We start from the raw sequence: 144,179 nt of genomic DNA, 5'->3' as shown, positions 1-144,179 counted from the left end.
ATGGGAACTACAATTCAAGATGAGATTTGGGTGGGGACATAACCAAGCCATATCAAGGAGAGTAAGATATTGCATAAAGAAATAGGGGGTGGCAAATTCAGCTGAAAGAAGGACTGGCTCCTGCTTTGGAGGCACTCCACAGAGCCACACTTCTGAAAATGGCGAGGTGTATTGGCGACTGATCCTGGGACAGCTTTGGGAGCCTGCTGGAGATGGTGGGGCTACAAATGGACAAATGGAAAAAGTTACTATTGTAGGGGAGTCTCCCCATGCAGGACTGCTTGTTTTGAACAGGGACAAACTAACTCCACTGAAAATCCATGAAATGTTAAGGCATTGCCAATTTCTATTATTTCCCCTGAATTCTTGCAATTAAAATCCAACTTGATAAATTAATGCCTTTGATGAAGCCATCCAGTCTTCTGCCCCTGCCTGCCTGCACTGACCTTGCCATATTCTTTGACCCAGGCAGAAAATCATTTGGCCAGCTCTTTTCCCCTCCTTAAAGTATGAACATGCAGTCTGAAAATTCAGAGCTTAAAGGTGAGAGTCAAACACCTCAGCTGGGGCGGGCGCAGTGGCTCACACCTGTAATCCCAGCACTTTGAGAAGTCAAGGCCGGCAGATCACTTGAGGTCAGGAATTCAAAACCAGCCTGGTCAACATGGTGAAACTCTGTCTCAACTAGAAACACAAAAATTAGCCAGGTGTGGTGGCGTGTGCCTGTAATCCCAGCTACTCAGAAAGCTGAGGCAAGAAAATCACTTGCACCCAGGAGGTGGAGGTTGCAGTGAGCCGAGATTGCACCATGGCACTCCAGACTGGGTGACAGAACAAGATTCTGTCACACACAGGCATACACACACACAGGCATACACACACAGGCATACACACACACCCGCGCACGTGCGCGCGCACACACACACACACACAGAACATGTCATGAAACTTGGCAGAAAACCAATTTAGGAGATAGTTTACCTCTTAAAAATAGAGAATTAACTTTTTGAAACATAGGAATACATCACCAATATAAATGGAAAACACAACTCCTACAGGAAGATGAATAAAGACTTGAAGAAAGAATTGCAAGGAACAACTTCATTCTATCAACTCTCTCGACTAAAAAGAAAGAAGCTCAAGGAGCTAAGAAAATAGAAAGACTAAAATTGGCTAAAGCAGAATTTAAATCCAAGTTTCCCAAGTAGCCTTGTAGTAGGCCAATTAATGCCACCCCTTCCCCTCATGTCCGTACCCTAATCTCTGGGTCCTGTGCATATGTTATTCTATATGGCAAGAGGGACTTTATGTAATTAAGGTTGTGGATCTTGAGGTGCAGAGATTTTCCTGGATTAACCAGATGGGGCCAGTCTAATCATTTGAGCCCTTAAAAGCAGAGAAGTTTCTCCAGCTAAAGTCAGACATGCAACAGAAGAGGAAATCGAAGAGATTTCAAGTGTGAGATGGATTTGATGTGCAATCACTGGTTCTGAGATACAGTTGCCCAGATACAAAGTTAAAAAGAGGCCTCTCAAAGCTAATAGAAGTTCCCACGTGACAGCCAGCAAGGAAATGGAGACCTCAGTCCTACAGCTACAAGAAACTGGATTGTGCCCACAATTTGAGTGAATCTCCCTATAACCCATACTGTCAACACAGATTATAGCCTGGTGAAACCTGAAGCAGAGAAACCAGTCAAGCCAACCCAAACTTCTGACCTACAGAGCGATGAGATAATAAACATGTGTGGCTATAATGCACTAAACTGTGGTGATTTGTTTAGCAGCAGCAGAACACTTATGTCCCTGCTGTTCAACTGTACTCGGGAATTTAGGGTCACATGCAGGTTTGATTCCATTTTCAAAGCAATGAACTTTTGCATTTCCACCACCACAGATTTGCCTGCATTCTCTCTCCTTAAAAGTTGTTTTATCTCTTTTTAGTTGGACTCCTATCATTTAATTGATGTTATATTTCCTCTTATTGAAGTTTGATAAAATTATAATTTTTAAGATAGTATTTTAAAAATATAATGCTTTAAATATTATTTTTATAAATACATTACATCTACTTCAGTGGACCCTTCAGAATTAGATCACCTAAATATTGTATTTTTAACCAGGCATAGTGGCTCATGCCTATAAACCCAGCACTTTGGGAGACTGAGGTGGAGGATCACTTGAGCCCAGGAGTTCAAGACTAGCCTGAGCAACATAGCAAAACCCTGTCTCTACAAAATATTAGCCGGGCATGGTGGCGCATGCCTGTAGTCCAAGCTACTTGGGAGGCTGAGGTGGGAGAATCACCTGAGCCTAGGAATCAAGGCTACAGTGAGTCCTGATTGCACAATTACACTCCAACCTGGGCAACCCCTGAGACCTTGTCTCAAAAAAAAAAAAAAAAAAAAAAATTGTATCTTTAGTGAAATAGAAGGTCCATCATTATTTAAACCATCATTGAACTTTGACATGACCAGATGGAGACATTTGAAAGAATCAAGACCATTTCTATATTCTATGAGCTGTTACTAGAAATCAATAAGATAAACTAATATTTTCTTCAACACATTTTGATTGTTTTTAAAAACAATGCACATATATACATTTTTAAAAATCTTAAACAACAGCAACACTGTCAACTAAACTTTGTAATATTTTTACTAGGCTAGATTTAAATGCATATATTAATTTAGGGTAGTTGACATTTTGAAACCTTTTGTTTTTTATTTTGTAATTTATTTTTAACCTTTGTTATTTCATTTAGTATATTCTTTGCTGTTTAAGTGGTTCTATTTTATGCAGTGAAGTAAAATATTTTCCATATATATCATATATATGGAAAACTATTCTATAATTGTATTACCTAGATTTTAAAAACACTACCTTAGAAATTATAATACTATCAAGCCTCAACAACAACAAATGTAGCATCAATTAAATAACAGGAGTTCAACTTAAAAGAAACATAATGACTTTTAAGTAGAGAGAATGCAGGCAAACTTCTGTGGCTGTGGGTGTACAGGAGTCTAGATAGGTAGGTAGGTAGATAGATAGATAGATAGATAGATAGATAGATAGATAGATAATTTCTTGGGCTTTTGTTATGTCTAGCAACCTGTGAGGTGATGGAGTTCCAAAGATGAATAGACCTTTTCTCACTGTCTCTGGGAGTAGGGGGAAGTGAAGGAGAGGCTGGGGAAACAGACATGTAAACAAATTATTGCTCTATGATGTAATACCTGTAATTACAGGGATATGCACAGAGCCTCATGAGATTCAGAAAGATTCCCTCTGGAGGAGTTAAAGCAAGGGGAAAATTCTGAGCTGATTTTTTTTAAGATTTAGAAATTCGGGCTCAAGCCTGTAATCCCAGCACTTTGGGAGGCCGAGACGGGTGGATCACGAGGTCAGGAGATCGAGACCATCCTGGCTAACACGGTGAAACCCCGTCTCTACTAAAAAATACAAAAATCTAGCCGGGCGAAGTGGCGGGCGCCTGTAGTCCCAGCTACTCGGGAGGCTGAGGCAGGAGAATGGCGTGAACCTGGGAGGCGGAGCTTGCAGTGAGCTGAGATCCGGCCACTGCACTCCAGCCCGGGAGACAGAGCGAGACTCCGTCTCAAAAAAAAAAAAAAAAAAAAAAAAAGAAATTCGGGATTATTGCAGATTGTGTACTGTGTTCAGAAAGCATTATAATAAAGTCTATACCCTTGCCTCTCGAATTTTGCCGAGAAATTTAGCAACTGCTGTGACCTAATTGCCTCTTCTGTGGTCTTTGGAAAGCAGTTTAAACTGGGAATTGGAAGACTGGAATTTTGTACCCAGATCCAACATTGGCTAAACAAATGGTTTGGGCCTCAGTTTCCACATTTGTAAACATAACAATGAATCATAACCACCCTGCTTATTTCATAAGACAGTTGTAAAGATTAAACTAGGTAATATAGGTGAAAACACTCTGAAAACACTGGGACATTCTACACATTCATCTAGGTCATGACATTTCTATCTTGAGTTGCCTGTGGCCAATATTAATTACTACTATGCATCAAAATAGCAAATTAATCAGAGTAATAAAACTATGTGATTCCTTGGAGTCCCATAGCATATTTCTTCTGAAGCTCTGCACATTTATCCCCTCTTTGGCTTCCTGATGTCTTTGAAGAATAAGTTGGGCATGCATTATTACTCCAGGCTTGCGGAAGACTGAAGAGCATGAAGTAAAAAGCCCAAGGTAGCACGGTTGAATGAGGATTTGAGCTCCAGTGCTTGTCTTCAGACTATTCCTTTACACACGTAGTACACAGAGCACCAGGTAGAAAATGACAGTGGTGCTTTCAAACAAATTATTTTGAATGCTGCCCAGAACAGATAAAGATATATTTATTCCAATCACAGATGCTCAACAGTAAAGTTCATCCTTTTCAGTATTCAACTGGAGGAAACAATCATGCCTCTAAAATTGAAAAGAAGAGAGCACTTCCTTACTGAACACCTCTCCTCCTTGTGCCCTGGGCTCCCAACTTTCTCTTAATGGTCTGCACACCGTGGGAGCCTTCTGTTCTTCTGCTCTAGCCATTCTGGGTGCAAAATGCGATTCCACATCTCTACCTGTAGAAATTCCTCCCATCCCTAAGCTCAGCTCAAAATGCCATTCACCACTGATCCCAGCCACCAGAAAAGTCTCCCTCGCTTGAAAATCACTCAGTTTAGACTGGTGAGTAAGAGTCCAGGCCCCCAAGGCAGTCTGTGTGCATCCAAATCTCAGCCCTGCTACTTATTAACAACCTCTCCACTTCTGATCCATTGTCTGTAAGTGGGATGCTGTGGTGATCATGCTAATAATACTTGGTCATTACAAGGTTATTAAAAAGATTAATAACACGCAGCAGAAGCAAAAATAGACAAACAGGATTACATCAAACTAAAAAGCTTCTCCACAGCAAAGGAAACAATCAACAGAGTAAAGAGACAACCTGCAGAATGGGGTTCTGATAAGGGGTTAATATCCAAAATATATAAGGAACTCAAACAGCTCAAAAACAAGAATACAAATAACCCATTTTAAAAAACGGGCAAAGGGCCTGAATAATCATTTCTCAAAAGAAGACACACATGTGGCCAACAGGTATATTAAAAACTGCTCAACATTACTAATCATCAGAGAAATGCAAATTCAAATCACAATGAGATATCACCTCATACTCGCTAGAATGACTATTATCGAAAGATGATAGATGAGTACTGGCAAGGATGCCGAGCAAAGGGAATGCATGCACACTGTTGGTAAAAATGTAAATTAGTACAGCCATTATGGAAAGCAAGATGGAGCTTCCTCAAAAACTTAAAATAGAGTTACCATACGATCTAGCAATCCTTCTTCTGGGTATATATCCATAGGAGATGAAATTAGTGAGTGGAAAGGATATCTGCACTCCCATGTTCATTGCGGCACTATTCACAATAGCCAAGACATGGAATCAACCTCAGTACCCATCAGTGGATGAACAGATAAAGAAAATGTGGTATGTGTACCCAATTGAATACTATTCAGCCTTCCTGTTGCAACAGCATGAATGAACCTGGAGGACATTATGTTCACTGAAATAAGACAGGCACAGAAAGACAAATACCATATCATCTCACTTATATGTGAAATCTGAAAAAAAAGTTGAACTCATAGAAGTAGAGAGAAGAATGGTGACTATGAGGAGCTGGGGACTTGGTGGTGGCGGGAGAGTGGGATTTGCAGAAATGTGGGCCAAAAGACACAAAATTTCAGTTTAGACAGAAAGGATATAGTCAAGAAATCTATTGTACAACACGGTGACTACAGATAGTAATCATGTATTGTTTATGCTTGAAAATCACTGACAGTAGATTGTGTGTTCTTATCTCAGAAAAAGATAATACATGAGGTAATGCACATGTTAATTAGCTTGATTTAATCATTTCACAATGTACACATATTTCAAAACATGTTTTTAAAATATATACAATAAACATGTAATTTTTGTCATTTTTTAATGTTTAAAAATAAAAAGGTAATCATGTAAAGTACACTTGATGACACATGGAAATATCCAATAAATATTAGCTATCAAATTTTCTTCTATTCCTAAGCAGATTTTTCTTCCTGTACTTGGTAGCCAGTTCTCTGAGATCAGAAACTGGTTGCATAGCCCCTCTTACCTCCTACATAAAAGTACATCTCAGTTCTGTCCTTATGAGCTCTGCGAGCTTGGCCTATCATTTAGTTTCTTTAAGCCTTGGTCTCACATCCATAAAGTGGAGATAATATGAAAATTAAAGGCAATAATTTATATTAAAGCACATGGAACAGTGCTGATCAGATAGTAAGTAAGCAATGTATTTTAGCCATACTTGGTGCTTAAGAGTCTGTACTTAAAATTATATTAAAGGTTAAGGCTCTGACATCACAATGCTCAACGATCATGATATATAAACATCTATATCATGATCACATCATGAATTCTCTAGAGCTGGGATCCAGAGGCTGTCTGATTCGGTGCCTTTCCTGCAAGGATGATCCTGCCATCTTGGGCAAATACAGAGATGCAAATTTTGCATTAGCTGAAAAGGACATAAAAAACACCAGTTTTGGTGAGGAAAACATTACAACATATGAGAGTTTATTTCCCAGGTAAAAAGCCAACAGAGTAATTATTAAAGACAAGATTTTGCGGCCAGAGCAGCAGGGCTCATATCTTAGCCCTCACCAGCCTTGTGATCTTGGCAAGTTTTACTTATCACGTTAACTGGGGTTCCTTAGCTCTAAAGTGAGGATACCTATAGTATCTGCCTCATAGAGTTGTCAAAATGAAAGGAGTTATCCTTTAGCAAGCACCCAAAGGAGTGTTTGGTGCCTAGGAATCACTCAATAAATGTTAATTATTATAATTCTTCTGCCTGTGAAATTCCCTGCCTTTGGCTCTACAGTGGACCCATTGGAACCGTCCAACATTGAAGAATGGCTTTCAGCAGCACCTGTGTGTGCTTCTGCTATACCAGGACATGATGCTCTTTACACCCATGTTATCAAGTATAGATCAAATTAAGGGATAATGCTCTAAAAGAAAACAAAAATGTCAGAGAATTGCCCCTTTGACAGGCACAGACTAAGACAATGGGAGTTCCATGAACATGAGCCATATATTCAGAAGAGTTTAGACAGAACTGTGCTTTGTTGTATTTCATGAGCTCATAGTACCCAAAGAAGCTAGTACAGTAGAACAATAGCTGATGTATCAGGTTTTTTGGTCATGTTATCAGTTACTGACAGCTTGCCAAACTGCACAGTCAATACTGTGAATTCACAAAACTAGAAGAGGAAAAGTATTAAAATGATCATTCTCCATTTGACTTTAAAACTCCCAGATTATCCAAATAAAAGATAAATCAAAGTGAAACTAATGGGTAGCCTGTGCATGGTATGGATTCCTGATGACACTCAGGATCATTAACTTTGTTTCGTTACTGAGATACCTAAATAGTAAGGAGCAGGACGTTTCATAAAAATGGCCTGAGGGGAACACGCTACAGAATGTCTTTGAGTTATTTTACTTCAGCCCTTGGGTGGTATGTTAGTTAGGTCTTCCATAAAAAGTTACCACAAACTAGGTGGCTTAAAACAACTGAAACTTACAATTTCACAGTTCTGAAAGCTGGAAGTTCGATATCATCAAGGTTGGTCTCCTCTGGAGAGCTGTGAGGGACAGTTGGTTCCCTGCCTCTATTCTAGCTTCTGCCAGTTACCAGCCATCTTTGGTGATCCTTAGCTTAGAGAGACAGCACTCCAATCTTTGCCTCTGTTGTCACATGGCCATCTTCTCCTTATTTGTCCCTGTGTCTTCACATGGCATTCTCCTCTGTGTATATGTCTGTGTTCAAATTTCTCTCTTTGTGTAAGGTTGGTACGAAAGTAATTGTGGTGTCTGGGCACAGTGGCTCATGCCTGTAATCCCAGCACTTTGGGAGTTTGAAGCAGGTGGATTACCAGAGGCCAGAAGTTCGAGACCAGCCTGGCCAACATGATAAAACTCCATCTCTACCAAAAAAAAAAAAAAAATTAGCTGGGCATGGTGACGTGTGTCTGTAGTCCCAGATACTCGGGAGGCTGAGGCAGAAGAATCACTTGAACCCAGGAGGCAGAGGTTGCAGTGAGCTGAGATGCTGAGATTGCACCATTGCACTCCTCTCTGGGCAACAAGAGCGCAACTCTATCTCAAAAAAAAAAAAAAAAAGTAATTGCGATAATGAAAGTAGTTAGTAAGTAATTGAAAGTAATGGCAAAAACCACAACGACTTTTGCACCAACCTAATATAAGAACACTGGTCACACTGGATTTGGGCCCAACCTAATGACCTCAGTTTAACTTGATTCCATCTGCAGAGATCTGATTTCCAAATAAGGTTACATTTACAGGTATCAAGGGTTAGGATTTCAACATATCTCTTTGGGGGCCACGATTCTACCGATAGCAGGTGGCAAATGTACTAATTGCTAAAGAGAATTTAGAGTTGATCAGGTTCTTCCCATTGGCCTGTACATCTTCATTCCTTAGATAAGGAAGGCAAACATGTTTAACCTTTTGACTTGATTGTGGCTGGGATAATGATCTTCTAGTAGTTTTTCATTTAAGTTTTGTTTTGATGTTTTTCAGGTTTTAAAAGAAATGGTATTTGCCTAGTTGTTAAATCTATTAACTCTTTATGTGCGTGTCACCCCCCAAAAAAGTAAAATTACTAAGACTTTTTAGTTGGTCACTATTGCCTATGTAGTGAAAGACAAAAGAAGAGAGGCCACTGGGAGAAGTAACTGAATTCTTACCAGAGCCCTGCTGTGTACAAAGAACCTCACTAGATAGGACGGGGAAAGGAGCAAATTCCTCTCAAGGAAACCTGGAATAGGACATGCCAGCCCTCTCTGTATCTTAAAAGTAGGAAGGAAGTTTGGTTTCAGAATATTGGCTTCCAAAGTTGTAAAGGTAAGATATGAGATGAAGGGCAGTGACTTACAGACCCATGCAAGCAAATGGTTCCTCCTCTCCCCATTCTTTAGGAAAGCACCATTAAGAAAAAAAAAAAAAATTTGGCCGGGTGCAGTGACTCACACCTGTAATCCCAGGACTTTAGGAGGTCGAGGTAGGCAGATCTCTTGAGCCCAGAAGCTGCAGACCAGCCTTGGCAACGTGATGAAACCCTGTCTCTACTAAAAACAGAAAAAAATCAGCTGGGTGAAGTGGCTCACACCTGTAATCCCAGCACTTTGGGAGGTTGAGGCAGGCAGATCATTTGAGGTCAGGAGTTCGAGACCAGCACAGTCAACACGGGGAAACTCTGTCTCTACTAAAAATACAAAAAAAAAAAAAAAAAAAAAAAGCCGGGAATGGTGGCACACACCTGTGATCCCAGCTACTGGGTGAGGCTGAAGCGGGAGAATCGCTTGAACCAGGGAGACGGAGGTAACAGTGAGCCAAGATCACACCACTGCTCTCCAACCTGGACAACAGAGCGAGACTCTACCTCAAAAAAAAAAAAAAAAAGAAAAGAAAAGAAAGAAAGAAGAAAGAAAGAAAGAAAGAAAGAAAGAAAGAAATTAATTAGTGGGGCTTGGTGACAAACACCTGTAGTCCCAGCTAATCAGGAGGCTGACATGGGAGGATCACCTGAGCCTGGGAAGTCAAGTTTGCAGTGAACCATGATTGTGCCACTGCACTCCAGCCTGGGTGATGGGAGTGAGACCCCGCCTCCAAAAAAAAATTTTTTTAATTGACTTTAAGTTAAAGAAAAACAAAAACAAAAAAACCATGTTGCTCATGGATAGTATGACATTTATTTTTGTTTATGTATTAATATCAAAAATCACCAATTATGGAGCACATATTAAATCCTACTGCTGCTTGTTTTGTGAATAAAATTGTATTGCACACAGCCACTCCTATTAGATGTTTTTGTCTACGACTGCTTCTCACCATCATGGCAGAGTTGAGTGTTACCCAAAGGGCCTGAAATATCTACTATCTGGCCCTTAAGAGAAAAATAAAGCTTACACTTTTTTAGACATCTACATAAGGAATTAGAAACTAAAGAACACTACAACATACCAAACACCCTACACATGGATTACAGGTAGTAACTTGCAATGAATTTCTTGGCATCACCATTTCTTTGACAAATCTATGAGCTTAGTGATAAAAACTTGGCATTAGTGCTCATTAGGAAAAGCCAAGTAGGGTTTAAACAACTGAAAATCCCTAGTAATCACAAGAACAAGGATGCCAAAAGTTAGTTGAGATACTATTAAGAATCACAGCCCCAGAACTGATAGAAAAAGAGAGACTGAATCACAGTCTAGCAGAGCTTTCCAGGATTAAAGCAGGAGATGAAAATCCTCTCCTTACCCTTGTTTATAACCACATTTTGGGTTAGGATGAAATTTGGCACAACTTCTGTCTGCTCTTATTCTTGTAATTTTCCCATCCTTTTTCTGGAACACTAAACTATGGGAGGGTGCACCCAAATAGATCTGGAGGCACCATGCCCTTCACAGGGTCCTCCCTAAGTGCTCCAGACACCAGCACCCTGGATAAAGCACCTGCCACTTTGTCCCAGGGGCTGAGGCTTCTCTCTCCAGGCTCTTGCGTCTACCCCATTTTCAAGCCCTCTTGCTTTGGTCTCATGTGCCCACACTTTCAGCCCAAACTGTGCCTTTCTGGTCAGTCCCTATGGATGAATGCCTCAGCTGAACTGTCTACCTGGATTTCCATAAGATCATCTTTGGTTCCAGGATCTACAATAAAATCACCAGACCCGATCTATCCCAGTCTGCTTTGACCTCATCACTTTTCCCCTAAGCGCAAATGTCCTGTCTCTAGCAGTAAGCCACAGAGACATCTACATAAAATGTTGGCTGTTTCCATTTTGCTGAATCTGTCTTTCAATGACAATTTCTGGGTTAACTCATCTCAAAACATACCAGAGCCTGAAGGGTCTGCTGATCCTTTATATCCTGTGAGAATAAATGAATTAGTATATATACAGCTCTTAGAAGTGTGCTTGACTAAAATAAGCATCTTAGATGCTAGCCATTATTTGATTAAGGTCTCAGCCAGTGATTGTAGTTTCTTAGTGCTACACAGTGTTCAGAGAGATTCTAGAACCTAGCATCTTTCTCTAAAAGCAGGATTTATCTTTGGTTGCTGAAATGTTAGTTTTGTCTAGGATTTCTTTTGAATATTTCTTAATTCCTGTTTTTAAGGAGAGAAGAAAGTCTTTGGAAATGTGATTTTAAGTAGAATGAGAAGGCAAGTAGTAGTACTTGTTTGTATTTTATTTTATTTTATTTTATTTTATTTTATTTTTGAGACAGAGTCTCACTCTGTCGCCCAGGCTGGAGTGCAGTGGCACAATCTCGGCTCACTGCAAGTTCCGCCTCCCAGGTTCATGCCATTCTCCCGCCTCAGCCTCCCAAGTAGCTGGGACTACAGGCGCCCACCACCACGCCTGGCTAATTTTTTTGTATTTTTAGTAGAGACAGGGTTTCACCGTAATAGCTAGGATGGTCTTGATCTCCTGACCTCATGATCCGCCCACCTCGGCCTCCCAAAGTGCTGGGATTACAGGTGTGAGCCACCGCGCCCGTATTTTATTTTTAAGCCACGGAAACAATTTTGTCAATAAATGGGTGATCCTTGAACCTTCAAAAGCTTTGTCTAAAACAGAAGCATTGTTTTCATTTTCTAAATAGACTGTCTTTTACCATTTTTGCATGCAGCAAAAAAATATATTTCCCCAATACTAGCACGGAAAGAACTGCTAAAAGTGAGAGACATCCTGTTTATTCAGGGTTACTGCAGTCCCTCGGGGCGAGGACCATCTATTTTCATGTGCTGCTAAACTGTCCATGATTATGATGTGCTGGGTGTTTTTGCTCATTTATCATGCTTCAAATCTCTCTGTTGCTGATTTCTTGCCTTTTGAGCTCTTCAGCCAGCTGGCTGTGGTGGACAGGGCTGTAGGAAGGAGTATAATAGAAATCAGGAAGTGAAGGTGCTGGCTCCCACACAACAGCCAGACTGGGAAAGAGGCTGTCTTAAAGACCATTTGGGCACAACACACGCTATACAGTTCCTGACATTATCTGTCAAGTGTCCGATCCAGAAGTAGCAAAGTGGGATGCATAATAATTAACGGGTCGATAGGGACCATACTGATAGCTTGGTGGCCACTGAGAAATTTCAGATATCGAGCATGGCTCCAAATATGAGATAATGTGTGATCTTTAGACTCAGGTCTCTTTTAGAATAGCTGAAGCTGGCATTGGGCCCATATTTGCCTCCAGGTAAAGGATATCCCAGAGGCATTTTGTCCAATACAAAGCCTGGAAGATTCCTTACATCTTGTGCTAGATTTATTGTTGCCCTTATTATATATATTAAATATCCATCTTCTGCATTAAATTCTGAGCTCCTTAAGGGTTAAAGTCACATAATTTTCATTTTTAGTTCCCCAATGCCCAGCAAGCATTGTATTAATCAATCAGCTACTTTTATGAAGAACAAAAAACAAAAAACAAACAAACAAACAAATATGACTGTGCTTCATACCTGAATTAGACTAAACAGTTGAAACACTAATGGGACATTAGGACTCCTCCAGGGGGAATTAAAAGTGGTATCTCCCTTTCCTCTGTCCCATTCTCTTGAGTCATTTGCAAATGAACTGGGAATGTTAGTCCCACTCTTGCCTTCAAACAGAAAGGCTCTGGATGTAAGGCCCTGGAATAGTAATTAGAACTAACTTTCCCCATCCACCCACCCACCAGGCAACACAAACTGCCTTCAAGCCTGGCCGGAGAGATTCACCCAAATGCTTACTGTCATCTATTGCATCATCTTCTAGGAAAGAAGAAAATTGCTTCCATGTCTCCATGACCCTAAATGGTCTTTATCTAATCTGACCAAAGTCATCTCTTGGCCTTTTGATGCCGACAGCATTGGTCATCCTTGCAGCACCCAGGGTCACCCTGACCAAACACTCAGGAAGTGTGCGTGATTCATCAAGTCCCACCTTCTGGAAGTTACAACACCGTGTAGCACTGAGAAACTACAATCACTGGCTGAGACCTTGATCATATAATGGCTAGCATTTAAGATGTTTATTCTAGTCAGGCACACTTCTAAGAGCTGTATATATACACAAAATGTTGGCTGTTTCCATTTTGCTGAATCTGTCTTTCCATGACAATTTCTGGGTTAACTTATCTCAAAACAATAGAACAGAGTTACAGCAGTAGCAGTGGCCAACCTGCGTTGCAGAGAACCAAGACTGCAAGTTCTTTTTCCATTCTCCATCCACACAAATACTTTATTTAAAAATAAATAACAAATCCAGATATGCCTTCCAGTTCCTTGATCTTAATCTCTCACTCTGGATCTGTTTAGATTCAATGCCCTTCATGTAGCTATTTACAACCCACTGGTTCAGTATCTGGGTTTGATGTTCTAGACTCTGACATCTGGTCAAATATTTCATCAAATATTTGATACATGAATGAAGAGGAGACTTTAAGACTTTCAAAAGGATAAGAACCAGAGGCTAGGCATAGTGGCTCATACCTGTAATCCCAGCACTTCGGGAGGCCAAAGCAAGTGGATCACTTGAGGCCAGGAGTTCGAGATCAGCCTGGGCAACATGGTGAAACCTCATCACTGTTAAAAATACAAAAATTAGCTGGGCATGATGGCAGGCACCTGTAATCCCAGCTACTCAGGAGGCTGAGGTGTAAGAATCACTTAAACTTGAGAGGCAGAGGCTGCAGTGAGCTGAGATTGCACCACTGCATTCCAGCCTGGGCGACAGAGCAAGACCCTGTCTAAAAAAAAGGATAGGCAGGGCAGGGTGGCTCACGCCTATAATCCCAGCACTTTGGGAGGCCGAGGCGGGCGGATCACAAGGTCAGGTGATCGAGACCACCCTGGCAAACACGGTGAAACCCTGTCTCTACTAAAAATACAAAAAAAAAAAAAAAATTAGCCAGGCGTGGTGGCAGGTGCCTGTAGTCCCAGCTTCTCGGGAGACTGAGGCAGGAGAATGGTGTGAACCCAGGAGGCAGCAGAGCTTGCAGTGAGCGGAGATCGCACCACACTGCACTCCAGCCTGGGCGACAGAGCGAGTCTCCGTCTCAAAAAAAAAAAAAGGATAAGAACCAGAGCAGCAAACTCAGCCCTGACACATTGCCATGTATCTCAGAAATATCTATCTGGATGTTAAAAGGGTAAATAGAAAGAGTTCACGCTCCATATTCCCCTGGCTAAATTGAGACATTATAAGACGGATGTGGGAAATAGAAGAGAACGAATTATGAGGTGTGCTGGCCCAAAGCCAAATGCCTTGTGGGGAAACAAATTCTTTGACCACCTTCAACAATAGTGACTCCCAACCTCCTTGGAATTTTGGCACCCTATCATTATGTACTTGATGATCTAGTCTTGATTTGACAACCTCCACTCCTGCGCTTGGCATGAAAAAAGTTATGAAGCATAGATTTATTTCATTTTTTCCTAATGAATGTGAACCAACATGACTTTTATTGCAAGCATTTTATAGCCTTCCTTAAAACAACTTGCATCATCCTGGCTAAATGGAACACAATTTAAAAAAAAAATAAACTTGAGCAGTCGTGTAGCCAATACAACACTACAGTTAGTAAGACAGCATGACTGCAACAGCCCCAGGAAATAGACAGCAATCCTGGTTTCAGTGAGGGAGACAATGTGAGAAAGGGAGAGCTCCCAGTATACCCAAACATGTTTTCTGCAAGTGGATTCCCAAACATCTCCTCACATCCTTCCAGTAAGTTTTCCAGTAAGCCTTCCAGTGAACCTTCACTTGAGCCAGTTTCAGTTTGTTTTCCATCCCTGCAAACAAATGATCTGGTCTAGATCATGCTGAATTGGCACCCAGAAAAAGATAAACAGAGACCAGTAAAAAGCCTTGGCAGACCCATAGTATGCCTTCTTTCTTCAGCCCCTCACAGCACAATACCCTGCTGGGAGACAGAAGTTTCTTCGGTGTCAGGGATCACGCATGTGCTGTGTGCTGCCTGGTTTTCCTATAACCAGCTCTGACAATCCTGCCTAACAGAGCCATCTACCCATATCTGAAATCCCTAACTCGAGAGTAAAGATAACATTTTTCTTGGCTTCTTTGACTGATACATTTGGATAGAGCAAAGGAAAAAGAGATCAATAACACGGAGAGGAAAGATGAAACAAAACATGGAGAATTGTGGTAAACATATCCCCACTCAAACAAGTACACTTCATTCTACAGAGCACACAAAGAAAAGATCCTGGGTTTAGAAAAAGACTCTATTCCATCAGAGTAAATACTTACTGGGCTTTTCAACAAAAATTTATTTGCCCTACAGACAGGTCTGACTGCCTAATTTCTGCTATGAAACAAGCTCCAACTTGATCTGGCTTTCGTGAGGAAATGTGAAATTTGAACATTTTTATTTCCCCAGCTTTTTTCCGTGCTCCCACTTTATTTTGGTTACTGCCTTGACTTCCACCCCCAGGTGCTATAACTGCTTTATTTCCTCCTGCCCATAGCCTGTTCAACACATGGCGGTTGCTTGTCCATTTATCGAAGCGCTGCTTTCTGCCGTATAACCGTGGGTGGTACCAGTTTATACAGGCAGTGGCAGTGTAGGCAGAGCCTTTGGTTTCAGCAGGCCTTCTCTGGGCCTCAATTTCCTCATGCCTAAATTGGATATTTTATACTCACTAGTAGGGTGTTGAGGGGATCAAATGAGATAGCAAATGCAAAGCTCCTAGCTCAGAGGCAAGCACACAGCAGTACCCGCTAGGAGGATCCTGGCCTTCCCTCTGGAGGTGACAAAGTACCTGCTCCTGAGACTTCACGTAAGTGGGTCCAAAAAGGCATGGAATTTGAGACAGGTTTATAAGACAGTGGGTAGCGGACGAAGGACTCATGCTCAGGAAGAGCTTCTCTGCCCTCACATCCCACTATCCCAGTACATGAACAGAATGTGCTTTTAGAACCCAATTATGGGCTCAGAAGAAAACCTCTGAGAAGATTCAGGAGGCCATTCAGCAGAAAGGCTGAAGGAAGGCAAACAGCAGAACTCAGCACTATTCAGCATAATGCTGAAAACAGAAACTCTGCAGATAAACTTTAATTGTAAAACAAAATTGGTGAAAGAAAAATGGGTGAATTAATGGTGATTCTAATTTAATAAAGTTAGAATTAACTACTGTCGGCCGGGCGCGGTGGCTGAAGCCTGTAATCCCAGCACTTTGGGAGGCCGAGACGGGCGGATCACGAGGTCAGGAGATCGAGACCATCCTGGCTAACACGGTGAAACCCCGTCTCTACTAAAAAATACAAAAAAATTAGCCGGGCAAGGTGGCGGGCGCCTGTAGTCCCAGCTACCCGGGAGGCTGAGGCAGGAGAATGGCGTGAACCTGGGAGGCGGAGCTTGCCGTGAGCTGAGATCCGGCCACTGCACTCTAGCCTGGGCGACAGAGCGAGACTCCGTCTCAAAAAAAAAAAAAAAAAAAAAAAAAGAATTAACTACTGTCAAGTTAAAAGGAAGTTTAAAGTCAGTCTTACTATAAATGGTTAGTCCTCTCAAAGTCCTCTGGGGGAACAAAATTCTCCTTAACATGTTAGGGAAATTAAATTAGTTATTTAGAACCTACCATAAATCTCTTACATACTTTCTTGGAAAACAAAATTTAAATGCATAATTTATTGAAATTAATTTTGTTTCGTTAAATAACCTTTGATTCCAAGAAATAGCAAACCTTTTAACTTTTAACCTACAAGCTAAACAGCCAAATCCAGATAGTAAATTTGAGTGAATTTACCTGACGATATGGCTGGAAATTTTATTCTCAGAGATATCTTAGAAGATACAAATCTATTATTGCTAATGTGAGAATAGCAATGTATATGCATATTATTGTGTCAATCTTATTCAGTTGTAGTTTTAAAATTCAACTATTCTCACAGAATTTTCCATAAAGAATCAAGAAACCTCTTAGGTTTTATTTAAAAACTTAATAACATAAGCTACATAGAGGTGAAAAAGATAAATGAAAAACAAAAATAAGTACCTAAACTAGAACGAGGAATTAATGCAATAAAAAAATTGTTTAATATACAAAGCTATTTTGTGATCTTAGTAACACCTTTTTAACCAGGTAAGGAAAAAATTGTTTGACTTTTTATAAATATATAATATTTAACTTCTTACTCTTTCCCATTTAAACTTTGCCTGTTTGAAGGACATTCCAAAAATATTTCTGTTCACTTCTTAAAAACCTTCTAATGCATCTTCTTAGAATGTCATATATTATTGCCAAATTAAATTACTGTTTTACTACCTGACAGCTTGAAAACAAGGACTATCATGTTATTAGAAAGTCTTGTAAGAAAATAAATCTCAGCAATAATGTGAACTCATGGAAGTGACAGAATTTTTTAGAGACTGATAAATAGATACATCTATATCTAAATTTTTTTTTTTAGAAATGGAATCTTGCTATGTTGCCCAGGCTGGAGTGCAGTGGCTATTCACAGGTACAATCTAAGCATACTACAGCCTTGAACTCCTGGCCTTAAGTGATCCTCCTGCCATAGCCTCCCAAGTAGCTGGGACTACAGATATGCCCCATTGTACCCAGCTTTATCTATATTTTTTAAACTGGAAAATTTCTAGTTAAATTCAGCACTCACAATCTTAGATTTTCTAACCAAGCCCTGCTTTCAAATATTCAGTATCATATGCTGTCCCACTGAACCATCGAAGTATCCCAGAAATTCCAGCATTTTTGCAAAAAAACAGCACATTCTAATAAAAATATATGTTAACTCAAATACACCTCCAAGACACAGATGGTGATGAATCACAAGCTGAAAAATATTTTAGTTAGAAGTAGAGGTAGTATAACATTTTTTTCTTTTCTTTTTTTTTTTTTTTTGAGACGGAGTTTCGCTCTGTCACCCAGGTTGGAGTGCAGTGGCGCTATCTGGGCTCACTGCAAGCTCCGCCTCCCAGGTTCACACCATTCTCCTGCCTCAGCCTCCTGAGTAGCTGGGACTACAGGCGCCCGCCACCACGCCCGACTTTTTTTTTTTTTTTTTTTTTTTTTTTTTTTTTTTTTAGTAGAGACAGGGTTTCACGTATTAGCCAGGATGGTCTCGATCTCCCAACCTCGTGATCTCTCCCCCACCTCGGCCTCCCAAAGTGCTGGGATTAGAGGTGTGAGCCACCGCACCCAGCCTAGTATAACATTTTTTGAACCTGACATTGTACTAATTGATAAAATAATTTTTTTCCTCTAGTCTGTATAAAACTCTTGGTAAGATTTCCAGTATGTCAGCTAAAAATGTTAACATCAACAATATTTGCTTTGGTATCCCCAACATAAGACAAAACAGTTGTTCAATGAATAATGTTTTGAGTGCTTCTTTGCAGACTATGTACTAAACACCATTAAGCACTAAGAACACAGTTATTAACAATCCCCCTAGAGCTTTCGGTTTTTTTCTTTTTTGTATCTAATTAGGGTAAATTTCCAACATCTACAAAAGTAGACAGAATGGTATAAAGTCTCACATACCAGTGCCCAGTTTTAATAATTACCAACTCATCACCAACCACAACTCCACCCCATATTAATTTGAAAGCAAATCCCAGACATCCTAACATTTTATCTGTAAATATTCAATATTTGATCTTGGTTTTAGAGATAAGCCTATCAGAATTATGCCACCTAAAAACCCCAATAATTTCTAAATGTTATAAAATATTCAGTCAGTGTTTAAATATCCCTGATTGTCTTATAAACTTTTTGAACAGTTCTTGTTTTGTTTTGTTTTTTGCTCAGCTCCGAACTTTGTAGTTGGTTGACATCTCTTACGTTTCATTTAATCTACAGTTCCCCGTCTGCCTTAGTTTGAGTTCCTCCAGAAATGCATCTAAAACAGGATTCAAGTACAGGTAGTTAATTTGGAAAGTGCAGCGTACACCATAATGGAGACAGCACGTGATACAAGAAAAATCAACCCAAACCCATAGAGGTTGAGCTGTTAAGCAATTTACCAGTGGGTGACAGAAGCTTAATCCTTCGGGGAAGTTCTTGAGAAAGGGATAAACATACACCCACTTCAGAATTATGCCCCTGGGAGTTGAAGGAGCTTGGGTATGTAATCATCCACTTTATTTAATCATTGGTTAAGGGTTGCTTCTGGGGTTGTTAATTGCTTGGCACTTCTGGCCTTCTGCGGTTCAGGAAAAAAAAAAAAAAAAGCTCTTAGGCACCAAAAAGCAGCTACTGACAGTTGGGAGCAAGGCTGAGCACAGTGAAGGGCACAGAGGATATGGGTGGGCACCGAGAGCATCCGCCACTTCCTCCCCCAGTCCCTCCTTGCCCTGTGTATGGTGAAGAAACTAGGTCACTTTGCCCTGTAGAATTTCCAGCATTGTGGATTTTGCTAATTGCATCCATGTGGTGTCTATTGTTCATATGTTTGCTGTCTCCTGCATTACCTGTGCCCTCACTCCCTAATAGGTAATTCGGTCACTTATAACTGTAATATTTTTGTAAGAAGACACCATTGGTGATAGTGACAGGACTTCTGTTAGCAGGTGCCCAGTTGCTTCTCTTAGTGTGACGCTAGGAATTTTAGCCTAAATCTACTATTTCATTCGAATGTGCAGGTACTCGAATTCTCATTCCTTAATCATGTATTAACAGGAATACTTCTATAATAGAGAAACTTCCCTTTGTCAACTATTTGGTTACTCTGTGGTACAGTTAGTACAGGAAAGGTAGGATTAATATTTGATCCTTTCCTTGTATTTACCAGTTCTGAAAATAATGAGCTGATTTCCCAGAACCCTCTATAGGTGACCAAGAGTTATTTTATGAATGCATGGATTTAAACAGATCGGCTGTGTCTCAATCCCTCATTCAAATTGTCTCTTTTTTTGGCCACTGAAATTTGGCCAGATATTCAAATTGGATTCTGAGTCCTTTCTAACATGACTTTAGCGGTCAATGAAATGTTCTTGCTTTATAGTATGACAATATGTTCCAAGACTGCTGTGGTTTCAGTGTGTCCTCACAAAATTCATGTGTTGAAATTTAATCTCTGTTGTGGTAATGTTAGGAGTTAAGACTTTCGGGGAAGGGATTCAGCCTCGAGAGATGGATTAGTACCTTGTAAAAAGGCTACAGGGAACTAGCTTAGGCCCTTTTTCCCCTTCTGACTTCTGCAGTGTGAGGACACAGCATCCATCCTCTTCAGAGAATGCAGCAGAAAAGCGCCATCTTCAAAGCAAAGGCTGGGTCCTTTCTAGACACTGAACTTGCTGGCGCCTTAATCTTGAACTTTTAGCCTCCAGAACTGTGAGAAATAAATCTGTGATTTTTATAAATTGCCCAATCTCAGGTATTTTGTTATAACAGCATAAAAAAAAAAAAAAACAAGATAAAGGCCTTCTTGAATATTTTGCTCCCCAGTCTTCGAATTAGTTGACTTTCCAAGAATGTGGATTCCTTTTATTGGAAAATTGTATCAGAAACTACAGTCTGAGTGTTATGGGAACTCATTGCTGCTGAGCTGGTCATTGCTTCTAAGCCTTTTTAGCAGGCAGAGCTAGGAAATAAGTTGTTGTTTTGTTTTGTTAAGAGAAAGCACATCATGAGCTCATACTGATGTTTTCAGTTCGAGTTTAGGATTACAGGGTTTGCACTTTTTGCTTTTACATTTTTTTTCTCATACTTACAACTTGGTTTTTAACAATATAAGTACTTACTTGCCATATCCTGTAATATATACCACAGTTTCAGAATAGCGGTGCCAATATTATTATAAACAGAATGATAATTGAAAGTAGCATAAAGTGTATTTGCATTTTGTTTTATTCTTAGGGTATATCCCACTAGGTTTGTATATTAAATCTCTGTAGTTTTCTTTTTTTTAAGTTACTTGTTATAGTTCTTCTCTGTGTAGTTAAGCAACTAGTTCAATACAGTAATTTTTATTTTCCTTTGTTTTTAGAACATTTTTGTTAATTTGATTTGATAATTATGTAAAATCTTTGCACCGTTCCAAAGTCAAATTTATAAAACAAGATATAATCAGAAACTTTTGTTTTTAATCCATGTTTTCTCCACTCTGTTCCCATACAGGTAAACAGTTTTTCATTTTTTTATTTTTGTTCAGTTTTGTTTTTTTATGCTCTTATTTACTTGTTTTTGTTGTTTTGAGACAGGGTCTTGCTCTGTCACCCAGGTTGGAGTGCAGTGGCATGATCCCAGCTCACTGCACCCATGACCTCCTGGGGTCAAGTGATCCTCCCACCTCAGCCTCCCAAACAGCTAGGATCACAGGTGCATGCCACCAGGCCCAGCTAACTTTTTTTTTTTTTTTTTTTTTTTGGTAGAGACAAGGTTTCACTCTGTTGCTTAGGCTAGTCTCAAGCTCCTGGGCTTAAACAATCCTCCCACCTCTGCTTCCCAAAGTGCTGGGATTCCAGGCATGAGCCACCACTCCTGGACTGTTGTGATTTTTAATATATGTATATTCATATTCTTGTTTTGGATAAACGGTAGCACATTGTATATTTTCCTCCATTTTTGCTTTTTTCATATAACAATGCATTCTGCAGAGTATATAAAAATAGAAACATATTCGGAGACTCCTCATTTATAGTTGCACAGTTCTCCATTGATAGGTATGTTTTACCGACAAACATTTGGGTTATTTCCACTATTTTGTTGTTATAAGCAGTGTTGTTATGAATATTCTCTTATAGATTACATATAAACATTAAAGTTTCATAAAAATACTCTGACTTCATTTTAGAAATAGTTAGATAATTGATGGATTGAAGACTTCGTTTAAACTTTTCTTAGTATATGTTAGTTTTGATCATATGAATGTGGCTTCTACATGTTCTCATTTTTATTACATAGTAACATTTCCTCTGTGTCCCAGTGGTATGATCAGCTACTGCAAATGGTCCATGGTTGCATGGAAAGGTATATTCTCCACTTTTAAAATACAAAATTCAAGATCTGCCTATTCATTCAATCTTGTTTTACTTTGCACTCTTTACCAAATCTTGAGAAAAATATTTTAATGTCTTTTACAATAATTATATTTCTGTCCATTTTCCATTTTAAGGTTGTAATACTATAGAGGCTCATGAATTTTATATCTCTTTTATGGATTATATCTTTTATCAATATAAAATGATTCTTTTTTCTGTGAAATTCTTTTTGTTTTGAGAGACAATAACATTATTTACTTTTACTAATATATTTACCTTTGTCTCTTTCTTTCTTTCCTTCCTCCTTCTTTCTCCCTCAACTCCAGCCCTGGCCATTATAATGTTTACCTTTATTAACCTTCACAGCAGAAGAACAGCTATCCACTTTTTTGGTTGGTAAAAGTCTTGTGTTCCTGGATCACAGAGTGGGCATAAACCTCTCTCAGCTTCCATCAAGATTTTTCATGTCGGGGCAGGGCTTTTGACGGTTCTGACAGGGATTTTTAGTTAAGCTCCATAAGATTTTCACTTAGCAATGCTTCCTCCCAGATTCCGACTGCCACTCAAACTTCATTTCCAGTGTCATGGTTATGTGGATTAATCACTTTTCAGTGTCTTCATGAGTCTGTATAAAATTAGGAAAAGTTGCAATGGAGCACATTTCCATTTTAAACTGAGAGCCAACTTGTCATGTTTTTGACATTCTCTGCTATTTGGTAATATGGTTTTAAAATTAGCTTTGTATCACAAAAGTGTATTTTAAAGAGAACTTACTACCTGAGTGTAACACACAAAAGGAGATGATACAATCTTCTTGTATCAGAGATGATAAAATTTACTTACAGATTTTTGTTCTGTGAATGTGAGTATTTCATACCTGATAAAAACACATGATTTTGTCTTTTCACTTTTGGGCACATTGAGAAGCAATATTGTTAGATTAAGAACTCTGGATGAACTGGAGGTGTCAGCAACAATAATCCAATCTCATTACTATGAGATTTGCAATGAAATTTGGGGGAAAAATTTCGTTATTGAGCAAACTGAGTTCTTCAAACAATACTAGTGGATCAGTATACCACTGACTTTAAAATAGATATATGACAATTCAACTCTTTTGTTAACCAATAAAGGTAGTTTATTACATTTTTATTTCTAGTCATATATTTTTATTCTTCTTTAAAAATCTTCTTTAAAAAATTCATGTGCTTTAACTTAAAATCTTTGAAAGACTTTTACCTTTAAAAAATTTAAAGAGATTCCTCAGACAAAATGTCTCAGTTTGCCACTCAGTAAATATTAGCATCATTCTTTAAGAGCATAAATGAAAACTCAACCATCTTGCAAATGGAAAAATTGAGTCTCCAAGTCACAAGAGTATTTTTCTTTACTTTTTATTTTGAAATAATTTCAAATTTATAGAAAAGTTGCAAAAATAGTAGATAGAAGCCTGTATACCCTTTACCCAGATTCATCAAATGTTAACATTTTGCCCCATTCACTTTCTCAATCTCCTTTCATTGGCACAAGAAACTGAGGCACAGAGAAGTTAAGTAACTTGGCCAAAATCATACTACTAGAGTATGGCAAACCTGAACTTCAACCCGTCTGGCACGAGAGGCTTCCATCAGTTCCTTCTCCACTCAAGTAAACCTCATCAATTCTTACAGGCATTCAGTCTGGTAAGTGAGTACCTGGTTTTTATGATAAGTTGTCACATAGTTATGATATTATGAAATATGTATTTGGGCTTGTTCCTGTTTCTTGACATACAGCTCCTAAAACCCTTGGGTATCTCCAGTAATGAGTGTCTTTGATACGCTGTGTAGATTACTGATGGCTAGGGACCCCTAGGTAGCTTCAGTTTGGGGGCTGGTCACCTTAAAGACCAAGGCATGATTAGATGGTTGGGACTTAAAGTCCCATCAATCAACCTTCACCTCCAGGGAAGAAAGAGGGGCTAACCAATGGCTCATGACTGAATCAATCATGCCTACATGATGAAGCCTTCATAAAAACTCAAAATGACCGGGTTCAGGAGCTTCTGGATAGCTGAATATGTGGAAAGTTCTGGAGGGTGGCCCATGTAGAGAGAGCATGGAAGTTCCATGCCCCTTCCCACATGCCTTACCTATGCCTCTCTTTCTCCTGGCTGTTCATCTGTATCTTTTTTAGTATCCTTTATAATAAATCAGTGAATGCAAAATAAGTGTTCCTCTGAGTTGTATAAGCCATCCTAGCAAATTAATTGAACCCAAAGAGAAAGTAGTGGGAATCTTGACTTATAGCTGGTCAGCCAGAAGCATAGGTGACAACCTGTAACTTGTGATCAGCCTCTGAAGCCGGGGCAGTCCTATGGGGTGGAACGCTTATTCTGTGGGATCTGATGCTATCTCCAGGTAGATAGTGTCAGAATTAAATTAAATTATAGTACACATAGCTGATATCTGCTAGGGAATTTGTTGGTTGCTGATGGGGAGAAATCCTTATATATTTTGGAGACTAGAGGTGAAATGCTCTGTGTTGGCTGTGTAAAAAAAATGGTTTGCTTTGGTTTTTCCTTAGTGGGTTTTTCCTTCTAACTTACTGGTATAGGTAACAAAACCCATAATAAAATGCCCTCGTCTAACTTTGTAAGCCCCATATTCTACATCTGAGCCAGGTAGGAAAAGGAGACCCAGAGGAGCAATAAGTTAGCAACAGACAACAGTGCCCTGAAAGCAGGAAATGGCAGTGTCTGGACAAACTGTCACGGTCATATTAAGCAAGTTAAGTATTTACTCAGCTGGCAGGAGTATTACATTTTTAATTGTTACCCACTTTAACCAATATTTAGCTAGTGTCCTCTGTATACAGAGGACCATATTAAGCATTTTGGAAAAAATCCAAATGTAAGAAAGGATGTCAGAGAGCAATAAACACTCATGAAAAAAAATAACCTTAAGCATACTTACAAAGAAGTATATATGTGCTGATAAATTAGTATTATACCAAAAAATTAAAAACCCCCACTGTTCACACAAACCCTGAGGAGCCATTAGAGTGGGGAAAGTTTAAGAAGCTATGTTTCTCCTTGATGGTGTAAGGTTTTAAATGGGTTTAGAAAACTAAGGGGCTATGTGGAGTTCAGAGTGCCATGAATGGGGTAAAGATGCAGAGTTGGAAGGAAACCAACGTATGTGGACCTAGAAGGGAGGAAAGTCATAGGCTCACCTTGGAAGGCTGAAGGAGGCTGACAGCATGTTGGATGATCAAAAATCAGCATTAACTCATTCACCAGATGGGTTGGAATAATGCAGAAGAACTCAAGGTCACAGGTGTCAGGATGGGGAGACTGTCTTAAAGCAGGGGAGGCTTGGCTTGGGAGTTTTGTTTTACTTTTTGACAATGTTAAACCAACTAAGTAAACATGAAAGAGAAGTATGAAAATAGCCCACTGGCTCAAAGTCAGAAGAAAATCATGGGAGGCTTTAGAGAAAGCGATGTGTTCGTAGGTGGTGAAGCTGAAGCCAGGTGGCAGTGAGTTCAGGTGGAAGTGGATGACAAGGAAATGGAGGTAGAAACGTAGATTTCCCCCACTCTATATGTTTTTTCATGGATAGATGTAGAAAAGAATGATAATTAGACACTGAAGTGAGGTCAAGGAAGAAGTATTTTTTAAGTAAGGAGACAACACTACAGACTGGCCACAAATTCCCTCAGATTGTGTCTAACCAGAGCTGTAGATATTAATATACAATCAGCTCTCAGCTGGGCACGGTGGCTCATGCTTATATAATTCTAACATTTTGGGAGGCTGAGGTGGGCAGATCGCTTGAGCCCAGAGGCTCTAGACCAACCTGGGCAATATGGTAAAACCCCATCTCTGCAAAAAATACAAAAAATAGCTGGGTGTGGTGGCAGGTACCTGTAGTCCCAGCTACTCAGGAGGCTCCGGTGGGAGGATTACCTGAGCCCAGGAGGTCGAGGCTGCAGTGAGCCATGATCATGCCACTGCACTCCAACCTGGGTGACAGAATGTCTCAAAACAAACAAACAAACAAACAAACAAAAAATCTACTTTTAAGGACTGCTTCTATGACTCCTGTCTTTAGGAAAATGTTCAGAAGTAATAGGAAGTATGAAAACATGAACATTTGTGCAGAAAAGAAGGAATCGTAGAAAAAAACTTCAGACTCTTGTGTAAAAGGGCACATTGTATATGCTTAAAGTTAAAAGGGAGGAACAAGGGGAATGTGATCAGATTAAAATGGCAAAGCAATTAAAAATTTTACATATGAAGCTTAAAGGCAAACTTAGAGATCGTAGTAACCACAGCAGGCATAGTCAGCACTCAGTAGGTGTTTACTCTGTGTAGGATGATGTTACTGTAGAAGCAAAGGTCCTACTGAGGGATCAAAAGCACAAGTAGAAACACTCACTTTTTCATCACAACTCAGAGTTTTGATAAAGAATAGAGATGGATTTATTTACTAATGTAATAAAACACTGGTAAACACTAAGGGTACAGAGATGAATTTAATATAGCTCCTTCCCTCAAGGAGCTCCTGATCCAATAGAACAAGCAGACACTAGAGTCCAATGAGACACTAGCTACCAAGAGCAAGGGCAAGAAACATGAGATGTAGGGTTCCACCCTGGTATAGTTTGGATCTGTGTTCCTGCCCAAATTTTGTGTTGAATTGTAATCTCCAATGTTGGCAGTGGAACCTGGTGGGAGGTAATTGGATCACGCAGGCAGATTTCTCATGAATGGTTTAGCAGCATCCCCTTTGTCCTGTCCTTGGAACAATGAGTTATCTGTAAGATCTGGTTGTTTAAGAGTGTGTGACACCTCCCCCTCACTCTCTTCCTCCTGCTACTGCCATGTGAGATGCCTACTCCTACTTTGCCTTCTTCCATGATTGGAAGCTTCCTGAGGCCACCCCAGAGGCAGAAGCCTCTATGCTTCCTGTACAGCCTGCAGAACAGTGAGTCAATTAAGCCTCTTTTCTCTATAAATTACCCAGTCTCAGTTATTTCTTGAGAGCAATGTGAGAATGGACTAAAACTCACCCAGTAGACTCCCCCGGAGCCTCCGGTCTTCTAGCCCTCTTTTATCAGGAGAGGATCCTGGATCAATCCTGCTGCTCTTTGGCATTCTGGGCACTGTGCTGCTGTGAAGATGCCTCTAGCACCTCCCTGCCCTAGTGGATCATCTTCATTGATTGCTGCAGTTGCATCCCCGCTGTCACCACCACTTCCACCACAGGTGACCATTCTTGCCAGATGGACCTTGCTGTTATTACCAACAACTTTGGGAGGTCTACACCTCATCAAAGTTGGAGCTCTCTTATTGGTGTCCACAGTGGTTGTCTGGTTCCTGAAGATTTTCTTTCTGTTTTTTTTTTTTTTTTTTTTTTTTGGTAATTCTCTCTCTAAAGCGACTTGAAGTACCTCTACTATATTCAACTTTGAATGAGTTTTGTGATCACCTAGTAGATGGGATTAAGAAACGCACATACACATATTCTCACTCCTTTACTCATTAACCTGAATTTCAGTGTTCTGATCCCTGAGCATCAATCCCCAACTCCTCCACGCCAAATCCAGTCCAGAGTCCTCAAGGCAGCCAAGCAGACTTGGCTTTCCCCAGGGACCCCAGGCCTATGTGCTTTGTTATTTTATTATGTAAGAAGGAGAAGCACCTAAAATGTGATAATTAGTGAATTAAAGTTATCGTGTGACGGTACCTCCAAACTTACACCAGCAAAAGAGAGGAAATAAAAGTTAAGTTCTCCACATGTCCTTTTTACTAGAGAATCCCAAATCACTGTGACTCAGCACCTATACTTTGTGGTCATTTTTACCTGACACTAATTCTGCTGTGACTCAGACGTTGCTCCAAACAAGTTTCCTTGTCACATTTCACCACTGTTGTTAGGAAAACATGTTCAGTGCAGGGGAACATATTTGTTTTGCTAGAAGCAAAGAGAGAGAGAGAGAGTGCACGGCAGAAGCAGGTAGTCATCCAGTAGAGATCAAAGTTCCCTTGCAAAGGGAATGTGTCGTTGGGGCGCACTCCCTTATTTAAGCTTCTGCTGATTCATCATGCACTCATCAAAGCTGCACTGAGCTAATATTTAGAAATTCATTCACTATAGAAGCAAACTCCAGTATCAAATCCTTAAGTATGTGACTTGCTCTATTCATACCTGGGTGTATACTTAGTCCTGAGTCTAGGCACATACACACACACAGCGGGGCTGAAAAAGCATGACTGTAAAAAGCTGGGGTGATAACTGGACAATGAAGTGAGGTCAATGAAGAGTTATTTTAAATAAGAAACAACCTACAGATTGGCCACAAATCTCCTCTGCATTGACATTCGTATGTATACATACACATTTTCACATAAAAACTCTTTTAAGAAAACTTTGAAGGAAATTGTTGAAATTTGAACTAAGATGATAGTGAACAAAAAGCCCACAGAATATTAATAATTATCTTAATTTTCTTTCTTATTATTCAAAGTATATGCTCTAAAACTGTACCAAGGTACATCAAGTGCACAAATAGTAGTATGGAGTTAATGGTTTTTTCCATTTACATGTACCTATGTAACCACCATCTAATTCAGGACAGAGGATATCTCCGATCTCTTAGATGGAGAAGATCGCCTCATGCCGCTTTCCAGTAAATATCTCCCCATAGAGTTAATAGTATTCTGACCTCAATCACCATAATTCATTTTGTCTGTTCTTGAAATGTATATAATTTAAATCATACAGTAAGATACATATATTTAATTTTTAAAAATACATTCAAAAGGTACAAAAGCCATGCCTCACTCCCGGCTCTGATCTCCAGCCACTTGGTTTTTCCACCCAAAGGCAACCAATGATATTACTTTTTTTGTTTTTTTCAGATAGGGTTTCTCCCTTTTGCCCAGGCTGGAGTGCAGTGGTACAGTCATAGCTCACTGAAGCCTCATACTCCTGGGCTCAAGCCATCCTATTGCCTCAGCCTCCTGAGCAGCTGGGACTGCAGGTACACACCACCACAACCAGCTAATTTTTAAATTTTTTATTTGGACAGAGTCTCACTTTGCTGCCCAGGCTAGGTATCACCTTTTTGTTCATCTCTACAGAAATATGTATTCATATACACAAAAATGCATATGCATTACATAGTTTTCTTCTCTTGAAATCACTTTTGCAAAAATTATAACAATGAGGAAATTATGACAGTGAATGAGATCTGAACTAACCAACCCCCATCTAGCCTTTAACCTGCAAACTTGCCTTAATTATTCCTGGGCTTATGCCAAGCTAACTTTGGGAGACAATTTAGTTTAGAGTTTAAATGGTAATAGCGCTTCCCCAAAATTATGCCACTTGGTAAAGCTAATGAAAGCTAATCCATCCACCAGGTTATTAGGATGAGAGGAGCCTGAATTCTGAACTTAAACGATTACCAGCCATTACTGTGGAGGCCACAAAAATTGCAACTCCCCTAATTACTCCCACAGATTACATCACTACTATAGAACCTAAGACTGGTCTTTTGAGATGTCTTTTCAGGTTTCTGCAATTCTGACAACCAATGAACCAACATCTCCACCTAGGCCTGCCAACCTGCACTAACCAGTCCTGAGAGCCTACCCAGAAGTGTACTCCCTGGGCCCCGAAACTGCCCTTGAAAAACCCTAACCTCCAAATTTTCAGGGAGATTGATTTGAGTAATAACTTCATCTCCCATGTGGTGTGGCTGGCCTCCTATAAATTAAATTTTACTGCAATGATTTGGCCTTGGTGGATTGATTTTGTCTGTGCAGTGGGCAGGAAGAACCTATTGAGTGGTTACACTCTCACACAAGTTTAGAATACTACTGAAAATTTTAAAAAATTAGCTGGGTGGGTGTGGTGGTGTGCACCTGTAGTCCCAGCTACTTGAGAGGCTGAGGCAGGAGGATTCCTTGAGCCCAGCAGGTCAAGGCTATAGTGAGCTATGACTGTACACTGCACTCTAGCCTGGGTGACAGAGTGAGACCCCATCCATACATAAATAAATTTAAATAAATGAGAAAAAAAGGTAGTGACATATTATAGCATTTATGAATATGTTTAGCTACAAATAACAGAAACTCAAAAACAGTAGCTTAAATAGTAAGTTTGCCCCACAAAACAAGAAGTCTGGGGCAGTCCAAGGAGGTTTAACAGGTTGCTGTTTCTGTTTTTTACCTCCACCGGCCTTTTTGGAAGCTTTTGTCTTAATGCTTATTACTTCTTTGTTGCAAGATAGCTGCTGCATCTCCAGGTATTACATCTGTGTTCAAGACAGGGAGAAGAAGGGGGAGTTGAGAAGGGGAGAGACCCGTGTTAGGAAATCAAAAGCTTTCACAGAAACCCTCTGTTTCTATCTCATGGGACACTCCTGGAACATACGGCCCCTCCAGCTGTACGACACTGTGGTAAAGCAAATATTTTTTAGTTTGGCACACTGGACAAAATTAGGCTTTTTTTTTTAAGAAAGAAAGGGGATGAGAATTGGCATGAGCAGATGTAAGGATAGCCTCAGCTTCACATGATATTATGACTGTATTATTTGTTAAATATTGAAAAAATATGGAATACTGAGAAATTTTAGTTTTGGATAAATACACATTCACATTAATTTTTGCTATCCTTACTACTACTTTGAGACAAAGGGTAAACTAAAGAACTTCTAAAATTTCTTCTCATATTGTTGTTGCACACAGGTCCATCTTTTTAAATCCACAGTTGCAAAATATAAAAATAAAACAAACGAAACTATGAAAACAGAAAAGTTTATGTAACTGATTTTGTGACAAAAACCTGATGTGACCCAAGGAGAGGCTATTTGAAGTCTTCATTCATATGATTTAGTGTGAATTGTTTATATGTTGCAGAAATATTCATGTTTGATTAAAGAGTACTGCCCCAGACCCTACTCGGGATATCATACAATAAATAGGATCTTCTAACTTTGAAAAGTTCTGAATTATCAAACACCTCTAAACCCAATGGTTTAAATAGGGAATTGTAGAACTATGGTTAGAAAGATGATATCAATGCAAATATACAATTTGGCAGAAAACTTAGGGGAATCATATAAACAACTAAATGAATGCAGGCAGAAATGAAAAAAGAAATCCTGAAACTTTAAGAATCTGGGATAATATCAGATAAATAAGTTGCTTAAATTTGACTAATTTAAACCATTTTTATAAATTAGTCACTTAGCATGAAGACATCAACAATTCTTCCTAAATTCTAAACACTACATACATTTGAATGCTGAGCTAGTCCCAGGACTCATCCCAAAAATATCACTGACCAGTATGATTTAATTTTAGTATTTGATCCCTCAGGGGCATCCTTGCTGCAGGATATCACAAGGGTAGAAGGTAAAGCAGCTGCACTAAAACATCTTCGCTTTTGTTACTTTGAGATGATCCTCTACTTGAAAATATCTAAGCAGATACTTTTCTCAGCTTTGCAATGCAAATGATATTTAACAGTTGTCTATGAATGTTTTGTGTGTGCTTATCAAATTTCGGCTAAAACACATTTATTTATATGATAAATATGATAACCAAAAGATTCCATGTATTATCTTTTCAATATTCATGTTATACTGTACAAGCACTGTATTATACAAATACTGTATAATATAGTATTAAAAGGTTCAAAAATACGATAAACTAGCAGTACTTCAGCTCTGTGGGGTTGCTGTGGGAGAGTTCCGCAGGGTTGCTGCATAAGCCCCAGGTAAGTGATTAAGCCAGACAGTAACTACATCAGTGCTTCTCAAATTTTCATGTGCCTGCAGATTACGGGTTGGGGGTGGGGAGTTGTTAATATGCATCCTGACTTAGTAGGCCCGGTGTCAGGCCAGAGACTCCACATTTCTCCCAAGCTTTCAGGTGATACAAATGCTAATTGGTGGACCACACTTTGAGTAGCAAGACGCTAAAACTTCTTACAACTCTAAATTTTAATAATCTTTTATAAAAGGATTGCTATAATGTATATGTGAAATGGACTATGGAAACATAAAATAATAAAAGTTTACTATTATTAATCACTTGGGAAGAAAACATACATCTCAGGATATACAGACTCTTAGGAGAACTCCATGTGATTTAGAAATCTAGCCAGCTTGCCAAGAGGATAATGAAGAATATAATTGAGGTGTGGGTGAAAACCTCCAAAGACTAGAAACCTTTGCTCTGACATGCACCCTGAACATGGTTGTCCCCAAGCCAAGATTTTACTAAAAGGTAATTAAGCCCAACCTTGAGAAAACATGTGTTTTCAAGTTCAGCCTTAAGTGGAGTTAGGCAGTTCTGGGGAAACCAGTTAACATCTTGGGCCTATTACTTGCAAGGAACATTTAGGCCCCCCAAACAAACAAGATGTTAGCTAAATAATAGACCATAAAAGTAGAGCAAAGTGGATAACCCCAAAATAACCAAGGAGAAAAAAGAAATTCAGAGAGTGAACAATTTGTATAAGGGCTATTATCCTAGACTCAATTTGTATTTCTTATACAGCCAAAGTAGTCTTCTCCAAACAAAAATGTTTATATGCTACCCTGCTGTAAAATTATCTAAGGCTCATCACGGTACCTACAGAGAAATAGAAATACTGATTCTTCTTAATGTAGAATCCTATGAGGCTTTCCAAAAACATCCAATTGTATAACCACAATCACAATCAAGATATCGAGCAGTTCTATCTATCTCAAAAATCCTCCCCTTCCCCTAAGTAGCCAATCCTTTCTGTACCACTCCCACAACCCCTGCCCCAGTCCCTGGCAACCAAACATCTATTTTCTGTTCCTGTCATTATTCCTACTCTAGAAGGTCATTCCTATCATTATTCCTACTCTAGAAGGTCAAATAGAATCATACAGAGTGTCGCCTTTTGAGTTGGCTTCTCATACTTCACACAATGCATTTGAGATTCATCAATGCTGTGGCATATATCAGGAGTTTGTTCCTTTTTATTACTGTAATCCATTGAGATGACATGCCGAGCCATATTGGAGCCTGAAGCAGAAAGACAAAAAACAAAAATTGTACCCCTCTACACATGTTTTTAATGTATTTTGTGGATATTTAAACACTAAAGTAATAAAAATATTGAAAAAATTTTTAAACATGTTATTAAAACCCACAATATTATGTCCAGTGTAAAGATTTTATTTACAACAATCAATTCATTATAATCTTACTTTCCTGGCTGTAATGGAAGCAAACTCGTCCATAATATTTTCAAAATCTACTTTTTTGCTTATCTTACACTATTTTATGGGGCACCACTGTGACTACTGTTTAAAAAAAATTCTCAAGAGCACTTCCAAATTTGGATAAGATTGCACCAAGTAATATACTTGCATCCATTTTAGAAAATCCAAACCTAATACTGATTTTATATTACAAATTATTGAAATTGTACACTGCTTAAAACTATTTCGGCTGAAATTTCTACATAACTTAAATTGTCAGAATATTTAAGAGCCAAGTGAGTGAATGCTTTTTGTACATCAAATGTAATCATAGAAAATAACTTTTTTCTAGTTACAAATTCAAATGTGCCAGCCTGGCCAACTTGGTGAAACCCTGTCTCTACCAAAAACTACAAAAATTAGTTGGGCATGGTGGCAAAGGCCTATAATCCCAGCTAATTCGGAAGGGTGAGGTGGGAGAATCACCTGAACCCAGGAGGCAGAGGCTTCAGTGAGCCGAAATCTGCACTCCAGCCTGGGCAACAGAGTGAGACCCTGTCTCAAAGAAAAAAAAAAAATCAAAATATTAAGATACTTTAACTGCTTTTTCACATTTTCATTTAAATGTGAAATTAAGATAGCTATGGTCTTCAGAACTTTTGTTTTTCACTCATTTATAGATTTTGGAGGTATATTCATCTCTTGCTAAGACCTTTTTATTAATCAAATATTTTTTCAAAGTTTTTTTCTCATTTATTATAAGCAAAGAGATCGGTCTTCTATTAAGCATATAACTTTATATATAGTAATTTCTTTAAAAATAGAGCTTTATTAATTTTTTCCACTGGCTTAAAACATTACTCCATACAGATGTTTCATTAAAATGTATGATCTATTGCACCAAGATACTTTCAATTATAGCATCATGCATTCTGCCATTTGATATTATATCTTTCAATATTTAATAAATGTCTTTAATTTGTATACAAAATGTCTTGATTCCATTTGATCTTGATGCCCATCAGGTATCCACAATGTAATTCTTAGAACAGACGTATAATATTACATCTGTTTATTGAATTCTCCAAAAAATGTACATATCCTCTGTACAATACTAAAAATGGTTATCATATTTCTATTCACAGAAGCAATGTTTTTGCATATTAAATTAAGACTATAAGCTGAGTACTTCATATGTTTGACATAATTGTTTTTGGTGGAAATAATGGCCACACATCTTTGTATACACAAGCCATATTTCTCTATTATCATTTCCCAGGCAATTAGCATTTTTATGTCAATATTATCTTTTTCCAATCCATTAATAATTTCACAAGGTAGATCATATCTAGTTTTTTCTTTCACATTTCAAAAAAGTCAGTATAACTTTTTTCTGTTGATATGACATCATTCTCAATGTGAACATACTTAATAATGTGACATACTTGTTCACAATGGGCTACAGTGTAGTGGTATAATCTTGGCTCACCACAATCCCTGTCTCCAGGGTGCAAGTGATTCTCCCACCTCAGCCTCCCAAGTAGCTGGGACTATAGGTGCATACCACTATGCCCGGCTAATTTTTGTATTTTTAGTGGAAACGGGGTTTCACCACATTGACCATGCTGGTCTCGAACTCCTGGAGTCAAGTGATCCACCTGCCTCGGATTCCCAAAGTGCTGGGATTACAGGCATGAGCCACGGCGCCGGCTTGCTCACATACTTATTTCAAGTTTTTGAAATGTCTAACATTTCCCTTTCTTCACTTTTGTCTTCACAATTCAAAACAGATTCTTTAGTTAACTCTGAATTTGATAATTGTTCTATTCTAATAATGTCAACATTAGACACGTAATCATTTTCAGTGGTTTATAAAGTACCGTGTTTTCTATCCAAACGTGTAACTGCCCCAAGTAATTTTGATCCATTTCGGAATGGATGTTTTTTTCCTGAACATTCCAACAACTTGGCCTTCTAGATGCCATATTTATAGGAAAAACTTTTTAGTACATATTTAAATTCTATTTATTTTTAATCAGTACAAGGTTTCTTTCCAAGAATATAATATATAGTAAATTTATAGTAAGTTATATAAATTAATTTTTACATATTGTAGTATCTAATGATCAAATAGGTCATTAAAATAGATCATAAATAGATCAAATAGATCATAAAAGTTTGTGTTGGCTGGGCGTGGTGGCTCACGCCGGTAACCCCAGCACTTTGGGAGGCCGAGGTGGGCGGATCACGAGGTGAGGAGATCAAGACCATCCTGGCTAACACAGTGAAACCCCATCTCTACTAAAAATACAAAAAATTAGCCGAGCGTGGTGGCGGGCGCCTGTAGTCCCAGCTACTCGGGAGGCTGAGGCAGAATAGCGTGAACCCAGGAGGCGGAGCTTGCAGTGAGCTGAGATTGCGCCATTGCACTCCAGCCTGGGCGACTGAGTGAGACTCCGTCTCAAAAAAACAAGTTTGTGTCAAAAATATAAAAAACAGGCCAGGTGTGGTGGCTCACACCTGTAATCCCTACACTTTGGGAGGCTGAGGTGAGTGGATTGCTTGAGCTCAGGAGTTCAAAACCAGCCTGGGCAACATGGTGAAATCCCATCTCTACAAAAAATACAAAAATTAGCTGGGTGTGGTGGCATGCATCTGTAGTCCCAGCTACTCAGGAGGCTGAGGCAGGAGGATCACCTGAGCCCAGGAACTCAAGGCTGCAGTGAGTCCTGCTGGTACCACTGTACTCCAGCCAGAGTGACAAGAGTGAGACTGTCAAAAAAAAATCTGTCTCAAAAAAATAAAATAAAACAAAATAATTAAAAAATTTAAAACTCCCTTGTGTACTGTTGATGGTAATAAAAAACAGTGCAATTACTATGGAAAACATTATGGTTGTTTCTCAAAAAATCATAAATAGAATTACTGTTATCCAGCAATTCTACTTCTGGATATTTACCCAAAAGAATTAAAAGCAGAGTCTCAAAGACAGATTTGTATATCCATGTTCATAGCAGCATTATTCATAATGTGTCTAATAGGTATGCAGGGCTATCACACTGTGGTTTTAATTTGTATTTCTCTAATGATTATGATTTATCTATGTTGTATTTATTCCATGTGCCAATTAAAAAGAACATGGTATAGGTACATGTGCTGAGAAAGAAATAACTTTAAAAAGTAAGTTGCAAACATCATATAGTATGATCTTTTTCATGTAAATAAATATATGTATACATAATTGAAAGTTTGGGGAAGACTACATAAGAAATTTTCTTCGAGAAAGTAACGTCAGAAAAACTCTTGTAGACATTGGCTTAAGGAAAAACTTCTGACCAAAATCCCGAAATCAAATGCAACAAAAACAAAGATAAATAGATGGGACTTAATTAAACTAAAAAGCTTCTGCACAGCAAAAGAAGTAATCAGCAGAGTAAACAGACAACCCATAGATTGGGAGAAAATTTTCACAAACTATGCAACTGACAAAGGACTAATATACAGAATCTACAAGGATCTCAAACCAGTCAGCAAGAACAAAACAAATAATCCCATCAAAAGTGGGTTAAGGATATGAATAGACAATTCTCAAAAGAAAATATACAAATGGCCAACAAACATATGAAAAAATGCTCAACATTGCTAATTATCAGGGAAATGCAAATCAAAACCACAATGTGATACCATTTTACTCCTGCGAGAAAGACTATGGTCAAAAAAAAAAAGAAAAAGAAAAAAAAGTAGATGTTGGCGGGGATGTGGTGAAAAGGAAATACTTCTACACTGCTGGTGGGAGTGTAAACTAGTACAACCACTATGGAAAACAGTATGGAGATTCCTTAAATAACTAAAAGTAGAATAATCATTTGATCCAGCAATCCCACTACTGGGTATCTACCCAGAGGAAAAGAAGTCATTATATGAAAAACATACTGGTACATGCATGTTTATAGCAGTACAATTCGCAATTGCAAAAATATGGAACCAGCCCAAAATGCCCATAAATCAGTGAGTGAATACAGAAAATACGGTGTACATATTTTATGTACACCATATATACATACATGTATATATATACACATGTATGTATCATGAAATACTACTCTGCCATAAAAAGGAATGAAATAATGGCATTCGCAGCAACCTGGATGGAATTGGAGACAATTATTCTGAGTGAAGTAATTCAGGAATGGAAAACCAAACATCGTTTGTCCCCACTTATAAGTGGGAGCTAAAGCTATGAGGACGCAAAAGCATAAGAATGATACAATGGACTCTGGGGACTTAGGGGGAAAAGGTGGAAGGAAGGTGAGGGACAAAAAACTATACATCATGTAGAGTGTACACTGCTCAGGTGATAGGTGCACCAAAATTTCAGAAATCACCACTGAAGAACTTGTCCATGTAAACAAACACCACTTGTTCCTCAAAAACCTATTGAAATAAAAAACACAAAAATTTATTTAAAGGAAAAAGAAAAAAGAAAGAAAAATGTTCTAGAGTAAGAAGAGACGGCTTTCATTTAATAACTTTGGTACTGTTTGAATTTTTTTAAGTACATGTTACTTTAATGGGCAAAAACTATTTAAAAAATTAATAAATAAAATCCATGCTTCTTATGAGAAAATAATATAAAAATCCATCCAGAAAGAAAACTCAGCAGATTCCTCATCTCCAGAGCTCCAATCAATCACATTCCTAACACAGAATTTTAGGCACGCAGAGGCACAGAGCAGATAGACAATGGGATCTAAAGAAATCCCTGTGCTGACTGTAGATAGCTTAGCAGCCTAAGAGGAGCAACTCCTCCAAGATGTGCCAAATCAACATCACCTGGGCTAAGACAAGATGGGCAAAGGTGAAGGGCTCTGACAACTAAATCTGTCCTTTTTTAACCAGAAAAATTGAAGCACATCTGTATGTGGGGGAGAAGGGTATAATGGAATAGGAGACAAAGAGGGAATACATAGAACCTCATGGAATTCTTAGATCTGCCTCGTCTCCTGTTACTCCCGCTTCTCTCACTCCACTCCAGCCACACTAGCCTCCTTACTGTTCTTTGACCACTCTAGCTTCCCTCCCTGCCTGAGGCCTTTGCATCAGCTGTTTCCTCTGCCTGGAATGGCTGAATTTCCTATCTCCTTCAAATCCTTGCTTAATTCCTCCTTCTCAAAGAGACCTAAACACCCTGGCCACCTTCTTTAATATAATATTCTGACCATGCACCTAACCTCACCCCCTGATCCTCTGCTCTAATCTGTCTTTTTCATAACAATTATCACCTTCTGACTTTCTATACAGTTATTTGTTGTGCATATTGTGTGTCTCCCCTTGCTAAAATGTAAGCTCCACAAGGGCAGGCATGTTTGCTTGTTATAGTCAGTGATGTATCCTAAGCACCTAGAATAGTACTTGCCTGATGGTGAGTGCTCAATGAACATTTGTTGAAAAATGAATGAATGAATGCCAAGCATTCATAAGCCCACAAAAAAAAATCGATGTATCATTCTACACCTTCACTGTAGCCTAACGCTTCATGCTCCAAAAAGAAAGAGGAGGCATCATTTTCTGTTTCCTGTGCTCCACCTCTCCCACATTCCCCACTCTCCTAGCCACTGTCTTTTCCCTGACTTTTTGTCTAGCAACCAGAACTCCCTGCCTGGTGAAAGTAGGCATTTTCTTCTCAATTTACTTCTAAATATTAGTGCTTTTGTTTACCTTATGGAGCAGATGGTAACAGTTAATGTAATAACAATACTGTCTCCTTTCTCTTGTTTGACGCAATAGATGTCATGAACCATATTTTGCCTTGGTTGTATTTGTTAATAGAAGACAGGATCTGCTATATGGTCAACATTAGGTCTGAACACTGCTTTTATATTGTTAACACTGTGTTTCTTCCATATATTTACATCATTTGGAAACATTTGCTCTAGTTCCAGCAATAAAGACTAAGAGATAAGGATATAAATGAAAGAAAGAGCATAAAAACCAGCCCATCTGTCAAATGGCAAAGAAAGGAGAGAGCTACAGGTTAGACAGTAACAGAATCTTACTCTAGAGTAAAATCACTAGTCAAAAAAAAAAGAAAGAAAAAGAAAATGCCAAAGCATTTAAATAATCTTATCATGTAAACTGACAATGAAAAATTGTATCTGATTTCATGTAGCAGCATTTAAAATTCAGTTGTGGCCAGGCATGGTGGCTCACCCCTGTAATCTGAATACTTTGGGAGGCTGAGGCAGGAGGATTGCTTGAGCCCAGGAGCTCAAGACCAGCCTGGGCAACATAGTGAGACCCTGTCTCTATTTTTAAAAAATAAAGGCTGGTTGCGGTGGCTAACACCTGTAGTCCCAGCACTTTGGGAGGCCAAGGTGGGCAGATCACGAGGCCAGGAATTCGAGACAGCCTGACCAACATGGTGAAACCCCGTCTGTACTAAAAATACAAAAATTAGCTGGGTGTGGTGGTGCGTGCCAGCTACTTGGGAGGCTGAGGCAGGAGAATCGCTTGAACCGGGGAGATGGAGGTTGCAGTGAGCCTGTACTCCAGCCTGGGTGACAGAACAAGACTCCATCTCAAAAAAACAAAATAACAAATTAAATTAAATTGAGTTGCAGCCTGTTGAGTATTGTGGTGTTGACTTTAGGATTTGATTCAACTAAGAAATAAACCAATTCCATTTTCTGAAACCTAAAATCATAAGCTATTAAGTATGCAAAGAACACAAAAAACATAGAATGGAGAACAAACCTCAGTTACACTCACTTTCAGGCCTAAAGATAAAATTTGATTTAGGGAGAACAGAGGCTGAGTGAGCTCCACAGGGTACCAAGAAGTTATTGGAAGAACAGTGTCAGCCAGCTAAAATGTGGGCAGATTGCCCAGCTAACGAGAGGCCATCATGCTTTGTTCTTCAAATTAACAAACAAATCAAATAAAGGACAGAACAACTCAAAATCATATATTCCATTCCCCCATCCATTCATCCATCCACCTATCCCAGCATTGGATACCTACTTAAAGGGCCACAAAATGAGCTTAAAGTCATCAAAAAAGAAAAAAGAAAGAAACAACTCCTTGTACAGAGTTTCCAGCAAAGTAGGAAAGATTTGTCAGAGAAAGTTTCACTAAAATGCAGCCAGGGCTAAGAATCATTAGCTTGTTTGCAACCCCTGGGTCAAAGTGAATGAAAGAGGGAACACATTAATTGACATTTCTGTTGCATTCTAAGTTAGTCATGCCTATTTATTTACAGAGCCTTCATAGGTATTTTTTTTTATTTTAACCAAATTACTATTTCTGGCTAGTTTACAAATGTACCATTGGCAAAATAAAGGAAGTTATATCTTTTTTTCTTTATATTTTCTTTTCATGAAGCAATTAGGATCTTCAACCTTGGGTCTGAATTACAACAATACTGGAAAAGTGAAGAAACTATTCCATTTATTAAATGACAGTTTAATAGGTCAGAAAACTTATATTCAAAAGCTGATTCATTTGTATCAAAAAAAAAAAAAATTCTTTCTGGCTGGTCACAGTGGCTTATGCCTGTAATCCCAACAGTTTGGAGGCCGAGGCAGGCAAATGACTTGAAGTCAGGAGTTCAAGACCAGCCTGGTCAACATAGCGGAACCCCCGTCTCTACTAAAAATACAAAAATTAGGCGGGCATGGTGGCACATGCCTGTAATCCCAGCTACTCAAGTGGCTGAGACATGAGAATCGCATGAACCCAGGAGGCAGAGGTTGAAGTGAGCTGAGATCATACCACTGCATTCCATCCTGGGTGACAGAGGAAGAGTCTGTCTCAAAACAAAACAAAACATTTTTTCTTTACCTTTTTGGTCCTGTTTAGTCTAGAAAAACTTAAGGAAATTCCCATAAGGATGCATGATTCTGGGTATTTGTGACATAATAACCAACGAATTGCTAAATAATGAATTAATTGGGCCAATTTAAATAATTATGAAATAATTAACCACATGAATCATTAAAAATGACTCAGTCATTTTTATCTATAGGAAGTGAGTGAGCTCAGCAAGATACTATGGCACATGTGAGAGAGGTCAAAGTGACAAGTGCAGTATTTGAAAAGTCTCAAAGATGCAAGAAAGTTAGTAGACAATGTTTAGGCTGGTTAATTTATACATAAAACTACAAGGTGCTTTTCTGCTATAGAATCCACAAGCAAGTAAGGAAAGCAGTATTGCAGTGCTTTACCTAAGACTTCCCCTTATTTGTAGTTACACTGCCTGGAACTTCCTGGAAAATAGGAACTTGATCGAATCTCTACATTTGAAATGGATGGATGAACAAACTCACGGGGGATTTGCAATAAAATCCAAGGTCTCCTTATTATGATGGACTCTGTAGCCCTGCTGCGTGACCAGGTCCTTCTCAGCTCCAACTCACGGACTAGCCTCCTGTCACACTGCCATTCTTCCCATTTCTGGACTGCCTCTAATTCTAGCCTGCTTGGCAGGAGAGGAGAAAGGGGCCTTCCCGAATGCTGATGCTCCCAAATGCTGTTTCTCAATCTCAGCACCATTGCCATTTGGGGCCTAAAAATTATTTGCACATGAGGCTGTCCCGTGCAATGTAAGAAGTTTAGTAACACCTCTGACCTCTACCTCTATCTTTTCTATCGACCATACTCAATTGGAAGCTCATTGAGGACTGCAACTGTGGTACTTTATTTCTTGGCAAACTATCTCTAACCCCAGCCATCTTTGTTCCGTTTGTGTAACTTTTGTCCAAGTTTCCTGAGTTAACTCGAGCTCCCTTTTCAGGACAAGCTTTCCCCTAAGATCCACTGATTTTACTATGGCTCAACCACTCTCTTAGTTATTTCTAGCTTTCTCTCTATGTTAATAACCATAGTCCATCTAACCACACAGACCAGCCCAAACCATAACAACAAATCTGACATCAAAACTACCGAAAAACTCCCTTGCTGCCCCTTATCCAGTTATCAGACAAATGCTAGCCCCATGGGCCTGATTTGAGGTAGAATTCCCTTCTGGAGAGTAAGATATTGAGCGCTGAGGCAAAGTCCAAGCTGAGGTCAACTTGAGGAAAAGGCACGTCGAGTATTTGGAGAGAGAAGGAAGAATAGGGTGTATGACTGGGGGCATTGGCTCGTGTCAGTAATCCCAGCACTTTGGGAGGCCAAGGCAGGTGGACCTCTTAAGTCCAGGAGTTCGAGACTAGACTGGGCAACATGCGAAACCCCGTCTCTACAAAAAATACAAAAATTAGTCAGGTGTGGCGGCACGTGCACCTGTAGTCCCAGCTACTTGGGAGGCTGAGATGGGAGAATCACTTGAGCTCAGGAGGTGGAGGTTGCAATGAGCCAGGATCGCACCAATACACTCCAGCCTGAGTGACACAGTGAGACCTAGTCTCAAAAAAAAAAAAAAAAAAAAAAAAAAAAAAAAAAAAAAAAACAGAGAGAGAGAGAATAAGGTATATGATTAGAAATTGCTAAATCACAACCCCAAGTATCCATTCCCTGCTTTCTCCCCTTCCCCCATCTGTTCTAAAGGCTCCAGCCAGTAGATAATGACAATATCTGTGGGAAAGTCTTCAAAACACACACCATAGCCATGAAAATAGTTAAATATAGCCATAACTATTCCTACGTGCCTAAAAAAATCCAGTTCATATCAAAATTGAGGTCAACAACCTCAGACTGTCCTGACTTAATGGTTCTGGCACACAGTGTTTCAACAAACTATTCCTTGTATTTAATTTCATTAGGTGGGGCTAACATAAGTTAGTAAAAATGTAAGCCCTTTTTTTATTGAGCAACATGTTAATGCCAGCCAAAAAGAACCTGTTGACACATCTGGCTTACTAAGCTAAAGAACAAAGAAAAGAAATCACTGTCTTGGCTTCCAGTTGACTTTTACTCTGTAGCTCCAGGGTTAGCAAATTTTTCTATAAGAAACAAGATAATAAATATGTTTCAACATTGAAGTCCACATATAGTCTCTGTTCCTTCTCTTTCTCCTTCTCCTTTTTCTTCTTCTGTTTTTGTCTTAAACCTTTCAAAAATATAAAAACCATTATTAGCACCTAGTCCCACAGGCCATGGTGTGATGACCTCGCCTCAAACTAACAACTTTCAAATATCTGAGTAATGGTCTTCAAACTGACAATTCAAACCAAAGCCCATTTATTTTATTTGGGATATTATATTCATTGTTAAAATCTCAATTATTGCTGAATAAGATTTCTAGCACTTATGAAAACTATTAAGTTATTGTTTGAGCTTACACTTAAGCTCACTCAAGTTATTCATTGAGCTTTTACTTAAGATTTGTACATCTGTGATATGAAAGTTTATATCAATTTTTTAAGTTTTAAAACATTATTAATGTGTATTTATTCACTATCTGTGTCTATATTACTTACCTTTTTACTTCCAGAATGATGCCCAGCACAGAGGTAGGAACTCATTCATTGTGTGTAATAGCAAGAAGAGAGAGAACAGGTTTCTTTTTTTTTTTTTAGATGATGTTACACTCTTGTTGCCCAGGCTGGAGTGCAATGGTGTGACCTTGGCTCACCACAACCTCTGTCTCCCTGGTTCAAGCAATTCTCCTGCCTTAGCCTCCCGAGTAGCTGGGATTACAGGCATGCACCATCACGCTCAGCTAATTTTCTACTTTTAGTGGAGACAGGGTTTCTCCATGTTGATCAGGCTGGTCTCGAACTCCCAACCTCAGGTGATCCGCCCACCTCAGCCTCCCAAAGTGCTGGGATTACAGGCATGAGCCACTACACCTGGCCAAAAGACAGATTTCTTGAAAGACATCTGTTACACAGACAAAATGAGGAACCTCTGGATGCCTGGTTCCAATAAACAAATAAAATTGGTCCATGAGAATCGTAGACTTGCTTTATCTAGGGTTAGAAAACCTTTCAGGTCATCTAGGGCAGCCCAAAGCATTAATCCCTCACAGGTGTATCAGAAGTGTGACTTGGGAAGTATGACGAACTAGTCTACAAAAACAAGAGAGATTTCCAAAATTTCAATTTGGTCCCGTCTCTATATTCATTAGAGCCCTAAGGGGTACCATAAAATTTGAAGTGCTTCAGAGTTGTATGGTAAAAGAGTTTTATTTACAAACCACAAGAGTCGAGGAAAGAGAGATAGTCTGTGTAGAGAATTAGAAGTTTGTGGGGCTAAGTGGTTACCAATCTCAGGAAATCATGAAGTTCATGGCAAAGGTGCAAGAATCAGGCTTTGTGTGTCCCATCAAGGTCGTCAGAAAGAAAACAGTAAGCCTCCTGGCTGAAATTGCCAGTCATTATGCAACTTCAGGCAAGTAGAGACAGTAACCTCCACATTGTGTGAAACAATGAAATTTCTTCCTTTATGGGTAAGTACCTTTCAATTCCAGTCAATTTCAAAACCAAGCTTAAAAATGTTCAAGATAATTAAAGTTATAATATTTCTCTATTGAGACTAGACAATATGTGCAAAATTTAGTGTTTGCTGTATTGGGAATGTTTAGGATAATTAGGTCTGTCAGAGTGTCAACCTTCTAACTACAATTTAAAGACTAGGAGTGGTGGATCACACCTGTAATCCCAGCACTTTGGGAAGCCAAGGCAGGCAGATCACTGGAGGTCACAAGTTCCAGACCAACCTGGCCAAAATGGCAAACCTTGTCTCCACTAAAAATACAAAAATTAGTTAGGCATGGTGGTGCATGGCTATAATCCCAGCTACTCAGGAGGCTGAGGCAGGAGGATCACTTGAACCCAGGAGGTGGAGGTGGCAGTCAGCCAAGGTCACGCCACTGCACTCCACCCTGGGCAACAGAGCGAGACTCCATCAAAAAAAAGGAAGAAAGAAAGAAAGAAAAAAAAATGCCTAACATTTTGAGAGATAGTTCAAATTAATCTGCTAATTTCAAGTTTCTTTGGGCCACAGAAATTTAGCCATGCAGGTTGGTATTTTCACCAATCAACATAATATGCATTGCCTTCTGTAAGCATATTCTGCCTCCAGTTCCCCAAATTTTAAAGTCAGGGACCCTTAACAAATACTCCGCCTGGCATCAACTGACAAGGGGATGCAGCAATATAAGAAGAACTAAATACATATGATATCTACAGATGGTTTTCAGATCATTTTTTTCTAATTCTAAAAATACTGTTTTAGTGTAAGAAAATAGTGCTATTAGCTTTGAGTTTAGTAGCAGTAATTTTATAAGGATAATATAAATGCATAATGTAATGGGTGTGAAATTTCCTATAACTACAGAAGAGTGTGGTCATCACAATTTTTTTCCATAAACAAAATTAAAGGACACGAACAAAAAGAGGAATAGCCCAATTAGCAAAAAAGAAAAAAATAGATATTAGGTAGACTTAAAGTCTTTACACCATTTCAGTTATGACTATGCTTTCCCTTACTGTAATTCAGGGTTTTTGAATGACAAACTAAATGACAGCTATTTTCAGATATTGGACCCCAGGCAGCATAGAACTGTGTTCCTTCAGGGAAAGGAAACCTATGAAGTGAGCCGTACATTTGCCCCAGGTTTGGGGGCAACTTTTTGAACAATAGAGACCATGAAGTGGAGCCCAAAGCGAGCACAGCAGTCTCCCTGAGCTGAACAGGCAGAGACTGAAGTTCAGGGATGCTAAAAGTTTGGAATTTGCAGGGCATGGTACCAGTAAGGAGGGAGCTGCAAAGATGAGCTCCTAGAAGTCTAAGTGGGAGTTCCCCACAGATCCTTGGCTGAGGGCAGGGCTGCACATGTGCAGGGCAAAACTTCACCAGCCCAGCGGAGAGAGGCTGCTGCAGAGTTCACTGCTGAAGGGAGGTAGCAGGGACAGCTGAGTGCTGGGAGACTTTGGATTTACAGCCTAGCCCGAGTGGGAGAGCTAACTAGGCACTTTGGGTACTTTCTGAGACTGTAGGGAAGTCATAGAATAAGAAAGATTGCACCCTTGAGTGTGGGGGCATTCTTTAGAGCAGAGGTTGGCAAAATTTTTCTTACAAGGTCAGACAGTAAATATTTTAGGCTTGCAAGTAATATGATCACTTTCACAACCACTCCATTATCTCACTGAGTAACGTGAAAACAGCCACAGACAACACATAAATAAGTTAGCATAGTTGTGTTCCCATGAAGCTTTATTTGTGGATTCTAGGGTGACCTAAATGCTAGAATTGGCAGAGAAGGACATAAAAATAGCCATGGTAAATATGTTCAAGGACTTAACAGAAAAGATGAATATAGTAAACAGGTGGGAAATCTCAGTATGGAAATAAAATTATAAAAAATAACCAAATGGAAATTCTATAACTGAAATTTACATTTTCTGAAATAAAATATCCATTGAATGGCCTAACAATAAACTAGAGATTGCATAAGAAAAGTCAGTGATCTTGAAGACAAATCAAAAGAAATCATCTGCTATGACCTAAATGTTTGTGTCCCTCTATAATTTATGTGTTGAAATCTAATCCTCAATGTGATGGTATTAAGAAGTGAGGCCTACGGGAGGTCATGAAGGCTCTGCCTTCATCAGTGAGATCCGTGCCTTCATAAAAGAGGCTTGAAGATGCAGCTGGAAGGCAATATCTATGAGGAATGGGGCCCTCTCCAGATACCAGATCTGCTGGCGCCTTGATTTTGGACTTCCCAGCTTCCAGACTGGGAGCAACAAATTTCCATTGTTTATAAATTACCTAGTCTAAGGTATTTTGTTACAGTGTAGCAGCTGAAATAGACCAAAACATCATCCAATCTGAAGAACAAGAGAAAAAAATTGCTAATGAATAGAGTTTTGGGGACCTATGCAACAATACTGAATGCTCTAACATATGTATACTAGGAGTGCCAGAAGGAGAAGAGAAGGAAAACAGAGGATAAAAAAAGTTTTGAAGGAAAGGAGAATGACATTTTCCCAAATTTAGTTTTACAGCTCCAAGAAGCTCAGTGAAGCCCATGCAATGTAACACTATGAAAAACATACATAGATATATCATAGCCAAAATGCAGAAAACCCAAGATGATGATATAGTTTGGATATTTGTCCCTGCCCAAACCTCATATTGAATTGTGATTCCCAATGCTGGAGGTGGGGCCTGGTGAGAGGTGTTTGGGTAATGGGGGTGGATCCCTCATGGCTAGGTGCTTCTTTGCAATAGTGAACACTAACAAGATCCAGTCATTTAAAAATGTGTGGCACTTTCCCTCATCATCTTTCTCCTGCTCTGGCAATGTGATGTGCCTGCTGTCCCTTCATCTTCCACTATGATTGTAAGCTTCCTGAGACATCTCCAGAAGCCAAGTAGATACCAGCACCATGCTTCCTGTAAAGCCTGCAGAACTTTGAGCCAATTAAACCTCTTTTCTTTATAAATTACCCAGTCTCAGGTATTTCTTTATAGCAAGACAAGAAAGGCCTTACACAGATGAAGAGAAAAATCTTAAGAGATGCCAAAGGAAAAGATGCATTACATTCAGGGGAACTATCATGCATACTCAAACTGACTTCTCAGTGAAAACAATGGTGAAAAGCAGTCAGAAAATGAGCTTTTAAAGTGCCACAAGAGGCCAGTCACGGTGACTCACACCTGTAATCCCAGCACTTTGGGAGGCAGAGGTGGACGGATCATTAGGTCAGGAGTTCAAGACCAGCCTGGCCAACATAGTGAAACTCTGTCTCCACTAAAAATACAAAAATTAGCCGGGTGTAGTGGCATGCGCCTGTAGTACCAGCTACTCAGGAGGCTGAGGCAGGGGAATCACTTGAGCCCAGGAGGCAGAGGTTGCAGTGAGCTGAGACCACGCCATTGCATTCCCGCCTGGGTGGCAGAGTGAGACTCCGTCACAAATAAATAAATAAATAAATAAATAAATAAATAAATAAATAAACAAAGTGCCACAAGAAAGAAAAATAACCTATCAACCCAAAACTGTAAGTTCAAAAAAATTACCATTACAAAAGGAGAATAAAGACATTTTCAAACAAATGAAAGATGAAAGAATTTGTTGTCATCAGACCTACACTATAAGAAATGCTAAAGAAATTTTCTAGGCTAAAAGAAAAAATAAAAATAAAATTATAATTTCCCAAAATTCATCTTGAACCCCCAATGCCCCATACCTCAGAATGTGACTACATTTGGAGACAGGGCCTTTAAAGAGGTGATTAAGTTAAAACAAGGCCATTAGGGCAGATCCCTAACATAGTCTGACTGGAGTCCTTATAAGAAGAGAAAACACAAAGACACCAGGTACATGCACATAGAAAAGGGGCTGTGTGAGTGAGGACACAGCAAAGAGGTGGCCATCTGCAAGTTGAGGAGAGGGGCCTCAGAAGAAACTAAACCTGCCGATACCTTGAACTTGGACTTCCAGCCTTCAGACTATGAGAAATAAGTTTCTGTTGTCTGCCACCCAGTCTGTGGGACTTTGTTACAGCAGCCCTAGCAAACTAATACAGAGAGCCAGTGGTTGTCAGGTCAACTCACCAAATCAGACATTTTGTCAGAAAAAAAAAAAAATCCGACTTCATTTATCATTTTGACCTGACTTTTTAATATGTGTCCTCAAGATGACCATCTCTGTATTCTAATCCTGTGACTAACAGACACAGTTTCTCCCCTGGGAAAGACAAGGGGCTGCCTCCCTCAGCACCTCCTCCAGCATCTGCTCTGCTCTCACTGGATGCTCCATTAGGAGAAATTCATCCTTTCACAGTAAATATGGATAAAGAAGGAAGGTCATTAAATGAAAATTATCTCATACCCACTGCTCCAATGCTCTGTATGCTCTATAGGAAATCGGAAAATTTGAATATGGGCTGGAAGACCCTATGTTTAATGGTACTCCACTAACAGAAATACATAGGGAAAGATATGTGGCATGCTTATAGTGCCTTTTCTAAAGATAACTCCTCCAACATCAACTTTTCAACATGTCCCATTGTTGGTAACCTAGAGGTTTTTATGACCCAGGACAAAATGCCATAGTAAGATTCAAAGTGAATTAGTGGTATGACTTTTTTAAAAATGATAAGGACAATTAAGAAAGAGAAAGTAAGAAAGGAGGGCAGACTCATACTGATACCTTGACCCTAGTGTGTGCTCAGTTGACCCAGGTCACACAGGGTCAAATGCAGAGAGGAGATACATATAGAATATTAGAGAATGTGGTGTATCTAGTCCTACAGCCTCATTTTATAAAAGTGGAAGCTGGAGGCCAGAGAAATTAAGTGGCCATCCAAGGTCACACAGCCAATGGCAGAACTGGGCCTAAACCCATGTCCTAAACACCCAGTGTCCACTTCACAGTACCCAAAATGTGACAGTGAAATCAAGGATATGATAATCGTGTGGTATGTAAAATAGCTAGATACAGTTTTCTGTGACATTGACTTGACTCCAGGAATGGAAATATTTAGCATCCAATGAATATATGAAGAAATTGTAATGAATGACAATAATCTGATTCTATCGTAACGCATTTTAATATAATGAAATAAAATGAAGTAATAATGCTTTAGAAAGAAAAGAGTTCTTTATTCAATGTTTTATTTCATCTGTTAATGGAAGGCTATCTTTGAGACTGAAAATAAGTTAAAAGCCCAATAGAGTAATAAATTAATTATAGATTCTTTCTGATGTCACAGATTAGTACCTACAGAAGTATTGACAGAGAAGAGACCCCAGCTGGGGGCTGGTTAGGGGAAGCAGATTAACACTGCCTGCGCCTGATTAGCACCTCAAGCTCTAAAAATGTTAAAGACCCATGCAGAATGAATGGTGCTTAAAACCAGGTATAGGTAAGACCCATGCAGAATGAATGGTGCTTAAAACCAGATATAGGCAAGCAGGCAAAACCATGCAGATTAAGGGGTCAGATTTGGCATAAACTTCTGGAAAGGTGGGGCTGTGATAAAGCACAGATCAGATAGACTAAGCCTAACAAGCTTACCGCCTAGATAAAGATAAATTAGAAATGAGCTCTTTCTAGAATTCGGCAGCTTAGTCTAAAATACTCATTACCTGTTGTCATGGGTCTAGAGATCTTTATAAATGATTTTTTTTTTACAAAGGCAAGTATTTGTTTATATGTTAGTGAATGTGAGATTTGAAAGGAGAAATAATGACTTAAATTTACTTAGTGCTTTACACTTAAATACATTTTATAGAGAGGGCACTGGAGCTCAGGAATGTCAAGCGGTTATGTAACACATAAAACACCCAGAGACAAATGAGTCTCTAGGTGGAATCTGAAGCAGGCAGGGTCAGGGATCATTGTTGGCACTACTGCATATAGTTGTATGAGTCTGTCTTATGATAGGTAAGTCCATCCAAGACAGAGCTTCAAACAATCAGTCTGGGACCCTTTGACCACCCTTATGAAATGTGTCTTAGAACCCTGACAGGGGTAGGCCGTGGAGGGGACAGAGCATTTATCTACCAGTCTTTCTCTCCCATTGGTCAAAGGTTCCCTCACAGAGCATTATTAACTCCACCCTCCTGCATTCGTCTCTCCCTGCACATCCTGCATTTTACTCTTGCACGTGTATGGATGCCAAGAAGGTTTCCATGGGTTAGCCCATGGAGGGATCACAAAAGTACCAAAACAAAAAGTGAGAGACCTACAGCGGTAGGTGAGCTACTATTCAGTGGCACCTGTGTGAGGCTGACTGACACCAACATAGAACTGATTGCTGCAGCTGTGGCTGGAATAAAAGTGAGGTCACAAATATTTGAAGTGATACACAGTAAGTGTCCACTACCCAGGGCATGCAATCAAGGTGATGAGCGGAGTTGGAATTCATTCTGTGCTCTGTTCTCCACGCCATGCACCTGTTGCAGGCTGCGTCTACCTGAAGGAAGTAGCTCACTTCTCTCATGTATTCAAAGATGCCATATGAGTTAGCAAAAGCCCTGGTTTTTCTTTACCAGGTGTTGCATGTTGGGCTACAATCTTAATTCTAATGTTCAAAAATCTAAAACAACACCTAAACTCCGGATTTTTAAGGAAATAAAACAATTGTTTGGAATGACTGATTGACACCTTGTGAGATTTATGCAGTAAATGAATATGTACACAACATTCTAAAGGACATGGACTATGTTTTTATATCATCTCTGACTTCTCTTCCATAAAGTTCTTAGTGGGGTGAAGGAACTAGCTAGGTTCCAGTTTGGTTCTCTACCTGACTCATGACACGTATACTCCACCCAATCATTTAGATGTCTGCTTCTTGCTTTGAGATTCTTAGGAGTGATTTCAGAATGTGTGCTTTGCTTATTAACTTGTTCACATGTATTCTTTTAAGAATAAGTTTTTAATCAGCTGATTAGGATGAAAGGCTTTGTCCATTATTGGCTGCAAAATCCTAGTCATGAGTGTAAATTGCTGATCTCTGCCACTGAATCTGTGGGAGCTGGAGTCATGGTGTCCTTTTTGAAAATTATCATCTTGCATGCTGTGGTGACGAAGTGCGTGTGTGTGGTTTTAAATCTATTTTAGTTGTTAGGAGTCACTTCTCACTTGAAACGAAAGCTGGAAATAAATTCCCATTTGACCGTGTTACTAAACATTCTTTTCCCCTTTTTGCTTCCCGCCCTCATGCCAACAGTTGCTTAGGAATTGGGACTAGTCTCTCTCCTCACCCAACATTGTGTAAGTTGCCACATATTGTCCAAAGTGACAGAGATAATAATAGTTGAGACCAGAACTGGAATCTAGGTTTTTCTGATTCCACGTAAAATATACTTTCAACTATACTTCTTGACTACCAGTGATTGTCAGTGAGGTACTTCATCATAATTCCAATTTTTCAACAGTTTTAAGCTTAAAATATTATTTTCTTGAAATAATTTTCAAAGTCTAATAAAAAAAGCAACTGGCCAGACACGGTAGCTGACACCTGTAATCCCAGCCCTTTGGGAGGCCAAGTCAGGAGGATCACTTAAGCCCAGGAGTTCAAGACCTCCCTGGGCACGTGTAGTGGTACACACCTATGTCCCAGCTACTTGGGAGGCTGAGGTGGGAGGATCACTTGAGCCCAGTAGGTTGAGGCTGCAGTGAGCAGTGACTGCACAATTGCACTCCAGTCTGGGCAACAAAGTGAGATCCTGTCTCAAAAAAATAGAAGAAATTAAAACAAAAAACAAAAAACAAACAAACAAAAAAACTTGCCAGACTTGGTTGGGGGGGCACCTGTAATCCCAGCTATTTGGAAGGCTGAGGTGGGAGGATCGCTTGAGCCCTCAAGCTTGAGACCAACCTGGGCAACATAGCTAGATATGCCATCTCAAATAAATAAATAAATAAATAAATAAATATTTTTAAAAATGAACTAAAACAGTAAAATGTAATCACAATTTTATAAATGCAGAAACTAAGAGGAAAACTAACATTTATTGGGCATCTACTATTTGACAGATCCAGTAAATACTTTGTCTTATATAATCCTCACTACACTGGAGGGTATTCATTATTAGGTAAGAATTTTTTCTCTGTGCTTTACAGAACAGAGACTAAGGCTGAGAGAAGACAAGTAATTAAAGTACAGAGTAGAGTCAGAAATGCTATTTACATTTGTCTGACTCAGAAGATGATGTTATTTTCAATACATGTTAACTGCTGAGGTAATGTACCCAGCCATTTTCTAAGACTTAGTAATAATGGTAACACTTGATATTGTCATGTTCCTTTTTCATTCACCAAACAAGATCACATGTATCAGTACATTGCATAGTAAAGATATTAAACACAAGCCCATTATTCTAAGTCCAAAGTGCCTTCCACTTCACCACTCAAAAAAATCAGAATGACTAGAAAGACTCTATAGTCACAATCTGACTTGTAGGGGAAGAGTATGTGTGTGTGGTGGGGAATGAAGAGAAGTTGGTTAATGGGGACAAACATACAGATAAATAGAAGGAATACTGTAATGTCTTAATGTCTGATAGCAGAGTAGGGTGACCATACTTAACAGCAAGGTATTCTATATTTCAAAAGAGCTAGAAAAGAGGACTTGAAGTGTTACCAACACACAGAAATTATTAATACTATATTAGTCTGTTCTCATGCTGATAATAAAGACAAACCCAAGACTGGGTAATTTATAAAGGAAAGAGGTTTAATCGACTCACAGTTCAGTGTGCCTGGGGAGGCCTCAGGAAACTTCCAGTCATGGCAGAAGTGGAAGCAAACATCCTTTTTCACATGGTGGTAGAAAGAGAAGAATGAATGCCCAGTGAAGGGGGGAAGCCCCTTATAAAACCATCAGGTCTCATGAGAACTAACTCATTATCACAAGAATAGGGTGGGAGAACCCACACCTGTGATTCAATTATCTCCACCTGGTCCCTCCCACAACACATAGGGATTATGGGAACTACAAATCAAGATGAGATTTGGATGGAGACACAGCCAAACCATATCAATACTGAAGGTGATGGATACCCTAAATCACCTGACTTGATCATTGCAATTCTATGCATGTGGCAAAATTTCACATGTACCCCATAAATATGTATAGGCATTAGGTATCAACTTAAAAATCTGGCTTGTAAATGTATCTCAATATAAAGAATTTTTACAAAGCTAATTTTTGGTTGGTACCACTATAGCAAGTTATAGCCATTTCTTCTTAGAGCTCATACATAATGTTACTACTTAACAGATGTACAGTTGGGATACTTATTACCCAATTTTGAAAACCCCGAAAATTAGAAAGGATTATTGGAAATCCACTCTTCTTAACACCATGCAAAATAGAACTTAAAATCAGAATTATGAATGCTTTAAATGTTTTCGTGATTGTCAGCAAGAAAATGTCACAAAGACGAAGGTGAATGATGCAGCAGTTCAGTTTCTTCTTGCCTTCCCTCTGTCGTGGAGCGTTTGGTCTCATTATTTAATGTTTTCCGATTTGGGGAAATAGTGAAAGAGAATGAAATCTGTAGCTAAAATAGCCTATAAACATCTCCAGGATTTAATAAATTGGGCAGAGAAGTAAGTGAATCTATAGGTAATAGTAGAAACTTCTCTTTTACAACTTTCTTAATTACTTCTGGTTACAGTCACTCCCTTATCCATTCAAAATATTAAAGTGCAGGCTGGCTCAGTGACTCATGCCTGTAATCCCAGCACTTTGAGAGGCTGAGGCGGGTGGATCACTTGAGGTCAGGAGTTTGAAACCAGCCTGGCCAATGTGATGAAACCCCGTCTCTACTAAAAAAATAAAAACTTAGCTGGGCTTGGTGCAACGTGCCTGTAAACTCAGCTACTTGGGAGATTGAGGTGAGAAAATCGCCTGAACCAGGAAGCGTAGGTTGTAGTGAGCTGAGATCACAGCACTGCACTCCAGCCTGGGCAACAGAGCCCAACTCTGTCTCAAAAAAAGAAAGTGCCTATTATATGTGGGCCCCTACACTGGCTCATAGTGTGACAAACAGAAAGTTGTAAGTGCTGAGAAGCCCTCAGGAGAGGAGCAGTTGACACACGTGTGGATCTTTCAGTCTTCTCCCTTCAGTGAAGGCAGGGTAGAAAGGCTGGGAAAACGGAGTGTCTAACCACCAAAGAGCATCAGTTATTGATAAACAAAGTACTTGAAGGAAAAGATGTTAACCAAGAACCAGAGCAAAATGAAATTTTGCTTTGATATGGGGCAGTGAGAGGTGTTCTAAATTAGGATTCTAAAATAAAAACTCCATAATGGGAAAATTTTGCACATGGCTTTGCCAGGTATAGATTAACTCCTGTGAGTAATAGAATAGTAATAGATCTAACAGTAGGGATTTCATCATTCTCCTGAATACACATTCTATAATATTTGCTTATTTTAGATCCAGACTTCAACATAAAATATCTTTATATGTTTTCTATAAAAAAAAAAACCCTTGACATCTTAGTCCCTTCTAGTAATTCCATATCTTTCTCATTTCGCTCACATCTAAGCCACTTTAAAGAGTAGTCTACATTTGCTGCCCCATTTCTCATTTCCCATTCACTCTCCACCCCCACTGTGATCACACTTGCAGTACGTTAACACTCAATGTGCACTTTCTAAGGTAAAAACCACCATGTTTTGCTCGACCTCTCCGTGATTTTTTCACTGTTGGACATTCCCTCCTTCAGCAACTGTTCTTTGCCTTCTGGGATCCCAGTTGTCCAGGGTTCTCCTCCTGCTGTTTATTTTCATCCCTTTGTGAGCTCCTCTTTCTTGGTGTGATTTAATAATGCTATTCCCCAGCGTTCTGTCCTTAGTGCTCCTCCCCTCTCACTGTACACACTCTCCCAAGGTGAACTTCTCCATAAGCAAGACTTTATCTGCCACCCATATGCAAATAACTTGTAATCTTCCCTGAGCCTTGACCTCTCTGTTGAGTTCCAGGGTCATAAATTTCAACTGCCTATTAAATATCCATCTATTTGTCCCACAGGCCTCTCGAATTTAACAGGCATAAAACCAAACTCATCATCTCCCCACTCTCATATTCTGCTGCAACTCTTCTTCCTCAATGTCCCATCTCTAAGTCCACTGACTACCAAGCTGTTTAAACCAAATCTTGGAGACACACCAGGTTCCTTCCTTTCACTCACTGCTCCGTGCCATCAGATGAGCCTAGGATCCCTCCAAAGGCAGAGTCTGAGACAAAGGTTTGCTTGTAGTCAGTTTATTTGGGGAAGGGATCCCAAGGAACAGATGAGGGAACTTGGGGAAAGAGCCAATCCCCGGGTACATAATCAAGATAGTCGCCGCCGAAGGCAACCAGGAGCTCTGAGGAGCTGTGTAAAATGCCTCTGAGAATTATCCTTCTGAAGCATAGTGGAAGGACATATGTATATTACACATTCACGTTCTACCCTGGCTCCCATCCCCCAGGTCAAATTGTCCCCTGGAGTGTTATTCTCTTGCACTTCCAGTGTGTGCATCTGTCACAATGCCTCAGTGGGTTTCTGAGGACATCCACACAGCAAGAACAGAGAAGTAATAGAACAGCGTGAGATATGCAGTGCATCTGAGGCATTACCAGGTCATACCTGCACCTGTTGTTGCCAAGTGGAACGTAAAAGGTGTCCCATATACCCACCAGTCACAAACACTTATTCATACAGTTCACACATGCTCTTGTTTGTAGCCCTCATGTGCCTCTCAAATTGTACCCTCATCTTCTGCAGGCCTGACTGCCACGCAGTACCTAGTAAACATTTTAAAATACTTGACTCTCGGCTGGGCATGGTGGCTCACGCCTGTAATCCGAGCACTTTGGAAGCCGAGGCAGGAGGATCACCTGAGGTCAGGAGTTGCAGACCCCCCTGACCAACATGGTGAAACCACATCTCTATTAAAAATACAAAAAAATTAGCCAGGCATAGTGGCGCATGCCTGTAGTCCCAACAACTCGGGAGGCTGAGGCAGGAGAATTGTTTGAATCCAGGAGGTGGAGGTTGCAGTGAGCCGAGGTGGTACCACTACAATCCAGCCTGGGTGACAGAGTGAGACTCTGTCTAAAACAATATATATTAAAAAAAAAATTTTAAATTGACTATAGAGAAATGTCCTCAACCCATCTTTTTCCTAGATCCAGAATACTAGTAATATCTACACATAGATATTTTCACAAGTGGTCCTCCTGATTTTAATTACCTTTTTGAGATTAAAAAAGGAAAAATACTAAAAATAAATATGTATTTTTCAGAGTAAAAAAAAAAAAAAAAACTGTAAACCATGAGGAGTCACCAAACAGTTGCAACTGTGATCTTTTATTTTACAAAATTATAATTTTGCAGTGCATGCTAGACAGTTTGGGGTGAAACATGCCAAGCAAATGTGGAGATTAAAAACTCTGGCAGACTGGAAAAATATTTTCAAGACTACACAAAAATTTAGAAAACAATATCTGAGTTTCAACATAGGCAATTCAAAACCAAAATTATATTTTAAAAAAGCATTTTGTGCTATTTACATGATTGCTATAAGCTCTAAGGTAGATATTGAGCTCTAGAAAGTAGATGGAGAAATTGGGCTCTTGAAAGTAAATGGAGAAATTAAGCTCTAGAAATTACTACAGGTGTGGCTGGATAATATTTTTGAACACAGTTTCACATGCACCCACTCACATTTCCATGCTCTCCTTGCCCTTTCAGATTAAGTCGTCCAGGGCGTTGTTCTTTAAAGCTTCAGGGCAGGTAACACCTGGCAAAGTGAAAATAACAATGGAATCAAATGTTTGGCATTTCAGTTTTGAAAGCCTGGGCCTTAGCTTAGAGACACATGATGTGGGAGCGTGCATTCTCTGAAACGGAGAGGGAGAAAGATGGAGAGGAAAACTGTGTGACTAGAATACTTGAGAATTGAGAACAGTATAGCGTGGCCCTGTCCGATATGGCAGCCACTAGCCACGTGTGGCTTATGCACTTGAAAATGATTAGTCCAAGATGAGGTGGGCTGAAAGTGTAAATTACACATCAGATTTCAAAGACTTAGTAAGAAAAAAAAGTAAAATCTCTCATTGATTTTTACATAATTATATAAAGAATCATAATAATTTGGATATATCGGGTTAAATAAAATATATTGTTAAAACTAATTCCACCTGGCCTTTTCTTTTTTCAAGATGAAGTCTTGCTGTATTGCCCAGGCTGGGACTTGAATTCCTGGGCTTAAGTGATCCTCCCTTCTCAGCTTCCCAAGCAGCTGGGACTACAAGTGTGTGCTACTGCACCTGGCTCCTTTTTAATTTTCTTCTAATGTCGCCATTTGAGACAGCCATATTGACACAATCTGGATACATCAAAGAGAGAAAATATTTTAAAACAGAAAGTAATTGGTTTGGAAGAATAAAGGCTGATTACAATTACCACAGAGAAGAACAATAACATTATCTAAAATATTGTTATAGTCTAAATACATAATTAGACTGAAGAACACATACAATAATTTCATTAATGAAATGTTCAGATTAATTTGCTACAAGAAATGCATAACTTGAAAACAACTCTGGCTGGGCGTGGTGGCTTACGCCTATAATCCCAGCATTTTGGGAGGCCGAGGTGGGAGGATCACTTGAACTCAGGAGTTCAAGACCAGCCTGTGCAACATGGCCAAACTTCATCTCTACAAAACATACAAAAATTAGCCCGGGGTGGTGGCACGCACCTGTAGTCCCAGTACTTGGGAGACAGGTGGGAGGATCGTTTGAGCCTGGGAGGAGGAGGTTGCAGTAAGCCAGGATCACGCCTTTGCATTCCAGCCTGGGCAAAAGAGTGAGGCCACTGTCTAAAAAAAAGAAAGAAAGAAAGAAAGAGAGAGAGAGAAAGAGAGGGAGAAAGAAGGAAGGAAGGAAGGAAGGAAGGAAGGAAGGAAGGAAGGAAGGAAGGGAGAAAGAAAGAAAAAACAATCTTAACATTTAATTAAATGCAGCACAACAACTATGAGGGCTTTGTGTGCCGGGCCAGTGGTAGTTGCTGGAGCTTTAAAGTTGAGAAAGTCCCATGTAGTCTGCCTCCTGGAGAAAAGCACACATTTCAGAAAACACTGATGGAGGAAATCCCTGGAGGTGCTGGAGGGGGTGGATTTCCAGACCTGAGATATCAGAGAAAGCTTCTCAGAGAATGGATCACGTAACCTGGACCCTGAAAGAATAACTAGAGTTAGTCAAGCCAAATAGAGGAGGGAGGGGAGAAGAGTATTTCAGACAAAAGGAACTACACATTCAAATGCTGAGAGGTGAAGAGAACACTGATGAACTAAAAGAAATTAGGTTGGCTAGATGATGAAGTTTGGGAAGGAATAAGATTGGAGAGTTAGGCACATTATGGAACATTCCCCTAATTTAAATCATGAACTGTATGGGTGTTTATACAAAGGGAAGTGGAAAGAAATTAAAGAGTTTTAACAGAAGGGATGTTCATAACCAGGTTTACATTCTAAGGTCTTTCTGACAGCTGTGTGAAAAATAGAGGGGAAGTGGCAAGGACGGGACAAGCGCACCAGTTATAAAGCTGCTTCATAATCCAGGCAAGAGAAGAGGATGGCTCAGGGCTGGGTAAAATGGTAATGTGGCTATGCAGATGAGGAGAACTGGATTTAAACAGGAACAGTTCATGGGGGTAGAACTGGTGGGACACATGAATGAACCGGAGATGGAAAAACTCAAGGATGATGCCTGGGTTTCTTTCTTGGGTAACTAGGTAAACAGCCATGTCAGGCAGTGCTGATGGGATACAAAAAGTGCTGAGGGAGCAAAAAGCAGTGTGTGGGTGGGGGAAGTGGAAGTTTCAGTCTTTAGTCTTGGACATATTGAGATTGAGGTAGGTGCCTGCGAGACATCCAAGAGATGTTGTTCGGTAGATGGCTGGATTTCTGATGGTCAGGAGAGTGATTTCAATTGGAGACATTGCTTTGGAAGACATGAATATATACAAGATAATAAAAACTATGCAAGGGAGGCGATTGCCCAGGAAGAGTGTGTAGAGGAAGAAGAGGAAAAGGCCCAGGACCTAAGCTGAAGGAACACCAATATTTAAACATGGGGAGATACAAAAGAGCCCTCAACAGACACTGTGGAATGGTCAGAGCAACAGGAAGAAAAGCAGAAGATAGTGGTATAGCAGAAGCAAAGGGAGGAACGTTCTTTGAGAAGGGAGTGATTAACAATGTCACATGCTGCTAAGAGGTTAAAATAGAAACTGAGAAGTATCCATTGGATTTAGCAATACCAGGTTCTTTGTGGCCTTGGTGAGAAGCGTTTCGTTAGCGTGGGAGAGCAGAAACCAGATTACAGTGGGTTGAGGAGTGGCAGGTGAGAAAGAGACAGCACAGAGACAACTGCTACATCCAATGGATTTACAGCCAAGGACTACAATTACAGCTTCCTAGAATATATCCCTTGAAGCCATTGCATAGTAGGAATGAGTGACTGAGTGATGAGTGGGTGGTGGATAGAACTCAGAGTGGTAATTTTTATTTTTAAAAAGTAGCCTGTTGTTGAACTGAAAGGCAGTAAATACCAACCACTCCTTAAGCAAACGCTGACTGATAGTATACTAAGCAGAGCAAGACTAAAAGCTGGGAGAATCAGCTGCTCTGTCATCCAGCTGCTAACCGAAATTTTACCCCTCACCCAACTTCAACTTCATGCTTTGCACCAGAGATAATAAAAAAAAAAGAACTCTATCAACTAATTCATTTAAATCCTTAGGTAAAAATTCAATAGAACTGACAGCCAGCTGCGAGAAATGTTACATTTTAAGACTCTATTTTTACTTTCTGAACTCATCCTAATCCAGTAGTTGCAGCAGGTTAAATTAAGTTTTAAAAAATTTTAAGATAACTAAAAATTCTATAGTATCAGTTAGCTTTTGCTGTATAACAATGCACGCCAAAATGTAGTGACTTAAAGCATGTATTATTGTCCATGGTTCTGTGGATTGGAAAGAATCCAACACCTACTTTCTAATGGGTAATTATTTTAGTCTGGGCCAGCACAACTGCTGGCTGCTGGCTCACTCACGCATCTACAGGGTAGCTGGTGGTTCAGTTGGAGTTGGATGGGCTAAGAGAGCCCCCGACTTAGGTTTGGTGGCTGGCGTTTGTTAGTTGTAGTAACAGGGATGACATGACCCTGTGTCTCTCTTCATCCAGAGGCTCATTCACAAGTTTATCTCAAGGCTCCAAGAGCAGCAAGCCAGCAAGCCCCAACAATGCACAAGCACCTTTCAAGCCTCTACCTGCAGTGCATTTATTTGTTAATAATGTCCCATTGGCCAACCAAGTCACATGACCAAGCCCAAATTCACTGGGTGTAGAAATAGAATTCACCTCATGATAGGAAGACCACAAATTCACATTGCAAAGGGTATGCATAAAGAGATGAGATAAATTGTGTCTAGTTTTACAATCTATCACAACTAATTTTTGCTTAAAAATACTTATTAGGAACTTCCTCCTAATTTAAACTTAGTGGAACCATAAGTGTAATAAGTCATACATTTGCCACATATTCATGAAATAAGACTCTTACTTCTTTTTTGTCTTCAAAAGTGGCCCTGAGTCACAACGAAGGAAGGGTATTCTGAAGACTTTGAGCCCCTTAAGGGGCTGTCTCTTTTCTGTATCCCCAACACTATGGTAACTTTATTTGAATGAATGAATGATTTATTACCTGTATCAGTCCATTCTTGCATTGCCATAAAGAAATACCTGAGACTGGGTAATTTATAAGAAAAGAGGTTTAATTGGCTCATGGCTCTGCAGGCTGTACAGGAAGCATGGCGGCATCTGCTTCTGAGGAGGCATCAAGGAACTTTTACTCATGGTGGAAGGCAAAGTAGGAGCAGGTATGGATTCGTGGAGAGAAATCATGGAGAAATAGTAAAAGTAAGGGAGAGGATAAATACTTAGTGACTTGCATTTTGGTGGTGACCAAGACTAACAGGCATCCCAATCTGTATAAAAATACCTTGATAATATCTTAACATTGAAGGCTTTAATGGAAGGTGGAACAGAAACTACATGAGTTTCTCTGGATGACAGGTGGAGATTGAGTATAAGGAAGTGCTTCTTGACCCTAAGTATACCTTAGAATCTCCTGAAGAACTTTTATAAAGTACAGGTATCTTGGCCTCTTTCTCAACCAATTAAATCAGAATCAGTGGGAACAGACCTGAGCACTGGTAATTTTTGGCAGTCGTATGCTCTTTAAAATCCCCAGGTGCAGTCAGTACTGAGAAATATTGGGATGTGGCAGCGGTTCTCAGAGTTGGTCCCTGGACTAGTAGTGTCATTATGACTTGGGGACTTGTTAGAAAGCACATTATCAAACCTTGCCCCAGATTTACTGAATCAGAAACTCTGGAGGTGGAGCCCAGCAATCCCTTTTTTAACAAACTCTCTGGGTGATTATGATGCATACTAAAGTTTGAGAACCACTGGTATATGGTGGGGGTGGGGGCATAGGGGGAGTAGCTACACTGTACCTGTAAGTATCCTTCATGGTCAGCAGAAGTTACGTTCCCATCAGCATTTTGTGAGAATTCTTACCACATCTCACCAAATTCTTTTTACATATGATTTCTAGCAGAATTAGAGGCATAAAAAACAGGGGAAAAAAAAAACAACATTGTCTTACTTAAAACTGAACATTTTTCATATGTTTGTAATTAACATAAAACTTGCGTGCTACAGCTCAAATTGATTTCCTTGATTTTAGCCTGAAATGAAAATGGAGATTAGCCAGTTACCATTCTGTGGAGAGACAAACACACTGAACAATTGCAAAAGGATAACAAATATTTCATCCAGCCTGTTTTTAGAAAAATCACAGAATAAAGGTAGTGTTTCAGTTACCAACTTTCAACCCAGTAATAGGAACATATGCAATGATATTTGTTCATAGTATCTATTTTTATTTTTAAAAAAAGGAAAGAAAAAAGAAACAAAAAAAAAAAAAAAGAAAGAGAACCACTCTTTTAAAAAAGGTTGAGAAAAAGAAAACTAATAAGAGAAAATTCCTCAGGCTAACCAAGCTTAAATATTGGCAGTATGTGGAGTAAAACACACACAGAAATGTGGTGTATACTTCCTGAAAATGTTAGCTGTTAAATGAAAGGAGTCATGTTTCTGTATTTTCTTAAATAGAACTTGGCATATTCGAGGTGGTCCATAAGTTTTAAATAATAACAATTTGCTCTCCAATCTGGCCTCATTTAGCTTCCCTTTTTCGCTGTAACATCTTGACATTCTTCCAGTGCTTAGTTTGCAGAATTCACTGCAAAAGAAAAGAAAAGAGAAGAAAAAAAAGGCTAAGAATAAACATACGTAAGAAAAAAAAAAGCAAAATGAAAGAACAACTTCTTCAAGCTTGCGCTCAACTAACAAATAAATCATTTATACTTAAAAAAAATCATTTCACTTCAACATACAAACTATTAATCCAGATCTCCATTATTGCTTACTTAGACTAGTAACATGGTTTCCTCCCTCCTTTTATTGCACTCTGCTGAAAGATTAATCTTCTCACAGCAAAACTCAAAAGCTTTCAGTAACCTATCCCCAACTGCTGGCCCCTGAAGTACAGACAGGATCAGGCACAGGCCACAGATGCCCTGGGGAATCAACTCTAGGAAAAAACTGTGAGAAACCCCTGGAGAGACTAAAGGCATCATAAACTTTGGGTGGGGAGGAATGCAGAGTTAGAATAACAGGTAGAGTGCTGCTAGGTTCTGCTCTCCTTCTCTCTCCTCTTTCCTTTGGACCATTGCCTGTCCCATAACCATTGAGTCAGGAGGCAGCCGCAATCACCCACGCTAAAAAGGGGAGGCTGACCAGCTCCCCTGAGCACTCACTCCTCCAGTCCTCCTCACGTGTGGTAGATGATGGATCGCTTATGAGATGACTACCGGCACCGTTTCAAAGGCTTTAGAGGAGAATCCCTAGCAGAGTAATGCCTAGCGGAGGGGCAACATATGGGTTGTTGACTATAGTTCCAACACCTAAGGGACTCCCTAGGACTCAACTCCTTAATCTTAAAACCACAAGGAAGACAGAAAGTAGGGCCTGGTATTGGCATGTCACGCTGGTACCTGATAACTCCAGGGGAACATCAGCTCACAGCTTTAAATACCTGAGGTTAGAACCACTGTAAAAAGAAAAACACACACTGAACATACACTATATCAAGCAGAAATACTGGAACAAACAAATTAAAAATTTGAAATAAGCACAACCACGCTGGGCACGATGGTTCACACCTATAATTCTAGCTCTTTGGGAGGCCGAGGCAGGCAGATCACTTGAGGTCAGGAGTTCAAGACCACTTGGGCCAACATCGTGAAACCCCATCTCTACTAAAAATACAAAAATTAGTTGGGCATGGTGGCGGGCATCTGTAATCTCAGCTACTCGGGAGGCTGAGGCAGGAGAAGTGCTTGAACCAGCGGGGTGGAGTTTGCAGTGAGCCGAGATTGTACCACTGTACTCTAGCCTAGGTGACAGACTGAGACTGTCTCAAAAAAATGAAACAAAATAAACACAACCAATATTGTCAAAAAGCTACTGGTAACAGGAAGCAGGAAAAAAGTCATAAAGAAATACAGATGTTATACATAGATTAAGTATAAAAAATTATGCTTCCAAGTAAGACTCCTAGATGAGATAAATAGCAAGCTGAATGCAGCCAAAGGAAAAATTGTAAAACTGAAAGAGCAGACCGAGGACATCTTTCAGAAGGCAGAAAAAAGATAGAGATATACAGAAATAAAAAGTTAAGTACCATGGAGGATAAAAGTAGACATGCTGACATCTTGAAGACAGGAGTCCAAGGGAAGAGAAAATAAAGAGAGAGCAAATATTTAAGATTATAATAAAAACAAATATCTCCAAATTAAAGATAAAGGAAGTCAGATGGAAAGGGTTGCATGCCAAATAGGAGAGATTAAGTATGTAGAAAGAGTATTGCACATTGAAGAACAAAGAGAAAGAGAAAATACTAAAAGCTTCCAGGAAAAGAAGAGCGTATCTCCTCCAAAGGTACAAGAAGATTTAGCAGCAGATTTCTTAACAGCAACACTGGGGCCAAATATTTGGGGATTTTTCAGATATCATTCTGTTATTGATTTCTAATTTAATACCACTGTGGTCCAAAAACATACTTTGTATGACTTAAATCCTTTTAAACTTATGGAGACATTTTATGGTGCACAATGTGGTTTATCTTGAACAGACACTTTACCAAAGAAGGTAGATGGATGGGAAATAAGCACATGAAAGACAGGCAACACCAATAGTCATTAGGGAAATGGAAATTAAAACTGTAATAAAATACCACCACACACTAACCATACCAAAAGTTGCCAAATATTTAAAGGAACTAGAACTCTAACATGTTGTTAGTTGGAAGGTAAAATTACTCAGCTACTTCTATAGTTTCAAATCTCATGCTGAAATGTGATCCCCAGTGTTGGAGGTGGGTCCTAGTGGGAGGTATTTGGATCATAGTGGTGGATACCTCACGAATGGTTTGGCACCATCCCTTTGGTGATAAGTGAGTTCTTTCTCTATTAGTTCGTGTAAAAGCTGGTTGTTTAAAGGAGCCTGGCATCTCTCTTGCTAGTGCATTCGCCATGTGACACACCTGCTTTCCCTGCACGTCATGAGTAACAGCTTCCTGAGGCCTCATCAAAAGCTGAGCAGATGCAGAGTGCCATGCTTGCACAGCCTACAGAACTGTGAGCCAAAAAACCTCTTTTCTGTATAAATTACCCAGCCTCAAGTTGTAGCAGGACAAGTCACGGACAAAACCTCTCAGACACTGAGTTGTAGAAGGAAGGGCTTTATTCAGCTGGGAGCATCAGCAAGCTACTGCCTTAAAATCTGAGCTCCCCGACTGCACAATTTCCGTCCCTTTTAAGGGCTCACAACACTAAAGATTTCATATGAAAGGGTCATGATTGATTGAGCAATCTCGGTGATACGTGACAGGGGTTTCATGCACTGATAGAGAGAAACAGAACAGGGCAGGGAGTTTCACAATGTTCTTCTATACAATGTCTGGAATCTGCGAATACTATTGGTTTCTAAGTTATGAGTTGATTTTTAACTACTAGGTTAAGGTCAGGCAGGCCCAGGCCCGGTTTTGGGCCTGGCACCAGGCTACCTGTCTTTGGTTGTACTTCCTTATTTTTCTTAAAACAAGTACTGAGTATAAAACAATATGAGACGGTCTCACTCTTTCCTCAAAGCAAAGCAAACAGATTAATATGACTACTTTAGAAATAGTTCGGCAGTTTCCTAAAAAGTTAAATATACAGGCCAGGGGCAATGGCTCACGTTTGTAATCCCAGGAGTTTGGGAGGCCAAGGTGGGTGGATCACATGAGGCCAAGAGTTTAAGACCAGCCTGGTCAACATGGCGAAACCCTATCTCTACTAAAAATAAAAAAATTAGCTGGGCATGGTGGCACACGCCTGTAATCCCAGCTACTCAGGTGATTGAGGCATGAGAGTCACTTAAACCTGGGAGGTGAAGGTTGCAGTGAACTGAGATCATGCCACTACACTCCAGCCTCAGCAACAGAGCAAGACCCTGTCTCTAAATAAATAAATAAGTGAAATATACACCTTCCATATGATCCAGCCATTCGACTCCAAAGAATTACCTCAGGAGAAAAAAAGCATATGTTCACAAAAGACTTGTACATAAATGTTCATAGCAAATTTATTTGTAATAGTCCAAACTGGAAATAATCCAAATGTCTATTACTAGGGGAATGGATAAACAAATTGTAGCACATTTATGTAATGAAATACTATTCAGCAATAAAAAGAATAAACTATTGATCCATGCAACAACATAAGTGAACATCAAAATAATTATGCTAAATAGATAAAAGAGAGTATATACTGTTTTAACCATTTATAAAAAAATTCTAGAAAATGCAGCTAATCTATAGTGATAGAAAGAAGATGGGTGGTTGCCTGGGAACAGGGGAAACAGGCAGGCAGGCGTGGGTGAGCAGGGTTACAAAGGAACGCAAGGAAGTTTGGCGGTGGTGGGAGGAGGAAGGTAGAGATAAGTATGCTCATTGTACTTATATAATTTATATATATATATAAGGGTGATGGTTTCAAGAGTGTATACCTATAACTTACCCAAACATACATTCTAAATATTTGCAGTTTATTGTATGTCAATTATACCTTAATAAAGCTGTTTTTTTACAAAAAAACATAATAAATGAAAAATAAAATTTTTATCTGATAAAGATATATGAAATTCAGATGCTAAGTTTTTATTTTCAAAAATGAACAAAGAGAAAGAAATAAAAATATATTTATAGCATAATAATCGAGAACTAAAATTCTAAATAATATCAACACAGTAGTGGAGAGGAGGGGACAAAAAGACGTGAGTTGTTAGCATCAGGATGAGTCCATACAGGAGGCAGAAACAGAGTTAGCCGGCTTCTGAAGAACTGAAAAACCTAAAAGGGAACCATTACCATCACACCAATTATATTCTCCCCAGTAGTAGCATTATTGTTCCACTAGCAACAGTTGGTTCCAATTTGCAGTATTTTCAATATTCCCAGAATCAGCCTCAACATACCCGAAGAAGTCTTAGTTCCAACTCTTCAGGGCAACTCCTCCAAATTTATAGATTTTTTTTTTTTTTTTTTGAGACAGGGTCTCACTCTGTTGCCCAGGCTGGAGTGTGGTAGTGCAATCACAGTTCACTGCAGCTTCAACCTCCTGGGCTCAAGCAATCCTCCCACCTCAGTCTCCCAGGTAGCTGGAACTACAGGTGCAAGCCACTACGCCCAGCTGATTATTTGTAGTTTTTGTAGAGACGGGATCTCCCTATGTTGCCCAGGCTGGTCTTGAGCTACTGAACTGAAGTGATCCATCTGCCTCAGTCTCCCAAAGTGCTAGGATTACAGGCATGAGCCACCATGCCCAGCCCAAATTTATAAATTTTAATAATTTAAACATCCTCTGATATTCTGCAAAAATACTGAGGAAATGTGAATACCACTTATTTAAGAAAAATTTTTAAAATTTTCACTACAATTTTTTTTTTTTGAGACAAAGTTTTGCTCTCTCACCCAGGCTGGAGTACAGTGGTGTTATCTCAGCTCACTACAGCCTTGACCTCCTGAACTCCAACAAGCCTCCCACTTCAGCCTCTCAAGTGGCTGGGACTACATGCCTACACCACCACGTCTAGCTAACTTCTCTGTATTTTCTATAGAGATGAGGTTTCACCATCTCGCCCAGGCTGGTTTCAAAATCCTGGAATCAAGAGCTCTTCCCACCTCAGCTTCCCAAAATGCTAGGATTACAGGAATGAGCCACTGTGCCCAGTCTTTACCACCTTTTTTAAGGAAGATAATAGCATTGAAGTTATGTTTCCTCCCCAAAAAGCCCATATCTTTTAAAGAATTATACTAAAATATTTACAGATGAAATAATAAAATATCTGTGATTTTCCTCAAAATAACCTGAGAGGAAGGAATAGGTGGGTGGGGATAGAGATAACCAAGATTTGACAATAATTTATCATTATTACAGTTGGAAGGTAGATACATGAGAGTTCATTATAATATGCTACTTTTTTATGTTTGAGATTTTCCATAATGATAAATATTTTTATTTTTACTTTTTATTATTATTTTTTTAGATGGAGTTTCTTGCTCTGTTGCCCAGGCTGGAGGGCAGTGATGCGATCTCAGTTCACTGCAACATCTGCCTCCTGGGTTCATGCGATTCTCCTGCCTCACCCTCCTCAGTAGCTAGGACTCCAGGCGCACCACCACTCCTGGCTAATTTTTGTGTTTTTAGTAGAGACAGGGTTTCACCATGTTGGCCAGGCTGGTCTCGAACTACTGACCTCAGGTGATCTGCCTGCCTCAGCCTCCCAAAGTGCTGGGCATGAGCCACCGCGACTGGCAGAAAAATATTTTTAAAGCATGCATACAATAGTATTTACATAATAAAAACACATACAAAGAAAAGCATAAATATCACGTGCCCAAGAATTGCTGCCATTGGTGGGTGGTGGGGATGGAAATCAAAGGCAGAAATAAAAGAAAATAAAAATGAATGAATGATAGAGAATGAAGAGCCTAACACAGAACACTGGCCAAAGTATGAAATAAACTAAGTAGTATAATTGGACCCATCTTCAATAAACAGGAAAACTGGAAAGTAAAAACAGGAAAAACAAAACAGGCCAGGTGCAGTGGCTCATGACTGTAATTCCAACACTTTGGGAGGCTAAGGTGGGCAGATCACTTGAGTCTAGGAGTTGGAGACCAGCCTGCCTAACATAGCAAAACCCTGTCTCTACTAAAAATAGAAAAATGAGTCAGTTGTGGTGGTGCACACCATGCCTGTAGTCCCAGCTACTCAGGAGGCTGAGGCACAAGAATCACTTGAACCTGGGAGGCGGAGGTTGCAGTGAGCCAAGATCACGGCACTACACTCCAGCCTGGGTGACAGAATGAGACTCTGTCTAAAAGAAAGTCCTATGTCAGTCTAAAGGCTGGCATTTAAGGATTTAAGGTCTCCTAAATTTGGTCTTGGCCTACCTTTTTAAGCTTATTTTTTCACCCACCTTGAAAAACTAACATCCCATCAAAATTAAGTATCTATTGTTGACCATGTGTCTTAGTCTATTTCAGGCTATTATAATAAAATACCATAACCTGGGTAGCTTATAAACAACACAAATTTATTTATGGCATTTCTATAGGCTGGGAAGTCCAAGATCAAGGCACAGCAGATTCCATGTCTGGTGATAGAGAGTGCCTTCTTGCTGTGTCCTTGCATCATGGAAGGGTTTAGCTAGCTTTCTGGGGTCCCTACTGTAAAGGCACTGATCCCAATTATGAGTGCTTTACCTTCATGACCTAATCACATGCTAATGCCCTCACCTCCTAATACCATCAGCTTAAGGGATAGGATTTCAACATATGAATTTGGGGGGGATGTAAGCATTCCATTCATTTCACCATGTATAGCCTATTCTTCATTGACCTTATCATATAGTTTCTGATGGTTCTACTGCCCCAAATTCTGCCCATGCTCCATCTCTGCATAACAACTTTTCACCCATCCTTCCAAATCTACCCCGTATACCATCTCCTCATGATACTTTCCCTAGTACCCTGCTCTCTTTTCTCTCAGTGGAGAGTGATCTACGTACAAAACAAAACACATCACACTTTTCAGATTTGCCTAAGTATTTATCCTTTTATAATTGGTATTAGAATTTTTCTGTATTTGCCTTCTGTTCTAAAGATCCAGTTCTTTACAATGTAATATCCTAGGACAGGTATCAGTTGTGTTCATCTCTGTATCCCACAATACTTAGAACTGCTTCAAACACATACAGGTGTCTCCTAGATGATAAATGGAGGAAAGACGGAGAGAAGGAAGGGAGGGAAAGAGAAAGGAAAAGAAAGACTGAATGAATAAATTGCATTGCATTAGTTCTTTCAAGGGAGAAAACTAACCAAATTCACTAGAAAACATAAAACAAAATACCCAAATTCACTTGAAAACATAAAAAGGATTTCATAAAAGATGTCATCAAGCCAGTTGCGGTGGCTTACACCTGTAATCCCAACACTTTGGGAGGCTGAGGCGGGCAAATTACCTGAGTTCAGGACTTCAAGACCAGCCTGGCCAACATGGTGAAACCCCGTCTTTACTAAAAATACAAAAATTAGCCAGGCGTGGTGGTGGGTGCCTGTAGTCCCAGCTACTTGGGAGACTGAGGCAGGAGAACTATTTGAGGCCAGGAGACAGAGGTTGCAGTGGGTCCAGATGGTGCCACTATACTCCAGCCTTGGCAACAGAGCAACCCTCTGTCTCAAAAAAAAAGATATCAATTGTATAACGTTTCTTTCTCAGCTGTTTGGAGCCTCCTTTTTAAAAGCACTTAGGTGCATGCATCAAATGGTACAATAGAAACAAAAAATGTAAGTGAAAAGCTGAAAAATAAATTCAGGAGCCTTTTGGTAGGTCCCCACCCCCTTTATACCTGCTGCAACAACAGCAGTAATGTGGAATAGGTGTTTCAACCCATTGCACATGGAGGAGTTGATGCTTCCCCACCCCTTACTCTATGTACCTCAGCTGATAGGCTCAGCAAGAGGTAAAAACAGCTATGGGACAGAAAAAATCCAGCCCTTTTATGGGAGATGGCATAAGTGTCTTTGGAGACAGGCAGTCCTTGGCTCAAATCCTGAGCATGGTTTTCTTAGGTCTGTGACCCTGAGCAATTCATTCAACCGCTCTGATTTTCTCTGTTGAGTTTCCTAACATCAAAAGGGAGTGACAGCTATTGTGGTTGCCATTGTTATTACTGACTGCCCTGCCTCATTCTTTTTTTAAATGATGTGATGCCTTTTGGGTAGAACGGAGGCTGTTGCAATTTTCCTGTTGAAAGGGGAGTGTGTTGGAACTGCCCTGTGATTCCATGGAGACTTGTGTGTGTGTGGAAGGCTGGAAAAACAAAGGGTGCAGTAAGTTTGTGACAGAAGCTTCCCTGAGACACCTGGAGACCCTTTGGCTTTGAGCAGAGCTACTCCTGGACCAAGGAGAGCAAGCCTTGGGGACTACACTGAAGCCGCCGAGAACCCGACTACTAAACAGTGCTGAGGGGACAGCCTCTGGGGACTGCACGCAGTGCAGACCCCAGGATGTCTTACATGATCCTCCTTCAGGCCACCGGAAGTGCAGTGGCTGTGGCCAGGAACAAAGTGGGAGAGCTAGCAGCAGGTACCTCCCGGGACTCCAGAGGAGCGGGTTATAGACCTGGTGTAAGGCACGCTGTCCAGGACTCCCAGAAATACCTAATGAGAATCGTGAGAAAGTGGAGGATGAGGGATAGGTCAAGGGATCACAGCCTGGGGAGAAGAACCATGGAAAGTTGGACATTAAAATTTAATGGTATTTCATTTTCTACCCCAGGTGGATGAAATCAAGGCTTGCTGCTGACAATATATAAATCATGCCATATGATGCTAATTCTAAAATGCTGTTGATTGTAAGTTGTGCCATCGATTTAAATAAGACTTTTTTGAAAAAAAAATTTACTCCTAAAATTAATCATAAACAATGATCATAAAAGAAATCCTGAATTCAAACTCCAGTCAGCATCTGGCCAGCCATGGTGGCTCACGCCTGTAATCCCAACATTTTGGGAGGCTGAGGTTGGTGGATCCCTTGAGATCAGGCGTTTGAGACCAGCTTGGGCAACATAGTGAGATCCCACCCCTATTTAAAAAAATTTTTAATTTTATATATTTTACTTTATTGTATTTGATTGTTTTTAAAAATTTCAATAGGTTTTTGGGGAATAGGTGTTTGGTTACATTAATAAGTTCTTTAGTGGTGATTTCTGAGATTTTGGTGCACGCATCATCCAAGCAGTACCATTGTGTAGTCTTTTATCCCTCATCCCCCCCAGCCTCTCCTCCAAGTCCCCAAAGTCCATTATATCGTTCTTACCCCTTTCTGTCCTCATTGCTTAGCTCCCACTTATAAGTGAGAACACACGGTATCTGGTTTTCCATACCTGAGTTACTTCACTTAGAATAAAAGTCTCCAATTCCATCCAGGTTGCTGCAAATGCCATTATTTCGTTCCTTTTTATGGCTGAGTAGTATTCCATTTTCTTTATCCACTCGTTGATTGATGGGCATTTGGGCTGGTTCTATATTTTTTGCAGTTGCAAATTGTGCTGCTATAAACATGTATGTGCAAATATCTTTTTCATATAACAATTTCTTTTCCTCTGGGTAGGTACCTACTAGTGGGATTGCTGGATCAAACGACAGATCTACTTTTAGTTCAAAAAATTTTTTTTAATTTAAAAAATAAAATTAAAATAATAATAATAATAATTTAAAAAACACCAGTTGGTGTGATGCATGCTGATAATACCAACTATTCAGGAGGATCACTTGAGGCCATGAGTTGGAAACCAACCCAGGAAACATAGGGAGACCCCATCTCTATTTAAAAAAATAAAACAATCCTGGATTCAGATAACATAAACTATAAACTGTAACAAACAAGTATCAAAACAGAGAAAATGTGATATTTGTACCATTTAATAAACTTCCCTGTTATTCAGTAAATAAAAAATTAATGCTACATTTAATGCTTTGATAATTGTGAAGATCCTTACAAACATTACTTTTACATTTTGAAATATACATATACAATTTTACATGAAGTTTCTGAACAGAGGTAAAGATGGAATATAAAATATTTTGATCAATATTCTTTCCCACTAACTTTATTTATAATGTACACTATTTGAGAAGTAACTGTCAGTAGAAAACAAGTGAAAATTCATATCCAAAAGGTAGAAAGTACATATTTTACTTTTCTAAAAAGAAGATTCTAAGTGTTTCATTTTGTCACCATTAAAGGTTGCCAAACTGTCCATTTTTCATCTATGAAAAATTAGGTATATTGTAAACCAAGTACATAAATAATATCTTATTGGACATAAAACACTATGCGGTTACATAAACTTTAGAAATGAGGTGTAGTCCACATTTGGTACAATATTAACATTAAAACAGACACATTGAATGGTGAGAAGATAATTTTTATTATATATATAGAAACAGTTAATTGGGAAATATAAGAAAAATCCTTCACAAAACAAGAGATATTTTATCTGTAAAAATCAGTAATTCTCATGGCTTATTCCAAATGATATGAAGATAATCAAATAGTAGTTCCTTAAATTTTATAACGAAAGCATATGTAGAAGTATTCACTCATATCTGCAATTTACTTTTAAAAATGGTAAGAAAACTGTGCATAAGTAATAAAAATAAACCTATTTCCTACTATTAACTACAACTTTCAAAGGCGAATAGTTGTATTATTTTAGAATTATCAATATACAAGTATTTCAATATTCAAACATAGTTTATAAACATGTCATTTTAAACACCATTTCCTTTTCTGAAAAACACACCCCCATCATCTAAACTGTATCTTCTTCCCCTTATTCTTTGTCATAGCCTCTTTCACTGTCATGAAATATCACAATTTTAAATTGTGCTGTAACAGGCCAGGTCTCACTAACAGCTGACAAGGCAGGCCTCCATGACAACTGTTTCAGCAGTGACTGTTAAGTTAAATATTAAAAGTTAATACAGGCCAGACGCAGTGGCTCATGCCTGTAATCCCAGCACTTTTGGAGGCCGAGGCGGGCGGATCATGAGCTCAGGAGATCTAGACCATCCTGGCTAACACGGTGAAACCCCGTCTCTACTAAAAAAATACAAAAAACTAGCCGGGCGAGGTGGCAGGTGCCTGTAGTCCCAGCTACTCAGGAGGCTGAGGCAGGAGAATGGCGCGAACCCGGGAGGCGCAGCTTGCAGTGAGCTGAGATCCGGCCACTGCACTCCAGCCTGGGCGACAGAGTGAGACTCCGTCTCAAAAAAAATAAAAAAAAAAAGTTGATAGAAGGCCGGACGTGGTGGCTCATGCTTGTAATCCCAGCACTTTCGGAGGCCGAAGCAGGTGGATCACTGCAGGTCAGCAGTTCGAGACCAGCCTGGTCAACATGGTGAAACCCCTGTCTCTACCAAAAATACAAAAATTAACTGAGCATGGTGGCTGGTGCCTGTAATCCCAGCTACTCTGGAGGCCGAGGCGGGAGAATCACTTGACCCTGAAGGCAGAGGTTGCAGTGAGCTGAGATTGCAGTGAGCCAAGATCATGCCACTGCACTCCAGCCTGGGCCACAGAGCAAGACTTCGCTCAAAAAAAAAAAAAGAAAAAAAGAAACCACAACCAAACGTGATAGAGCCAGTGTCCTTGTACAAAGGCTGGAAGGTAACAAAAGCCCACTGAGAGTTTTGCCTAAGCTTTTCCTGGGCCTTGAAGCATGACAAGATAACAAAGGAATTCTTAACAGGATCCGTTTAGGATTAAACAAGTTTTACTGGGGTCTGAAGGAACTCCCCAAACCTCCATGATTTAGCAAGGAGACAAGATAAGGGTAATTACCTCTGGCACTTGGACCCAATTAGATTAAGTAAATTTACTGAGGCTCTAGAGGAAGGTCTTCAGGACATAGACTTTACTTACAGGTTAGAAGAAATTAAGCACTTATGTCTTTTCGATGAATACACTCTTACACGTAGACGTAAGTTTAGAACGTATATAAGCTCTGCAAAACTTCGTAACTTTGAGTTGGTCTGCTGATGTTTTCCCGGCCTTCTCCCTGTACCCGGTTACAGAAGTAAACTCTCTTCTTTCCCAGTTCATCTGCATCTCGTTATTGGGCCGTGAGAATAAGCAGCCTGATCCTCGGTTCATTCCAGGAACACTGCATTCATTTATATGGCTCTTCATTTCACACTAGTCTCCTCCCACCCAACTGGGCTATAAGCTCTATATGAAATATCCTGTCTTTTGCTTATTATTTTGTCCCAGCACCTAGCACACAGTACCTGATACCTAGTAGGCACTTAATAAATATCCATTAAATCTATTCATATTTCCCCAGTCCCCTTACTTTACACCTTTTTCTGCATCTATCACTTTATTGAACCCCTACACTTCCCAGCTCCTCCATTAACCCCTGCAGAGTATTCACTGACTGCTGGAACTAGAGCATCACTGAGAAGCAAGAGACAAACTGACCTAATAGAAGGAGAGCTGCCCCTCCAGGATGATGCCACCATCACAGAAGGTGAGAAGGAACACAGCATCTTCTGCAAATGCTACAGTAAATAGGGACAGGGTGGGGATAAGATCACTGACCCCAGGTCACTGACCCCAGTGTCCTCAGAGCCAACAGCTGACTTTGCAGGAAAGCCCTAAGCCAATTACTAGATATGTAAACTTAAAAAAAAGAAATGCTTAAGTCATCAAAATTTACTATTTTCAATGGCAAAATGAGGATATTATTGTCCACCTCAAATGGTTGTAGTGACAATTAAATAAGAGGATGCTTGTGAATTTGAACACAGTGACAAACACATACTAATGTCTCAATTAATGCCATAATTATTTGATCCAGATCTGCAAACATTCAAAAACAGCTTTGCATATATAAGCCTTGAATTAAATGAATCAGCCTCCTTGATCTTTTCCAGATGAATCATCTGCCCAACTTCTTCCCATACAATGAAATATCATATCTTAAATATGCAAATTAGTAGTTTTTGTGCACTAATCAAAGAGAGATTGCTCTGCTCCAACTGTCTCCTCATACACTCAGCTGAAGTATTAAGACACTCTGCTAGCTTTCTCACAAGATAAACATGTTGTTCATGTTGCACTGTGAGCTACTGGGCCAGACCCCCACTGAAGGCTGTTTAAAATACCTCAAATGTGATTTCAGAAATAAGATAGTAAATAGGCATGTGCCTTTTATTAATAGCACCTGTGGAGAACTTTCTTCTCTAGACAGTTTTTCCAAAGCATTTTCATATATGTTGTTGTTTAAGCCTCTCAATAACTGTGAGACACAGACAGAATTATTATCCTTTCCAGTTTTTCTTATTAAAAAAAAAAAATCTTGCTGGGCACAGTGGCTCATGCCTGTAGTCCCAGCACTTTGGGAGGCTGAGGTGGGTGGATCACCCAAGATCAGGAGTTCAAGACCAGCCTGGCCAACATGATGAAACTCTGTCTCTACTAAAAACACAAAAATTAGCTGGGTGTGGTGGCGGGTGCCTGTCGTCCCAGCTACTCGGGAGGCTGAGGCAGGAGAATCGTTTGAACCCTGGAGGCGGAGGTTGCAGTGAGCTGAGATCGCACCACTGCACTGCAGCCTGGGTGACAGAGGAAGACTCCATCTCGAAAAAAAAAAAAACTTTTATTTTTTCCCAGAACTTCAGCTAAGAGGTTCACTTATTTGCTTAAAGTATTATCACCAGCACACTAATACTTTGAAAGAAGGAATGAATGACTTAATGAATGAACTAATAAGTAAGAAATTCAAACCCCTAATCCAGGCTGTTGGCCTTCCCTTCCCTTCTCCCTTTCTTCATCTCTATCTCTCTCTCTCTCTCTCTCTCTCTCTTTCTCCTTTTTTATTTCTGGTAATTTTTCACAATCTCTACTACAGCTTTTTTGTCCTTCTAAGCTCCGGACCTCTGGAATGCAGGTACTAATGCGATTACTAAAACTGTAAGCCTCAAAAAAAAAAAAAGCATAATAGCCATTGTTGTTTATTACTTCAACAGTATTCTTTCTAAGTACAGTTAAAGGAAACTCAGCTTTCTTTAATCATGCAACAACATGTTACCTGAATTGAGCTGTTAACAGACTTTAACATTTGAAATAAATATTTGCAGACTTACGTTGGCCTTTCAAGCCAATCACTTTATAATCATCTGAATACAGAACAGCCCTGAAGCTGTATAAACCAGCCATAACTTGAAAATTAAAACTTGGAAACCCCAAAACATATTACTGTAGTTAAAATGTAATGACTCTGAACCTCCTTTCTACATCTAGAAAATATAAGAATGGATAAAAGAGAAGAAGCCCTTGTTGAGGAGTCTGTCTTTAAGCAAAATTTATGTTATTTTCTTATAAGGGAAAAAAAAACAGGATTTATAAGCAACTTTGAGTGTAATATACTAATATGAATTATTTATTTCTTATATATTTGACATCATCAAATGTACCAGATTTCTGAAAAACATGACTACTTGCACTTTTTCCTCTTGTTTTACATTCTCTATGTTTTCTATCATCCTGTGCCTGGAACTTCATATCAGCATGGTCTTCCTGAAGATTGTGGTGTAATACTATCAAAGGCATTGCCACTCATTATTGTTTTTATTCCAAGTAAATTCTGAAAAAAATAAAAACCTTCACCACATAACAACATGGTAAGTCAATTTAAAATATCAGTCAAATTTCTTTAACATTATGACACTATTTTGGTGTACTTAGTAAATCTCATAAATCTCTCATAAACCCTTCAGGCTTTAGGCATTGGTTAAATACTATGTTTCTAAGGATCTATAGATTCATAACAGAAACCAGGGACTCTCAAAGGGAACTAAAGCATCAGTCTTTCAATTACAATTCATGCTGATTAACCCACTCCATATTTAAGAAGGAAGCTGCATGCCCTACTCGAAGGGAAATGAGAGAAAAAAATTCTCTACTATAACTGTCCAATTTCATCTTCAGCAGGAGCAAAGGAAAATTCTCTAAGAGCTGGCAGCTCTTTGGACCTGCAGAGTTACTGCACCTGTAAGTAAATTATCAGCAAAACTAACTAGAAGACAGTCTGACACATTCATAACAACAGGTGCTCTCTATTATTTCAAAATGGCACCTAAAGTGATCCAATGTCTTGTGTTTATTTTCTGTCTTCTCTTTCTAGAAGGAAAGCTTCATGACAGCAGAAATGCTGCCTTTCTCATTCACCCAATATCCCCAGCACCGAAAACAGGGCCCATACAGAGGGGATGCCTAGTATTTGTTAAATAAACAAATACAAATTTAATCGGACAGATAATTGTCTTAGTTACTTAACTGTGGCACTTTACATATTATCCAAATCCAAACTTTCAAAGTAAGTTCCTTGCAACCCAGATCAACACTGGTACTAACTTGACAGCAGGTTTATGAACATATATATATATATAATCCAAGTTATTAAACATTAAAAGACAACTGTAAAATATTTCTTTTTTTCTTTTTTTTTTGAGACAGAGTCTCGCTCTGTTGCCCAGGCTGGAGTGGAGTGGCACGATCTTGGCTCACTGCAACCTCCGCCTCCCGGGTTCAAGTAATTCTTCTGCCTCAGCCTCCTGAGAAGCTGGGATTACAGGTCTGCACCACCATGCCCAGCTAGTTTTTTGGTTTTGTATTTTTAGTAAAGACAGGGTTTGACCATGTTCTTAGTTATTTGTTTTGCATCATGAAAAAAGAAAATAGTACCAGATGTAACCTCAATAATAATTTATCTTCAAGGACAAATTCTCACAGTCAAGGTTTCAGCTATTGCCATCACCATTGCAATCAAATTATGACTCAGAAAAACTACCAGATTTCCCCATCACAAATGCCTACAACTACAGGATTGTGCCCCTGACCTTACTGAACACAGCATAAGCAGTGATTAGTTGCCTGGACATGGAAATGGTTCATGATCTCTCACAAAAGTTACATTGGCTTTTCCTGGACAGGACAAAATGGTTTTGTTGTGTGCTTGAGAGACATCTCTAGACAGAGAATTTTCTTCTTTGATACCATGAATTTTAGTGAATTATATTATAAAATGATACTGTTTTATTTCCATGGATTTACTTTAAGGATTGTATTTAAAGACAATTTCCTTTAAAAAGAAATCATCACTTGGGAGTCCTCTAGCTATACTAATTCTCAAGTTACTTTAATCTCTCAAGCCTCTACTTCAAGTGATTGGTGATTCAACTCCTAACCAATCTGTCTTTTGGTCTTACTCTGTCTTCCTCCATCAGCACATGACATAGATATTATTCTGAAACCCAAAAATTATGAACTAGGAAATCAAAGGGTATAGAGAGAGAAATAGAAATGTATTATAAAACCTAAAAATAGCATCAAAGTTAAGAGTTTATTTTGTACAGTCTTGGCCCAGTAAATACGACTCCTTTATGTTGAAAATCTCTTTTGAATTAATTATACCATTGCTCTTGGGGCAAGGAGCGTCCAGAATTTGCAGTCAAAAGAAATAGGATTAAGTCTAGTTTCTATCATTAAATGTTTCTCTAAGAACTGAATCAGTTCTTAGAAGGAGTGGGGGACAAGAGTGGAATAATAAACACTGGGGACTATAAAAGGTGGGAGAATAGGGAGGGGGTGAAGGTTGAAAAATTATCTGTTGAATACAGCGTTCACTATGCAGGTGATGGGTATGCTAGAAGCCCACAGTGCATCATATGCATGTAAGAAAGTGGCACTTGTACCCCCTAAATATACAAACATAAACAAATAGGAAAAAAGTAGTGGGGCATAGAGAGAAAATTATGAAAGAGCAAATTAAATTCGTCAAAAAGTATCATAAGTTTATATGTTTATCTACTATAAGTTTATGCAAAACAAATTAAAACTGTTAAAAAGACAAGACTCTTAATGTAAAGCAGGAGGTGCATTGTAGGTATATGAGAAGTGTTTGTTCTATCACCTCTTATGTCTTCCTTTCTTCTGTCATAGCACTTCCTAAATCAAAAAGGTCTACTCAGATTTCAGGTGTTATTGTTTGTATGGTTTGGTATTGTTTTGAGCGATGTGAGGAAAGTGGAATGAACTTGGACTTTGAATCAAATGCCTGTTCTGCTGTTTGCAAGTGTGATCTTTGGGTGTGCTTCCTAATCTGTGAGCTTCAACTTCCTCCTCTGTAAACCAAGGTGATACCTTATAGTAGCCTTTCCCAAACTTTTTCATAATATTATATACTTTGAAAATGAGAATATTTTTACTGCAAAGGATGTTGCCACCTACAGTGAGAGGTGACCAGATCAGGGAGCTCTAACACCTGAATGAAGTCCTGCTTTGCTTTCACAAAGGCTGAGGGCAATTGGCATTTTGGCGCTTGGTAACTCTACAGGGCACATTGATGTTCTGGGCACACTGGAAAGCTCTGCTTTACTCAGTTTGTGGGGAGGAATTAATACAAGAGTTTCTGATCATAACAGATATTGAATAATGTCTTAATTCCCCTTCCTTCTCTAGATCAAACAAAAACAGAGCAACCTACTTATCCGGTGCCCATCCCCTTGGCAGAACACTCCTCTGAAGGATGACGGTTTGGCTGTGCCAGGGCAGAGCTGCCCACACCAAATGAGCTTTCACAGCAACATCTGATGAGGAACTCACTTGCCTACCTTTCCTTGACAGCTGGGGCCTGCCAGCCTTGAAGCATGACTCCACAACGCCCCTACCCAAGGCTATGGATGTTGCTGCTGCTGTTTTCTATTTAATTCAGGTTTCTGCTTGGAAAGGAAGAAGGTAGACGAGCCAGCGAAGGTTTGTGTGAATGATACTTGCAGAAAAAACACTGGTAGCAGTCACAAAACTTTAAAAATTAAAGTGCCAGCGAGGTGGCTTTTGCTGGCCACATGAAAGCTGTTAACCCCAGCTTTTACAAGTGCTGGGCTTTTGAGTAAGAGGGGAGGGTCTTTCTGGAAAAGTTTGAGACCTGTTACCTTTGTAGCAGCAAAAGCATCCACAGCTAGCGTTTTCCAAGCTCACTGCTACTTGTTGCAGTCTAGCAGTGTTGTGTCTCCTGAAATTCCTACCTTTCCTTGATGGATGCAAAAGAAGTACCAATTTATTAAGCTCCTAATATGTGCCAGATGCTCCATATATGTTACTTTTGATCTTCACAATCGCTCAGCAACTTATTGCTTCTCCTCACTCCCAATTACACAGATGATGAAATTGAAGCAGAGTAGTTTGCCTAGGATTATAGAGCTAGGAGGGACCAGAGTTGGGATTCTCCCTCAGCACTAATACATGGTATGTCGCATTTCCTGTCTGGTAGTAACAAAGCTTCTAAGAAATCTGAGTTTTCATTTGTTAAAACTGAATTTTTAAGAAATGTAGACAGGAGTACTAAGTACTCTGTAGTTTAATGCTAATATTGGTACCAGTATATAACTAGTTTCTCATGCACTGGTATAACATACTTCAGAGGGTACACCAGGGCTGGATGAGTATGTGAACTCAAAAATATCTGAGACAGGTCTCAGTTAACTTAGAAAGTTTATTTTGCCAAGGTTGAGATGTGTACCCATGACACAGCCTCAGGTGGTCCTGACAATATGTGCCCAAAGTGGTTAGGGCAAAGCTTGTTTTTATACATTTAAGGGAGACATGAGACATCAATCAATATATGTAAGATGTACATTGGTTATGTCCAGAAAAGCACAACAACTTAAGCAGGGAGGGGGCTTCCAGGTCATATGTAGGTGAGAGATAAATGGTTGCATTCTTTTGAGTTTCTGATTAGCCTTTCCAAAGGAGGCAATCAAATATGCATTTATCTCAGTGAGCACAGGGGTGACTTTGAATAGAATGGGAGCCAGGTTTGCCCTAAACAGTTCCCAGCTTGACTTTTCCTTTTAACTTAGTGATGTTGGGACTCCAAGATTTATTTTCCTTTCACACTTCTTCCATTTTCTTTTAAAAAATCTTTTGAAGAAAGCATTTTAGAAGAAAATGAGTCTCTGCTCTCATGGCTACATAGTTTATTCCTACAGGGGTAGGTCCTGAGTTATTAGGAAAGCTCATTTTTAGCAGGTTGAGAAATCTCATGTCCTTTGAAGAGAAAATAGTAGGAGGAAGGGAGAAAAACAACAACAAACAAGAGAGCAATCCTGGAAAATCTATATAGACCACATTACTTTGAAGTCCATACATCAGCAGGTAGGTATGAAAGTGGCTTATGTACATAAACAGGTTGCTGTTATTTTCTTCTGAAGTTTAAGTTGTTTCCAAGTATAATTCAAATGTAGGGAGAAAATTCCTTCTATATCTTTTGTTCTTTAACATGTACACTGAAGTTAGGAAATAACCATTTGTTTCTACCAATTAAGAAATTTAACAGACAAAAATCTTAAGAACTTCAGAGGCAGATCCGCGGGTTTTGGGGGAAGGGTGTGTCAAGGGAGAAGAAAGGATGTAATGAAGGTTGGCATCAAGTCCCAGGAAGGATCACACTGAAGGCAGCCACCAGCTTCACCCAGGCTGAGTGGTGTAGTAGACAGCTTTGAAATATCACTGGAGTTCAAATCCCGACTTAGCCACTGCCTGTTACTTAGTATTACTGGATCTCAGTTGCCTCACTTATAAAATATGGCAAAAATTAGTACTGTTTTACGGATACCAGCTCAAAGTACCTGGCAATAGAGTGCGATATACTGGTACCCACGCAACAGACCACCAAGGTCAAGGGATACTCAAGCCAAAGAGAGCGGTAAAGGCAGGGGCAGATGACCTAGTAGTGCCTTCCTCAGAGTCCCCTAGGCACTCTCTCTGTTTTCCTTATTTGATCTCGCGAAGGGCTGACTTAGGGGAAACTGGGAATGGCGTGACCACAGGGAAAGTGATGTATTTTTTGGTCCTTAGAGGCCCGAAACCCATCGTGTCTGAAATGACTGCTGCAATACCAGCAGCAGCAGCAGCCTAGAGGTCAGGAGTGATGGACTGAGACTCTGCCCTGAGAAGCCTCCCCCGGATTGACCTCCGGCTCGGAGCCCGCACAGAATGCTGAGTCACGGAGAGGTGGTGCCGTGCGCGGGGAAGGCGGGCCCGCGCAGTCACGTGGCGGGGGCTGTATCACAACAACCGCGCGGCGTGCACCGCCCGCGGCCCACACCGCTTCCTCCCGCGACAGGCCGGCTCTCCGAGCATGCTCAGCTTGGCCTCAAGATCGCACGGCGTCCCCGGATGCGGATCTCCACCGTCCAGGTTTTTCGGGCGACTCTGGGGGCGGGGCCTGTGTTGGTCCGCGGAGCGGCGAGGCGAGGTTGCAGTACCAGGACGCCGCTGGGCAGTGATGGGGTCCTGGCGAGCGGGTCTCGCGTTTTTCCGCGGAAGACACTACTGGGAATCGGCCTTTGGTCATGGTATAGGGAAGAGCTGATTCTGCAAGATATGAGCTCCTTCTTTCCCCTTCAGCTATCGTTACAGCACTGATGGAGCTGTCTCCTGAAAACTCACTTCCAGATGTCGAAACCTAGCTCTGGGTGCAGTCTACAGAATGAAATTGAGCAGTAGTGGACCTATGAAGGCAAAGCATTGTCAGAGGGGAGTGACTCTTGTTAAATATGACTTCAGTTGATCTGTGATGGGGTTTTTGTTTTTTCTTTGTAACAGAAACGGCTGAAGGCACTGAGAGATCAAAGTTTAAATTGGGCATAACTGCCCTGTGGTGCAACAGTGCCTGCGCCCTTTTGGGGATTATCCAAAGCCCTGGGACCCCCGCTGGGAGAGCTGGTTCAGAATTCAGGGGATAGGGTGAGGGAGGTCCCTTATGTGAATGTGAGCCGGGATCTAGGACAGAATAACTCCAATTACAGTGTTAAACTCTCACTAGGTTCAGTGTGGCGTAGGGCTTTGGCTAGACTAGAATTTAGTCTGTTATTGAACCGCCCAGGTCCATGATTCCTAATAGGTGCATGGGAAAAGTGTATGATGTGCAGCAGGTGTATGGGAAAAGTGTGCTTTGCGAAGTGTAAATCAAGGTCTACATCAGTACTGTTTGAATAAAGTGGAATGAGAGACACATATGTAATCTTAAATTTTTCAGTAGCCTCCTTTAAAACTAAAAATAAAAGTGGGACTGGGGGTGGTGAATTAATTTAAATAACGTACCACATCATATTTAACTCAAAATTTCCGAAATACTGTATCAGTATGTAATCAATATACAATTTTTAATGAGATATTAACAAGTTTTTATTCCACTAAGTCTTAGAATCTGGTGTGTGACTTACACTCACAGCATATCTGGGCCACTAAGTTTTCATTGGAAATACTTGATCTGTAATTACATTTCATAAAATTTACAGTCAAAAAGTAGATTCACATTTCCAACTTGTTCCAGATTTACTTAAAAGCTTTCCAGTAACTGAATGGTATATCAGTTTTTAAATTTACATTTAAGTTGATTAAATTAAAATGAAAATTTGGTTTCTCGGTCATGGTAGCCACATTTCAAGTGTGCATCGGCCAATGTGGCTGATGGCTGTCATGTTGAACAATGTAGGTCTATGAAAATGTGAAGTGAGATGGTGAGAATAACCCAGTGATCCTTGGATGTCTTACCTACATGTGAAACACTGTTTCTCCCCCTCTCCCACTACCTGCTTTTCATGGAGAAGCTAACATTTATTAAGCACACACTCTATACCAAGCACTTTTCTAGAATTAAAGGTACAAAAGGCCTAAGTCATCTCTGCCCCAGAGGAAAGGCTGTGGAAAAATTAGAATGTGGTTTGATTTCTATCTCAGCTGTGTGAGGAGGATGGAAACATCATCTCCTGGGCTTCAAACATCCCTAACTCCCACCCCCGCCCCCCCCCCCCACACCATTGTGGAAATCCCATCCAGACCTTGGGTATTCACGTCCCCAAGTCCTGTAAGTGGCACAACCAATATGAAGGCTGTGGGAGAAGAGAATCTGGCTATCATGTACTCACTCATTCAGCAATTAATAAGTGCTTACTAAATGTTAACTCTGTAGTGCGAGGGAAGATGGTATGATAAACACACACTTTCTGGGTAGGTACATGTATGATCTAGTTGCTTGCACTTTTCCCCTGACAGGTCATTGCTCTGTCAACACATATTTATTAAACAATTATTTGGGGGCATGGTACCTCCTTCCTCTCCTTTCCCTCCAAGATAAGGCCAACTCTAGGTGTTCCCACTATCTTCAGCCCTACTGTAGGCTCACATGAACGTCATTTTGATCACTTGAGGGATGAATTTTAGGTTTAGATGGAGGATAAACTTTTGGAGATGTTCCTTATATGGTCTATCTCAAGACTTTTTGCAATAAATGGTGTCTGTGCCATCCAGAGAACATATGTCACCAGTTAATCAAGAGAGTAGGGAATAATGGTGATTTACAAATGTTGACAAAGTGATTCCTCTTAATAACCGGGTCAATTTATTGGCCATCAACACTATACACATGTACACTATGCACATAATTACGACATCTATAAAAGATAGAATTAATCTAATTTTATGCAGCTATGGGAAGAACTTGTCCCAAGTCTCACAGTCAGTAAGTGATGGAGCCTAGAGTTGAACTGTTTCACTTCACTACCATGTTAATACTTTTCTCAACACATTCTGCCTCTCTCACTGATTTAAGTGTGAGGCCCTGACCAACTAAAAAATAATATGGTGAGTTCGTCATTGATTCAAACAATCAACTTTCTTCCCCAACCCCAAGTTTGTCTCTTTTGATTAGGAAAAAAAAATGCATTTTGACATGTCGCGTTTGCTTACAGCGAGGCCGACCGCAGGCCCCCTTCCCGCGAGCTGCTCCCCTCGACTCCGCCCCAACCACCCTTGCACACCCCTCCTCAGTCTCCGCAGTTCCCACCGGCTCACCCCGGCCACGCCTCCGCCGCTGCACCTCCTCCTGTCCCCGCCTTCGCCCGTAGTCTATAAAACCCGGAGCGACGGATCGCGCCCAGGAGCGGCGAGCTGGCGGACGCAAAAACTGGGCATGCTCGGCGGCGGCGCAGGTTTTGGTCACAAGTAGGAAGAAGCCAGTGCACCACACCGGCAAAGAGAAGCGGGAGCCGCCGCGGGAGCGCGGCCGTGGAGTCCGCAGCCGCCGCCGCATCGGAGCGGGAGCAGAAGCAGCAGGGAGCCGGCGAGGGCGAGGCCGCTGGGCGGAGAGCCGTCCCGCCTGCCCTCGGTCTTCTGCCTTCGCATCCGCGCGGTGCGTCGGACCCAGGGTCTGTCACCTGGGCGCCAGGGGCCGCCGCCGGGGAGCCGGAGCGGGCGGGACCCTCCCTCCGCCGACTGCGGCCCGAGGGCGCCCCCGCGGGGTGGAGCTGCAGCTGCCTTCTGCGGGCGGCTGAGTGACCGTCTCGCGCCGGGAGCGGGCGGCCGCCGTCAGCCCCGAGGAGGAGGAGGAGGGGGCTGCCATGGGGCTGCTGTCCCAGGGCTCGCCGCTGAGCTGGGAGGAAACCAAGCGCCATGCCGACCACGTGCGGCGGCACGGGATCCTCCAGTTCCTACACATCTACCACGCCGTCAAGGACCGGCACAAGGACGTTCTCAAGTGGGGCGATGAGGTGAGCGCCCGCGGCCCCCGCCCCTGCCCGGCACCCCTATCTGGCCACCCGCGCTGCCTTTGTCTGGCCCTACGCCCCCTGCCCTATCGCATTCCGCGTTCTCCACTGTGCCCGGGGGTCCTCTAGCGCCTCCCGGCCCCGGGAGCATCGTCCCTGACTTCGCCTAGTCTGCGTCCAGGGCCATCCTCCTGACTAGACTCCTTTCTCGTTCATTCATTCTTTTGGGTTTTCCCCTTCATTCCATAAACACGGATTGGGCGCTGGGAGGGCGTGAGCATGAAAAAGTGACATTAGGTGCTGCGAGTCTTCAACCTAGTGTATCTGCAGACAGGCAACTACCACGATCCACCTTAGAGGCTCAAAATTCGCTTTTGCGGTCAATATGAAAGAGACTAAGTTCCTAGTAGGCCTGCTGCTTTTAGAAATCAGGTCTTCAGGATGTCCACTTCTGCTCTACCTCATGCAGGTCTCTTTTTCTTAAATCTCTCCAACTTCTCATCTCCCCTCCCCTCCAACACACACACTTGATAGCTCTAAATTGAAACCAGTAAATTATGGCTCAGTTTCCTACATGGGGGAGGAACCTTCCCTTTCCTGTTTAGTTCTCAGTGGGAAAGCATTTAGAGTTTCAACATTAGGATTTGCTTGTGTCTTTCCATGGCCTAGGTCCAGCATCTAAACTTTACAAACCAGTGTTCTGCCTAGAGATGAAATGTCTCTAGATTCTCAGTATGTTGAACCATTGTTTATTGGAATGATCTGGAATGCAGCAATGTTAAAACTGTTGGTTTAGTGTCATCTGCCAAAACTTTTTGTGCCTTCCCTTTCTGTTTTTGAAAATTACGTGCGTATGCAGTACACATTAAATGACTTCTTGAGAAGTCCATCTCTGTTTCTCTTGTTTTTAGTTTTTGCCTTAGATGGCTTACCACCTGTGTAAACTGTTTATCTTTTGACCAGTGTTGTTATCACTCTAGGTCTAAGTGCTGAGGTCTGCACTGTTACACCAGTGCAGAATATCTCCTTTCAAAAAGTTAGGTGTTTTTTTTTTTTAATTTTTAAGATTGGGAGATAATTCTGCCTCCTACAGGTGAAGAAATTGTGCTGTTTTAAATTAGGAAAGTATGATGACTAGTAATTCACATTTCTACAAAAAGTGGTTCGTCACTTCTTTGAACAGAAAAAGCACAGCATGTGTTTTGGTGATGATTCTTCAGTTTTACTGTAAAGTTCATAGTTTCTTTACAGCATCTGCCATTTTGTATATTCATTTTTGTATTGTGTGTCACAGGAAAATGTAAGACGAAATAGGGCAGGGACATTATGCTTGTTCACCTCTGTTTTCCTAGGTCCCAGCCTTGTGCCTGGCATCAGGTCCTTGTGGCATGAATGAGTGAGTGAACTACCATTTAAAGTTTACACTGTATGGTAACTAGTCATTCTAGAGCAGTTCAAAGTTTGACATTTTTTTGTGCTGCTCCATTTTTTTTTTTTCTTTTTGAGACGGAATCTTGCTCTGTGCCCAGACTGGAGCGCAATGGCATGATCTCGGCTCACTGCAACCTGTGCCTCCCGGGTTCAAGCAATTCTCCTGCCTCAGCCTCCTGAGTAGCTGGGATTACAGGTGCCCGCCACCAGGCCCAGCTAATTTTTGTATTTTTAGTAGAGATAGGGTTTCACCATGTTGGTCAGGACGGTCTCAAGCTCCTGACCTCAGGTAATCCACCTGCCTCGGCCTCCCAAAGTGCTGGGATTACAGGCGTGAGCCAATGTGCCCTGTGCTTCTTTTGACACTTAACTAGGTCTCTCTACAAAGACAGGCAGTTCATGTCTTTGGTAGTCATTGTCCCAGGTAGAACTACATCAACAGGAAATTTGCAGTGCAGTGGGAGCACAGCAACTCATTCCGGAAACAATGCCCCACCCCCCACCACCCCTTATCCATCTTCATCCCATTTGGTGTATTCCTGCAAGACCCTCCAGGAATCCTTAATCTTACCATTTTAAAAAGGGCCTCTCCTGTTGGCAGGAAGAGCATTTAGAACTACCTATTTTAAGTGACTTTTGTAATTGTTGGGTAAGTTGAAGTGAGAAGAACTGAAGAGTAGAGTCTTGAAATACGTGTCTCTGCTTTTAACAGGCTTTCATGGAGAGCTTTGCAATAGGTTTACCTCCTTCCCACTCCGAAAGATCAAGGGGCTTGGAAAAGAGTGGCAATAATGCAAACTTGTATTATGCATCTATAAAGAGAGAACATTGGATGCAGCATTTTAGCCAGGTCGTAACACTTCTTGAAGAAATTATACTGAGCAGATCTGTGGAGAATTAGACTTTGATATTGTGTTAAGACTCTAATAATGGCTGGGCGTGGTGGCCTGTAATCCCAACACTTTGGAAGGCCCAGGCAGGAGGATTGCTTGAGCCCAGGAGTTCAAGGCCAGCCTGGGCAATGTAGCGAGACCCCATCTCTACAAAAAATTTTAAAAGTAGTGGCGTGTGCCTGTGGCCCCAACTACTCAGGAGGCTGAGATGGAAGGATCGCTTAAGCCAGGGAGTTTGAGGCTGCAGTGAGCCATGCTTGTTCAACTGCACTCTAGCCTGGGTGACAGTGAGACCTTAGCCCCCCACCCCCCAAAAAGATTTGATAACACTGCTCTTACCTTAAAATGTGTAAATGATGTTCACTGAAAACTTTCTTTAGTGACTGTTGAGACTTTACCTTCACATTTCTTGTTCCAAATACTCTGTTATAAATACAAAGCTGTACATTGATTTTTTTAAACCTCATTTGAAATGCTGCTTTTACCAGCATTTTACTGTTTTATGATCTATCCTTTCTATTTCCCTAGACTATTTTGTTTTCCACATCTGCCTTTGTTCCCCCCAACCCACTAACATATTGAGGTCTTTTGGAGTGGTGAGTAAACAGAAACTGAGGTAGGAAAGTCATCTTAGATAAAAAACATAACCCACTGCTCATTTTTTATTATTTTAAATTTGCTTCAGTTATGTCTCTGGGTGGAGTATAGAATTTTTGAGAAGAATAACATTCCTGCCCTGAAGTGTTGATAGTTGCCTGACACAAAGGAAAGAATTAAGATTGTGAAGATTGCCCAGTGATTAAAAAGAATCCCCACCCTACTTTTTCCTCCTGCAATGACACTTCAGTGAAACCTTGGTCTCCCACCAGCTAGTTCTCCCTCCTACCCTTGATCTGGGATGCAGATACTAATTCTCTCTTGTGGTACCTCTCTACATTTCTTTTTTTCTTTTTTTTTGAGATGGAGTCTTGCCCTTGTCACCCAGGCTGGAGTGATCTGGCTCACTGCAACGTCCGCCTCCCAGGGTTCAAGCGATTCTCTTGCCTCAGCCTCCTGAGTAGCTGGGACTACAGGCACCCAACACCACGCCCGGCTAATTTTTGTATTTTTGTATTTTTAGTAGAATTGGGGTTTCACCATGTTGGCCAGGCTGGTCTTGAACTCCTGGCCTCAGGTGATCCACCTGCCTCAGCCTCCCAAAGTGCTGGGATTACAGGCATGAGCCACTGTGCCTGGCCACCTCTCTACATCTCTTATGGGCAAAGAGAAGAAGTGACCTTTTTTTTTTGTGGGTTGAGGTTGGGAGGGTCTCATCATGCCTAAATGTTTGCTGATGCTTCTAACCATTCCTCTAGCATCATCATCATGTCAACGTAATCTAATCACCCTTTTGTAAGATAGAGCATTATTTTTCAGACTGCAGGTCATGATTCAGTAGTGGGTTGACATACATTTAGAAGATTCCATCCAGGACTTATGTGTGTGTGTGTGTGTGTGGCAAGACACTTAACACAAGATCTACCTCTTTAACAGATTTTTAAGTGCACAAATATAGTATTGTTAACTATAGAGACAATGTTGTACAGATCTCTAGAACTAGTTTTTCTTGCATAATTGAAACCATGCTCACAGATTAGCAGTTCCTCAATTTTCCCCTCCACCCAGTTCCTGGGAACAATTCTGCTTTGTGATTCTATGAGTTTGACTCTTTTTGTACTTGATATAAGTAGAATCAAGCAGTATCTGTCCTTCTGTGACTGATGTATTTCACTTAACATAATGTCCTCAAGGTTCATCTAAATTGTCCCATACTGCAAGATTTTCTTTTTTTTTTTTTAGGCTGAATAATATTCCCTTGCTTGTATGTACCACATTTTCTTCATTCTTCTGTCAGTGAACATTTAGTTGTCTCTACATCTTGGCAATGGTGAATAACTTTGATGAACATTGGAGTGCTAATATCTCTTTGCCAACAGGACTTTTTAAAATATTAAATGGGACAGGGTGAAGAATATTAATCTATCATACCATAGTAAGAATATTATGTAGAACTTCTGAGTTATCTTTTGAGGGGGTGTGTGAAGGGTAGGTTTGTGCATTGGATTGCATGTAAATTATTTCTTACAATGGTTCACAGTTGAAGAGTTTGAAGGCCACAGTCTCAGATGTATTTATTCGATGAGGTGAGCCTTGTGAAAAAGAACAGGTTAGCACTAATCTTTGCACATAGTAGGAACTCACTGGTACACATTCTGAATAGAAGTCTGAAGACAGGTCAGAAGCCTAGCGGCTCAGATGCAAGAGAGCTTGTTTGTGTGCAGAAGCCTTGAGAAATAACTGAGAAACAGGCTGGGCAGATAAAAGTGTGTGTGTGGTAGATAAAAGTGGGTGTGGTGGGTGGTGTGCCACGTGGAGATGAAGAATGGCCTGCAGCACAGAAAGTGGTGTTTTGGATGTGATATGTTTGGCTTTATGGGGATCATATCAAAATGCTGCTTTTTGTTGCTTACTGTTGCACTTACAGAGCCATGGACTTGGATCAAAAAAGACAAACATGAACTGAAAACTTGCCATAGGTATGGTTGGAAGGAGAGGCTGCCACTTTAGAAATGCTCAGCTCTACTTACTAGGATAGTATTTGTCTCTTCACACCAGAAATAACCTTGGATTTGGGGTTCAGCGTGTGTTCTCGTCCAAGGCTGAAGTGGATTGTCTTACAGAGCTGCGTGTGTGCTGGCTTTTTGGAACTCAGGTATTTTCCTGTGAGAAGCTCCAGGATCAGCCTGCAGATGCCTGTTTCACCTTTACTATGACAGGTCCTAACTCTAGCCACCATTTACTGTGCTGCTTCTGTGGGAAACAGAAATTCCAGTTCTTAGGTTCCAGGAAGATACCTATTTTGCCCCAGGATGAGGAGAGATGAGGGGGATATTTCCCGGGTGCCCTGTTGCCTGCCGATAATACAAACAAGTAAGCACTTCTGCACAGTTCACACGCAGCTTTTCAGATATGGGTTTTGTTTGTAACTTAGGCACATTAAAAGACAGATCTGGGAAATCTATGATGTAAATGTAATAAATATGACTCCTGATTTTTTGCTAATCACTCCAATGTTGGTTGCCCACCAGACCTTTTCAGCTACTTAGCAGCAGACGTATCATCAGAATTGAAATCTGTCTGACTCCAGGTCCAGTCCTTAAACATTTTACCAGGTTTTGGGTTATTCATAGTCATGAATTTCATTGAATTTCCTTTTGCGGACTTCAAACTGTATAGGTTGTACAGGGTCAGAAAACAACATTTAAAACTTAGACTTCTTCTAAGTTTGTAACCCAGTGCAGTGGCTCTTGAAGGCAAAAAGGTAAATTATCTTCTAGTTAGCAGAAAAGTCCATGTGAACTTTGAGAGGAAAATGCAATGTATCTTTCATCTTTATGAGCATTATTCTTATGTATAAAACAGAAATGGGATTTATTAAGGGCTGATATATCATCCATTGAGTTTGAACTTCCAATTTACCTATGCTGGGTTCAGAATGCTGAAGTGCCTATTTAGAAAATGCATAGCTTGCCAGGCATGGTGGCTTGTGCCTATAATCCCAGCTACTTGGGAGGCTGAGGTGGAAGGATTGCTGGAGCCCAGGAGTTCATGGCTGCAGTGAGCCATGATCATGCCACTACTGCACTTTAGCCTGGGTGACAGAGTGGGACCCCATCTCTTTAAAACAAAAAAAGAATGAAAATGCCTAGCTTATGAATGAATAAGCTTGTGATCCTATTTAAAAATACAGTCTTGAGCAATAAATCTAGAATGGACAAAAGCACAATTATTTGAGTCAAATTGAAGGTTCTCTATAGCTTTGGGCAAGTTGCTTACTCTCTCAAACTGTCATCTATTAAATGGGGACAATACTACCTTCCTTACAGGGTTATTGAGATTAAAAGAGGTAATATTAGCGAGATGGTTTGCATGTGCCTAGCCTGTTAAGTTACAACTCATAAATAGCCTAAACCATTTACTTAGAAAATTTAAAACATCCAGTATATCTTATTTAAATAGCTGTGGTCATTGGGGAATGAAACATTCCACATATGTAGGGTTTTTTTGTTTGTTTTTTACAGTTAAGTGAAACTTGCTTGTTCAGATAAATTCCATTAACAATAATTTTTTATCATATTTATTTCCTTTTTTAAAAATATTATTTATTTATTTATTTTTAAGACAGGGTCTTGCTCTGTCACCCAGGCTGGAGTGCAGTGACACCATCACAGTGTACTGCAGCCTCAGCCTCCCGGGCTCAAGCGATTTTGATCGTATTTCTAAGTTGCTCTTCAAAAATGCATTCACACAGGCTAGGCTTCTTAAAATAAGATATAGAGCACAAATTAATTATTTTTTAATAGGCATGACAAAGATTCAGGTTTCTTCTATAGGTCATAGCGTATTCTGTAGCACAAAAAGCAAAGTTGTCGCATCTGTCTTTTTTAGCTGTCACTGGACATTGATTCAACAGCATTTATTGTCCATTAACCCCTACCCACCCCCCAGAAGTTTCCTTGTGCCCTTTGCACATGCGTGCATGTGTGTATGCTAGAGAGAGAGAGGGAGAGCACTTCAGTTGATTCTGGTTTTTCTTCAGACACCACCTTTGAGAAACTGCCTTGAAGAATGTGTGGTCATTAATTAGATGAAGGGGAGAAAGGAAGGCATTATTGTCAAAAGAACAGTGTAACAAAGGAGGAAAGGTGAGAAATACCATTGGATAGTATGTGAAGGTTATTGTGCAGTTTGGTGGTGTAAATGCAGTGAATAGGTTTAGCCAGCTTGTAGAGGTCTTTGTCTAGTTCTTGATAAGTAGAGGTTATGTTGTACTTTAAAAACATGAGAAAAGTAGACTGGAAAAAAAAAGTATATTAGTCTTCTATACCTATCTCCTACAGAAAAATCCTTTAAGGCTTACCAGTTACTATGACCTACCATATCACTGTTGAATTCCTGCATGTTAAGACCCTACTGTCTTAGAAGTATGGTATTAGCAGATGTACTCATTGATTGGTACTGTGTGTAGTTTCATTTTGAAGCATAAACCTGAGTAACATTCAGTAAGACTCTGCATGTTCAGAAAAGATGTCACAATATTAACTGAGCCTCTAACATCACTATTTATGTTTCTGAACATTTTTACATACTGTCAAGGCATGTGAATATATTATTGAAGTTAGAAAACTGTATATGAAGCATTACTGATGTTGCTGGTATTACTGGAAGGACCATATCTTAATGAGCTTGCTAATTAGCACTCTGTTTCTACATTTCATGATAGAATCAGGTGTTTCAAAAAAATTTTTTAACAGCTTTATTGAGTTATAATATAAAGTTAACTGCACATATTTAAAATGTACAATTTGGTAAGTTTAGACATATGTATACATCATAAAATCACCTCTGATAATAAATATATTCATTACCTCCAAAAATGTCATCATGCCCCTTTGGTAATTTCTTCCTCTCTCCATCCCATGCAACTGATTTGCTTTCTGTTACTGTAGTTTGCATTTTCTAGATTTTCATATCCAGGAAATCATAGTTTGCATTTGATATCTAGTTTCATATATCTAGGAAATCATACAGCATATACTCTTTTGGTCTGGCTTCTTTGGTTCTACATAAATATTTTGAGATCCATGCATGTTACAAGCGTCAGTAGTTCATTCCTTTTCATTGCTGAGTAATATTTCATTCCATGGATATACCAGTTTGTTTATGCATTCACCGTTTGTGTTGCATTCAGTTTCTCACTATTATAAAAAAATCATATGAACATTAACATACAAGTTTGTATGTATGGACTAATGTTTTTCTTCATCTTATTACCCTTGGAGTGGTGTGTGTTAACTTTTTAAGGAAACTATAATACCAGACTTTTCCAGGATGGTTGTACCGTTTTGCATTCTCACTAGCGAGTATGCCAGTTCAGTTCATCCACATTCTTGTTAACACTGGTATGGGCAGTAGTCTCTTTAATTTTAGCTATTCTAATAGGAGTGTGGTGGTACGTTATTGTATTTTTAATTTGCATCTTCCTGAAGATCAGTGATGTTGAGTATCTTTTCATGTGCCGATTTGTCTCGTGTGTATCTTTTTTTGTGAAGTGTGTTGAAATCATTTGTCTGTTTTAAAACTATTGAGTTTTGAGCATTCTCTATATTTTCGATATAAGTCTTATCAGACACATGCTTTGCAAACTTTGCAAATATTTCCTCTCAGTCTGTTTTCATTCTTGTTTTTTATTGTTTTTTGTTTTGTTTTGTTTTGTTTTTTGAGACAGAGTCTCACTCTGTGGCCCAGGCTGTAGTGCAGTGGCATGATCTCAGCTCACTGCAACCTCCACCTTCCAGGTTCAAGTGATTCTCCTGCCTCAGCTTCCCAAGTAGCTGGGATTACAGGCATGCGCCACCACGCCTGGCTAATTTTGTGTTTTTAGTAGAGGTGAGGTTTCACCATGTTGGCCAGGCTGGTCTCGAACTCCTGAGCTCAGGCAATCCGCCTGCCTTGGCCTTCCAAAGTGCTGGGATTATAGTCGTAAGCCACCGCACCTGGCCTTATTTATATTTTTAAGAGATGAGGTTTTGCTGTGTTGCCTAGGCTGCCCTAGAACTCTTGGGCTCAAACAAACCTCTGCCTCAGCCTCACAAGTAGCTGGGACTTAGAGGCATGTGCCACTGCACCTGGCTAATGGCATACTCTTTTGATTGCTGTGTCTTTATAATAAGCCATGAGATCACGTAGTATTAGCCCTCTAGCTTTATTCTTTTTCAACTGGTTTGACTCTTCTGGATATTTTGATTTTCCAAATTTCCACGTGAATTTTAGAACCAGATTGGCAATTTCTACTTAAAAACAAACAAAAACCCTACTGGGGCTTTTTATTGGGATTCCATTGAATCTATAGCTCAGTCTGGGGAGAACTGACATCTTAACAATATTGATCAAGTCTTTGAGTATATGAATATCTCTCCACTCTACTTACATCTTTAATTTCTCCCAGCAGTGTTTTGTAGTTTTTCAGTATAGATCTTTCACGTCTTTTTTGTTATCCCTGAATGTTTCTTATGTTTCAGTTCTATTGTAAATGATTTCCCCAGACCTTCATCTCCATCTCTTCCACCCAGGGAGTCCACTGGGCTCTACTTTACCTTCCTGCCCATGACCTGGAGCCTCTCCCCAGGCAGTAAGTGGGGGAAATTGTAGAGCCCACTGATTTTCCCCTATATCTCAGGGATCCTTTCTTATCTGATATGCAGTGTCTTGAAAAGTATTCTTTCATATATTTTCTCTTCCTCTCTCTTTATTTATTTTTGTTGTTGTTTTTTGTTTTTTCAGGTAGGGGGGTAAATTTAGCCCCTGTTACTCCATCTTGATTAGAAGTAGAATTGTTTCCCACTTTTCTATCCTTCTAGCTTTGTTTTCCTTTGTCTGTAAACTTTGTGCAAAGCTGGCTATCATTGTGATTTATAAGATACCTGCCATCACCCAAGATTTAGCCAAGTTTTTAAAAGGTCAGGATTTTCTTTGCTCTTAAGCCATAGTTTTCATCATTTAGTATCTCTGTTATCATCCTGTGACTGGATATTTGGTTAAAGCACAATTATTTTGAAAGTTGACATACATTTTATGAATGGGCTTTAGTCTGAAGATAAGAGTCTAAGACCTGGGGTCATCCCAGGTTGTGTGAGCTTAGAAAACAGAGCTTAAGACTGGGCACGGTGGTTCACGCCTGTAATCCCATCACTTTGGGAGGCCGAGGCAGGTGGATCACTTGAGGTCAGGAGTTTGAGACCAACCTGACCAACATGGTGAAACCCCGTCTCTACTGAAAATACAAAATTAGCCGGGAGTGGTGGCACATGCCTGTAATCCCAGCTACCGTGGAGGCTGGGGCAGGAGAATCGCATGAACCCAGGAGGCAGAGGTTGCAGTGAGCTGAGATCGCACCATTGCACTCCAGCCTGGGCGACAAGAGTGAAACTCCGTCTCAAAAAAGAAAAGAAGAAGAAAACAGAACTTAAATTCTTTGGACCACAATTTCCTCATCTGTAAGACTAATTAAAAAACCCTATCATTTCGTGTTTTGAATTGCATGTTTATATATATACATTCTTTTAGTTGTATTTTTTAACAATTTTTAATTGTTTCAGAATACCTTAACACTTAATACTCTGTAACTTATGAAAATCGGTACATTCTACCAGAAGTGATAGAATTCATTGCCCTGCAACCTTTCAGGTTTTAGCATTTTCTTTGCTATTATATACTTTACCGTCAACTGAAAAAGTAATCTTAATTATAAAGCCGCAGATATTAATTTCCTAGAAATTTGGTATGGGAGTTAGAAGTATTGCTGTGTGTAGGCAGAGTGATGGCAGGCTTTCAAGAGGTGGGGAAGGACAAGAAGCCTCTGGATTTGCCATTTGGGCAGGTACTGGGGGCATCTGGCAACACCATATCAGAACATATTAAGGATTTGGGAGAATAGCAGAAGTTGGTGTCAGACCAAAATAAATGCCACAAAGCCCCCATGCATGTTTTTACATTTCATATGATCCTTGAAATCCTGATTATAATTTTTAGAAGGAGACAGGCTTGCACTGGGACAGCATATGAATTTGGGTCACTTTGGTAGTATCTCTGTGGCTTAGTTATCACTGGTGTGTAGGGAAACTGAACGAGCGATGACTTAATCTCCACTTAATGGTTATGTTTCTCAGACATGGTTTAAAAAGACAAAGAAGGATGTAATGAGCCTCAGACTTATAGCCAAAAGAGTTCATTTTTGATACACATTTATTGGCACTTGGCAAGTTTGGTTATCTGGGTTGGTATGTCCTGAGCGACATACCATAGAAACCTGAGCGACTGAGTTTCTATGGCTAAGGTTCTGCTCTGATGGATGATCTCTAAGGAACTTTCTGTATTAGATTTTTGTGTCTGTTTTATGGTTAGAGTTTAGTAGTTGAACTTATTTCCACAATAATACTACAAAAGAGCCCCCAAAAGAGATGTTCCTAGTTACATAAATGCTCTTACAGACCCCCTGTCATCTTTGTCCCCCTCCACCGAGATTCTGTTTTTAGGCCTTTGGATTCAGTTAACTCCTTTTTGAAGTGGATGGTGACTTAGCAGAATTCAGACTCTAAGGTGAGCGACTTCATGACGCTTTTCCAGGAAACTAGTAAAAATCTGGGCTGTAAGTCTGCTCTATTCAGATTAACTGCTGGCAGGGGCCCAAAGCTTCACAGAGATAGAAAAGGTCATAGAAGCTGCTGTTTTCTAGCAGACTTTTCAGCAGTCCTGCCTGAGCTAAGCAGAGTAGAACCCTGGCCTGCCAGTGTGTTAAGTTATGTCTAGGGGTTACCATCTGTTGGCTCCACTACTCAAATAGAGCAAGAACTGGGAAGTAAACAAAAACTTTATTCCTGGAAGCATATTTGACGCCTGTATGCAGATCACTTTATACATAGTTCCTGTAAACTTGGTCATCTAGTTTCTCAGCTCAGGATGTACTGCAAGAAATTGAGGCAGAAATGAGAGGGACCAGTCAGGAGAGCAGCTGCCCAAAACAGGTCCAGATGTGGCCTTCCTGATGTGCCCCCAAGAGCCCTGCTCTGTTATAGCTGTAGTTAAAGAAATGAAATTGCCAAAAACATCCGAAGTCCTAATAAAAAGTGAAAGTATATTTAGTATCTTCCTGTTGATAGCAGAAGGGGATGTAGTCAATTTTAGAAAGATTTCCACTCCTGTATATGTAAACTTTTTAAAGAAAACATATGCTCTAAAGGGGTAAGTTTTGGGTAATAAAATTAATTTGAATAAAATGAATGTTCTGTGTTTGATGAGTAAAAGAAAAACGGATGGTCTTATACTAAGAGTTTCTGGAAGACTTTAATTTCAAAAACAGTAGTTTAGAACTGGCAGGGACATTGGGTTTTCTCTTATTTTCAGATCGTTTAAAAGCCAAAGACTACAACACATTCTGAGTGCCTATCATTAGGGAAAATTAAGGCTGCTCTGCGCAGGATAAATACCTTGTACAACTTTAGGAGGCACCAGGGTGGGTAGCACCTCTTGAGAGTGGAAAGGGGAAGGAGTTACCGTGCTGGGGGTTCAGCAAAGGTCTCTGTGAAGGAGCGGCGCTTGACTTGAAGCACACAAGAGCCAGCTCTTTGAAGTACTGAGGTAAAATCTTCCAGGCAGAGGGAACAAAAGTGTTTCAAAGGCCTTGAAGTGATTGTTGTGGAGACAGAAAAGGCCAGTGTAGCTGCAACATGGTGTGGGGTTTGGAGGCTGAGAAGATTGGTCGTAATGCTCTTTAGGAGGGATGTTGAAGTTTTTACTGAGTGTGAGCCATTTAAAAGTTTTAAGGAGAGTGACTTGACCTGCTTGCTGAAGGACCATGGTCTTCCTGACTGTAGGGTTAGACAGTATTCCATGCTAGTAGCTTTCACCTTCGACTAAAACAAGTGCTCTGTGAAACAACATTTCCACAAAACAGCAGTTTCCTTCCCATGAGTGACATATTCTGGTATTTCTATTCTACCCTATTAAAAATTATTTTTTGTTATGTTGATCACAACTCATCATGGCCCACAAAGGAGCTGTAACCAACGTTTGAAAAGCACAAGACACTCTTCTATGTCCATCAGTGTATGGCTGCCCCGGAGCTAGAAAATAGTACCACTAACCCTTAAGTAGTACGGTGCACTTAATACTGTTTTAGCACTTCACATGCATTATTTTATGTAATCCTCCCCAGTAGCCCTGTGAGGCAAGTATTACCTCCATTCTGCAAAAACTGAAGCATCAAGAAGTTACCAGGATTCAAACTGATTGACTCCAAAGCCTGCCCTCTTGGCTGCCCCCCCACCTATTATCGCCTAAATAGGCAGGAGGAAAAGAGCTCTGTGACAGTTTTAATAGGCTCCAGACAGAGATGAGATTGAGAGTGGCAAGGAAGAGAAGGAATAATAGAGAAAGGGATGGTGGTAATGCAGGAAGTAGGCTTTTTTTTTTTTTAATGAAAATATGAATATGTCATCAGCCACAGATCCAGGCTTAAGCATTTTTTGGTACCCCATAGCCGGTAATTCTCTTCTAGTGAAATGCCAGCACTCTTTCAAAATGATACCATTGAATATGCTTGGCAAAGTTCTCGGTCTGCAGGACAAATGCTAACAAGTTTAGTAATGTGACTGCAGCCTTCCCAGCTAATCTGCTGGCAAGCGAGCCCTGTGAAAAGGCAGATGCAGGACGAGCCCTTTCTATGAAAATCAGGCTGACCTCATTTGATAGTTATGCAGCTTGTGTCACCCTCTTAAACCCCAAGTCAGGAGCTTTAACTTATCTGAGATTTTCATCCTTTAGCATGAATTTCAAATATGGCAGGGAAGGAGATTGAATTCACAAAAACCTAAATCTTCCAGATCCCACAGGTTAGAATTACTCTGTTGGTGGGATCTACTGTAACACCCAGATACGATTCCTGAATGGGAACTGGACGCTGCCTTTATGAGATGTGGTTATGGTCTATGGCCATACCACCCTGAACGCGCCTGATCTCGTCTGATCTCGGAAGCTAAGCAGGGTCGGGCCTGGTTAGTACTTGGATGGGAGATGTGGTTATGGCAGAATGTCTGCACTCAGATTCGTATGATGGTGGAATGGCATTAAACTTGGAGGTCTTGAAGCCCTGTCATCCTGTCACTGGAGGCATAGGTGACCCCCACTGAGCACTAGCAGTCACTTTGGAGTTAGAATTCCTCCATTTAGCATTGACTCTCACTTAGTCTCTTTAGAAAACTGTCTTTTTTCTCTCTCTTCGTTGGGTTGGTTAGTCTAACACCAGTTTCTAGGAACTAAAATCCTGAATTTCTCATAGGTAGTCTGTGAATTTAGGGCAGCCTAACTTATAACATGCCTTAGAAGGAAATCATGTGTGTGTGCTTGCTTGCTCAGCCCAAGAAGTACATCAGACCCTGAGCTGGGCACCACCCACTGGGGGGATGTATTCTCTCTAGCAACAGTCCTGCCTACATGCGAAAGCCCTAAACTCTCCTGCACCTAGAGGGAGCCCCTGCAGAAATTGCCCATGATCCTCACCCACTATGGTGCCCCAGCTCTGGCTACTGCAGGGCAGTTGATCCAAAGCAGCTTCAGTCTGGGGACCAGGATACTGTTTCTTGTCAACCATGTGGTGACTAGGACTCTAGCAGGGGAATACGGTCTTAGGAAAAAGCCAAGGAATTCACTTGTCCTTAGAACCCAGAAGCTATTGTACTAAAGTACAGATGTTTGGAGGTAAATAAGAACTATTCATACTTACAATGTTGTTTCTTTAAAAGAAAATGTGTTCTGGTTTAGGTTTCTAAATTACAGAGTACCTGGGTTGTGCTGGTGGCCATAAGCAGACATCCCCATTGGCAACTTGATGTGCTATCTTTTCTGAGGTTAATTCGTGTGAGAAGACTGGTTAGGTTTTGCTAGATATGGTTCAGAAATAAAGTAGGAATGCCTTAATGGTCTTTATAATTGTCAGAAAATTCAAACTAACATGTGCCTGAATTGTGGTAGCATGATGTTTTTAAAAAAAAATCAGCCAATGTAAATTCAGAGGCCCAGAAAATGTCTCATGCATCTGTGGAGCATGAAAGAGCAGATCTACATTCAAGGATTTCCTTTGTGCCAACAAGAATGAATTAGTGTGTCCAGGTAAAATTAATTTCAGGATTGTGGTTTCTCTTGGGTTTTGGTCCAGTGCTGCCTAGTACAACCTCTGCAGTCAGAGAAATGTTCTACTCTGTCCTAACCATTAGGGAGTAGGAAACTGATTTTTTTATTTTATGTTAAGTAATTTTAAATCCATAGAGCCACATGTGCTAAGTGAGTAGCATAATGGACAACACAATGTTTTTGCGTTCCTTTGGTGACAGGTGACATTTTCCCCTGTATGAGAGTCATCCCAGTTTACGCCGCAACTCTCATTGTCTTTCTGTATTTTATTAAAGTCTTGAAATTTTTCTCTTGGGCCTCATATCACTAATCTAGGCGTGTTAAGAATGTTTTCTCTGTTTGGGCCGAGACAATGTTGAGAAAGTTACTCCACCTAATCCTATAGGAAATTAATTGATTTTTATGCAGTATTAAAATTGAGATTAATGTGTTATAAATAAAAAGCAGCCTGCTCTGTGCTACAGAAAACTAGATCAGGGAGAGGCCACATTTATTTTAATTTCTAAAAGTGTAAACCTTTCATAGTATCATGCGAAATTCTTTAGTATGAATAGGTATTTCAAAGTAGGAGGAAAAAAACCTATTTTCTCAAAATATATGAAATGTTAGAAGAATTTGATACAGCTTTAGATGAGACTGCTAAAACATTTTCTTTTTGGAACATAGAACAATTTAATTATTACAGTATCCACAGTCATCAGTTTAAAATATAGTTGTGTGTGTGATGTTATGTATGTATAGTGTCATGTACACAAAAGCACACACAGTTTCTACTTTGTACTTACTGGTCCCCTAAAAGTGCTTGGAGATTACCTTGTGAAACAGTGGTTTTCATATTCGCGATGTCATCATTAGACATATCGAACATGGGAGTCCATCTTTAAAAATCTGAGCCATGTGTAATTTTATACATCTGTGTTAGAATCTCATATTCAATTTTCTACTTTTTAAAACACAGCTCCTCTTTTAGCCTTGTCATTCAGGTTGTCCTATGTTACTGTGGGTGTTTAAAAATTAAGTAATATCACTATGGCTAACACCTCTTTGGGTGCTCCAAGTTTGGGAAATGAATGCCATCCAACTTGATGGTTGAGATTTCTTTTAAAAAATATTTGTCATTACCATTTTGCTATGAAACAGTCTTCTGGACAGAAGGCATAGCCCCTAACTTTAAAACAGTTTATAACCTAGAGGGTGACTACTTAACATGATCTCTGCGGGGTGGATGCAGTGATCTGCATCTTTGACAGACGAGAGGGTGATTGTGCTGCAGTCAGTGGTGTAGCTCCCCTGGGGGCCAGGATCCTGATGGGAGGTTGAATTTTATGTTGAAGAATCCCTAGACCCTCACCTTTGCCTAGCCAGTCCCCATGTCAGGAATCAACTTAAATTTAAATGGCACTTCCTCTAGGAAGCCTTCTGATCTTCTAGACTGGCTTAGACTCTGCTGTTACATATGCACAGCTCTCTTTGGTCATTTCGAGTGCTCATTCAGATAATTCAGCAATAGCGTGTTATGGGCTGTCAGTCCAGCCAGTGTAAGCCTGAGAACAGGAGCCACATCTGCCTGGCTCTTCACAGTATTCCCAGCACCTGCTTAGCAAAGGGCTTTGTTGAATGGATGAAAGGACAAAGGAGTTAGTGCTGGGGGTGAAGGCCAGGGAACGTGTCCAGCAAGATGGTGTTTTTTGGCACTGATGAATCATCAACTCTAACTAGAGCCTTAGTCCTCAAAATGGTTGCGGGCTTGTTTAGGAGTTAGTGTAAGGAGAAGACTAAGTCTCTGAGAAGCAACAGGTGGTTCTAGCAAAAGGGTCAAAACTATTGGTTGGGCCAGTGCAAGAGAGCTAGCAGTGTGGAATGGAAGAGCTGGCCCTGAACCCCAGATGTCAGTAGGGGGACTGAAAACCCCGCCCTGCACACATACTGTACCTGGACTAGGTCCTGGGGAGCCCTTCACTGTCTTGCCCTCTTGGCCTGACCACCTGAATACAGATCCTTCCCATGATGTAAGGAGGGGAAAGTCCTCATGCTGTCTGTGGGAGGAATGTAGGACCTCACAGCTCATAGTCTCTGAAGGACTTGGTGTAGGTTTCTTCTCTTCAGAGGTCAAGCATATGATGAGTTAAATAGTTTGAGAGGGGAAATTCCTTCGTCTCATTTACACAGAAACTGACAAAGGAACTTTCTCCCTAAATGGGGAACTGCCTATAACTGCTCTGAGTATTATAGAACTGTATTGTTTCCTAATTAAGCACTGTTTTTACCTCTAGGAGTAGATATTAAGAAATTAGTATTTCGTAAAATACCCAGCCATTCCTCAAATTCTTTTTTTTTTTTTTGAGACGAAGTCTCGTTCTGTCACCCAGGCTGGAGTGCAGTGGCGCGATCTCGCATAGGCGCCTCCACCACGCCCGGCTAATTTTTTGTATTTTTAGTAGAGATGGAGTTTCACCGTGTTAGCCAAGATGGTCTCGATCTCCTGACCTTGTGATCTGCCAACCTTGGCCTCCCCAAGTGCTGGGATTACAGGTGTGAGCCACCCCACCAGGCCCACCCTTCCTCAAATTCTAACCTCCCTGAAACTCTTACCCTTAAGGTACAGTATCAACATGTTTTGAAAAGAAAGAAAAGAAAATTTTTATACTAGTGGTAAATGCCGTTTAAAGACTTAAATCCTAAAAGCTTGTATTTACTCTTATCTTAAACTTCTTTGTCACGGGTATTTTCACTGTCTGCTGTATATTCAGCATTGTACTGAGTACTTACATCGCCTCAGTTAAAATTATTTCTTTTTATTGGCCTAATTTCAGATTAACATAAAAGTACCTCACCCTTGTTTAAACCTGCATTAAATGACTTGGATTATTGTGTCCAGAGTGTTCCTAGCAACGCTATGTCACACATAAAGCAAAGTACAAACTAGGCTTTTGTATGTGTCTTTGTCCTTGGTTCAACAGCTCAGAGATAGTAGTGTATTAGTGACGTTTATTCTGGTCTTTTAGATGTGTCTTTGTCTTTGATATGACAGCTGAGAGTAGTGGCTTTTATTCTAGTAGGATAAAATTTAGCCTTTTAGCAATAGAAATCTAAGAGATTTTAATTTTCATTTGTAAAAATAGTGCACATTTAAAATCTGAATGTCTTGCAAAGTGGTCAGGTATTTTTATTGGGTCTCTCCTCCCTCAGTTAAAAGGATAACTGATGGGTGCCAAAAAACAGTATCCCAAAGTCACCTTCAGGACGTTGTGACCTGTGTATTGCAGAGAGTAGAGCTCAGTGGGCATTTTTTCCCCCTACTTCCAAGATGATATGTTAATTACACAAGTTTGAATTGTTTGCTCTGCAACCCATTTATAATACTCTTTGGGTTTATATGCTTTTGGAGTTATATATGTGTGTAAAGTACATAAATGTATTAGATGTTGCTTCAGTTCTGGGTTTACAGCCTAGATGCTATTCAAAGTTAGAAAACCGGTACAATTTTATCCTTGGAATCAGTGTTGTGATACAGAAAGGCATCTGTTTTAAGATTTTCTTTTGTATATTGTTCCTCTTATCCTTTGGATTCAAAAACGAAGTTTAGAATGGGGATACAATCCAGCAATCATAAAATAATGTATGGGGGCTTTAGATGTTTTATATTGGAAAAGCGTTGTCTTAATGTATCACTTTTTATTATCACCAGTCATCTAGGTTATTGCGTCAAACCCCATTTCAGTTCTAGTTTGGCTTTTAAAGATGAGGTTACGATTCAGAATGCTCATATAAGACAGGCTCTAATCGGAAATAAACATAAATGTGTTGAGGTGGCGGGGTTGTTTAACAAAAAGCTAAAAGGTTGAAGAACTTCTTTGAGGATTAGTGCAGAAAGATCAAGGTGACTGCAGAGAAGGAGCACTTCAGAAGGCGTTAAATTTTAGTTTGAAAAACCTTCAGGAAATTCTCGAGGCTTCCAACTGATTATATTCTATTGAAAAGTAAATTTGGTTTTCTTTGTCATTTGGTAAATATTCTGATGTTTTTCTGTTTCATTTGCTTAATGAGATCATGAAGTGATTATACTTTAATTGAGGAGAGTTTGGTTTGTTAACATTTTAAATGTCATCCATTTGGCTGATGTTTAAAACTTAAAATGAGCTTGAACTTTTTGTTCTTTTGCCCTACCCCAGTTTGAAACTTGTGGGCTAAGAATGAATTTGAAAACTAAGGATTTCAGTTTTTTTCAAAATTAGGAAACTAACAAGTTATTGCAACTTAGTTTATATCATTGCTACAAGTTTTTGCTCATTTGGTAAAAAATAAATGATGCACTCAGTAAGCAAGGAAGTATCTCTTAGACTTTCCTTAGGAAGCATGTTATCTAGTTAAGCAAATAACTTAATTCCAGTAGCAGATGCCAGGCAGATCAGTTGGAGTCTAAGTGAGTGATAGAGGAAGTACTGAAGAAGGAACATTTCCTCCTGGCTGGTAGCTAGGAATGCTGCATAGAATAAGTGAGTTCTGTCCTGGGCCTGAGGGATGGGCCAATTCATCTGTTTAAATCTATGACTGTAACTGTTGTTACAGCTCAGCTTCCATGATATAATGTTAGGACCCCTTCCATAAAATAAAAGCATAATCGGTCGGGCGCGGTGGCTCAAGCCTGTAATCCCAGCACTTTGGGAGGCCGAGACGGGCGGATCACGAGGTCAGGAGTGAAACCCCGTCTCTACTAAAAAAAAATACAAAAAAACTAGCCGGGCGAGGTGGCGAGTGCCTGTAGTCCAAGCTACTCGGGAGGCTGAGGCAGGAGAATGGCGTGAACCGGGGCGGGGGGGGGAGGGGGGCGGAGCTTGCAGTGAGCTGAGATCTGGCCACTGCACTCCAGCCTGGGCGACAGAGCAAGACTCCGTCTCAAAAAAAAATTAAACAAATAAAAAAAAAAAAGCATAATCAATTTGAGATCGTTTCATCCAGCAGTATCACTTTTCCCTGCTTCGTATAGGTTAACTAACAATTTTATAAAAAGGTTATCTTCACTTACCAAGATTGGCACCCTCTACAGTTTGCCTAGCAGCAAGGTGTGCTGGGCCTTGAGGCCAGACGGCGCTGGCTTCAAATCCCTGCCTGACACTTGTGGCCTTGAGTAGCTTACCTCTCTGAGCCCCTTTGCCCACCTGTGAAATGGGTGATCATGCCTACTTTTGCATGCTGGGTTTGAAGATTAGGATTCATATATGAAAGCATATCCTTTCTCATTATACTCATTTAAAGATTAACTTGTATCTTTTCACATACCCGTTCTGAGACTTAACCAAGTTTCCTGTTCCATCAGGTTTTAGCTGTTCTGGAGTCATAGATCTATAGATAGTATCTTGCAACCTGTAATTGTTGTTGCGAACGGTTCCAGATTCTGCAGCCTAGTTTTTTAGTCAGCTGACACTGAGTGATTGTGCAGGTGGAGATCTCATGTTTCTGGTTCATGTACCCAAATCAAGCAGCCTTTTCCATTTCTTGAGCGAAAAGATTCTGATGAGAGCTAATAAAAGTTAATTGAAAGTTTATTTTGTTGTTGTTTAAATCTGCTAGGTTATCTCCTATAGTTACTAACATTTTTTTTCCTCGTTATAATCATATTACTTGGCCCTTAATGTTTCTGTGATGAGGATGAATGACCCAAATGCCTTCCAAGACCAGTGAAATACACATAAATAAGGGAATAAACTGCAGACAGTGTGCACCCCTGAGAAGCAGACAGCCCAGCCACACAGTCACAGGCTTCATGCTGAGCTTCTGGGTATTGTTTTAAGACTGAGAACCTAGATTTACATGTGAAATGTCTGGGAAATAGTGGATATACTGTTGCCTGCCTTTTTTTTTTTTTTTCTAAACTACTATTGTAGGCCAAACGAAATACACTGTGGCCTGGTTTGCCTTGTGAGGAGTCAGTTTCCTGCCTCTGTAGTAATTCTCTTGGTGCCATGTGCAAAGGGTACATTCAGGGGTTTGCCTGAATGATTCCGTATCTTTTCACTTATGTATGGATAGTGGATGTTTTGTTTCAGTCACACATAGTGATTCATAATCTTCACTGTTCGTGCCAACTATCATAATTGAAAGCATGCAATTTCAGGAAAAACAAAAGTAGGTTCTAGTTGTATTCTGCCCAGAAGTCTGACTTTGGTGTTTAAGTCTTTATTTTTATTAGAATTCTACCAGGTATTGTTAATAAATGCACCAGTGCACCCTGCATTGTAAATTGTATATGGTTTCAGAGTGGAGAATTTGTCTTAAATTACTTGAGATAAACCCAGATTAAATTGTTGAAACCCCTAAAATAACTTCTCCACACGGTATATTCATGGTTGTGGTTTAACTCTCCAAAAGTGGGACTGGTAGTAGGATTATGAAAGTGAAATCTACCTTACTTACTACTCTGCCAATAAGTAAGTGTAAGCTACCTTGACTGCAATGTCCAGATAACCTCTTTCTTAAACTTATAATAAGCCAACTGAGGAAATAAATTTTAAAATGCAGCTTCTTTTTTACAACTGCGGTTTCCAGAATCTTTGCTCCAAAATACTTCTTTTTTGACGTACAGCTTGTCAAAATGGGTATCGACCTTTCCATAGGATATTAAGTAGGACAGAGGAAAGAAGGGGTGGAAGTGGCACTACTGACTGATCCTTTCTACAGCTTTCCATATTATGCATATGAACACTTATTTTGTGCTGTACTGTAAGCAAATGTGACTGACTGGAGTTACTGTGGATCCTTTACAGACTTCACGTTTCCCTGCCTTTTTCTTCTGGAGGTCACGCTGAAAACAAGTCTGGAAGAATGTTAATTTTTCTCACCTTTATTTTCAATAGGTGGAATACATGTTGGTATCTTTTGATCATGAAAATAAAAAAGTCCGGTTGGTCCTGTCTGGGGAGAAAGTTCTTGAAACTCTACAAGAGAAGGGGGAAAGGACAAACCCAAAGTAAGCTCTCATATGCTGATTTAGTGTTTCTGAAACTGCTAAAACTACTAGAATGTAGAGTTTTTTCTCAGTTATTGGAGGCAGGGTAGCATAACAGTTAAGAGTATAGGCTCTGGTTTCGGGTTGACAGAGTTTCAAATCATGGTTCCTTTACTCAATAGCTAATAACCTTGGGCAAGTTACTTAACTGTTCTGTGCCTCAGTTCTCTCGTCTGTAAAGATAATAGCAATACCTACCTAAGGTGTTGGAATTAAGTACATTAATATATGAAGCACTTTGTACAGTAAACTAAATATAAAGCCTGTTTTTTATTAAAATATTTTTGGGAAAAAATGTATTGCGGAAGCGTATAACTGGGATCACAAACCATGGTGCAAGATACAACTTGCAGATGGGTTTTGTTGGCTGGCATGATTTTTTTTTGTTTGTTTTTTGAGATAGAGTCTCGCTCTGTCACCCAGGCTGGAGCGCAGTGGTGCGATCTCGGCTCACTGCAAGCTCTGCCTCCTGGGTTCACGCCATTCTCCTGCCTCAGCCTCCCGAGTAGCTGGGACTACAGGTGCCCACTAGCACGCCCAGCTAATTTTTTGTATTTTTAGTAGAGATAGGGTTTCGCCATGTTAGCCAGGATGATCTCCATCTCCTGACCTTGTGATTCACCTGCCTCAGCCTCCCAAAGTGCTGGGATTACAGGCATGAGCCACCGTGCCTGACCTGGCACGTTTTTAAGATATTCCTGTATTTAAGGAGAGAGATGGGGAGGGAAGGGGAGTATATCCTCCTCTGTTCATTTTCTACTCATTCGTTTTGGGGAAGCTGCATTTGAGTTTGGAGGGCAGCACTGAATTGAAAGAACCCTTAAGGCTTCATCTTCTTCTCTGCAGAGTAGGTTAGTTTGTCCCAGACAGTGAATGCTCTGTGTGCATTTTCAGTTATTTATAAAGATTTTGGGTCAGGCACGGTGACTCACACCTGTAATCCCATCACTTTGGGAGGCCGAGGCAGGCGGATCACTTAAGGCCAGGAGTTTGAGACCAGCCTGGCCAACATGGCAAAACCCCATCTCTACTAAAAAATACAAAAATCAGCTGGGTGTGGTAGTGCACATCTGTGATCCCAGCTACACAGGAGACTGAGGCACAAGAATCACTTGGACCTGGGAGGCAGAGGTTGCAGTGAGGCAGAGGTTGCAGTGAGCCGAGATCGTGCCATTGCACTCCAGCCTGGGTGACAGAGTGAGACTCTGCTCAAAAGAAAAAAACATTTTGGACCCAATACTTGTTGACCCTTATGTAGTTGAATAGCTGTGAAAAAGTAATAGTCACTGGAAACTATGAAGGAGTTCTTAGCTTCATTTATCCCTAATGGTTTCTACACTTTTAAAGCAACTTTAAAAACGTAAAAATTGAGCAGACTATAGCAGAAGAATAAGATGGAACTAAATTATTTCTCCTCCATAGCCACCCTACCCTTTGGAGACCAGAGTATGGGAGTTACATGATTGAAGGAACACCAGGACAGCCCTACGGAGGAACGATGTCCGAGTTCAACACAGTTGAGGCCAACATGCGAAAACGCCGGAAGGAGGCTACTTCTATATTAGAAGAAAATCAGGCTCTTTGCACAATAACTTCATTTCCCAGGTTAGTTCCTATATTAACATGCCCCAGCAGATCTCTCAGAGATACAGGTAATGAAAAGAGCAAGTCATAACCCAGGCATTCCACCCTACAATCCCCTATTCCACCCTACAGTGTATACAGACAGTTTATCTTTTATACACTGCACTTGATAGACTCTGTAACAGTAGAGCTGCAGGCACAGTTGCCTGCCAGCTTCTGTCAGCTGTGGTGGCCGCACCGTGGTGAGCACACTCCGTGGGGCTCTGTGGGAAAGACCAGGATACTGTGATGACAGACCAGCAGTGTGGTCGTGTCTGCCGCAGGCGAGGGTGGAGGGAGCAGCATGCCTGCCACACAGTTCTGACTCTGTAAGCAGTAGCCAAAGCTTCTGGAATACTATCCCCTGGTGACTGTGATGGTTGTGCCCTCATGCACTTTCAAAAAGGAGCATTTACCTACTAGCATATGGCGGCTTCAATGGCGGATCGGAGGGTCTGTGGTGCACCCAAAGCACTGTCGATACCGATACTCTATGAACGACATGAGTCGTTAGGTCCCTGCATATTGTCCTGAAAAGAAGATTTAGGGTTTGTCATCAAATCTAGTTATGACCGAAAGTACATAAAAGTAAATAGTGAAATTATGTTCTTCGCTTAGAATGAGGTACATGAATATCATATATATTATACATAGAACCTCTATGTAAAAATACATTTCTGCCAAAGCATGAATGTGATTGATCTATGCTAGGTGTCTGTCAGATTGTGACAGTATACTTTGCTCCTCAAAGTTCAAAGGAGCTCTGGGGGTTGATATCCATGGTGGAGAGAACACTTTGAACTATTTTTATACCTTTTCTCTGATAAATGTCCATCAGCCATTCAGGGTCATATCACTGGCCTCAGAGGGGCATTTAAATGGGAATTTTATTGTTTTTTATATCTCTATTGTAACATCTAAATAGTTGAAAACTTATTTAAGCCAGCCATCTAACATTTATAGAAACGTCTCTATTTCTGTGATACCTTCATTCTGTATGTACAGGCCACTTCCCTCTCCCCACCAGAAGGAAAATCCCAGCTGGGTGAGGGTGGACAGATTTGTTTTGATTAGAGTGGGCACATTTCTTCGACCTAATGTTTGAAAGAGGAGGTGAAAAAATCACTGGCCCTGCCATTCACTCAGACACTTGAGTGCCTGCTGCAGGCAGAATGGACATGCTCTCATGAGTGAGGATGGACAGATCTGTCTCTGTGGAGCTGGGGGGACGAAGGACAATCAAACACCCATAGATTCAATACGTGTCAAAGTGGGGCCATGCTAGGAGGAGGAGATGAGGAGCAAAGAGTACAACCTGGGTATCCAGTGGACTCTGGTGGGTGGAGGGAGAGGGGGTGGCATGTCCAAGATTCCAGGAGGAGTGAAATAGGAATGGGGAGCGGAGGAAAGTCTTAGGGAGGGGAAGCAGTGTGTGTAGAAGTCCTAGGATGAGCCAAGCAACTGGGGACTTCCTGGGAACTAGAAGAAAGCAAGCTGGCCAGTGTGACTAGGAGGCTGAGGAGGAAGTGCAAGTATGGGGTAAAGGGAAGCTGGCAGGTAATTGGCAGGCAGGTCAGGTTAACCACAAGTTTTACTTGTTCTCCTAAAAACAGTTGGAGGCCTTGAGAAGGCTGGGTTGGGCCAATGGCATCCCCTTTTTGCTTTGCAGCCCTCACTTGGGCTGTAGGTGCCAGGGCTTACTAGGAAGTGAGTGAGCGAGCTGCCTGTGGAGAGACAAGGGCTGCCTGGATGCTGGTGGGTGCTGGTGATAGGAAAAGTGTGTGGTTTAAAAGATGGCAGAGTTGGTGAACTGCTGGGAAGAGAAGACACATCAAGGCTTTTGCTATAGGTCATTGTCCTGAAAACCTTAGAATACTAGAGTAGAGGCCAAGGAGTAGGTTACAGATGTTAAATGACAACTTCTAGTGAACTGGAAAATGTAATACCTTATATTTTCCTTTTTTTCCCACTTAACATTAAGAGGGTTGTACATTTCACTTAGCAAATTAAGAAAGTGGGAGGGGATTTGTAACACAAACCAGAACTGTTTTATATATTAAAGCTGAAGAACATAGAGGCTTGATGGGCAGTGGTATTTCCTTCTGGGCCAGAAAATAAAGTTTTGGGTTAAACCTAATATGTCCCTTACCTTGAGAATGGTGCCATATGGGATAGTTGCCTTTTTAAAAAAGATTTAGCGTGCGCTAAATGCGTGGGCATGGTGGCTCACACCTGTAATCCCAGCACTTTGGGAGGCCAAGGCAGGCAGATCACCTGAAGTCAGGAGTTCGAGACCAGCCTGGCCAACATGGTGAAACCTCATCTTTACAAAAAATACAAAAATTAGCCATGTATGGTGGTATGTGCCTGTAATCCCAGCTACTCGGGAGGCTGCGGCAGGAGAATCGCTTGAACCTGGGAGGTGGAGGTTGTGAGCTGAGATTGTGTCACTCTGTTCCAGCCTGGGTGACAAAGCAACCCTCCATCTCAAAATAAATAAATAAATAAAAATAAAAAGATTCAACATCTTAAGTTATTGTGAAGGGAGAGTTGAGACAGAGGAATAAGCTTTATTCTAAAAACCTGTAATTTTGAAAAAATTATATGTATAATTTTTTTATACCCTGTCCATATAGGAAGGTATTTTGGGACTTGAAAAAATAATTATTAGTTATTTAGTGGTTAGAAGCCTCCCTATACATCCACAGTAAATGATAAAGTTTTGTTGTAGTATAGGATCAAGAGAGAAAGGAGTGCTCTGGTTCTTAAGTGTAAACAGGGTGACTTTCTTTATAAAGATGCAAAGCTCTATAGTGCGGAACTGTAGTCCAAAACAGTAACCATGTGACTATTTAAATTTAAAATTAAAATTATATAAAATGAAAATTATAGTTCCTGATGTGACTGAGGAACTAGCCTCATTTCAAGGGCTCAGTAGCCATGTGGTTAGTGACTACCACGTTGTTTTGGATAGTAGAGATACTAAACATTTTCATCACTCCAGAAAGTTCTGTGGGACAGCACTGGTCCAAAATGAAGCAGTGCCATAGGTGTCCGAAGATGCAAGTTCTGATTCTACCTTCTCCCTGCCACACAAACACATTCTCATTCTCTCTTCATCCAATCTGATTCTGGTGAGCAAGGAATCCCCTTAGGTTTAAGTTTGTTACTCTCCCAAAGGACTATTCCTAAGGTTGTCGGCTCATAGTAAATAATGCACATAACTTCAAGAATTCTCAAGAACCCTTGTAGCTGGGAACTGTTTTCTAGATAAGATCACTACCTTCAGTTGTTTACAAGGTGGATATGGGCAGCCAACACATACTTTATTTTATATTAAGAAAAGGTAGGGGTTAAAAATAAGGCATGGATGGCCAGGTGTGGTGGCTCACGCCTGTAATCCCAGCACTTTAGGAGGCCGAGGCAGAAGGATTACTTGAACCTAGGAGTTCAAGACCATTCTGGGCAACATAGTGAGACCGCATCCCTAAAAAAAAAACACGTGGGTACAGTGGCTCACGCCTGTAATCCCAGCTACTCAGGAGCCTGAGGCAGGAGGATGACTTGAGCCCAGGAGTTCAAGGCTACACTGAGCTATGATTGCACCACTGCACTCCAGCCTGGGAGACAGAGCAAGACCTTGTCTCAGAAAAAAAAAAAATTTTTTTTAAAAAAGATATGAGCTAGTCTTGATCCTCAAGCCAAAAGTTTCTTCCCACTGATTTAAAACTCCTCCCGTGTTTGGCTGTCACTTAGTCTTTGTCCTCCCTCACAGCACATGTAATATATTGACCTCAAATTCCTAACTTGGAAAAACTGGGGCCATCACTAAAAGTGATGTGGAATTTGAGCTTTACACTTAGGAATAAATATGGAGCTTCATTTTTCTGTGTTGAAAGTAGAGCTCCTTAAGTAAGAGAAAAGGGTTGGGTTTCAGACTTCAGAGGGTGATCTCAGGGGTAGATGGGGACACCTGCAGAGATACTCCCTAATCTTGAGGGACTCATGAGGTGACCTACAGAGGCAAAAAATAGGCTCCTTCCAGATTCAGAGCCTACCGGGAAGTGGGAGGCAGTGGTGCCATGCAGGGGGTCCAAAGATAATCTGAGAGTTTAGAGATGGAAAAGGAAGACACCTCATAGGCCATGTAGGGGGGACAGCTGTCACCCATGACAGCTGATGTGACCAAGGGAAATGACTTCTGTGCTGTCAGTCCTTTCTATTAGATGAAGAGATGGAGAGGACCTGAGTAAATGCTGTGTGGATCATGAGTGAGTAGAGACTTGGATAAAGTTAGTAGTGGGCTGGAATTAAAAGAAGATCCTTGTGAGCAAGAAGTGTGGGGAGTGGTTGTAAAGGGGCACAGTATTTACACAACATTTGTTTTGTAAACACAAAACCCTCTGAAAAGGGGATACTAGACATGAGGTGTCTTTAGCAGGTGCAGTGATGGCAAGACTGCACACAATTAATTCCTGAAAACAAATCCCATCTATTTAGTTCTTCAATTTGTTGTAGATTAGGCTGTCCTGGGTTCACACTGCCCGAGGTCAAACCCAACCCAGTGGAAGGAGGAGCTTCCAAGTCCCTCTTCTTTCCAGATGAAGCAATAAACAAGCACCCTCGCTTCAGGTGAGTATGGCTTTGTGTTGAAATGCAGATGCCCTTCACTAGACCCCTGACTTCTGAGAGTATAGTGTTTCTGTCTAGAAATCCTTTTTGAGCATTAACTGAGTTTTGGCTGTCTTCCTAAGTAACCAGAGAAGACAGCAGATGTGCACCTGTTCACATCTTCAGTACCCCCGGGCTCCTTGGTTGTTGATGCGTGCACCAGGCTTGTCAGTTCTCCAAGTCATCACAAAGTTATTAGCTGAGCCACTGACCTCTTTTAATGAGGAGATTATTTTCAGTCCTAGGTCTGTAAATGCCTACTGGGATTTGTTTTTTCTTTTAGTTATTTCTACTTTTTTTCCCTCTATCTAACCGTCAGTATCTGTGATCTGCCCATCTTACTCTATATAACTTATAAAAAACCTGATATATATAATAAGCACTCTCTTCTCTTCCATTAACTTCGAGTTCTATTGGTTTGTCATTCAATTCTGAGGTTTTCAGTTGCTTTAAGGCTGTTACTAGTCTGATCTTAGCTTTGTACAATGCATGCTCCTCTGTCACCCTGAGCCAGAGTGGCAACATGGAGACTTCTCAGCATTCATTACTTTTAACAGGCCCGCACGTTTGCTATGTGCAGAGCCTTTTGGGGAAGACAGATATTTGTAGACATAGTTTCTAACTTCATATGTTGTCATGTGTTTAAAGGAAAATAAAAATAATTCAGCTGCTCAAGAAAAGATAGATTATGACAGATGTCAAAAGATGCACCAGAAATCCTTCTTGGAGAAAGTAAGGTGCTTCTGACTGAGGGGATCAAAGCAGGCTTCATGGAAGAAGTGGCATTTAGGCTGAGTCTATAGCAGCACCGCCCATAGAAACATGTAATTGTAAATGTTCTCATAGTCACATTAAAGTAAAAACCAGATGAACATAATTTTCGATTTTATTTAACCCAATATGTCCAAAAATGTTATTTGAACCATGTAATCCTTTATTCACAAGTAATTTCATGTTTTTTTGGTACTACGTCTTCAAAATCTGGTGTATATGTTACTCTCACAGCACGTGCATGTTTTAAGACAAGCCATATTTCAAGTACTCAGTGGCCACAGTGTGCCTGGTAGCTTCTGGACTAAACAAGCATGAGTCTGGAGGCTAAGGATTTATTCTGCAGATTTGAAGGAGGGAGGAACAAGTTATTGGGGCTCCAGAGATGCCTGGGCAAAGTGGGTACTAAAGTTTGACCAAAGTCGTTGGAGTTAATTTGGGACATGTTGGAAACAGTGAAAGCAGACCATGGCAGACTTTGAACACCTGAATTGATTTGGTAAGTTAAGGGAGCCGTGGGAGCAGGGGTTGAGCAGGAGACAGAACAGCATTCTTGAGCAGGAGCCAAAGAATTGATACTAATGGAAAACCTTTCATCAGAAAGTTCCCTTATAGTATCTTGACTCAGATACGTTATCTGTTGAATTGTCTTAGAGAACTAATCTGAGGTATGATTTCATTCCACTTACTTGTGTGTAATCAAATTCTTCTTTTACACGATGACTGTTAGGTGACCAATTTATGACGTTTGGTTGTCTGTTTTAGTACCTTAACAAGAAATATCCGACATAGGAGAGGAGAAAAGGTTGTCATCAATGTACCAAGTAAGTCTACTGAGAGGTGGTGGGGTGGGAGAGAGACATGTTGAATTGTTGTTTAATCCTGAATTCTAAACCATTTTTATTTTTGTATTTTTATAATACAGTATTTAAGGACAAGAATACACCATCTCCATTTATAGAAACATTTCCTGAGGATGATGAAGCTTCAAGGGCTTCTAAGCCAGATCATATTTACATGGATGCCATGGGATTTGGAATGGGCAATTGCTGTCTTCAGGTATTGTTTCAAACATACAGAGAGGCAAAGTGTTCCATCCATTTCTGTTTTCTAGCTTCTTTATATATGTATGTTTCCTGTTCCAAAAATCACATTTTAATGAGGTTGAAATGGTAGCTGGTATGCCTTTCTGAAAAACAGTGAAATTATATTAGCAAATTCATTGGTAGCTGTCTAATCGTTCTACAGACTCTGTGGTTCACCACAAAGGTATACACAGTATATATACCTTTATAACTGTAATTTCAGTTAACTTAAAATGCAATATATTCTGTCATTGTTTCTCTTCTCTTTTTATATGCCTAGTTTTTACTGCCATCTTGTGACAGGCTAATGAGGTGGCTTAAATATTGTTCCAAACTCTGAAAATGAGCTCTGATGGAAGTATTCCAATGATTTTGTGATCCAAGGGATTTGTGCAAAACTGTCTAGAGGTATAAAAAGAGTAAATAACTTAGCAGCTTGTGTTTGTCTTACCCCTGAGTGAAGTATACAGGAGCCTGTCTTTGTTTACCCATTAAAAAATTTTCCTGGATCTGTTTGAATTATGGTGCCCCTGGCAGTGAGTGTCCAAGCACGCTTAAGACCGGAATGGAAGAGCATGGAACCCGTCAGGTGGCCACACGCAAGCCTGCAGTTGGGTTTTGGCTCTGTCACTACTCAGGTATTTGGGCAACTCCCTTTACTTCTTTTGGCTCAGGTTTTTCGTCATTTGAAAGAAGGGCTGATATTAAGTCCCCTTCTAGATCTGACTCTAAGCTAATATTTATTTTATTGCCTTAACTAATGGAAGTAAAAGAGAGAGGCTGCTTGTTATTTAATGTCCAAGGAAATTTTATCCAGTTCTGATTACTTCAGCGGATTAAAAACAGCGTCCTTAGAGGCGCGGGGCCGTGCAGAGCCTGGACCCATTAAGACCCTTCTGAGCCCCCAGCCTGACTTCTCTCAATGCAGAGGCCCAGATCCCAGCCTTCCTTCACCCCAGACAGCTACAGCGTGTACACGCATTTCTTGCGCATATATCTCTGGTCTGTTTATTTTCAAAACTAAGTATAATCCAAATTGAATGCTAGAATCAGATTTTTCCATTCTGAATGTGTTTAAATAACATGACTGAGGATCATTTCTTTCTGTTTTCTTGACATTTATAGGTAGTATAAAATAGGTGACTTCCAAATAAACATAAACCATCACACTTCACGAAAAAAGAGATTTTTCAACTTTTAACTGCATATCTGTTTTCCTATCTTAATTACAAGTATTTCTAAAGAAAACCATTGAGTTCTAAAGCTTACAGTACATGGTTTTAGAATTGTGTAAGTGCTGTTAGCGTATTGATTGCCTTTTCTTGGTTTAATATTAAACCAGGGTGTTCTGCCAAGGACCGCATAGTTTCTCTGATATAGTTCCAAAGGGATTTCTTTCCACTGAAACACTGTATGTATACCCATAAATGTTCCGTAGTGGTAGATGATCAATATTTTTGTTGCTTGTAGATAGAACTTTTCCATCCAGTGTAAGCTTTGTCATGGGTGTAGGTTAAGTTTTCTTTTTCCCGGTGACATGTACAGTTTCACTACGCCACTTAAATCATTAGCACAGATAAAGCATTTCATGTGTGGCACATGAAATGAATTTTGCCAGTTCACCGCCAGAATCCCTGCTTTATATCTCTTCAGTGGAACGCTAAAACAACTTCTTCCCCAAGTACACTGATTTGATCTGTACAAATTATATGAATGTATTAAATTATCACGTGTGCCCTGAAGCTGTGTACGTCTATTATGTATCATTAGAGAGATGGGGGGAAAAAAGAAACTACTTATTACAGTAAAGCAGAAAAAATAGTTTTAAAGTAGTTTTTTAAGGCTAATGGAAGACTTACTGTATAAAACAAAAAGCATTTTAACCACATTCAAATTCTTGACTGTTTTGGGGCTTTTCAGGAATCACTTAAAAAGCACCAAGTTCACAACCTGGCGCGGTGGCTAATGCCTGTAATCCCAGCACTTTGGGAGGCAGATCACTTGAGGTCAGGAGTTTGAGACCAGCCTGGCCACCATGGCAAAATCTCGTGTCTACTAAAAATACAAAAACTAGATGTGGTGGCATGTGCCTGTAATCCCAGCTACTAAGGAGTCTGAGGCATGAGAAACGCTTGAACCTGGGAGGCGGAGGTTGCAGTGAGCCAAGATTGTACCACTGCATTCCAACTTGGGGAACAGAGCAAGTCTTTGTCTCCAAAAAAAAAGCACAAAGTTCATGACAGGTTATGAGAGCCCCCCCACCCCACCCCCCAAAGTCATGTGACTTCAAATCTGGGTTGTAGATAAAGTTTAGATTAGATGTTTAGGTTTCGAACATATATCTTCCTTAGTTCCTCCCTCCACCCCCGGCCCCACCCCCATCAGCTTCCTGGCAGCATTGTGCGTCTCCTTTATATGATGCTTTAAAAGGACACTAGAAGCCCAAATTACTCATGTATTCATAGCTTTTTAAGGTATAAGAACTTTTTTTTCCTTCCATTAAAGCCATTATCCACAGTGATGTCCTATTTAATTTGATGATTGCATATCAGCCCTAGAGTAAGAAAGCTAATTACTAAAGGTATTTAAAATAACCAAGTCACTTCACTGTTGTATACTTCTCTGGGGTTGGATTTCCCAGGATTCACCTACGACTTATGAGAGAAGTCAATTGAAAAACTGGAAAGAAAACCTGCTTCTCATAGTATCTTTTAAAAAACAAAAATGACACACACTAAAATACCTAAGAGTAACACAAAAAAGACATAAAAAAACTAAGAGATGCATGTTCAAAATAATTATTTAGTCAAAATACTTGGGAAACATGTAGTTTTTTGTTTTTTGTTTTTCTTTAAATCTCAATGCCTTGTCAGTTGGCCTTTGGGGTCCCTGTCTTTCAGGTTTCTCACCATACCTTTGACCTTATGTTATCCTCTTTAGCACCCTTTTTGTTTTTTTTCAAGATTCTCATTTGTTAAGCACTAACCAGGTGTCAGACACTGTCCTGCACACTTGGGATAGAAAATGGGAAGAAAGATCCCCGCCCTTCTGGAGCTTCCACTTCAGCAAATAAGTGCATGAAGACTTTGCGTGCCAGCTCCCATTTCCTCACTGCTCGTGTAATTCATGCCACATGCAAAGTGATTTCCAAGTTCCCACCTCTTTGCAGCAACTCCCCTTGGTTCGGTTATCAGTGACCTAATTGCCAGCCCTTATCAATCTTTGTCTACTTTAACCTTTGAAACTCTTATTCTTTGGTGCCCATGACACAGCTTTTCTCTGTGTTGAATTAACTATTATTATTAAACTAGTAATGACTAGTTAATATAGTCTCCACACTGACATGAAATGCGATTATAATTGAGCAGGCAAACTTGAGTCTCCAATAGACGTTGTCTGCTGTGGAAAACAGAGTTGAGATCTAGCTAAAACCATTGGAACTAACAAGTTGAGATTGTAACAGTAAAATATTCACTTAGCTGCTGTTATTTCAAGTCTTCAACACTGAAATTATTTCGTGTTCCAACACTAAATTCAAGCTGTCGTTATTGAATAACATGAAATTCAAACTGTCGTTATTGAATAACAACAACAGAGCAGATTAAAACTGTTGCCAACTTGCAGTTATTACTAATATGGTAACACAAACACATTTGTGTTCCTTGTCCCTTCTACCCTCTTGGAAAAAAAGCAGGTCTTTTGTTTTTGGTTTTGGTTTCTGTTGGGTAACAAAGAATTTATGCTCACCAAGTTATATGATCTTTTTCTCTGCCTAACTCTGAAGTGTCCTACCTACCCTCCTTGTGCAGGCTTCCTGGGTGATCTTCCCATCTTCAGGACATTATCTGAGCCTACTCCCCAGGTATTTCTACAACTCAGATTTTTCTTCTGAGCACCAGCCCTGCAGACCTAGCCACTTAGAGGACCTCTTTTTCTGTCTGTTCTCTTGGCCTCATAAGTCCATCACGTCATGACACCTCTTTATCTCTAACCTCTGAACACCCAAGCCAAAACCTAAGCCATCCCCTACTCTCCGTCTCCCCTTTTTCACCAGTGCCTGCTACTTTGACTTTAGTATCACTCTCCCCTACATCCTTCCTCAGCCTTTTCCTTGACAGGTGCAGTATTTTAACTGCTTCCCTGTCTTTCTAGTCTTGCCCCCTTCCAAGCTCTTCACCATACTGCCACCAGTGAAGTTTGAAAACAATAGTTGGCCGGGTGCGGTGGCTCACGCCTGTAATGCCAGCACTTTGGGAGGCCGAGGCGAGCGGATCACGAGGTCAGGAGATCGAGTCCAACCTGGCTAACACGGTGAAATCCCGTCTCTACTAAAAATACAAAAACAAAATTAGCCGGGCGTGGTGGTGGGCACATGTAGCCCCGGCTACTCGGGAGGCTGAGGTGGAAGAATGGCGTGAACCCAGGAGGCAGAGCTTGCAGCGAGCCGAGATCATGCCACTGCACTCCAGCCTGGGTGACAGAGTGAGACTCCATCTCAAAAAAAAAAAAAAAAAAAAAAAGGAAAGAAAGAAAAGAAAAGGGAAGGGAAGGAAAGCGAAAGGAAGGGAAAGGAAACAATAGTTAGCATGTCCAAATCCCTTTTGTATCCCTCACTAACTGAAGGGATAGGAAGGCAACAAGCCAGTAGAAGAGAAAATGCATTGCTAAAGGTCATTGTATGTCTGTGTCTTATTTTTCTTTTTTGACTACTTAATCTTATTTCACTTAGGACCTTGGTTATTTATATTAGTTGCCTATAGGCAGTGGAACATAATTAAATACCATTTTCTAGTTAAATTCACCTAAGACAACTTTTAAACAAAACTCTTGCATTAAATGTTGCCATTAATGAAGCATTGTTAACTTGCCCCTCTCTCCCCAGCACCTTCCTTATCTGATTTCACTGCTTGGGGAGCGTGCTAATGATTCCTTGGTGTTAATAACTTTGCAATTCTTAAACAGGTGACATTCCAAGCCTGCAGTATATCTGAGGCCAGATACCTTTATGATCAGTTGGCTACTATCTGTCCAATTGTTGTAAGTATAAATTACCTCTTATTTTAAATACTAATTCATAGGAAATAAGATAGCATATGCAGAATTTACTGATGGTGTGCTATTTAAGTCCAGTTAAGACCTCAGTGAGAGATGGACTAATATAAGTAGTATGCAGGTTTAGGTATAATGAACTGAGTCTGCACTGTAGAAGTTTACTGTTGCTAGTACAACATTGATTTGTTAAACGTCAAGTTTGAATGTGGCCATTTTCCCTCTCCCATACTTCATGTCCTCACATTAGAGAGAGGATGATTAAGTGAATCAAACCCAAGGAACTGCATTCTTCCTGGTATATTTCACTGTAAGATAGGCACAGCTACGTGTGGTGGAGCTCTGTATGAGTTGCATAAACTGATTATTTTTTATCAGAAATATAACTGCATGGAGCTTTTTTTAGCATGTAAGTGACACTTTGAATTTGCAGCTGACTTTTGTTTGTTTTTAGATGGCTTTGAGTGCTGCATCTCCCTTTTACCGAGGCTATGTGTCAGACATCGATTGTCGCTGGGGAGTGATTTCTGCATCTGTAGATGATAGAACTCGGGAGGAGAGAGGACTGGAGGTGGGAATTATTGTTCCTTAATAGCCCTTTTAAATCAAGCAGGTAAAAATGGATCTTTTGTAACTACTTGCAATTTCAGGTTTCAGGATGTCTCCCTGAAATTTTTATCTGAAGTGAGGAAAAAGATTTGGTCTAGGTTGGGAGTTAATTTTTATCATATGTTGATGTCTGTATTTGTTTTAGCTTCATTTAAAATTAGTAGTGCCATTTTTCTATATTTTGGAAGTGCTGATGGCTGTTTTTACCAAAAGGCTTTTGGGTGCCACGTGAGTGTTTTGTATATGGTGCTTTCTGCCGTGGAAAGTATAATTTGTGTCAGAGATTCTTTTTTCATGTAAAAGGTTAGGCATTGACTAATAAGGGTGAGATGGCACCTCTTGTTTGCATGTTGAACTGTAAAGTAACCCTTGCATCTCTCCAGCAAGGGGTGTGCCTCAGAACCACCCATGGAAATCTTTAAACATAGACACCGAGACCCTATCCTAGACCTACTAAATAAGAATCTCTAGGATGGGACCTGAACAGGGGTGTTTTTAAAGGAGTCCTCATAAGTGTTTTTGATATTCTTAACCAGGGCTATACTACTGCTGCTCTGGTCTTCATGTAATTGTTCATAAATTGTTGAACATACTTTCTAAGTAGAAATAAACTTTAAAGGATAAATTATTTTGATAGGTTTATCTTACATTATAGATTTATTTGCTTTTAACCTTAGCATTTATTTTCCCTAGCTTAATAAAAATGAAAGTGATCTGCTTTTAAAAGAAAAAAGTATATTTAAATCATACTAGAAAAAAGAATATTTAAATTACCTTCAGATTTTAAAAAATATAATTTTCCTTAATAATACTTTTTAGGGCTCACTAACTTTTTTTCTGTATCTTATGTTGAGGTTTTTATATAATTATCATATATAAAAATATTTTCAACTCATTTTATATAGCATATTCATTTATATATATTTTTAATCTTTAGCCATTGAAGAACAGTAACTATAGGATCAGTAAATCCCGATATGACTCAATAGACAGCTATTTATCTAAGTGTGGTGAGAAATATAATGACATCGACTTGACGATAGATAAAGAGATCTACGAACAGCTGTTGCAGGAAGGTGGGTTCCCACTGCATCTTTCTGAGTTTAATTGTACGCCTTTAGTTCTTCAAAGCTCTTATACACTTTTTTGCTGACTCCTGGTCTGGTTTCTATTTTTAGTGTGAAGTCTTTAACTTTCCTTATGAGGCTGCTTGTTCCTAAAGTTTCAGGTTCCAAATACTTGTGAGATCTTCTTGACTTTTAGCAAAAGGAGCTTACTTTGGAGGTCTGTGTGTAGGTCCACACCAGTGCCCCAGCAGGCATTGTGTAAGTAGTGAATAAGACGCTGACATTTCTGCAGTGTCCGCAGGATAAAATACTGGGCGAGGTGAGGATACTAATCAAACCAGCTATTTCAAGCTTCTAGACACCCTTTCTTCAATCTTCCTGAGCTATCCTGTCATCTTCCTGGACTAAGAGGAAGTGGTATCTCCCGTTTTGCAGTGAGTTCCCATATGATCTCTCTTTGCAGGCATTGATCATCTCCTGGCCCAGCATGTTGCTCATCTCTTTATTAGAGACCCACTGACACTGTTTGAAGAGAAAATACACCTGGATGATGCTAATGAGTCTGACCATTTTGAGGTATCTCCTCAGTTTTGTTTTTATTTATTTATTTATTGACTTCTGAGAGTCTAGAATCCTCTGTTTTATATGCATTTCACTTCACAAACCAACATGGGGAGGCAGTTTTCTGTACCTGTGAAGAATACAAAAGAAATTTCGTAAGACTTTCATTTACCCAGTGCAGAAAAGAACTTGAACAAATGAAAAATTGGTTTCAAGTACTCTTTATTTTACGATTCTTACTGTTTATCTCACTTATTATATTTTTTTGCTGTTGTTCAGTATTTTCTTATTTGCCTAGTGGTGAAAAATTCATACACTACACAAAAAATAACCTCATCAGTTATTTCAGTGCTTCAGACATACCACCTTTTTTTTTTTTTTTTGTAGATAGGCTTCTTGTAGGCTTATTTCTGTGTCATGTTATATGTAGACATTGACATATATACCTTTTGAAATACCACCTATATCCGCTTTCTTTCCCCCACCAAACTCACAAAGATATAAATCCTTCCCGTCTTGCCATCAGATCCCAAGATGGTTAGGGCCAAGAAAGAACTCTCTCTCAATGTCTTGAGAAACAGCTACCCTTCTTAGGCTCTGGGGTCATTGAAGCAGCAGCATTCCCAGGAGAGGAGGAAGAAAGGAAACAACTGTTGTGTGACAGGGTTCTCGGATGAAAGTGTCCAGTGTCACCTGGAATGGCAGGCGGGCTCCTAAAACTCTCAGGGATGAAGGTGGGGGCCCCGTGGCTCTTCAGCTGCTGCCCCCTAGGTGGGAGGTAGGGAGTAGGAGCTGGGTGGGATTAAGCTTGCAGGGATAGGGCCTCTAGCTTTTGTTAAACACTTGCTGTTTTGTTTTCCTGAAAGAGCACACTCCAAGAAAATCTTAAATTGTACCTTTTTGTCTTTGTCAGTTGAAGAAATTTGGTATGGACAGTGAGCAGTCTTCTTTCCTAATTAAATATCAGATCATCTTAACATTTTCCTGGATGTATGAAAAGTTGGTTTTCTTCTGTGCTTTTGTATCATAGAATATTCAGTCCACAAATTGGCAGACAATGAGATTTAAGCCCCCTCCTCCAAACTCAGATATCGGATGGAGAGTAGAATTTCGACCCATGGAGGTAAGACACATGCATCAGCAAGAACTGATTCAAAAGTACTCTTTCGCCAGCTGTTCATCACCCTTCTGATGCTGCTATCAGAAGGCTCTTAAATATAAAATAAAAATTAAGTATGTGCATGGTAACAAGTCAGTCCAAGTTATGGAGGGTTGATTTCTGAGAATAGATGTGGGCAAAGGGCTTCCAGACCCAGATGGGGAATTAGGAGATGGCTTGGGAATGAAATGATCTAAGGAGGGGCCTGGGTCAGGGAAGAGCATGTTTATGTAGTTGGTTCGTAACCTCTCTGAGCTTCTGCTTGTCTAGGTGCAATTAACAGACTTTGAGAACTCTGCCTATGTGGTGTTTGTGGTACTGCTCACCAGAGTCATCCTTTCCTACAAATTGGATTTTCTCATTCCACTGTCAAAGGTAAGGATACGTTTCTTTATGGTGATGGGTATAGATCTATCTGTAGATACATTTATTTATATATGCTGTTTTTTTACAACCTGATTTCATTTGGAATTTTTTACCTTTTGCAACAAAACGTTTCTCCATCAGCCCTATTCTTTATTTTCTTTTAAACCTAAGCTTAATTTCTAGACACTTTCCATTCAAGATGATTGATGGCTAGAAGTAGTCCCACACATTGATTTTATCCACCACAAAATCCCAGGTTGATTACAATGTTAAAATTAGGATGGGGAGGGAAAGTGTAAATGCTGGAATGCCGGGAAAAGTATTCTCAGTAGAACTGAACTTGAGATGTTTCTGAAGAATTTGGATGGGATTGGACTGTCAGAAAAACAAAAATTGGAGTCCATCAGCCCCCCAGAAGACCGAAAACCAAGCTTTCTGGGAGCGGTTGGCCAGGAGAACAACTCCAGGTGATGAGGGAGCAGAGCTGTGGGTCGTGGGGCAGTAGCTGAGGAGGTGAAGGCCTTTGGTTTCTGGGCCAGGGTTCCTCTTGACAGAGAGTGGCTGGAAAAAACTGCTAAACAGAGAGGGCCCTGCCACAGGAGCTCCTGGTTGAGGGTTTTAGGGCCAGAGAATGGAGAAGTAGGGCAGTCCTGTCACAGCAAACATGGAAGCAGGAATGAAACTGCTTAGCTCCAGCATCTGCCCCTAGGGCATCTCCTTCCTCCATAAGGGGTTTGCCAGACTGTGCCCATCCCCACACCCTCTGAAGGAAGTCAGGCTCTCAGCCCATCCCTGCCTGCTCCTCACACCCAGACCAAAGATCACTCATAGAACTCTGTGGGCCCACATTGCCCTCATGCCTACCTACTGGGGAGACCAAATCCATCTAAGAGAGATTGCATGTAAGCTACCGGTCTAAGCCTTTGCTTATAAATAAGAGTAGATGCCTGGAAGGCAACAGAAAATTGAGAACAATTAACAGCCTTAAAGAGAAGGGCCCAACTGGTCCTGCAAGGGTATACTCTGTTCAGTGAAACTTAGTTACTTCAAGGAAGTAAGCTGGGCCCAGCACATACCTATAATCTCTGCTCCTCAGGAGGCTGAGGCAGGAGGATTGCTTGAATCCAGGAATTCCAGTGCAGCCCTGACAACATTGCTAGATCCCATCTCTTGAAAAAAAAGATAAGAAACTGGAAAGAATTATTATTATTATTTTTAATTTTTAAGAGACAGGGTCTCACTATGTTGCTCAGGCTGGTCTCGAACGCCTGGGCTGAAATGATCCTCCTGCTGCCAAGCCTTCCAGGTAGCTGGAATTAAAGACACAAACCACCATGCTCAGCTTTGGAAAGAGTTCTTAAAGGAATTCTAATTAGTGGCCTCAGACAAATTCTACAGAGGTTCAGTCACATCCATCAAACAAGCATTATAGATGGTGCTTATTTAATGGTGAGTATTCTCACCAGTAGAGGAGATGTTGTTGAATATCCAAGGTAGTGATTTAGAAGACCAAATTAAGATTAATCCCAGCAGGATGGTGAAGAAATGGAAATTATAGAAAACCTGAAGCCTGGAAAACTCTAGAAAATTCAATGTTTATGTAATAATTTAGAAGAGGAGAATAGTTTATATAGAAAAGATATAAAATACAATAATCAAGGAAATAATAGAATTTTTCCTTAATAAGTCTCCCTTAAGGATGAGACAAATACTTAACTCAAATGTAGGCATTTATTAATTTCAAAGAGAAAATTAACTGTCTGGATAAGAGAAAAAATTAGGAGACCTGCCAAGGGGGAAAAAATCAACTGATACTACTTCTCATTTGCAACATTAAATGCTGGATGGAAAGAAGTTTTCAGAATCTCGAGAAGTAAAGAATTAACAACCACAGAATTATCTTCTCATCCAAATTATTCTTTAAATTTTGGGTGATTCTAACAAAACTGAATGGATCAAGTTAGGGCTAAAAGTATGCCAGAAGTCTTATCTAGTGTCTCAGTTTGTTTGGGCTGCTGTAACAAAAATACCTTACACTGGGTGGTTTATAAACAACGGGAATGTATTGCTCACAGTTCTGGAGGCTGGGAAGTCCACGATCAAGTCACCAAGTCACCGGCAGTGTCAGTGTCTGGTGAGAGCTTTTGCTGTCTGGTTCATACATGGTGCCTTCTTGCTGTGTTCTTACATGGTGGAAGGGGCTAACTAGCTCTTCAGGTGTCTCTGTTACGAGAGCACTACTCCCATTTATGAGGGTAGAGCCTTCATGACATCCCAAAGGAGGTCCTCCCAGTCGCCCCCAAAGGCCCTACCTTCTAGTACTGTCACAATGGGCATTAGGCATCAGTGTATGAATTTGAGGGAACACAAACATTCAAACCATGGCACCTAGTAAGGGGATATGGAGGGAGATGAATGGCAGATACTCATTAGTGCTTGACACTTAGAGAGTTATAATTTCAAAACTACCTCTTTAAAAGTAAGGAAAACTATTAATAGTATAGAAACAGGATTTATTACTCCTAAACTTGCTGGCTAAAAGGGTGGTAAAATGAACCAGGAATACATTTCAGTGCCACAAAATTGGGTGTGGGGCCAGGGGAATGAAGAAACAATAGCCTACAGAACATAAAATGGTGAAAATAAAATGAAAACAAATTTGAATAGACTAAACTGTATCCTATTAAACAGCTAAACCAGATAATATAAAATAGCAACAACACAGTTTGCACAAGATATACCTAGAACAAGGACAGATGCTGAGAAGAACTGCATAGTGACTTTTTGGAGTGATAGCAGGAATGGCAAAGCAATATCAGGCAAAATGTGAGGTAGAAATTATTAAATGGGATAGAGAAAGTAGTTTTATATATTCTTCCAAGAAGATGTGAAAGCTGTGGTCCTTTTTGTACCATGAAATGTAACATGAAAAGAATTTAGTGTGATGGGTAATATGTGGCTTTGATGTGAGAACTAAATGCATAAATCCCTGGTACTACTTAGTAGGCTTTTAACCTGGACAAGTTACTTATTCTCAGTGCCTCAGTTTCCCACATGTATCCCAGAGGGGGATAAGTAGGCTGTTGTAAGCCCATGTGAGATTAATGAGGTAAACCACTTAGCAGAGTACCTTGCCTGTTACTTAGTAACTGACAGGCTATATAATCAAAGGATGGGAAGGGCCATGGGGGAGTTAAATGGCACGGTGAATAAGCTTGGTTGTATGGCCTGTATTACATATCTCATCCCACATCTTTTTTCAGATGCCATGAGTAAGACTCACAAAAAATAAAGAAAATCTTCACTTCTCAAAAGTAGACACAATAGAGCATGCGTTCCCACTAAAACTAAAGAGAGATTCTGGAGAAATTTAACATTGGAAATTAAAAATGTCTTTCCTAGTAGCTTTTAGATTCGCCAAAACTAGAATTACAGATTGTGTAGGAAAGTGAAAGACAGTAGGTTGCTGGCAGAGCTGGTGTGTAAGGAAAAATTATGTCTTAAAACAAAGATTTTGAATCTAAGTAGTTGAGAATCTAAAGAACAAAATAAAATCTACTTTGAAAGGAAGTCATAAAAGCAGAAATTAGAAGTGGTCATTATCAACTTTTTTCAAGACTAAGGAAAAAAGAAACAAATACTAGTAACGAAAGCAGATGTTCACAGCCATGGTGGAATTTATACTATTTATTTGAGTGTGCTCCTAGAGTATCTAGATTGTTCAGAAGGTCCTGTGTGTCTCTTCAAAAATGAAACCATAACAATCGCACTCCCCGCATAATGAATATGGGAAGAGAGTTGGTAATCAAGAGAGCTTATGTACCATCTGTCCCACATCAGCCTAACTGGTCACTATTGTATATACTGAGGTCCCACATAAGATTTCATTATAGAAAATAAGGGATTACTACTAAAAAGTTTTTAAAATTCTGCTTTGAGAGTCTTAAAAAGTCATTGGAGATGTAGAGAATCACAAATGAAACAGTTTTCGGTTTCATGAGTGAGTCTACATGTCCAGAGCCACCAGGTAGGCAAAAAGCAGTGATCTTCTGCCCTTCAGAGGGCTGTAACCTTATTCCAGATACGACAACCTATGAACTGTCTTTGCCTTTCCTCGCTATAGTGGGGAGGCAAAACCCCCATGGCGAGGCAGCAGGGGAAGAGCATTCAACTTAGAAGAACCTGGTTATAGGCCAGGCGCGGTGGCTCACGCCTGTAATCCCAGCATTTTGGGAGGCCGAAGCGTGCAGATCACTTGAGGTCAGGAGTGCGAGACCAGCCCCATCTCTGCTAAAAATACAAAAAAAATTAGCCGGGTGTGGTGGTGCAGGCCTGTAATCCCAGCTACTTGGGAGGCTGAGGCACGAAGAATCACTTGAACCCAGGAGACAGAGGTTGAGGTGAGCTGAGATCACACCACTGCACTCCAGCCTGGGCAACAGAGCGAGACTCCATCTCAAAAAAACAGAAGAAGAAGAACTGGGTTCTAGTCCTGCCTTCTGCCTTCATTACCCTGGGACTCCTGGTGAGACACTGCTATGTAAATGGAACCAGCCACCTGCCCTCCCAACACTGTATATCTATTGCAAGCCTCAGTCACAGAGGTGCTTTGAAATACATTCCATGTGAATATAAGTTTTGGGTTTTACGTTTCTCTTAAAATTCCCTGATTAGTTAAAAAAAAATCACATACCAATCCATGATTGAGTGACACAGTCCTCACGTAAATAAAAAGCCTGTTCCTCCCACTGGGAAGCATTTGAGCAGAACGTAGAATCCCTAAGGGAGTGAGTCCTCATTGCAAAAGTGAGGAAGGCGCTGCAACTTGTATGTCCGATCAAGAATATTTTGACTTAGTCGTGATTCTTTTTCTCCCTTAGGTTGATGAGAACATGAAGGCAGCACAGAAACGAGATGCTGTCTTGCAGGGAATGTTTTATTTCAGGAAAGATATTTGCAAAGGTATTACATTATCTTCGATTTCTAACGTCAGCTTATGCTGCTGCAAGCTGCTAAAGTTCCCCTGACCCTCTTCTCCGACAGGTGGCAACGCAGTGGTGGATGGTTGTGGCAAGGCCCAGAACAGCACAGAGCTTGCTGCAGAGGAGTACACCCTCATGAGCATAGACACCATCATCAATGGGAAGGTAGGAGGGTGGCCCTGTACAGTATGCCTCGCTGTGCACATCCGCCGGCAGGGAGTTCATAATGTGTTCTGCTTCCTGTAGGAAGGTGTGTTTCCTGGACTGATCCCAATTCTGAACTCTTACCTTGAAAACATGGAAGTGGATGTGGACACCAGATGTAGTATTCTGAACTACCTAAAGCTAATTAAGAAGAGAGCATCTGGTATGATACCTATTTTTCTTAATCTCATAAAGTAGACAGAACGGTACAATCTTAGAATGTTCAATTTCTTAAAGTCTTTTAAAATAATGCCGTATTTAATTCATGCACACTGTTTCACATTTTCATATCTCTGCAATTGTATTCACCTTTTAATCTTTGACACATAATTTAGATTAGCAGTGCTTTTTTTCTTATCAGTTCAGAAAATAGGGGTGCATCTTCAAATCACTGTCATCTCAGATGATGAAATGGTATCTGGGTTGTTTACTTACCATTTACGTCCAACTGTGTTGATTGTACATCATCATGCGCTCTTTTATAAGGAACTCTGTAAGTTAAATAAGCTGAACTGTTCTTCAGCCTGCATTTGTACATACAATGAGGCTCCTGAGAATCCCCTTTCTTTATTAGCTTTAAGGTTACATTTACAGTGCCTAACACAGTATTTGGCACAAGGGAGCTGTCAGCTGTTAATAAAGTGACAGCAATAATGGTAATGGCATCTGTATTTAACTTGAGGCTTCTGTATACTTTCTGGAGTCACAAAGGATAGCCGTAGAACCCCACCTCAACCCTCAAATGGTATACTGCCAATTTCCCTCTTCATTCACTCTACTTACTGTTCTTCATTCTCTCCACCTCTTTCATCAAAGATCGCTCAAGGGACCCTACAGTCCTCTAAGGCAGTCTCGGCATTTGTAGTCCTAGCCCTCTGGCCAAACGAGAGGACACATGCCCTTGTACACCTGTGCTGGCTCCTGTCCCTTAAGAGCTAGCAGTGTCGGCATATGGGGGGCCTCTAACAGGTACCATAGAAACTGGATGTATGTGTTCTCATTGCCTGCCCGCAACCTAGAATTCCTGCCCAGGAGGACTTCTTCAAACGCTATGAAAGATGTTCCCACCCCCTGCCATGCGGCTACACTAAAAGGACACAGTGATTTCTCTCCAGAATTGCGTTTATGCTGACCACTAAATATCAACTTATTAAAAAAAAACTTCTGTGGTTTTAATTTTTTTTTTTTTTCGCTTCCCCACCCCACAGGAGAACTAATGACAGTTGCCAGATGGATGAGGGAGTTTATCGCAAACCATCCTGACTACAAGCAAGACAGTGTCATAACCGATGAAATGAATTATAGCCTTATTTTGAAGTGTAACCAAATTGCAAATGAATTATGTGAATGCCCAGAGTTACTTGGATCAGCATTTAGGAAAGTAAAATATGGTGGAAGTAAAACTGACTCATCCAACTAGACGTGCTGCAGAAAGAAAAATGCGTTACTGTTTTATTGACGAACTGACGGCAGTACTATGCCTCTCAGCCCATGTGTATGATATGAAGACCAAATGATAGAACTGTACTGGGCCAGTGAACCAGAAATTGATTAAGGCTTTCTTTGGTAGGTAAATCTAGAGTTTATACAGTGTACATGTACATAGTAAAGTATTTTTGATTAACAATGTATTTTAATAACATATCTAAAGTCATCGTGAACTGGCTTGTACATTTTAAAATTCTTACTTTGGAGCAACTATTGTCTAAGCAGTTTTGTAAATGTAATGTACTGGTAATTGTACAATACTTGCATTCCAGAGTTAAAATGTTTACTGTAAATTTTTGTTCTTTTAAAGACTACCTGGGACCTGATTTGTTGCAATTTTTCTCTTTAAAAACACTTTCATTAATTTTCCTTTGTCATTTCCTTTGTTGTGTACATTAAATCACTTGAATCCACTTAAGTGCTTCAAGGGTAATCTTGGGTTTCTAGCACCTTACCTATGATGTCTCTTTTGCAATTGGAATAGTTAACCACTTGGTCACCTTGCCCCAAGCTTTCCCCTCTGAATAAATACCCATTGAACTCTGATGGCTGTTATCAAAGGAACTTTTCTTTGTTTAAATTTGCTGATGCAGGAATTAAGTTTAAACACAGCTCTGTGGGAAGAAAGGAGATTATTACCCAGAATTCACATGTAGTGATTATTAAGGACTTTTTTTTTTTAATTAAAAAAGTTGGCAGCGGGGGTGGGGGATGGCAATCATTTTTCTTCCTATACATACAAAGGATACTGTCAAAAATGGCATTAGTTCTTCTGTTGTGGCCTGTTATTCTGATTGCTGCTGCATACAGTTTTGTTACTCTAGTTTTTAGTTAAGCATATTGATAGACTTTGCTCTAAAAGCCATTCACTCCAGATTTTACCTGGGGAATATTCTACATACTGCTTACTTTCTCTGTAAAACTCATCAATAAATCATGAAAGGCACTGAGTTCTGTAAATCAGGACCCTAAATGTTTAATTGTAAATAAGTTTCAGATAATTGTTACAGCTTTGCGTTGACGTTTTGTTGGTTTTTTTCAATTAGTTAAGTCTTAACTGCTTCTAAAATAACTCTGTATTGTAGATTATGCAGACCTTTACAGGCATAAATATTTAAACTGTAATATGCTAACTTGAAGAGATTGCAATAAAGCTGCTTCAGCTACCCGTTTATGTTTAAATACGAGGGTTTGTTCTATATTTTATACACGCACTTTGGATGATTAAAGAATGCCTGGTTTTCGTTTGCAATTTGCTTGGGTAAATCAGGTTGTGAAAAGGCAGATAAATTAAAATGTTTGTGGTATGAGGAAATAAAAGAATGGAATTAGCATTCATTCAGAAACCTTTGAATGTGTGTGAGTTCCACAGCTCAACAAATAGTGGGAGAGTTTGGTTTTTGTAATTAACCCAAATACCGTGAAATTATTTTTTCATCATTGCGACCTCAGACGTTTCTAGAAAGAAGCATAGTGATGAAGACAAACAGATGCCTTATCTCTGCTGGTCGCTATCAACCCCTGTGGGGAGACAGAACTTGAAGTGTGACTGAATTGACTGCTGGGCCACTGAAAGATTTTTTTTTTTTTTTTTCACTCCCAACTGCTGTTGTGCTGGGTCAGTGGGGACATGGTGAATGAATGCTGAGTAACCTGGGTGCTGTGTGCACACCGCAATCTAAGCAGGAGATACTTAGACTGTGAGTCAGCAAGTCCTACAGAGAGCTGTCTTCAACTCCTGTCTTTGGATCAGTGTTCAGCCCCCCACACACGGTTCATGAAATAATGTTCATCTGAGCAACACACTTTTCTCAGAGCTCTAATTTCTTTATTTGAATGTTCCTAGGGCAGTGCTTATCAAACTGTAGTCTACATACAAATCTCTTTGGGGTGTTATTCTGGCTTGGTAAGTCTGGGGTGGGGCCCACATTTCTTAACAAGCTCCCCGGCGATGCTGATGCTGTGGATTTGCTAATAAGGACTTTCTCTACCTGACCTATGGACAGATCAACACTAAGTCTCAAATAACACTTGTTTTTAAGTCTAATGTGAGATGTCTAGATTTTCTCTTATTAAAGACCAGATAGTGGTCTTCTTTCTCCAGGACAGAGAATGTAAGCCTCACAGCTCTCATGAGCTTTACCATGTGAACACAGCTGAGAATTTGGGATTTTTAGGAACAGAACTATAAATCTTAAAGCAAGCAAAAAGTGTTTTCTCCTTGGTAGAAATACCTGTGGCCAAGCCCAGACCTTCAGATCCTAACTTGGGATACAATTGATTGTTACTTAACCTGCTGCTAACCTAAAGACTAGTTTTCTGCCCATCTGGTCCCGTGTGTGAATAAGAAGTTTCCTCTTGGTCCCAGGATGCCTCTGCTGCTCGGCTCATCTCTGAGGCTGTGAGCCTTCCAGTTCAGAAATGGAAGGAAAATCCATTGCCTTAGATGCCTCGTTCTAAACCACCACCCAAAACAAAAATGAGCCAGGAGACGTAGAAATCCCGGATGTGTTATGGGCCATATTCTGAGGAGCTGGAAGGTTTCTCAGGGACCTGAAGTCTTGTGAAGAGAAAATGTGGAAGTAAGTGTCCTTCAAGCCACTGTAGTGCTTGACATGGAGGAAAGAGGCCGGGGGAAGGGGACCTGTGATGCTAGGGCCTTTCAGAGCTTGGCTAGATGAGGGAGTCTTTCTCAGAACTGTAAATAAGCTGCTCAGTTGCATGGCTTTCAGAGGGCCTGCTAATGAGCTTTTTGTTTAGGTTAAGGCTCCCCTGCTTTCCCTGAAGATAAGCCACTGAGTTCTATCTGCTGCTGTCTTCTCTCCGTTATGCTTTCGTATAAATATTTAACATTCCCTATAAGCAATTCTGGAAGTACATGCCAAGTGATGTTTATGGAAGTGTAAGAAGATGTCTTAGTTCAGGCTGCTGTAACTACCACAGACTGAGTGACTTACACAACTGACATTTGTTACTGTTAGGGAGGCTGGAAGTGCAAGAGCAAGGCACCGGCAGACTTGGCTCCTGGTGAGCGCTCTTCATGGTTTGCAGATGTTTGTCTTGCTGCATCACCATGTGTTGGAGAGATCATTTCTCTTGTATCTCCTCATCTAAGTACACAAATCCCATTCATGAGGGTTCCACCCTCATGACCTAATTACCTCCCAGTGACCCCAACTCCAAATACCCTCATACTAGGGGTTAGGCCTCCACACAGGGACCTGGGGAGACATTCAGTCCATAACAGAGAGGAACTGGTAAGGACTAGACGGGAAGTGAGGAGGCCCTGGTGGGCAACCTTGGCTGGGAAAGATACATTCCTCACTATCGTATTTTCCTGGTAAGCAGAGGCTGAGATAGGCTAGATAATCCCTAAAGTAAGCCCATTTTTACTCTCAATATTCTATGAAATGAAACATTACAAATCTAAGTATGGAAGATGCATTAAAGAGAACCATGAGCTGGGCGCAGTGGCTCATGTAATCAGCACTTTAGGAGGCCCAGGCAGGAGGATCGTTTGAGTCCAGGGATTCAAGACCAGCCTTGGCAACACAATGAGACCCCCATGTTTACAAAACAAAATTAGCTGGATGTGGTGGTGTGCACCTGTGGTCCTAGCTACTCAGGAAACTGAGGTGGGAGGATCACTTGAGCCCGGGAAATCGAGGTTGCAGTGAGCTGTGATCATGCCACTGGACTCCAGCCTGTTACCTCTGGATGGAATGAACAAGTACCAAATAGACAAACTTCTAGGTAGCTAGACATGTTTTATATCTCAATCTGGGTGATGATTCATGGATATCAAGATGTTTAAAAATGACTGGGCTGTACACTTAAGATGAGAGCAGTTTACACATTTTGGGTTTGTTATGCCTCAGACAGAAGCAAAATGTGGGTTAAACTGGTTCAGAAAGGAGGAAGGAAGAAAAGAAACTTTGCTGAGCAAAAACTAGTGTATTAGTCCGTTTTCACACTGCTGATAAAGACATATCTGAGACTGGGTAATTTATAAAGAAAAAGGTTTAATGGACTCACAGTTCCACACAGCTGGGGAGACTTCACAATCATGGCAGAAGGCAAAAGGCACGTCTTACATGGCAGCAGGCAAAGAGAATGAGAAGCCAGAGGGGAAACCCCTTATAAAATCATCAGCTCTCCTGAGACTTACTAACATGAGAACAGTGTGGGGGAAACTGCCCCCGTGATTCAATTATCTCCCACCAGCTCCCTCCCACAACCTGTGGGAATTATGGGAGCTATAATTCAAGATGAGATTTGGGTGGAGACACAGCCAAACCATATGATAGTGTGGTGAATGTGTTGAAAAACTGTACTTTTATGCCCTTTTAATACATTACACTTCCATCATGGCAAATGAAAGCAGTTTAAAAGCCAACATCTCAATCAAAAGTGATGCGTTCTGAAGTTCCTAGGAAGTTTATCAGCACTGAGTTGGGACAGGATACAAGTTCTTCTAGCATAAAAGCAAAAGTACAGAACTGAGTTCCAATCCTAATATTTATACAGACTAGCTGGGTGACTTTAGACTTTGTCTCTATATCATCTGTGGAATAGATACGAGAACACTTCACCGATTTGCTATGTGGTGGAAATAAGGCGATGTACATAAAAGCGAAGGACATAAACTGTTGAGGCAAGCCATATTCGCTCCCTACTCTACCCCTGGAGAGTGTGACGACACTATTGTACTAAAGATGACACAACCTGCATCTCCTTTCTACCAGTATATAACACACATTTTCTTAATAGTCTCCTTTGAAATAATTTAGCCTTCCAAGAATGCAATGAAGTCAGCAGAGAAAAACAATCATACTGATGACTTAGGATCTAAAATTTCTAGAAAATGAAACATGAGAAGCTCTTCATATGTTTTTATCACCTCTCAAACAGTCCTGGTGAGTTTCCCAGAACCTTTTTTGGCTTTGTCCAACATAAAGCCATGTGTTTTGAATACTATTGGTCTTTCTGCAAAGTAGACACACTTGGCACATTCAGAAATTTTGGATGCAAGCGATAGAAAACTCCCATACCCACCAGCTTTAGATAAAAAGAAAATCTACCAGCTTGTATCACAGAAACGTCCAAGAGGTGGCACTAGCTTCAGGCACAAGTTATTGGCTCAAATGCTCTCAAGTCCCGTCTCCCCATTCCTGGCTTACACCTTCCACTATAACGGGTTCACTCTCAGGCAGGCTTTCTCCATAGGGACACTCCCCCAGTGCCCAGCCCTATCCAGCAGCTCCAGCAACGCCAGGCATGCATTACAGTAGCTGGGCAACCCCAGTGGAAAAGAGCCTCTCATTTTCCGTAAGTGTATAGGAAAGTCTGGGTCTGTCTGATTTCGTGCAGAATCATGATGTGATTGGGGTTCTAGTTCTGACTCTACAACTGGTGTTTGTATGATATTAAGCAAGTTATTTCCTCCCTTTGGACCTCAATTGTCTCATCTATAAAACAGAGGAATCAAATAATGCCATCTTGAGTCTGTTTTAGAGCTAATAACATTTCTTTATCCACACTAAAAGCTTTTTCCTCTGGAAGTTAGATAATAGTGCCCTCTAGTGATCTTTTCAGTAGGTGCCTTTCTTACTTCATTTGCTTTACAAATACTCCTCAATTCACAGAGACATTCAAAGCACATTTGTGATAAAATGAAATTCCACATCGAAATGTATTTTTCCATTCTCATTTTAAGATAGAAATATGCTTGTGCTCTAAAATAAGCAGCTAAAACTGTGGATTTCACATTTATTACTATTTTAGCTGCATCCTGGTCATATGGTTATATTGTACTTTCATTGTTGTTCTTCATATGTGTTTTGTTTCTTTTTTTAATTTTATTTTATATTTTATTTATTTATTTATTATTTATTTATTTATTTATTTATTTTTATTATACTTTAAGTTCTAGGGTACATGTGCACAACGTGCAGGCTTGTTACATATGTATACTTGTGCCATGTTGGTGTGCTGCACCCATCAAATCGACAGCGTCCATCATACTCATCATTTACATCAGGTATAACTCCCAATGCCATCCCTCCCCCCTCCCCCCTCCCCATAATAGGCCCCAGTGTGTGATGTTCCCCTTCCTGAGTCCAAGTGATCTCATTGTTCAATTCCCACCTATGAGTGAGAAGATGCGGTGTTTGGTCTTCTGTTCTTGCGATAGTTTGCTGAGAATGATGGTTTCCAGCTGCATCCATGTCCCTACAAAAGACACAAACTCATCGCTTTTTATGGCTGCATAGTATTCCATGGTGTATATGTGCCACATTTTCTTAATCCAGTCTGTCACAGATGGACATTTGGGTTGATTCCAAGTCATTGCTATTGTGAATAGTGCCACAATAAACATATGTGTGCATGTGTCTTTATAGCAGCATGATTTATAATCCTTTGGATATACACCCAGTAATGGGATGGCTGGGTCATATGGTATTTCTAGTTCTAGATCCTTGAGGAATCGCCATACTGCTTTCCACAATAGTTGAACTAGGTTACAATCCCACCAACAGTGTAAAAGTGTTCCTATTTCTCCACATCCTCTCCAGCACCTGTTGTTTCCTGACTTCTTAATGATTGCCATTCTAATTAGTGTGAGATGGTATCTCATTGTGGTTTTGATTTGCATTTCTCTGAAGGCCAGTGATGATGAGCATTTTTTCATGTGTCTGTTGGCTGTATGAATGTCTTCTTTTGAGAAATGCCTGTTCATATCCTTTGCCCACTTTTTGATGGGGTTGTTTGTTTTTTTCTTGTAAATTTGTTTGAGTTCTTTGTAGGTTCTGGATATTAGCCCTTTGTCAGATGAGTAGATTGCAAAAATTTTCTCCCATTCTGTAGGTTGCCTGTTCACTCTGATGGTAGTTTCTTTTGCTGTGCAGAAGCTCTTTAGTTTAATTAGATCCCATTTGTCAATTTTGGCTTTTGTTGCCGATGCTTTTGGTGTTTTAGACATGAAGTCCTTGCCCATGCCTGCGTCCTGAATGGTATTACCTAGGTTTTCTTCTAGGATTTTTATGGTATTAGGTCTAACATTTAAGTCTCTAATCCATCTTGAATTAATTTTTGTATAAGGAGTAAGGAAAGGATCCAGTTTCAGCTTTCTACTTATGGCTAGCCAATTTTCCCAGCACCATTTATTAAATAGGGAATCCTTTCCCCATTTCTTGTTTTTCTCAGGTTTGTCAAAGATCAGATGGCTGTAGATGTGTGGTATTATTTCTGAGGACTCTGTTCTGTTCCATTGGTCTAGATCTCTGTTTTGGTACCAGTACCATGGTGTTTTGGTTACTGTAGCCATGTAGTATAGTTTGAAGTCAGGTATCGTGATGCCTCCAGCTTTGTTCTTTTGACTTAGGATTGTCTTGGCAATGTGGGCTCTTTTTTGGTTCCATATGAACTTTAAAGCAGTTTTTTCCAATTCTGTGAAGAAAGTCATTGGTAGCTTGATGGGGATGGCATTGAATCTATAAATTACCTTGGGCAGTATGGCCATTTTCACGATATTGATTCTTCCTATCCATGAGCATGGTGTGTTCTTCCATTTGTTTGTATCCTCTTTTATTTCACTGAGCAGTGGTTTGTAGTTCTCCTTGAAGAGGTCCTTTACATCCCTTGTAAGTTGGATTCCTAGGTATTTTATTCTCTTTGAAGCAATTGTGAATGGAAGTTCATTCCTGATTTGGCTCTCTGTTTGTCTGTTACTGGTGTATAAGAATGCTTGTGATTTTTGCACATTAATTTTGTATCCTGAGACTTTGCTGAAGTTGCTTATCAGCTTAAGGAGATTTTGGGCTGAGATGATGGGATTTTCTAAATATACAATCATATCATCTGCAAACAGGGACAATTTGATTTCTTCTTTTCCTAACTGAACACCCTTTATTTCTTTCTCTTGCCTGATTGCCCTAGCCAGAATTTCCAGCACTATGTTGAATAGGAGTGGTGAGAGAGGGCATCCCTGTCTTGTGCCAGTTTTCAAAGGGAATGCTTCCAGTTTTTGCCCATTCAGTATGATATTGGCTGTGGGTTTGTCATAAATAGCTCTTATTATTTTGAGATATGTTCCATCAATACCGAATTTATTGAGAGTTTTTAGCATGAAGGGTTGTTGAATTTTGTCAAAGGCCTTTTCTGCATCTATTGAGATAATCATGTTGTTTTTGTCTTTGGTTCTGTTTATATGCTGGATAATGTTTATTGATTTGTGTATGTTGAACCAGCCTTGCATCCCAGGGATGAAGCCCACTTGATCATGGTGGATAAGCTTTTTGATGTGCTACTGGATCTGGTTTGCAAGTATTTTATTGAGGATTTTTGCATCGATGTTCATCAGGGATATTGGTCTAAAATTCTCTTTTTTTGTTGTGTCTCTGCCAGGCTTTGGTATCAGGATGATGTTGGCCTCATAAAATGAGCTTGGGAGGATTCCCTCTTTTTCTATTTGATTGGAATAGTTTCAGAAGGAATGGTACCAGCTCCTCCTTGTACCTCCGGTAGAATTCGGCTGTGAATCCATCTGGTCCTGGACTTTTTTTGGTTCGTAGGCTATTAATTATTGCCTCAATTTCAGAGCCTGCTATTAGTCTATTCAGGGATTCAACTTCTTCCTGGTTTAGTCTTGGGAGATTGTAAGTTCCAGGAGATTATCCATTTCTTCTAGATTTTCCAGTTTATTTGTGTAGAGGTGTTTATAGTATTCTCTGATGGTAGTTTGTATTTCTGTGGGGTCGGTGGTGATATCCCCTTTATCATTTTTTATTGCATCTATTTGATTCTTCTCTCTTTTCTTCTTTATTAGTCTTGCTAGCGGTCTATCAATTTTATTGATCTTTTCAAAAAACCAGCTCCAGGACTCATTGATTTTTTGGAGGGTTTTTTGTGTCTCTATCTCCTTCAGTTCTGCTCTGATCTTAGTTATTTCTTGCCTTCTGCTAGCTTTTGAATGTGTTTGCTCTTGCTTCTCTAATTCTTTTAATTGTGATGTTAGAGTGTCAATTTTTGATCTTTCCAGCTTTCTCTTGTGGGTATTTATTGCTATAAATTTCCCTCTACACACTGCTTTAAATGTGTCCCAGAGATTCTGGTATGTTGTATCTTTGTTCTCATTGGTTTCAAAGAACATCTTTATTTCTGCCTTCATTTCATTATGTACCCAGTAGTCATTCAGGAGCAGATTGTTCAGTTTCCATGTAGTTGAGCAGTTTTGATTGAGTTTCTTAGTTCTGAGTTCTAGTTTGATTGCAGTGTGGTCTGAGAGACAGTTTGTTATAATTTCTGTTCTTGTACATTTGCTGAGGAGTGCTTTACTTCCAATTATGTGGTCAATTTTGGAATAAGTATGATGTGATGCTGAGAAGAATGTATATTCTGTTGATTTGGGGTGGAGAGTTCTATAGATGTCTATTAGGTCCGCTTGGTGCAGAGTTGAGTTCAATTCCTGGATATCCTTGTTAACTTTCTGTCTCGTTGATCTGTCTAATGTTGACAGTGGGGTGTTGAAGTCTCCCATTATTATTGTATGGGAGTCTAAGTCTCTTTGTAAGTCTCTAAGGACTTGCTTTATGAATCTGGGTGCTCCTATATTGGGTGCATATATATTTAGGATAGTTAGCTCTTGCTGTTGAATTGATCCCTTTACCATTATGTAATGGCCTTCTTTGTCTCTTTTGATCTTTGATGGTTTAAAGTCTGTTTTATCAGAGACTAGGATTGCAACCCCTGCTTCTTTTTGTTCTCCATTTGCTTGGTAGATCTTCCTCCATCCCTTTATTTTGAGCCTATGTGTGTCTGCATGTGAGATGGGTCTCCTGAATACAGCAAACTGATGGGTCTTGACTCTTTATCCAATTTGCCAGTCTGTGTCTTTTAATTGGACCACTTAGTCCATTTACATTCAAGGTTAATATGGTTATGTGTGAACTTGATCCTGTCATTGTGATATTAGCTGGTTATTTTGCTCGTTAGTTGATGCAGTTTCTTCCTAGCATCGATAGTCTTTATATTTTGGCATGTTTTTGCAATGGCTGGTACTGGTTGTTCCTTTCCATGTTGAGTGCTTCCTTCAGGATCTCTTGTAGGGCAGGCCTGGTGGTAACAAAATCTCTAAGCATTTGCTTGTCTGTAAAGGTTTTTATTTATCCTTTACTGATGAAACTTAGTTTGGCTGGATATGAAATTCTGGGTTTAAAATTCTTTTCTTTAAGAATGTTAAATATTGGCCCTCACTCTCTTCTGGCTTGGAGAGTTTCTGCCGAGAGATCTGCTGTTAGTCTGATGGGCTTTTCCTGTTGTGGGTAACCCGACCTTTCTCTCTGGCTGCCCTTAAGATTTTTTCCTTCATTTCAACTTTGTTGAATCTGACAATTATGTGTCTTTGAGTTGCTCTTCTCGAGGAGTATCTTTGTGGCGTTCTCTGTATTTCCTGAATCTGAAAGTTGGCCTGCCTTACTAGGTTGAGGAAGTTCTCCTGGATGATATCCTGAGGAGTGTTTTCCAACTTGGTTCTATTTTTCCCCTCACTTTCAGGCACCCCAATCAGATGTAGATTTGGTCTTTTCACATAATCTCATACTTCTTGAAGGCTTTGTTCATTTCTTTTTCCTCTTTTTTCTTTAGACTTCTCTTTTCACTTCATTTCATTCATTTGATTCTCAATCGCTGATACTCTTTCTTCCAGTTGATCGATTCGGTTACTGAAGCTTGTGCATTTGTCACGTGTTTCTCGTGTCATGCTTTTTATCTCTGTCAGTTCGTTTATGGTCTTCTCTACATTGATTATTCTAGTTATCCATTCCTCCATTCTTTTTTCAAGATTTTTAGTTTCTTTGCACTGGGTACGTAATTCCTCCTGTAGCCCTGAGAAGTTTGATGGACTGAAGCCTTCTCTCAACTCGTCAAAGTCATTCTCCGTCCAACTTTGATCCGTTGCTGGTGACGAGCTGCGTTCCTTTTGAGAGGGAGATGCACTCTTCTTTTTTGAATTTCCAGCTTTTCTGCCCTGCTTTTTCCCCATCTTTGTGGTTTTATCTGCCTTTGGTCTTTGATGATGGTGATGTACTGATGGGGTTTTGGTGTGGGTGTCCTTTCTGTTTGTTAGTTTTCCTTCCTGTAGGTCTGTTGGAGATTGCTTGAGGTCCACTCCAGACCCTGTTTGCCTGGGTATCAGCAGCGGAGGCTGCAGAAGATAGAATATTGCTGAACAACGAGTGTTCCTGTCTGATTCTTGCTCTGGAAGCTTGGTCTCAGGGGTGTACCCCGCCGTGTGAGTTGTGGGATGTTGGTCTGCATCTGGTGGGGGATGTCTCCCAGGTAGGCTACTCAGGGGTCAGGGACCCACTTGAGCAGGCAGTGTGTCCATTCTCAGATCTCAACCTCTGTGTTGGGTGATCCACTGCTCTCTTCAAAGCTGTCAGGCAGGGTCATTTGCATCTGAAGAGGTTTCTGCTGCTTTTTGTTTAGCAATGCCCTGTCTCCAGAGGTGGAGTCTACAGAGACAGGCAGGCCTCCTTGAGCTGCTGTGGGCTCCACCCAGTTCGAGCTTCCCAGTGGCTTTGTTTACCTACTTAAGCCTCAGCAATGGCGGGCGCCCCTCCCCTAGCCTTGCTGCTGCCCTGCAGTTAGATCACAGACTGCTGTGCTAGCAATGAGGGAGGCTCCGTGGGCATAGGACCCTCCCGGCCAGGTGTGGGATATAATCTCCTGGTGTGCCATTTGCTAAGAC

General features: G+C 40.3%; 1 protein-coding gene and 2 long non-coding RNA genes across 4 annotated transcripts; all 3 read left to right on the top strand.

Annotated features, from left to right (window-relative positions):
• The first annotated feature begins 75,470 nt into the window (after positions 1-75,470).
• Positions 75,471-82,351, top strand: LOC117087373. The gene is made up of 3 exons (XR_004438781.1): positions 75,471-75,596; positions 80,143-80,265; positions 80,591-82,351. It is a non-coding gene; the product is annotated as an uncharacterized LOC117087373 (long non-coding RNA).
• An 858-nt stretch (positions 82,352-83,209) lies between these two features.
• Positions 83,210-84,162, top strand: LOC117087372. Its single transcript, XR_004438780.1, has 2 exons — positions 83,210-83,329; positions 83,540-84,162. It is a non-coding gene; the product is annotated as an uncharacterized LOC117087372 (long non-coding RNA).
• A 1,889-nt stretch (positions 84,163-86,051) lies between these two features.
• Positions 86,052-133,776, top strand: GCLC (glutamate-cysteine ligase catalytic subunit). 2 transcript variants are annotated; one of them, XM_033217470.1, is made up of 16 exons: positions 86,052-86,682; positions 108,644-108,756; positions 110,218-110,400; positions 114,937-115,050; positions 116,626-116,684; positions 116,786-116,919; positions 121,908-121,982; positions 122,449-122,565; positions 123,541-123,679; positions 124,134-124,246; positions 125,262-125,354; positions 125,661-125,765; positions 130,637-130,718; positions 130,800-130,903; positions 130,985-131,105; positions 132,151-133,776. In XM_033217470.1, the coding sequence occupies exons 1-16, from the start codon at positions 86,533-86,535 to the stop codon at positions 132,360-132,362; spliced, it is 1,914 nt and encodes a 637-aa protein (XP_033073361.1). In that variant the 5' UTR covers positions 86,052-86,532; the 3' UTR covers positions 132,363-133,776. The 2 variants fall into 2 exon arrangements, with proteins under 2 accessions (XP_033073361.1, XP_033073362.1); XM_033217471.1 differs by lacking the exon at positions 125,661-125,765.
• The last annotated feature ends 10,403 nt before the right edge of the window (positions 133,777-144,179 follow it).

The sequence above is a fragment of the Trachypithecus francoisi genome, unplaced genomic scaffold, assembly GCF_009764315.1.
Source record: "Trachypithecus francoisi isolate TF-2019V2 unplaced genomic scaffold, Tfra_2.0 Lachesis_group10, whole genome shotgun sequence".
Lineage (NCBI taxonomy): Eukaryota > Metazoa > Chordata > Mammalia > Primates > Cercopithecidae > Trachypithecus > Trachypithecus francoisi.
Note: the sequence above shows the minus strand (reverse complement) of the source record. Positions and strands in the feature narration are given on the sequence as shown.

What these genes read in the sequence shown, in the direction of transcription:
- GCLC (XM_033217470.1), top strand. Translation starts at nt 86,533, where the DNA reads ATGGGGCTGCTGTCCCAGGGCTCGCCGCTGAGCTGGGAGGAAACCAAG. An exon ending in GGTTGTCATCAATGTACCAA is followed by an intron (nt 116,685 to 116,785) that starts GTAAGTCTACTG and finishes TTTATAATACAG; the next exon opens with TATTTAAGGACAAGAATACA. An exon ending in GGGAGGAGAGAGGACTGGAG is followed by an intron (nt 122,566 to 123,540) that starts GTGGGAATTATT and finishes TTTAATCTTTAG; the next exon opens with CCATTGAAGAACAGTAACTA.